This window comes from Mercenaria mercenaria, chromosome 7, assembly GCF_021730395.1.
Source record: "Mercenaria mercenaria strain notata chromosome 7, MADL_Memer_1, whole genome shotgun sequence".
Classification (NCBI taxonomy): Eukaryota; Metazoa; Mollusca; class Bivalvia; order Venerida; family Veneridae; genus Mercenaria; species Mercenaria mercenaria.
In genome coordinates, this window is record NC_069367.1 from 80,615,292 (window position 1) to 80,740,035 (window position 124,744).

Below are 124,744 nucleotides of genomic sequence, written 5' to 3' on the forward strand. Positions count from 1 at the left end.
TACTTTCAAATTGGCTGTCCACAATGTATTTGATTCGAGCACTTCCTACGACTACTCCTCCAATAAAACACCATCTCTTTTAAAGGTAAAATATGGATGCACGACCTATATTGTCAGTACATACGATATTTTTTTGCGCGAGTGCACTGCATATCCGACAATTATGCACTTTAGGCGGCGAATCCTGAACTTTACAGTGGTTATCGCTTGCTGCGCGATTGAGCTGCGCACAAAATATTGTGATGAACTCCTTTAATATTGTATTTTGTATTTCTTTACCCAACGCGTGAATTATTGTTTGTGCAATTTTGTATTATTTTATCTTTTCATACACTGTGACAAACACCCCCACAAATTGGAAATTCGTCCTACACATTTTCTCCCCGTTTAAATTCTCAAGTTCTATACCGTGACATTTTCCTACACAAGTTGTCCAGGAATCCATGGGACATGGGTGTACATAATTTACTGCAGCGAAATTCGACGGCAGTGTATGAATTATAGAGTACAACAAGGATAAAAACTTTTAGCAGAACAGAACAGAACAGAAAGTTTATTAACGAGTACACTACAGGTACATTGTTAAACATGATTTACATAATACAATTTTAGAGGTCACGCATACAATGAAATTGGCTAATATTATGACAACACATATGGAAAACTTTTGCAATATAAAATAGAGACATAATTCCATCAAAGCAATACAAATGTGCTGAGCTGAAAAAGAAGAAGTATTTAGAAGTTATTAACTTAATCCTTAATTTATCATACAAAGTGGAGAATGAACAGAATTAAAGCGAAAATGAGATATGTTTTCCAATTTAAACTCTGTGAGATGCTTAATCATATAGGAAATATAAAAGTTCTCTTAAGATACATTTACTCTGTTTGCTAACTGGTAATCTACAGGTGAGTAGATAGTTCATTTCGACTATTATTTGCTTTTACAATAAATTTACATAAATTAAGTAAGATGGACTTGTTTTCGGACTGTAACAATAGCGTAAACTTGAGCATGCTAGGGCGGGTATAATAATAACGTTTAATAAGCTGACTTCTTAACTGCTCATATGCTTTACACTTCAAAATGAAGTGGTACTCGTCTTCGACATCGTTTAAATCGCAAAACTGACATATTCTTTCATGACGTTCTAGACGGTTTCTACCATACCTCCCAGACTCAATACGGAGCCTGTGAGCAGATACACGAAGTCGCGTCAAAGCAGACCTGAAAGTTTTACTTTGAAATAGTTTGAGGTATTTTTCAAAGCAGAAATCTTCTTTAATATAAAAATATAAATGTGTTAACACGCTATTATTTCTTATGTCCGTACGCCACTGCTGCAAGTAACAATCTATTAATCTTTGCTTGAATATCGGTAAAAATAAATTTATTTCAACACTTTGGGGGAAATCCCATACTTCAGCAAATCCTAGATTATGCAAAAACGTTTTTACCTTACTGGCCCAGTTATTAACACCGTTATCACATTTACTACAGGCATTCAGATATATATTTTTCAATATGATATTATCGGTGGTGATCAGTTTGAACCAGTACTTAATTATTTGTATATATCTAGTTATGAATAACGGGTACCTCCCTAATTCCCCGTATACAGCAGCATTACTTGTACTTAGCTTAACACCTAATATGGCTTTGCAGAATTTTAGGTGTACTCGTTCTATCTCCTTTGATTTAGTAAAACCCCAGACCGGACATGCGTAATTTAGAATAGATCCTACAAAGGAGTCAAATAATTGCAGTGATATTGACGGGTTAAGGTCATATTTGTTGATATTTCTTAAAAGAATATTTAAGGCTTTTAGCGCTTTACCGACAACATACTGGTTGTTAAGATTAAAAGATCCCGTATAATTGAACACCACGCCTAAGTAATTGAAATCGTTTACTATTTCGAGTGGCTCATTATTGTAATGCCATATTTCATTTTGTTTGACCGGGCCCCTTCTACGAAAGACTACAACTTTAGTTTTACTTGTATTAACCTGAAGTCCCCAGTACTGACAATACTCATATAACTTATTCAAATTTGTCTGTAAATCTTCTACCGAATTACCAAAAATAACCATGTCATCGGCGAATAAAAGTATAATAACACACATGTCATATAGAGATAACCCTGATGTATTGGTGCCCTGTAAAAACAGTTCAAGATCTTCCAGGAATAGGGCAAACAACACCGGCGAATTATTTAGACCTTGCCTTAAGCCAATCGATATATTGAAATAATCAGAATATAAATCGCAGTGCTTTACACACGATTTGACTATAGAATACATTGTTTTAAACATTTTCAACACTTTTCCATCTAGTCCTAAATGATATAATTTAAACCAAAGCGCTTGTCGATAGACAGAGTCGAATGCCTTTTGTAGATCTACGAACACGCATGGTAAACGGAAACCTTGTGAAAGGGTATGCTCGATTAGATTATGTAACGCAAAAATAGCGTCGACTGTGCTGCAACCTTTACGAAAGCCAAACTGGGAATCCGACAATATATTGTATTTTTCAAACCATTTTTCAACTCGTGTTGTTAAAATTCCGGTGAACAACTTTCCGAGGTTACTCAACAGTGTAATACCCCTGTAGTTATTCGTGTTGTTTTTATCCCCTTTCTTGTGGATAGGTATAATAAACCCCTCAGCCCATATATCCGGGAAATACCCAGCATCTAAAATTTTATTAAAAAGATCCGTAATATGCCCTCCCAGTATATCAACAGATTCGATCAAGTATTCATTCAGGAGGTTATCATTGGGGCACGGAGACTTGTTACGCTTAAGCCGCTTAATAGCTGCAACTACCTCGGTTTGTGTAATAGGCAAATTAAGTTCCACGAAGGCGGGGTCGGTTATGTTAATATCATTGTCATTGAATTCCTCAACTTCATTTATGACAGTAGTCGGAAAATTACTAAATAAATCAGAAAAATATGTTTTAAACTCTTCAACTGATATATTTGTATCGTCTTTTTGGCTTTTAGCTTTAAAATATTTCCAAAAATCACGCGGTTTACTTTTTCTTAGTTCAGTTAGTTCCCTACTTTTCCTTAATTTGTAGGCACGCTTTTTTTTGCGCACAGTATACTTATAATGCTTACGCTGGTTACATACTTGTATTCTATTTTGTTCGGACAAACAACTTTAGCACCGCTTTGGAACGTTAAATAGCAAAAAACACCACCGCCACCGCTAAATGGTGAGCTGAAAACGTCACTAATAATTGTTTTTGTTGAGGACACAAAATCCATCATAATTCGCTCGATATGTCTTTAACAAGTACACAGGGTACGTGTACAATTGAAAGTACATGTATTTACTTTCAATTTTTTTTCTCTTTTGTTGTCTTCTTTGATTTGCTTTATTAGAATGTTATTGTTGTTGTTGTTGTTAGGAGCAGCAATAATATTAAAAAGAGAGTAAGCGTGAAGACACAAAACTGAATTTGAATATAATATTTTTGAACAGTCTTTGCATTTTTGTTATCTAAACCCTACAATGTTAATCCTTTCGGACAAATACTTTCTGCAGTTTAATTTGTTTCAATTTCAGACATGCATATAAGTCAAGTTCTTTTGTTTGCAATGTATTTATAGTGTGTCCTGTTGAACTTAGTTGCACGTATGACCTGCATGAGATCGAGCGTTATCGTGCAGACTTGCATTAATCATGCCGTTTTGAGGCCTCCTTTACTTTAAGAAGGCCAAATGCAGATAAAAAACGCATGTTTTATCCTATGCGTGCCATGTCAAAATACTGTTTTTGTTTAGAGACAAGATTTCGGGTTCCCTGACCCTAACTTAGTCCGCTACCTTTGACATTGCAGAATGAGCAGTTTGAAATCATAAAACGTTTTAGATCATGTAATTTTATACAAATGGCTTTAATTTGTAGATATAAAGTACACATTGTTCCATTATCAACACAATTGCAAAGTAACACGATTCGCTGTTTTACCTTCACATGTTCTTTCTATTATGGAAAAGAAAAAACAATTAAATCGTTTTAGAGTAGTTTTTATTGTAAATCTGTTGTGATCAATTGTTGACAACAAAACATTTTATTATTGTCAATGTTTTGTACAATATAACAACACGTTTACTTATTCCGGGCATGAATTGCCACACACGAATGAACTTGTATCGTCGTGGAAACCAGGGCAAGTTGGCAGACGATTCTGAACATAGTCCATAATCCCTTGGTCTATAGTTTCACATTTTCCCTGTAAATATTTAAAGGTAACATAATTTTATGACAATATCTATGACTTCTTTTGCACATAGTTGCGGTGAAGTTGAAATGTAAAAAGAAATGTTACTATTTTCGGTTACTATTTTTCGATGTAGAGGCAAACAGTTTAGCGTCATAAAATTTGGAAAATTGCAACTTTCGATGTTTGAAACTTTATATATAAATGATACAAATGAACCTGAAAACTCCAAAATTAAGGCAACTTTAAAGTCAGAACTATGCCTGCTTGCTCATGTAATGATGTAGCAATGATATTTGCCGTTTAGTATCTATCAGTTTTTTTAAAAAAAATTAATAGCCATAAAACAACACATAAATACTTCTATTTCAACTGTGTGTTCACCCTGACAGTTCATCCAAGCTTTTACCCAGGTCATGTCACATGTACAGTCAATGTCTGACTGTCGCAGATCAAGCATTTGTAGTTGTCGCAGATTTTTGAAAGACTGAGAGATTTCTGTTAAACTGGTGTTGACCAAAAAAAATTCCTGCAAAATAAATATAGAGTTTTAAGTAAAACGAAACATATAATATTATTGTTAAGAAGAACGTGCAAAGCAAATAATGTTAAAAGATATTGTGATCTTAAGTATATATATTTGAATTAAACAAAATGTTCCTAGACGCCTGTAGCAATTGGCTCCCCCTTTATGGAGGTTACTTGAAAAAAGAACCAACGATACTTCCGAGGTGGCGCTAATGACTGGCACTATACAAAGATTATAACCAAAAAAGGTGAGTTGATACTTTTATTTTCTGTAACAAATTTAAACTTTAATTTTAAAAATGGCAATGCAGTTCCGCTCGGAAATGGTTATACTTTTTATATATGAATGTCGTTTTGCAGAGCGAAAGCACTTTCTGACGTGATGACGACTTTTGAAAATCGAAAATGGACATGTCATTATACATTTCGCCCTATTTTACACAAATTAGAGATTTCAGTCTACGTACATATCTTGTTGAAAAGGGTGTCTTGTTACTGTATAACATACGCGATTTATAGATGGGTCACATCCGTCTATATGCCTTTGTGACCTAAAAGAGGAGCCAACACCGCAGAGGTGGCAATAAGGACCAGAGGTGTAGCCAGTGCACAGAGGTGTAGCCAATGCACATTTAATTCTAATGAATTGAGAGTTATTTGCTCTTTTCTCTCTCTTGTAATATGTGTAATGTCACTCGAACATAGGGTCTTTAGATGTTTTTAATATTTCGAATGTAAATGGAATTTCCAATTCGACAACAGTTGAAAATGCGAAATATGTAATAAGATGCCCTTCACAATTTTCAAAAAACCTCACATCGAAAAATGCTTTCGCTCTGCAAATCAACCTGCATGCATAAAAGTGAGTGGAACTACATTGACCGTTTTTAAAAAGGTTTCAATTTGTTACACAAAGCAAAATTCGACTCACCCTCTTTCCTTGATTACATTTCTTGTATAATTCCAGTCATTAGAGCCGCCTCCGAAGTCTCGTTGGCTTCTTTTACCAACTCGCCTCCAACAAGAAGGGAATGGGGTGGGGGCTGTGTTTACAGGCCGTGTAATTGTGTAAACAGATCAAAACAAATCCGACCGGTAAATTATGATGATATTTTAGTTAGTAAGATCAACTGGTTGTCAAATGTTAAGAAACTATTATCGGATTATGGTTCTACGTATGTTTGGGAATCACCCGATACTGTATGTGGTAAGAAAATTGTTATATATCTTAAACAATCTGTGACTGATTGCTTTGGTCAAGGCTGGAATATATTTTGGCAAGCAAAATAGTCCTGTTTTTGGAATTATATAATAATGTTTGCCAAGTAATGTATGAAGTTATTTTAACCAAAATAATTCTGTCCTTTCACTTTTTGAGAATTCAAACAGGCCGATATGGTACAATGAGAATCGAGAGAAATCAGCGTTATAGTATATATTGTGATAAGCAAGGCATTGAAGGCGAGTATCAGTTTATTATGATTTGCCCATGCTTCTCTGATTTAAAGTTAAGAAGTATAGCTATATCATTAAGCACTGATAAGAAAGCCATTTCATCACACTAAGCAAACTATGTTAAACACGCTATGTCTTTGAGAACATCTGTTACAATCATATAACAGCCTATCCTCTTAGTGTACTCTATTCTATATTAGGATCTACAGGTATTGAATATGAGACTATATGATATGAAATTGATTGTATTTGTAAAGATATTTTATGATGATGTCCCTATTGTATAAAGTCAAATAAAAACTGTTCTGTTCTGTAAAATACTTTTTTTTCATGTTAGCTGTAATCTTAACAAACACAGAAAAAATAGCACGCAATATAAAAACATATGCTCACGCCTAACTAAAAGGTGAAAAATCACATAGTATATGATGCCAAGATATAAACATGAAAACACAAATTAATCTCTTATCAATGATTAGATAAAACGATACTTTTATAGAAAGATATGAAAACCATCAGTCTTTTATCAAATTAGCGTTCGTTCCAACCACCCCCTACACACACGCTACAAAAAGAAAAGATTTCTAATAAATTTGGTCTGATAAATGGAAAATATTACTGTGTAACCTTTGTACGTATTGCAACATAAGCTTGTAAATGGTTTAAGTATCATTATATGACCTAAGGACATACGAAAGGCTGTGTTGCATCATCGACTTTTATTAAAGAAAAAGTAGGCAATTATCTTTTGATGCAAAACTGATGTGGGTAAAAAGTGAACAGTAAGTCGAAAATAGGATAGCATAGTCATCAAATTGCAAATTTTCATAGCTTTCCGCTAAACGCGACAACCCTTATAGGAATTTTAAAGTCTTGTTTATTGAATACGTATGCACAAACCTTTAATTTGTTTAGTCCACAAAGTGAGTTATCGGACACATACTTAAGGGGATTGATGTTTAATCGCAGTGTCTGCAAGCTGAACAGATTCTGTAGGTCCGTGCTTTCTATACTCCTGATTTTGTTCTCGGAGAGGTCAAGCTCCACCAAATTGGTCAGATCAGATATTGCTCCAGGTACACGCTTCAAATTGCAGTTTTTTAAACTGAGACTGGAAACATTTGCGTTCTTCAGGAGCTTGATTGCTTCATCACTGACAAATTCCAAATCGTTTCCGTCCAAACTAAGGCTTCGAAGCTTCCCGAGATCTTGAATACCTTCAGGAAACGTGGTCAAACCGTCATAGTCAAGACTCAGTTGCTCGAGCGTTTGTGAGAGACTTCGAAATGGGGCTGAAATCATGCTGTCGTCATTAAATCTACTTGGAGAACCGTCCGGGTGTGATACGTCCAAATGATCTAGATGGAGAGTTTTTAGACCGGTTAACATGGATATACCTAATGGAACAGCTTCAAGTGAGGCATACTCTATGGCAAGGTACTGAAGTGTTTGCTCGAAACCATGGAAACCTTGTGCTGGCCAGTAAGGAATATTTACACCAGCAACGGTCAGTTCTTTCAGCTGACTTAAATGGTCTAGTGACTGCGGCCACGAAGTCATCGACGGATCACCAAACTTGAATGTTGTTATCGAATCACCTATTTGTCGCATCACGCTATTGGTCAATCCGTCTGTACCGTGGTGATGGTGAGCTCCAGGTTTATATCCAGGAATAGGGTTCCAAGATACATCCAATGACTGTATGTTTGGAAGTTCTCCAATTGCTCCCGGAAGTGATGTTAGTTGATTATGTGCAAGATTCAGCATTCGCAAGGAACTTGACACGCCGGCAAACGCGCTAACACCGATTGTACTGATCTGATTGTTTGACAGATCTATTTCAGACACGTTCAGCGTTGCAAAAGCGTTGTTAGGAATGGATGTGAAAGAGTTGTTTCCTAACTTGAGAACACGGAAATTTCCACCTTGTCTAAACTGAGGGATGGATCCAAGTCGGTGGCCTTGGCAGTCGATAATTCCAGGCGTACACACACAAATGTGCTTAATACTGACGTTAGTTATTGGACAGTCGATATTTACTCCATGGCAATATGCTGCCAGCATGAATAATGTCGTACACTACAATAAATAAAGTGGAATAGATTGGTAGATCTAATTTCTTGAAAATTGTAAACCGACTTAGGTAACAGTTATTACCCGCCGCCAGGAGGCGGTGGGTTTATTGGTAGGCTAAAAACATTTCGCGTGTGGGACATGGAGCAAGTCACGTGACAGGGTTTCGATCCTGTACAGATTTTTTTTGTTCGTAGATGTGTGATACACTAATACTTTATTTAAACGATAAAATATTCTATTTATATATATTTAAAAAATAAGAAAAAAACTTGGGTCACGTGACACGTTTCGACCATCTTCGTAACACACCGTAAGTTACAACCATCTCGGATGACCGTGACCTAATTCACACGATCCTTTTGTTTATATTTTTATTTCTACAATTTCGCCTTTCATAACCTTTGATAGAGATGAGTAAATGGAAATGTGTTTACATTACTTCTGTTAGGATTCTGGTTAGAAAAATGTGGTTATTTTGCATAAACTATAGATATTAGGTTTTTTAGGATATAATTAAATATATTTAGATTGCCGTGACCTGCAGATGACCCCAATTATTTCTGAGATCATTAAAAGGACATTCATTATGACTGATCTGAATATATATTTCTTGCGGCGGAAAAACTTTTGACTTGTTCCATATTTACTTCACCTGCAGTTTAGCTGCCCTATTGACCTACAGACCTACAGAAATTCCGCTGTATGATATTCTTACACAAAGAGCTTCTTCAGCTTGGAAATACTTGATTCTACAACAGAGTGGGACATCTGCTTCGAAGTCAGCACAGTAACCGACATAACGACAGAAGCGCCAGGAAAGACATGCCTTAACCTACTCCCTTGTGAACATTTCTTGACTTCAGTTTCAGGAACTGGGTAATTGTACAAATTGAAATACTTGTTTGACGATAAGTGCTGTCGAGTTATCGTAAAAGCAGTTACCCGTGAGCCAGTTATTTCCATTCTCATCTACCAGTGACAGGTTATTTTTCTTGCATACCGTATTTTTCAACTACGTGACTATAGATCTGTCAAGTGACATATTATTCTGTATTACCGCGTAAGAGTCATCTTACACCCCAAGGTGTAAGATGAGAAATTCCAGCACCGTCTTAAACCCTGGCATGCAAGAAGTGGCAACTACTACGTAAGTACATGTAAACATGTAAAAAAATAATTACGTTTTTATATTTTGATAAAGGCCAGGTGGCCGAAAATTTAATAAAGATTAATTTCTTGCATGTATTTTTATATCTACTTCCCTTTGGAAGATGTTTGAATTAATTTATACTTAAGCAGTTAATGTGTATCAACCTCATCTGTGGTCTATGGAAAAGCAAAACGATCGTCGGCGCTTTAAGACTACCGAAACGTAAATATAAGCAACGTCCTGATAGACGACATAATAGGTATATGTAGATATGAGAAAAACCCAATATTTGTTTGGTTTAAATTCAACGACTAATACATGACTTGTTTATTTTATGTAGTTTAACTGTGCAAGTAGACAAAAAAATGGAAGTGGCAACGCTTCTGTTGATACGACATATTGGTCTGACCGCCTTGTAACAGACGGGCCTAAGTGGTAATGTTTTATCACTATCGATATAGTATATAGTATACAATTTTAAATGGCTTGACGATTAATGGCAAAAACTATTACCCAATGTTCAAAGGAGCAAGGGCCAATGGTTTGACTATTTGCCAGAAAGCTATCAAATAAGTGTATTTTTACATAACATCTGAAATTTATTTCAGTTGCTTTATTTTTTGATAGGTTGTTAGCCAGGTAAACATGTATTGAATATGTGGTCATAAAGCACGAATTATGGACCTGTGATTATACTAGTAAAGAGCAATAATATATCAGCAAAGTGTACATTTGGTCGGTATGGTTTGATAAACCCTAACCCTAGAACGTTACAGACAAGGTACAAAATGTCCTTTCGCATGTTTGTCTTTATATATGTCGATTCTTTGTACATGAAACTATTTTGTAAATAGCATCCTTCGACATTCATTTCATTTTGTAACTCTGTGTTGCCTTAAGGATCATGAAAATTATTTTCGCTATAAAACGTACGCAGATAATATGACAAGTTTTATTACGCATAAATATGAAGTTTCTGTTACAAATAATATAATACGTTTAGGATATACTAAGTGCTGATTTGAACAAATAAAACGCATTAATGTTGAAAGACTAAATTACGTCTATTCAAATAAACAAATATAAAACTATAATTGACATTTGACTCACCAGAATCCACATATTCAACAATGTCTATATATGCGAGACTTTTTCTGAAAGCTTATCAGAGAAACGTCAGTCTTCTTCGTTCTATTATACTATCTATAATGCCATATATGTAACATAAAGAGCACCGTTAAGGCCAAAGCTAGGTCATATGTTAGCATACATCTTGTTATCACAGAGGCATACATATATAAGATTTAATTCATCACATGTAATTTTGAAAGCTTTTGCGAGGAACAGGACTTCCATTGCCTTACATTTACTGCTCAACACAATGTCTTGTCGGTTTAACTTTCAATTTGGCGTCCACATATATAGCCTATACTATCTAAAATTACTTCTAAATGTCTAACATTTTTTCTTTATGTGAAGTCGGCAATTATGTTTATATTTTTGATCTGCTTCTGTATCAGGACCAATTAGCTAAATGTTTATATAATAATGTAGTTAAAGACAAATCAAATCAAACTAACGCTTTCTCTGTATATAGTTTAAAGCAAGTTTGCATGACTTTAGTTCACACATGCTGTACCATTAACGTAGTTTGGACACCTCGGGATGAAGTCACGTAGGTAGACATCTACTGGATAGCTAATTGTTTCGCATGAACCGTCAATGCGCAGACCTGTGTTACAGTGCTCCATAAACTGTTTCAGCCAAACGATGTTACATGTGCACTCTATCTTATCCGATGGCAGCTTCAGTTCCTGTAAGTTCCTAAGGAATCGGATCGCCTCTGGCATTGTGTTGATATTAGACTCCTTCAGGTCAAGGTATCTAAGGTTCACAAGGTCCTTGAAAGTTTCATTAGCAATGTATCCTAACGGATTTCTTGTTATTGTTAGGTTCATAAGCTTCCCCATGTTGTCAAAGTCGCTGTTTTCAAAGCTGTGGATTTGATTTTCAGCCAAATTCAGTTTCGTGAGGTTAGTGAGTTTCGATAAGGCTCCAGGTACACGGGACAAGGAACAATTTCGGAGACTCAGTTCCGTGATTTTCGTCCCTACTGCAACCTGCACTGATGTGTCACTGACGAAAGCAAGACTGTTAGAATCTAACACCAGTTCTTCAACATTTCGTAGAAATTGTAGCAAGGATGGAAATACAGTCAAATGATCATCTACCAGAGAAATAAATCTAAGTTTGTTAAGTAAGTCAGAATTTCCAAATGATGGTATCAAGACGCCCGAATCGCCAATGTCATGATTATGATCGAAATACAATCTGTCTAGAAATCGTAGTCGTGCCAGTGCAAGGGGCAGAGCGATAAGTTTTGTGTGTTGAATAGATAGAGTGGTAAGTGTACCTTCGAATCCATGGAAAGCTTCCGGTGGAAGCGTGTAGAAGGAACCTCCGCTAACATTCAGGAATTCAAGAGCTTGAAGATGCCGTATTGTATGGGGCCACGATTCGACATGTGAACTTCCGAATTCAAACCTTGTAATTGTGTCACCGATCTGGTACATTGTATGTTCGTCAAAATGGTTTTCGTTGATTGGATTGTTAGTGACATCAACCCACGTAATTGCTTCTAAGTCCCCAATCGCAACAGGGAATTCTTCCAGAAAATTGTTTGACAGATCAATGCGGTTAATTGGCTTTTCAACTCCACGGAATGCAGCTCTTTCGACTCTCGAAATATTATTGTTTTGAAGAAAGAGTCTGTTGAGTTGATGTAAATTTTTGAAGGCGTCATCCGTTATGTTCTCAATCGCGTTGTGGTCAAGACGCAACTCCTTATAGAAGGTGTCGACGTTAAAGATAGGGAGCTCTGTTAACCCTCTCGCAGAACAGTCGATGATTTCGTCAGAGCAACTACATTGTATTTTCGGATCAGGATTACGGTCAGGACACGGGTGTGGTGCGGGTGTACGGGAAACCACAGGCACAACTAGTAAGGCCAAACAGAGGGCTCTTATTATCATCTGAAATTTAAATCACGTGCATTGTAAACATAGATTCGAGCACTTTCAGGTGATCATTTATTTTTGAAGTAATTTGTATAAAAATTCAGACAAAATCTATTTAAGTGATTCTAATTTTTGGTAACAGTTTTAATAAAATAAACCATTAACACAATAATACTAATTAGATGGCCAAGGTGTTTAACATTTACTGGTGAAGCAACTTTTTCAAGAAAAGGAATGAAATAAAAAACAATGTACACTGTAACAAGACTCTGACTTGATTTAAAAACACAAGAACCCTGTTCAATTTATTTTATCATAAGGTAGAAAGTCTGTAAATACATAAAAAGTTAGGTAAAATGTATATTTTATTTTCTTATCTTCGAACATGCTGACACTCTCAATATAAAAATTTGTCTCAGAATCTGTTAAGCAAAGGCACCAGGGTCGTTATCTCTTTCTTTTTTTCAGACAAATTCGAAAGAACTATGGTCTGATTTATTAGAAAAATGAAACGTTTCTCTTATTTTGAAACATAAGGGGAATATGCAAACGTTGTACTAAATGTAATGCAAGTATTTTGTTATAGTATATTATGTACTAGATCAGATAAAATGAAAAAGAAAATAAATAAAGGTCAGTAAAAATCATAGGACAACATACCTTTAGAGTCTTACTCTTCCTTCCAAAAACAAACATGATTATGGAAGAACGATGTGGGCGTTCTCTTTTGCCTACGAGAACGCTGAAATATTATAAAAATTCCTTTTTCGTTGTGCAAAATCTATACAAACTTTACCCTTTTTTTTGATAAGAAGATAAAAAGTAATTGAGTGATATCGATACACCTGCTTAAAAAGGTCAAAAGGCTGATAAGACTCTCTTATGGGGTAAATTGTCGATTCATTTAGCTATTGGTTGGTGGTAAACTTCCTCTTTTGGACCGAGAATGCACTTTGTATAGATGATACTTAATTCTTTTCAAGAATGTCTTTATCCATTGGATAGTATGCAAAAACTTAAATAAAATATATTTTGAGGTGAATAACAAACATATGTTCATAACAAAAACTTTATGATTTATAATCAGTGTCAAAATACGTCGTTGTGTTGTAAACTACAACAATACTTTTTCCGCACTGTCAATATCAGTCCATTCTTCGCGAATAACAGTAGTTTTTATATTTTATACTTCATTTCAGTCTCATCCATTTACATGCAATAAAACCATATAAAGAATATTGTTAAGGTCATAAGAGGCGCTTCCTGCCAGCTGACAGTGATTAAGTATATGGATAAGTGGGTAACTGAGAGGGTGTACAGCAGGAGTGTTTTCTGATGTTAGTGTTCTAGTGTGTAATGAGTAAGTGAGTGAATGAGTGACGATAAAACAAGTAAGACAGCAGGTTGATGGGTGTATGAGTGGGTGAATGAGTGCTGGATGGCTTCCTCACATGAAGAATTCAACGCCCAGAGTGAGACTCGAACCCACACCGATGAGAATGGTTAAGGCTATAAAAATATTTTCTACAGACATGTCTAAAATTACCTTTGTCTACAGCTATTTATTGAAAGAAATTCTCCAGTGTTTCTCAGCATGAAAATGATGCTTTGTTACCCGAAAATACAACTATGAACCTTTTTTATCTTTATACCATTTGCGTATCTTCACATATACACATTCATTATAAAACATCTTTATTCAGTTGTATAAACAATCTCTTCTAAGTATATCTGAGTATATCTGAACAGGATTTGGCAGTATATTTAAATAACAATTCTTTCATTTGATAATAGGCAGTATCAATATATATGTTAAACAGTGGACAAACACCAACAGCTTTCGACGGGTCTAGCGAATATCATTGTACGCAGAACAGTGAAGCAATACGTGCCTTGCATCTACAGATAGGACAGATTTCTTTCATTATATCTAATTTTTCATACCTTCTGTTGCCAAATATAGATAGTGGGGAGGGGTGGTAAGGGGTAGAAAGTGGGTGGGGGAGGAGGTTGAAGGGGAAAAAACAAGGATTAATATACAAAGGGAGTACCACGACGTTCCTTAATCACAGTTACACTTCAACGTAAACCACAATAGCGCAGACATTCATGTACCAAAGATAAACACACCACCATACCCAACTAACTAGCATAGAAAACAGACAAGTAAGATACAAGAACACCACTGTAGACACACGAGCACAGAAATGCACACTTACTAGCAAGAAAGCACAATCGTACACCGCCCCAGGACCTCGGCAGCCAAAATAAAGTGGGGCACAAAAACCAGCTCATAGTTAAGGGGGAGGGGACGCCAAAAAACGGAGGAGTAAAAATGTAAGGGGAAAGGAGGAGGCGACAGGGGGAGCAAGGAGAAGGAGGAAAAAACGCTTACAACAAACAAGACAACATACGCGACAGAAAATACAAGACACACAGAAAACCAGTTGAAAATAGGGGCATCGCCTTGGAACGGTCAGTAACCTATGTAAGAAAACTGGGGGTTTTAACGCGTTTAGGGCATGCCAACCTCGCACTTACCCTATTATCAAAAAGTTAGACAACACAATGTAAATAAAATTCCCGCTGAGAAAGGCTCTAACATTAACGAAAAATACCAGATTAATGAAGCCATATCTCAACACAACAATAGTTACAAAATCATAATAGCCTAAGTATTGTATTCTTTTGACACCGTAATAAACTTTCTGAATGGTATAAATATGATACAAACTTTCAATCAAAATTTAATAAAGTATTATATCTGTGAACTCCCAAAATACCAAGATCTGTTTCAAGGGCTAGAGGAAAAGTTCTGTACCTCTTCATTTCCGTTATATGGCATTTTTTTGTGATTTTTACATGAATAAAAGCCATGTCGCTATTAGTTCATCTAAATATTCTAATAATAAGGGATGGAACCAGTTTACAGACAAAGCAGCCGTGAGAGATTTTCACTGAAAAAGTCCTTACAAAATTTAACCTAGATAAGAATGCGGTCAAGGATTTTCAGTGATCACGCGTTTTAGTAGAATTATCAATTCATGGAATTAAGACTTAAAAGGACAAAGGACCATTCTATCTATCTCAAGTTAGATGATAGCAAACGACCTGACCCTGAAAGTATCGTCTATCTCTTCCTGGTCGATATTAGATGTGTCCTGTCCTGTTTCATATTTGAAAGCCAGTGCTTTTTCGAAAATAAGAGGCCTAAACGTATTCAAGTGCTTACAGATAAAACGATCGTTTGAGGATGATAAATTTTAAACTTATCTGACTCATAACGTTCGCTAAAATATGTTCATAAGTGTAAAAGTGTGAACGACTTTTGCACATGAAATACTCAGATTTTTTAATTGAAGCATTTACCGTAAGTCAAAGAAGAATGCAAACAAATAACAATCAGTTTAATACTCAGTAACAATATCTGTTCTCAAGTCTAAGGCAATATGGTCATATCTCATTGCTGCTAGTTTTTTGATAAACATACAGCAGAATTTCAAATATATATGTCCTACAAGTTTAATGATAAAGTCAAGGCCGACAACAACAGAATATATATAATCATAAGAATGACACTACCACAATGAATGAATACGAGCAGTGGAATCATATTTAGTTGTGATAGTACAAAATATGATATATAGTTTATAAATGGAAAATGAGAATTTAAATGTCAATTTGTTTTGCATATGGACATGATATGTTTACAGAAAATTGAAAATGTTACAATACTGCTTTGCCATTACTTTTCATCAGTTGTGAAAATTTGACGGTATCTGTTTTTTTTTACAGAACTGCTTCTTTAAACATCTTCTTCCGACTGTAAAGTGCACTTAATAAGATCATGAAATTTACAACCTAAAGAATTTGGTTTGCATAGGTGAAAAGTTCTTATGTTTCTGTCTATCTTAAAAATTCTCCTTTTTTCACTGGGTAATTGTGATTCGTGCATCTAATTTACAAGGAATATTAGCTAGATCCAATCACAAAATGTTGAAATTCTTTTCAAAAAAAACAAAATCTTTATAAATAAATAAATAAATAAATAGATAAAAATAAATAAATAAATATTTGATCTTTAGATTCAATCCGTAAAAGACCGTAAATGTGGGCAGATATACCCGTAAAAGTGGGCAGACTTACGGTACTGAAATTGAAAAGAATCTGCCCAGATTTACGGAAAAGTGAAAATATATGTAAAGTATACTCCTCCTGGTTTGGTCTTTAAGGCTGAAGTTCTTGAACAATGTTGGAGACAACTCCTGCCGCTTATAAAATAATATTTTGTTCTTTATTTCGTTTTAGCACAGATAAAGGATTTTACCGCGATAAGTTTGACAATTATGTCTCAGTTAATGCTGAATGCCAGTTTAAGCAGCTTTTGTAGTAAAACAACTAGGTCAGAGCTAAGTCTGAAATAGCATCTTGAATAGCCTCGTACAACTTATTAATTGAAAAACATAAAGGTTTAAATACAAAACAGTAGTGAAGTTCATATCAGAGCTAAGCTGGGTATATATATTATCCAATGGACTCAGTAGCCGTGCTGTTTTATCAACATTTATTGCAATTACTTGAAATGGAAAGAAACACCTACTGCAAACAAAATAAAAGACGTAACATAAGATACGAAACAGACTAAAATGTAAATAACCTATATAAAGGAAAGTAGGGGTTTAGAAGCGTTAAGGGCATGCCAACCTCGCATCCTATCTTTTACAAATTAGACAAGACAGTTCAAACAAAATAACTCCCCGCTGAAAAAAGTTCGAGCATTCGTGCCAATATAAGATTACATAAAGTAAATCATATAGATGGGGTCAATCTAAGGTTAAAATACACCAATGTACTCAACAACTTGTCTGAAGTCAGAGTGTCAAGCTCCTACTTTTTACCAAGCAAGCTTCCTACCACCCTCCGTTTTTGTAGGATTTTTAGGAAACGATTCATGGATTCTTACACTTTCTTCGCAATCGCACCATCAAACAGGAAAGCCTGGCGACTAATTGCGAAGTGGCCAGTCAGAAAACATGCACTATGCTTTACGATATTCACATTGTATCCCCTTTTGACACATTTTACAAAAAAAAAAAAAGATGATTAGAATTAGCATTATGCTTATTTTTCCCAGAAGTTTATAGACTTTCCCCACAGTATGCGAGTTGTGTATGCGTAGACATACGATTTGTGTATGTGTTTGAAGTTTTTTAAATTTTCGAACGATCTGTAGTAAATCTTAGTAAAAGACTATCGAAGTTTGTGATATCGATAACGCTGTTGTAATACGTTTTTGGTACTAATTTAAAGATTTCTATCATTTAAATTTTTTAGTTGTGAGCAAGCTCTCAAAACATATTATATTGTGAAATATAGACACGTCGCTCGAGGGACATCCACATCCGGGTGGGGGAAGTTGACTATTTCAAAATTGGTTTCATTAAAAGCTTCAATAATGTCAAACTGTGTCTTGGTGGACAAGTTGAGCATGGAATATTGTTCATTTCATTATAGGAATAAATTAACAATGATCTTGGCATATTGTTTTGTAATGCTTAATGTTGAGTTAGAAATAAATCGAGTCTGTGTAGTGTAGGGATTCAGTAAAGAGTAAGGATCTTCAAAGGATTGTCATCAAGTCTAAGATTAAAATTCATACATTTATCTACATGATCTTTTTCAATATTATTTTCATCTCGTGGCAATAAATGATAAGTATTCATATACCTTTGTTTAAATTTTGAAGCAAGAACTTGGGATTATAGGGATTTGATATATAGAAATTTATGTGAGATTTTATGATTTTAAAAAAGTTGTTTTTTTTTCATTCAGTAAGACCATTCGGGTCTTCATTTTCTTTCCAACACCATTTTCCAGGACAATCATTAAAAGACTGATTTACTTCTGAGAGACATGTTTCAACAGGAAAGCTATATTTTGAACCTTTAGAGAAAATGTTCCTGACTCTTTTTTCATGTGCTTGTTATGGTATGACATTAGTATGTACACTGGCCTGAAATCTCGTGTGAAATGTAATAACAAACTTAGTAATGAATTTACATGTATGCTTAGCGTACGCCAAGGTGAATGCTTGTCGCCTTTTCTTTCTTCTATGTTTTTGAATGATATTATAGAACATCTCATTTTTAACAATTTCGAGGGTGTAGATACATATATGACAAAGTTATTTCTTTTGCTATATGCCGACGACATTGTCATCTTCTCTGAAACAGCAGTCGGACTACAAAAAGGATCAGATTTATTTCAAGAATATTGTTACAGATAGAAACTGAAAATCAATGTTAAGAAAACTAAAGTTATTGTTTTCAGAAAGTCGGGAATGTTATCGAGGAACTTGAATTTGGTTTTTGATAATGAACAGATTGAAATAGTTAAGTCTTTCTCGTATCTTGGTATAGTATTTACACAAGGTGGATCATTTAGCGAAACCAAAATTACGTTGGCTAGTAAGGCACACAAGGCAATTTTCAAATTAAATAGATACTTACTGAATTTTTCAAATGTTACTGTAAATCATAGACTAGAATTATTTGGTAAACTCGGTTTACCAATTGTTAATTACTCTTGTGAAATTTGGGGATTTCATAATGCTGTTAACATAGAACGATTACATACTTTTATTGTAAACGAGTTTTAAAAGGTAAGCGCACAACACATAATGACTTTTGTATACACGGTATCTTAGGAAGATTTAGTCTTGCTAATTATAGACCGGTCACCATGGCCCAGTGGTTAAGGCGTCCGCCTCGGGATCGGGAGGTCGAAGGTTCGAGCCCCATGGGGAGCGTTCGTCCGGGGGATGTTTGTCATGGGACTCATTCCGAAATGACCGGTTCGTGAGCAGCGAGCTAGTTAAATGAATGGTTACCGATTTCTATCCGCCTGGCGCCTGGCATAGTGGTAGAAGTTGGGAGGTAATTGGTACGCACAAGGCATAAGTCAAATTGGCTGGCACTTTCAATAGGAGTGACACTATAATAAACAAGACCTTTACCTTTACCTTTATAGATGCATTAGAATTATTAGATATTGGTTTAAACGTATATGTAGCAGTGATAATAAGTATAATAAAATTGTATATAACATGTTAAGGGCTGATGAAGATGTACATCCAAATAAGTCTTCCTGGATTACTTTAGTCCGAGACTTAATGTCTTCAATGAGTTTCCATGATTTATGGCTTGCACAGGAAGTTGGTAAATTTGATGTTTTCCTACACATTTTCAAGCAACGCCTCCATGACAATAGTCTTCAGTTATGGCACGATCGTTTAGAAAACTCAACTCGAGCAAATTTCTTCAGGGAGATTATTGATTTTGGTTTTCAATATTTTCTCAAATGTTTAAACGTACAGAAATTTAGGGTAGCGTTCAGCAGGTTAGTTGTTTCCTCTTACAACCTTAAAATTGAGTCTGGCAGGTGGCATAGACCAAGAAGTTTTGTTTGTTTTGGGTTTAACGCCGTTTTTCAAAAGTATTTCAGTCATGTAACGGCGGGCAGTTAACCTAACCAGTGTTCCTGGATTCTTTTACAGGTACAAACCTGTTCTCTGCAAGTAATTGCCAACTTCCCCACATGAATTATCAGAGGTGGAGGACGAATGATTTTAGACACAATGTCTTTTATCAAATCGTCACGGAGAACATACGCCCCGCCCGTAGACCAACGCTCTCCCTACTGAGCAAAGCGGCAAGAAGTATTCCATTAGTAGATAGAAAATGCACTGTTTGTGATAAACATGAAGATGAGTTTCACTTCATTTTAGAATGTTCATACTTTTACGATTTACGTAAACAATACATCAACAGGTACTTTTGGATTAGACCAAGTATGTTTAAATTGAAATAATTGTTTCAGAGTGTAAAAATAAAAATGTAATTAAGCGTTTAAGTATATACATATTTAAATCGTTTGAAATTAGAAACACTATAAATGACACAATTTATTTTGTAGCTATACCTTGTCTCTTATGTTACTGAGTGCGATTATATGTGTAATATAGCGATGTAGTATTGTATATTCATATGTTGTACACATATGTAAATTTGTGTTAATATAATCTCATACTCAGCTAGTTAAAACAAAATAAGAAATGACACCTTCTCCGCATACAGTACATTACCAGACGATCAGCTGAACCCTTAATCCTTTTTACTTAAACGCTGAAGTTTTTGCTATGTTCCGTTGTTATTTATTCTGAGCAGAACGTTATGTTTATGCATGCACTTTTTAAAGCTGGTTTATATCAACACAATTTTTGTCACGTGACTTGCTATTGTTATTGTGATTCATTTACATGTACATATGGGCTTATGGCCTATTGAATCTAAAATAAAATCGTCTTCTTCTATGACCGGCCGGTGGATAACAACCTTTAGATTCTCTTTACAATAACAACTGCTCCATGTCTAAATCCGAGACAAGTTCACTGTAATTAAACGTTACGTTTTAACTGGTTAATATGTGTAACTAATAATCGGTATTTCTGAATTATAAGTATGTTTAGGAATAGAACTAACTGCATATTGGTCTTTAAAAGTAGTAGGTAAAACTTTTCAATAAACTCTATTCCGTTATTAAGGAAAGACAAATAAGAAAGTTGCGTCTATGATCAGATTCAGCATTAATTTGTGGCCAGGTAAAATGTTGCATGTAAATTTGAATGTGTACATATAACAATGTCGTCAGCTCCTTGATCAATTTTCTTTAATGCAGAAACAGGTAACGAGGTTAAACATGATAATATATTGTGTCTGTCAGAATTTTTAGTATCATAGTGCAATCAGTGACAGTTATTCTTTCGCAAAGTCTACGCTTGATATTTCCATTTTGTCGAATATCGTGAGAACGATTGGGAATAAAAAAATATGAAAAGACCAGTCCAAACTGGTAAAGAATCCAGAACAATTGTTAGGTTAACTACCAACCGTCACATAACTGAAATATTGTTAAAAATGGCGCTAACGACGTCATGAAATTGTGTAAGAATGTTGTTTAACATGATACTTTAACTTTGGAATTGCGCATCAGACATTTTAGCACATCTGAGCAAAAAGTGCTCAAAGTGAACTTTTATGGTAACACTGTGTCCGTCGTCCGTCTCCGTCCATTGTTGTTCATAGTTCAAAATGTCGTTAACACTCTACAGGTTACAGTTCTAATCAAACTGTAAAGAAACTTTGTCAGAATATATCGGCAGATTTTGACAGTAGGTCATCTTGGCTAAAACACTACGTGACTAGGTCAAATGATAGAAAATGTCTTGTCAAGATTCCATTTGTTATACTGAATCTACATAAGGCCTGGTCAGTCTGTTAGTCTTCTTAAAATCTACACTAAGTTTGATACTGGATTACCTAGGTCAATATTTAATGTCACTGGATGAAGTCATAGAAAATTTTGTTCACACATTAGAAACCATTGTTTTTATTTTTGGAATGTTAGAATGTTTGACTTTATAAAATCTAGATCTAGTTTGGAAATGGATTATCTGAGATTTAAAAAAAACGTGGTCTTGAGGCTGTATCATAGAAAGAAAACAACAACACATTGTTAGCCCTCTAGAGGCCATAATTTCTTTTGGATCTTTCGAAATCGGGTGGGAATATTTACATTTATCAAATGTAAAAACAAAGAAAAATATCAAACAGGGAATGCCACGCACCAAAAGCGCAGCCTCCTCAAAACGAACCCCCCAGCACGCAAACGCGTGCACCACACACACACACACACACACACACATTCAAAGCTTACACATCAGGACAAAACGAACAACACACACACACACACACACACACACACGCACACACACACACACACTCAAAGCCAACACATAAGGACAAGACGAACAAAAAGCATACACACACGCGCGCACACAAAGTCAACACACAAGGACAAAACGAACAAGCAAAGGAACACAGTGGGGCACCGCCTTAGAACGGTCAGTGGCAAAAACACCACTGGGGAGCTTAAACCGGTTTATGGTGCGCACCCAACCTCACTCTTACCCCCACCATGTTCCAAAGACATGGGACAGTGTAAATAAAAGTAATCCCCTCCAGGTGAATCTCTAACACACGTAATGGAAACAAAAAGGCATGGCATGTAAAACACAAAAATGCTCGTGTATAAATATATAAAAAGCAAACCTTAAGAACCAAAAACGTATGTACTCAATGCCTTTTCAGAAGACAGAGCAACAAGAGAAACACCCTTAAGGGCCCGACGAAACAGGCCAGAAGACAAATATCAAAACAGTTCAGTCCTGGTAGGATTTAAAAACTGCTCATCATAGAGTCCTCCCCCTCTTCCGTCAGACGCAATCAAAGAGGGAAGCGTAGTTTCCAACTGTAAACGGGTTGAACACTAAACATGCGGTATGTCTCAAAACAGTTGGGTCGTAACCTCTTTTAATAAAACGTTTGATAATATTTTCAAATACATTTGGAAAATTACCATGACCCAAGATCTTACGAAGTTTGTAAACCAAGTTAATTTTGAAACTGGATTAAAAACTAAAATCTAGTTCACTAAACCAAAATAATAGAAAAACCTTATAAACACTTCAGAGACTAAAGTGTATATCCGATCAATATGCATGTTACATACTCATAATGTTTGCCTGAATCAATTCGGGTATAGTTTGAGACTTGGTCATCTAGCATTAACATATAGGTCCGTAAATAAACTTAACACTTAGACGCCATATTTTCCACATGAAATTTTGTCGGAACATTTTTCTTTATAAAATATAGAAGGTTTCCTGGGATAAAACTAGGCCACTGTGTCATATCATAGAACACTCATATTTTTTACCCGATTTACATAAAATGGTCAGAAAGTTTGTCTTTTTATAAAATCTTGGTCAAGTTATAAACTCGGTCAGTATGTAGGTTACTTAAGACTAATTCAGAAAAAAAAAACAACCTTTTTGCACTATAGAGGCAATACTTAGTCTTTGACGCATATGGAATTCAGTCAGAATAATTGTTTTAATGAAGTCAAAATCAATTTCAATATTGCGTTATCCGGGATAAATACTAGGTCACTTTGTCAAGTCATAGAAAAACGTTCTTAGTCATTCATAGACCTGATACCCTACATTTTACCAAGTTTCAAATTCGTCCGACATTTTGTTGAGACAAACCTTCGAACCAAGTTGCAATACGGTGGGTCCATAATTGTAATCTCTAGAGTCTTCAAAGCGAAACTGTTAACGTCGGACGACGACGACCTACCATGGACACTGGGCGATCTCACTAGCTTACCATGACATTGATTGTCTCAGGTGCATAACTTGTAATGTTGAAGAGCATTTAGATTAAAAGTATTGACAACAAGATTAATGATGGTAGGTCACAAACTTTTATGTATAAAACAATTTTTCCCTGACGGACAGACAAAGCCAAATCTATATCCCCCACCGCAAAGTGGTGGCATAAAAAGACAGGTCAGACTTTAAAGACACAAAACAAAACCTGTTTCAATGCAGTATTTATTATAGCAGGTCATTGCAGTGATAGTACACACATAATTACAATAATTTGTTTTCGTATAAAGTTAACAATGTCTGTGTATATCTATTATTTACTTGTGTCCTATTTGATTTTTAACAGATTTTCGGACACACTGTCGGAACTCTAGTTGTTGCGTATTTGTCAATTTCCATGGTTATAGTTTCGCATTCTCCTTTTATGTTTAGAGCGGTGTTATTTTTGCTCTTGTAGCAATAAAGCCAGTTGAGGTCGCAGTTGCATTCGATGTATGTATCCCGACTGGACAGATCTAGCGTTTGTAGTGTTGGAATATTAGTGATGGCGTAGGGCACCAAATAGAGCTCGGTTTCTTTCAGAATCAGTTCGTTTAACTTTTTTAAGTCATAGAATGTGCTTCTGGAAACATACAGCAATGGGTTATACGAAATATTCAGACTTCGTAAATTTTCCATATGCTGAAGGTCGTTTTTTTCGATAGTTGTTATTTTGTTATACGAGAAGTCGAGGTTAATGATGCCTTCTAGCTTGGATAAGGCACCCGGGATACGATCTAAGTTACAGTCCTGGAGATTGACTGTTGTCAGGTTACTGCCAACAACGCTGACGGCTTGATCACTGATGAACTGAAGATTGTTCCTGGCAAGACTGAGATTATGAAGCTGGTTGAGAGTCAAAAGAACGGAGGGGAACGTGGTTAGGCTGTTGTTTTCGAGCGACATGGTTTCAAGCTTGTCTGTTAAACCAGCAAAAGCTGGAATGAGGATGCCGGCGTCACCGACATGAATGTTGTTGTCGAAATGTAGTTCATTCGCGCTCTTAAGATCCTGTAAGGCGATTGGAACCGCAATCAGTTTTGTGTTTTGCATCCATAGTTTTTTCAGAGTCCATTCAAATCCACTGAAGGCAGTTATAGGAATTCTGTCCATTTCGTCACTCCCGCCATAAAACTTTAATACACGAAGCATCTGTAAGTGATGGATTGTTGGCGGCCATTCTTTTAGATTGCTGTCGCCGAAACGAAATTCAGTAATGTAGTCTCCAAGTTCACGCATTACTTCATTAGTAAAGTTGCCGTGTGCAATTGGATTATAACTGATGTCTAACAATTGAAGAGAATGAAGTTTTCCAAGAACTTCAGGCAGAAACGTTATCAAATTATCCCTAAGATCTAGAACCTTGATCTGATCTTGCAGTGGCTGGAAGGCATCTGCTTCGATTGTTGCAATTTTATTGTTCGCGAGAATTATCTTAGTGACGTTGATGTACTGAAAGGTTCGTGCTGGGATGCTAGTTATGGCGTTTTTACTCAAATCAACTTTTTCAAAGACCCAATTCGTCTTATAGAGAGGTGGAGGTATATTTTTGATACCTCGATTGAAGCATTCTATTGCCTGTGGAGTGCATGTGCAAGGATGGCTCGAGCCTTTAGCTGGACAATCATTAACTCTGTCATAGACGGCTCCATGAACTAGTAATACCATCATAAGCAGTGGAAGACTCTGAAAATATATAACAGGCGTGTTTATACTGATGTCATCACAATATAGATGATAGGACATAGTTCGTGCTTTTGCAAAGACATGAATTATAAATGCCCCACATTGCAACCAAGGTGGTCGGATTCTGAAGATCACTTTAAATTGAATAACTGAAATACAAAAAAAACTTACAAAAAACATACAATCCAGACAATACACTCTATTCAACTGATGTTGCTTAAGTTATAACAAAGGTGCACGTTGGGCGATGCAAAAGGGACAATTTGGATTTTTTATTGTCATGTTTTCAGTCGCACTCTGATTTATATCGCTAAACAACAACAAAGTTAACAACATGAATCAGACAAGCAGCCAAACAAACTACATATTCAAACCACTTTTATACTTGTGTCATTCAAATTAAACACCGGCGTCTCGGATAAACTGTGCTCATCCATTTTCGTTAGTGTAACACGAGTCTCTTCAATACATGTATTTCTGAATAACAGAGTTCTGTGCAAGGCGGAGCTAGTGGGCGTGTCACACATTCCATTACATCTCGCTGACTGTCTCAGCCATTATTTTGCTTGGTTGCGTTCTTAACTTCCAAATGATCTTCTCCCCGCCCGCTTAGCTCAGTTGGTAAGAGCGTTGGTCTACGGATCGCGGGGTCGCGAGTTCGATCCTCGGGCGGGGCGTATGTTCTCCGTGACTATTTGATAAACGACATTGTGTCTGAAATCATTAGTCCTCCACCTCTGATTCATGTGGGGAAGTTGGCAGTTACTTGCGGAGAACAGGTTTGTACTGGTACAGAATCCATGAACACTGGTTAGGTTAACTGCCCGCCGTTACATGACTGAAATACTGTTGAAAAACGGCGTTAAACCCAAAACAAACAAACAAACAAACAAATGATCTTCTCATTGATGTTATTATCAAACTGTGAGCATATTTCAGTTGCTTACGATTCTTTGTTTGATTACGTTTCCCCTCCTTTCTATAAACTGTATTTTTGAAAAAAAGTTCTTTTTTGGCAGACAGTCGACCTCTACCACTGTGCCTTCCTTATATACACTCACTGTATGAACGAACCAATAATAATAATTTTAAACCACACCATTAATTGAATCCTGGGAAATAGTTACAAATTAATATAGTCTTACCTTCAACAGCATCTTTGATTCTGGTGTCTTCTTTACATCGGTCTGAAAATTATTAATTATTAGAATTTAGCATATTAGAAACGGCATGTCTGATTATGCAAGTTTATCGCATGTTCAAGAGGTTTTTTCGCATGATCTCTTTTCCGTCTAATTTATCAAAATGTCATATGCTCTTGCATCTCCAATGATATTTTTTAATCAAGTATTAAAGCATTAGGACCATGTTTCTCAAAACTTTATCCAGATGTTAGATGGCTAATCTTTGCATCATATATTGATGAAAATGCAAAAGAATTTAAAACGTTTATGCGAAGGACTTTTTTATCGTGCAATTTTAGTTTTAACGGTTTGAAATAGCAAATGTGACTTTATTTTGTGTATGTAAGGACCTTAGAATATTATGCTTGTTGCAGGCAATACATAAAGTAGTGTTACTACTTTTATTTATGAAACAATTAACATGTGAACTTGATTTATTCAAAAGCACATGAAGCACAATGATGTTATTAATAAGCGAGTCCAAAAATAATTTTTAAAATTCAGCTTTGCTTATTTACAAATGAATCTTTGAAAGTAAATTCTTACCTGAAAGTTTGTGGCCTGGTGCACTCCAGCTACAAATGGGGTTTGTTAGGTGCTCGAATGTAATAAATGGGTTTTCTTATCGAACTTCACCTGGGTCTGGTTATGTTTTGATTAAAAATATCTTAAGCCCACAAAAGCAGAAAAAAGAGATAAATTGATATCAATGTTTGCAAAAGGTTAGAGGAGAGATATCAGAAACGTTCATTACTTCCTAGTTACCAACTGAATCTCAAGTACATATCGCCTTTCAGGTCTCTTCGCCTGACACTCTTGAGCACATTTCGACTTTACTTCTAATACCTCGATTTTTCTTTTCAATTTTAGAATATGCTAAAAGAATCTCCAGATTAAAAGGTAAAACCAGGTTCTCGCTATTAGGCTAGACTAACTGTAAACAAGACGTATCTTTAAAAATGATACACGGTTACATTAGCCAACTAGATCCTTATCCAGTGTACACAATTCAAGTTTTCCAATGCTTGTTGATATTATATAACTAAAACCTAAAGTAATCAACACCCATACTTTTCAGTGTTGAAATCCCATTAGACTTCAGGATTTGGCATTCACAAATTGCATAATTTCATGGGGAAGACGCATGTACCCCCATACATAAATAATACAACACTTTCTCAAAATAAGATAACCATTTTATTGATAACAGCTCTCAAACACATAGACCAAAGAATGTGGATCATGAACAATATTTATAATTTCTAACTCATTATAATAGAAAATTCATTTAAAATACAATCATTTTTTAGGAAAGGTAAAAACTTGTGAAACTCGTTTAATGACAGAAAAGACTTTCTCTTAAAACACAACAGTATGCAGGAATCAGTGTTTAAAATACCAAAATATTGCAGGATGGGCTTCCCCGTCGTATAGTCTCCCCCACCCTCCTACACCATTGTATATATACACACATATAAAATATTGTGTATACACTATCTGAGTCTGGGATGTACCCAATTGTTCCTAAAACACTTCAAGCACGCATTTTATAGCCAAGGATTCATGTCTCAGAGGAATTTAGAAATGTTCTGCTCTCTCCGCTCTCAAACTTGGCAAACAGATCTCTTGTGCGACAAACTAGGTGTACAGTAACAGATACTTACCTGTGATTATTTTACCTCCTGGTACAACCCTTTAAATGCTGAGTGCCAAGCAAAGGAGCCGCCAGTGCCATTTTTCAAGTCTTTGATATGACGCAGCCGGGGATCGAACCCCAGACCTCCCGTACTCAAAGCGGACATCATACCACTGAGCTACTGAGGTGGTAAAATAGTGGACTTTATCAGACATTATTGCTTACATACATCAGATAAGCAGTACAGGTCCAGAGGCCATGGCAAGCTCATTATACGTACAGATATAATTATTATATAAAAAAAGATTCCAAAAGTGGGAAGTGTATACCTCCAAATATACATCGAAATGCATCTGAAGAGTTCAGCAATCCATTTTGTTTTTCGTGAGAGCATGCCCCCGAGCCCTCCTAATATGTCCCGATGAACATCCAGTTTTAGTTGGCTTTGTTCCTTAGGGCTCATTTATCTTTTATAAGTTCAAAAAAAAAGTTCCGACCTTCATAAAAGGCAAAAACAATTTCTCGGCGTCAAAGTAAAATCCCAGACCCCCCCCCCCCACGCACACACACATACATACGCAAGCACGCGCACACGCACACACGAACGCACACACGCACGCACACACACACCTCTGAAGTTCAAATAGTCAGCCCCGAAACTTGTCTATAGTCATCATCGGAGACCTATATGGGCGACTCCTCCAGAACACCTTTAGTAGTTTTAGTGGGACGATAGTGCAAGATACAGAAGACACTCCAATTCCAAAAGCTTCTCTGGTCCTTTCGCGTGCAAGGTGTAAAGCATCCATACACAGGACTCTTATACCATTGTTTGTAATTTTCATTAGAGGAGAAGGGACTCGGACTCATGATCTTGGTTTCGTAGTTAGACAGTGTTATTCTTGCACACCGGACTGGCGTTTCCGGTGATTTTACCCATGCCGGCAAAACCCATCTGGCACCCCCCATGCCAGATGACTCTCGTGCTGTTAATGACAACTAGTTGTTCATGCGCTGATAATATATTGTTTATGTAATAATACGAAAAAAGCATATAGTATATTTCTCGATTCAAAATACGTTAGTTTACCATAAGAACATAACGTTACGCTACAAACGATACACTTAAGTGGAACTTTGTTATTGTGCGTAACGCAAAACATCATGACGTCACTTCTGCTTACGGACGTTAATTTCCCGCGCTCTACTATAAGAAAGAGTGCTACAAAGAAAATATTTCTACCTGTTATTTGTAAAATACGGTATGCAAGAAAAATAATCTGCCAGAATAAAATGCTAACATGTAGACGATGTGCAAGAAAAAATATCTGTCATGTGTTTACGAATCAGATGGAAATATCCGTCTCTCGGCCACCTGCGCATGGGCGGTAATTCGGCAAGCCTCATTACCGCCGAATGCGCAGGTGCCCTCGGGACGGATATTTCTATCCGATTCGTAAACATATGACAGATATTATTAGCACTAGAACACTACATGTATGCTCTACACTTTTGGACCAGTTCGTATCCCATAAATTGTTACGCTTTCATCAAACGTTCGGGATAAGAGGACTAAGATGGGCAAGTTTTGCACATCTGTTTCGCTTGGAGTATAGTAGAATGCAACTGTTACATACGAGGGTGGGAAACAGTGAAAATGACAACTTACCATTACATATCCAGTGACACTTTTGCCGTATTTAAACGTAATAACGATTTTGACACTTGCACACTTCCATTGCCGACATTTGCCGTCCTCATGCGAAGAGGCCCTTATATATCTGGAAGACCCGTGTGCAATGGCAGCTGATTTAGGACATTTCGCGTGGGTGCGAGGCTTAAGTTACACATTCATTGTGTTGTACTGTCGAAATTAAGGTCCTCTATTTGCCACCAACAAAATGGAAATGGCCCTAAACACAAATTGTTTTGGCCAGTTCAGGAATGACGAAAAGTTTGACTTCCTAAACATTCCCACTGAAGTATAAATAGATGCGGGTTTTAATGTTTGCATGTGATTGTCATTGACAGTTAAGTTAAGTGTGACTATTCATGAAGTGAGGAGAGGCAATAACATGATAGGTAAAAACAACATTCACCCCACTCTCATTTCTTTTTGGTACCGAAAGGAAATATTATAGAATCCGTTTAGTGCCGTCACGGTTTCACGTGCTTAAGGTATGACACAATAGATATGAAAATGTAACCTTGGAATATCACCTGGCACCATAAAAATTTAAAATTTGAACCACTAGAACTGAGCATTAATCCAAACTGGATGATCGCGCTATCATCGCAATTTTTAAATAAAATCAGAAAAATGTGTACTTGGACAATAACCTTTCACATGTCAAGGCACTAATGTAGAAACGCGAGGTTTGCACGGCAATTCAAAATGGGAGTTTCGCAATATTATCGCTTGAAATTGAAATCACAAAATCTAAAAGGCGAAAATATAACCTTTACAGTTTCAAATTACCCAGCTCACACAACTTTTTAACAATAAGAACTTGATGTTATTGCTTGAGAAACAACAAGGTGCAGGTCTTTTAAACACATTCTTGCATAAAAACTACTTTTTTCACTGGATCCGCCCATGTATTAACGGGAGAAAAATCGTGTGCAAACAAGGTAATTCACGTGCTGTTAATACCCGATTTTTATTTTTGAAATGCTTTGCCAGGGATATATGTATGTATTTTTACGCACACTGATATTTGGCATCTGCGTCTTGTTTCTTCCTTAACAACCTCATCTTGTAGCATTATAAATACAATGTAATCCATAGTATGTTTAGCTGTATCTGTTTCCAACCCCAAACGTACTACCCCCATCAATGTACGCCCTAGCTTCTCTTAGAGTTCACTCCCTTTACAAAGCGTCTGTTCAGTTATTGTAAATAACTGTGAATAAATAAGTATCGCGTGTAACTTGTGCTATTGTTCGTTTTTAGATATTATATTTATGATTTTGGTAAGTATCAGTCGGTATGTTTTTATCTAATTTCTTGAAGAATTTATATAAACAGCTTGGAAACTTGACACTACGTTCGTACTTATCCGTACTCCAACTGCGTGTCCGTACTCAATATAACTCGAATGCAAAGTTATAATTCTTGAAATTGTGATCGAGTCCACCAAATTGTGAAATGATATGAACAATTATTGGTAATTTTATGTTTGTAATAATGAGAGATAAAAAATCGCTTAAAAACCTTCAGGAGGTGCTTTTGATAGCGTTGTTTATTTCCGGGCCCTGGATACGGATATTTAAAACATGTTTACCGTTTCCAAGAACAACTGGAATGGTAAATAAAAAATGTACCGGAATCGTCAAGTCATCACGTATGAAAACAATATATAAATCGTCGTGAAATATATCTTTATGCAAGAATAGCGACAATACACGTTTGTTTTGTGTATTAACATCTGCAGAAGCCCTTGGGATATGTTTGTGACCTCGACCTTCGGTCTCGGTCACAAACAATCCCGCGGGCTTCTGCAGACGTTAATACACAAAAAAGCGTGTATTATCCCTACATTGATTTTTAAATGTATATGGCAAATTCAGGAAAAACTGTAACATTGGATCTTCTATTACATATTAGAGGAGGCAATACCTACAAATCAAATATATGGTCATATAGAATTATCTCCCTTACCTTGCGATTATTACATATGACTGTCAGTTGTTTTAGCTCGTCACTTTTGTTTCGTGTTGTGCTTTTTCAATCAAGCTAATGTTGTTTTCTTGCAAATAAGTATAGTCTATGAATTTAAGTATCTTATTGGACCATAAACAATTTGTTGTATTAAAATTAGATAATATGTTATTGTTTAGAAGTTGTATTAATATGCTGTATGAATATACATACTACACCATGCATGCGTGTGGTTTTATAAGGCTATTAGGGGATGTTCTCCGATCCCTCTTTGCATATGACGGAGAGAATAAATAGGGTTACCCTGTAACGGGGAATTAATTTTTAAGATAGGTCGTAGAAAGGTAGCGGTGTGAGTTGGAATTAATAGTTGGTGAAACAGGTCTAAAGTTCTGGCATTTTTAGTTGATTTTAAACAAAAAGAGCTGAATATTTTGCAATAAAAATCTATTGTAGGGTCTATAGTTTTAACGTATGACTAAACTGTATAGCGCACGTGCAGAAAAAAAAAAAACATAAGGGGCATGTGCATAGCAAACTTTATTTTTGAACGGAACGCTTTGTTCTCAAAATCGTATTTACAGCGTTATTTGATATTGGTTCTGAGTTTTAATGCCAACATCTCTGACAGAAATGAATCCCATATTCAATGTTATGATGTTTATTTTATCACGGAAGTTCACTTCAAGGTTGACTTGTATATAGCATGTATGGCTTGAAAACGACGGTATATGCACATGATTATTACATACCCATTTAAAAACTCCGTACAGAACCAGAAACGTCAATATTTTTCCATATTTATTTTGTTCAACGAGTTTAATAAATTCAATGTGGAAAGTCACAAATGTAATATTCTTTTTATCACATGTTAGACTACATTTTCCTGCCGAAACATTAACAATTCTAGATCTACTTTCTTTAACTATACAGTAATAAAAAAGTAAATTTGACCAACGTCTCCTACACTTAAAAACGACGCCGATATCAAAGCTGTATTACACTGTAGGGATAACGCATGTTTATTTCGGGTTAGTTTAAACATATTTTTATTCCGAAAAGCATGAAATATTTACAATACAGCATTCCAGGAATTGGACAGAAAGCTATATTAGCTTACAGTTGTCCTCTCCTTATTACATAAAATTACATGTTTATTCATGGCACAATTATTTACCAGTTAATACAGTATTATATATAATACATGAAAAGATGATACATTTCAATAAACCAAAAAGTGCTTTTGTAAAGTACAATTAGAGTTAAAATATGAAAACATATTTCAGACATATAGCAATGAATTTGAATAGTAGAATTCAGAAACACTTTATATGAAATAACAAGCAAATCTCGTTTAAAGAGATATTTGATACTGATTTAAATGGTAAGTGTAAAATGTAAATTTAACACCAAACTAAATTAAGAGTAGTAAAAAACTTAAACACGTAAAAGAAAAATGGATAAACGGATGAACGATAAGGATAAAGTGTGAAGAAAATAACTGAATCAATCAAATAATCAACATGTTTAGATAATGATAATGTTTAGATATGACGTGTGTACATATATAGATGCAATTGTATTTTATGCAACATTACATCTTAACTAGCTATTGCTAAAATCGTTTTGTTTCTCTAATGTATTTTTGAACGGCATTAAAAATTGTTATATTGGAATCGAGAGATAATGAAATATCACCGTTTAAGATAACATTAATAGAGGGGTTACAATGTTGGGAGATCGTAGTAAGTAGTTCAGGTCGGAGATCTGTGTATTTTGGACAAATTAGGAAATAGTGGTAAGAATTTTCTCTTTCCCCGCAGTCACACAAAGGAGAGTCGATAATACTTTTCTCAAATAAATCAGAGAGAGAGCTGCAGTGAGTGCGTAATCTTGTGTGAAGGATCTGCAGTTTACGGTCACCAGAAAAGAAGAAGCTGGGGACATTTGGTAGGTCGTTATTTAGCATTCGCTTGAATGATGCAACCGTTGGAGCATTTTGTGTCTGAAGTGGGAGCGCATTGAAATCTCTGATAACAGAAGGCAAAAATGATTTGTAATAAAAGTCAGTATGTGTGAGGATGTTTTGCGTGTCGTTTGCATTCCTGAGTGGATAGCGATGCTCACTGCCAACTGACGAAGGGACAAGATCTGAAAGATACTGTGGGGTAAGATTGTCTTTCATTTTAAAGAAAAGAATAAGTTTGTGTTTGTATCGCCGTTTCTCCAAGGATTCTAAACCAATCTCTGTCATGAGTTTATCAGTGGATACAAGTTTTGTTGTTCCAGTAATTATTCTTGCCGCTTCCTGTTGAATTTGCTCAAGCTCTCGTTAGCACATCTGATTTTTTGAAAAAAAATGATGAGTTATTGTCATCACTTGAGCGGTTGTCGGCGTCGGCGTCGGCGTCGGCGTTGCCTGGTTAAGTTTTATGTTTAGGTCAGCTTTTCTCCTAAACTATCAAAGCTATTGCTTTGAAACTTGGAATACTTGTTCACCATCATAAGCTGACCCTGTATAGCAAGAAACATAACTCCATCTTGCTTTTTGCAAGATTTATGGCCCCTTTTGTACTTAGAAAATATCAGATTTCTTGGTTAAGTTTTATGTTTAGGTCAACTTTTCTCCTGAACTATCAAAGCTTTTGCTTTGAAACTTGGAATACTTGTTCACCATCATAAGCAGACCCTGTACATCAAGAAACATAACTCCATCTTGCTTTTTGCAAGAATTATTGCCCTTTTTGGACTTAGAAAATCAGTTTTCTTGGTTAAGTTTTATGTTTAGGTCAGCTTTTATCCTAAACTATCAAAGCTATTCCTTTAAAACTTGCAACACTTGTTCACCATCATAAGCTGACCCTGTACAGCAAGAAACATAACTCCATCCTGCTTTTTGCAAGATTTATGGCCCCTTTTGGACTTAGAAAATATCAGATTTCTTGGTTAAGTTTTATGTTTAGGTCAACTTTTTCTCTTAAACTATCAAAGCTATTGCTTTAAAACTTGCAACTCTTGTTTACCATCATAAGCTGACCCTGTACAGCAAGCAACATAACTCCATCCTGCTTTTTGCAATAATTATCGCCCCTTTTGGACTTAGAAAAATCATTTTCTTGGTTGAATATTATGTTTAAGTCAACTTTTCTCATCAACTATCAAAGCTATTGCTTTAAAACTTGCAACAGTTTTTCACCATCATAAGTGGACACTGTACATCAAGAAACATAACTCTATCCTGCTTTTTGCAAGAGTGATGGCCCTTTTTAGACTTAGAAAATCATGGGTAGGACCATATTCTATTATACAAAAAAAATCAGATGAGCATCAGCACCCGCAAGGCGGTGCTCTTGTTTTTCATTTTGTGTACAGTAATCAAATAATACATCTCCATACTCTAGAATTGGTCTTATAAAAGATATATATATGACTTCAAGTGATTTTCTATCAAGCTGAAATTTTAGTTTTTTTCATAATATTGATTCTTTTCCAAGCCTTACTTTTAACGTATTCTATGTGTGTGGACCACCGCAGATCATGCGAGAGATTGATACCCAAGTGTTTATGATTACGGACTTCGTTTATTTTATGCCTTGCATTCTGATTGGCTGATGGTTAATATTTCTGTGAGTTTTACGTGATATCAGTAAGGATTCAGTTTTCGAAGGATTGAATTTTACCAACCAATTTTCTGCCCATGAAGTTATATTCTGCACGTCCGAGTTTAAAATAGTTGAAGCAGTGATAGGATCTTCTACTACAATGAAAAGGTTAGTATCATCAGCGAAGAGCCTAATATTCGCTTGGATATCTAGTACTATATCGTTTGTATATTATAAGAAAAAGTAAAGGCCCGAGAATTGACCCTTGTGGAACACCAGCTGTAATGAACTTTTCAGACGATTTACAACCAGGAAGAACAACTCTTTGTTTTCTATTATTAAGGTAAGAAGAGAACCAAGAAGAAACACGTCCGGAAATACCTACAGATTTCAGTTAAAAATAAGTCCTTTGTACCAGACACGATCGAAGGCCTTACTTATGTCTCAAAATACAGCTCTGACCTCTTTACCGGAGTCAATAGCCTGTGCAAATAAGTTATAGATGTATGTTAGTTGGTTGACAGTAGAGTCACCAGGAACAAAACCGTATTGCAAAGGAGTAAGAATGTCATGTTCTCGAAGAAAGTTGAAAGTCTGTTTGAATACAATTCTTTCAAATACTTTATTGACAGTACTGATAAGGGATATAGGGCGATAGTTACTAACTAATGAAGGGTCGCCAGATTTGAAAAGTGGAAAAACATTTGCTTCCTTCCATGTGTCAGGAACCTGAGAGATCTGAATTGAATAGTTGAAGAGAGAGCTGAGAGGACTACTCAGTTCATGTGAAAGTTCACGAAGTATACGATTGTTAATTCCGTCTGGACCAGCTGCTTTCCCTAAAGGAAGTGACTTTAGTACCAATTCCACCTCGCTGGAAGTGATAGTAATGTCATCCAGAGTTTGGTCAGAAATATCAGGCAAATCAGGGAGAATAGGGGCTAGTTTTTTATCAATTCGAGTCTGGGCAACGAAAAAGTCATTTAAGAGATTTGCCTTATCAGTGTCATTGGATATAATGTTATCGCCAGAGGAAAGTGGGGGTATAGAGACTGATGAAGGAGGTTAAATGAAGGATTTAAGACAGGTCCACCAACTCTTAGTGTTCCGATTTTCTTGTTTTAACTTTGCGGCTAGGTTGTCAATGTGCTGTTTTTTTTGCCTCGCGAATTTTAGAGGTAACTTGGTTTCTCAAATTTCGAAATCTTTCCCAGTGAAATGGTGAATTGGTGTGCTTTGCTTTTCGATAAAGACGTTTTCTTTTTCTAATAAGCAATCGCAATTCATTTTTAAACCAAGGTGGTTCATTTTCTCGTATTAAAACTTTTCTATTTGGAATACATTGTTTTGCTATGTTTGTAATTTCACTCGTTATATTGTTAGCATAAACATAAATATCATCATCTTTTTTAGATTCCCAATCAGTTTCTGAGGCTAATTGTCTGAGAAGACCATAATTCCCCTTTTCAAAAATCCAAACGTGACGATAAAAACATAACCTCTTTGGCTTTTTAAGTTGAATAAGCAATAGATAGGACAATGGTAACGTACATCTTGAGGAAGAAAAGGATCGCCAACACCACTAGAATGGATTAAGGTGTTTGCTTGAGGTGAAAATGAGGTCGATTATAGAGGCAGATGACTCAGTATATGAATCCCGAGGGATTCTGAAGATGTTATATAAATAACACGGGGAAAAAAACATGCGTTATCCATACATGATCAATTTTATGTAATGGCCTTATTTCACTCCCGAGACGTCAAACATGTGATAAAAGTGACAAAAGATCTTTAACGACGGCATTTTCAATTTCTGTCAGGCTTAATAACAGATTTATATCATTTATGTAATAATTTAAAGAGTAGATACGTGTAAAAAGATTATTAGATGTGTATCGTTCTTTCGCGAATAATATTGCGCTCCTAAATTCGCCCAATATTTCCGCTGAAGAACTCATGCATATTTCTCGATACAAATCGAATAACCTATAAGTATTCTACAGTAGCAGCTTTTCCGAGATATTTCTGTAGAATAGCAGTGTCACCTACCTTACGTGTGCATGTTTATGTGTGGGCACAGCTCAATGGCTCAACTTGCATGGTTGTTTTTTCCGAGATCAAATCTTCCACACATTTGTGAAGATTAAGATCATATTCTTCATATTTTCTAATGTGACACCTGGCCAGCATCGTGTATTCCCTCCTTTGATTATCGATTGTGTTAAAGCTATTCCCTCTGATTGGATTGTCTCCCTTACTTTAGGTAACTGAAATAAAGCTAGCATGTTATCCCAACGAAGTATAAAATACATTTTTGTAGCTCTTTGGTTATCCCGTACAAAATAACAGTAGTTTTATGTCACTTTACATGTCTACATGTTTTCTCTTTAAAAACATGATAAACAGTAATAAATTAAGCAATACGGTACCTGACATAGACATTCGCAATACCAACTTTATACACAAGAGCTGTCTGTTGAAAGAGCGCTCGACTATTCGAAGAATTGATGTAAGTATGGGGTCAAAATAATTATTACAAGAGATTTTTGGACAAAAGAAGAAAAAAACATAAGACAAACAATGTACCTGTATTTGTGGAACTGGATAAGTCTTGCACTATATGGCAATGTGTGACCATGATGGTAAGTAAGTGTTCTACAGTGTGTTCATTAGATGGAAAGAACAATATTAAGAGGCAACATCGGTTTGATGGGTCATTTTGATATCATCTCCTGTTTGGTATATTTTGCCTAGTTAGTTTCTCATTAATTTTGTATTAATTAACGCCATGCTTGATATCATTTGGTGAAGGCTGTATTCAATTTTATATGTATTTACTTCATTTATATTTTTAGATGTATTCCCAAGAATCCTTCACTCTGGTGACAATTGTATACTTTGTTTTGAAAAACTCTAATAAAACTAGCAAGAAACATCTAGTTGGCGCATAGCTGGGGCCGTGTTCCATTAATATGCAGGGCTTGTGTAGTGGAGTCCGGGGCTACCCTCCTAGTGAGGATATCAAAATATTGCATTTTGGTGTATTGAAGTAAAAGTAATAAAAATAAAATCTTGTTCTTTCTTGAATATATTTTATACAAAACGATTTGTTTTACTACATTTACTCGTATCCGAAATACATGTGTTACAAATCAGCAAGTACCCGGTAGTCCTTTTTATCATGAATAATATCTATATAAATGACACTTTGATTTAAATCATACATACGTATAACTAACAACTGGTTTAAAATAGTTGAATGTTTTTCATAATTTCTAAAATGCGAGCATTCATTAATTGTAAGCAGTATACTATGGAGAGAAAATCGCCACTGATGGGGTAGCCTTACAATGATTTTTTTCTTCAGATTTTCATAATACTATGAAAAGAAGTTACCTAAAGTTACCTATCCTATTCTTTGTAAATTGTAGTAATCAAAGTACAAACTCAATTCATTTTGCAAATTCATCTGTTCGGAAACGTACGTGTATTGATTGGCCAAAGCTCATTCTGATGTCAGTAGTCTATGCTCCTCTGCTGTATCAAGGGGCGAAGTCTGGGTAGGATAGATCGCATTTTTTACGGATTCCGAGAAACTAGATCTTTCCCATATTTTTGAAAATAATACAACGTGTTTATATTGGCGTTTTGACCTAGTCAAAGTGGGAGTCACTTAATAGATCGATTTTTAGGCCTACAGTAGACATGACAGTACTATACAAAGAAGTATAAAATACTTTATACTTAATTTTTAGCTCACCTGTCACATAGTGACAAGGTGAGCTATTGTGATCACCCTTCGTCCGTCTTCCGTCCGTGCGTCCGTTAACAATTTCTTGTCTGCACGATAGTGGTTTCATTAATGATTTTATTTTAACCAAACTTGCACACAACTTGTATCACCATAAGATCTCGGTTCCTTTCTTGAACTGGCCAGGTCCCATTATGGGTTCCAGAGTTATGGCCCCTGAAAGGGCCAAAATTAACTATTTTGACCTTGTCTGCACAATTGCAGCTTTATTTATGATTTGATTTTTACCAAACTGGCACACAACTTGTATCACCATAAGATCTTGGTTCCTTTCTTGAACTGGCCAGATTCCATTATGGGTTCCAGAGTTATGGCCCCTGAAAGGGCCAGAATTAGCTATTTTGACCTTGTCTGCACAATAGCAGCTTCATTTATGATTTTATTTTAACCACACTTGCACACAACTTGTATCACTATAAGATCTTGGTTCCTTTCTTGAACTGGCGAGATTCCATTATGGGTTCCAGAGTTATGGCCCCTGAAAGGGCAAGAATCAGCTATTTCGACCTTGTCTGCACAATAGCAGCTTCATTTATGATTTTGTTTTAACCAAACTTGCACACAACTTGTATCACTATAAGATCTTGGTTCCTTCTTTGAACTGGCGAGATTCCATTATGGGTTCCAGAGTTATGGCCCCTGAAAGGGCCAGAATTAACTATTTTGACCTTGTCTGCACAATAGCAGCTTCATTTATGATTTGAATTTAATCAAACTTGCACACAACTTGTATCACTATAAGATCTCATTTCCTTTGTTGAACTGGCCAGACCCCATAATGGGTTCCAGAGTTATGGCCCCTGAAAGGCCAAAATTAGCTATTTTGACCTTGTCTGCACAATAGCAGCTTCATTTATGATTTTATCTTAACCAAACTTGCACACAACTTGTATCACTATAAGATCTTGGTTCCTTCTTTGAACTGGCGAGATTCCATTATGGGTTACAGAGTTATGGCCCCTGAAAAGGCCAGAATCAGCTATTTTGACCTTGTCTGCACAATAGCAGCTTCATTTATGATTTTGTTTTAATCAAACTTGCACACAACTTGTATCACTATAAGATCTTGGTTCCTTTCTTGAACTGGCGAGATTCCATTATGGGTTCCAGAGTTATGGCCTCTTAAAGGTCCAAATTGGCTATTTTGGCTTGTGCAGCCATATAGAGACTTCATTTATGGTTTTATTTGATACAAACTTCCAAAATATCTTCAACAACAATAAATCTTGGATTCCATGACAAATCAGATCCAATCGTAGGTTATTTTATATCTGATTACCTCCCCTGATTGTAATCAAACTGGATTTATATCAGTAAGTACTTATAGGACTTATTTGAAATTTCATTATTGTCATTAGTTGGACTGAGCCAATCAGGGTAAATAACTATGGACTGATTTTGTGTCAAATTACCTCCCTTTATTTCAAATTAAGATTGGTACTTCTTCGTAACTAATGAAGATACTGATCTGAAATTTCATTTATGTCAACAGATTCCTTTTTTTGTTCACTTACAATAATTTTCTTTTTAATTACTTCCCTTTTACGTTACTATAAATAGCTTATTTTTAGTGACTTTTTTATTATTGGCTAAAACCGAGACCACTGCGGTACAACATGGATGGTACCTCCAATTTTTAGGTGTATTTTGACATATCTGTACCTTTTAAGAATTTTTTTTTCTTTTTGGTTAACTTTCTTCCCTTTGTTGTTCCTATCCTTTGGACTTAGATATTTTTTCTGAGGACAAGAAGTGCAATGATAACAGGTGAGCAATGTAGGGCCATCATGGCCCTCTTGTTATAGCTCTTTGTACTACAATATGAAGTTAAAAATGATTGCGAACAACACCATCTCTGTTGCCTTAGGCCTACTAGCTCCATTATATCTAATCTGACCGATCTTTCTTGTGGCTCAGTGTTGTGAGAAGAAAAGGGACATAATTATGATAATACAATTTTCGAAATTATCGAATTTTATTATGTTTGCCTGCAAGATTTTCAGTACGCAGCTGCGTATCTGCGTAAAGGCAGGCAGGCTAGGCGCCTGTCTAGCCTAAAATGTGCTATAGAAGATATGTTTGGATTCATAGAACTTACGGCTTGTTTTGTCAGCATCAGTGTTATTTTCGTAACTGAAGCTGCATTGGTCCGAGTTGTCAATAAGAAGGTAAAACAAATCATATATATCCTTAGCTTGCAAGAAACGGCTAAATTGCAAATGCAAATCACATGCCTTCTTGTAGCATTAACAATAAATATAACTGTTGTAGTGATAGCATAATACTCCTATAAATGTTGGTTTTTAAGCATCTCTTACGTCCTGCCTCATAATATTTTAGACCAACGGTGGTATAGATTCTCGATCTTTTTTTTTTTTTTTTTTTTTTTGTAAACTTGTAAACTGAACGTATTTTAAGAGGTTAAAAATGTTCTCATAACAGAAATAAAATTCCAACGTGTTAAATAAAATTATATGGAAGAAAATATCATGAAATAAAAGTGCACCCCGCATAATATGAATAGTGTTTATAAATATTTAAAGAGATTCGTAATAAATAGCGGTTTTAGACCTAGTTATAGCGAATAGTTATGTGAACGAACAGCCTAGAAACCAATACTTCCGTCATGCGCAGTATCTATTATTGGTTGCTTCCTTGGCGACAAACCAAACAAGTTTGGTTGAAAACAGTATTTTCTTCAAACATCTATGAAATCTTAATTTTAAGTTAAACAGCTGAGAAATTCAAACATGGCACTGCCATTTTTACCGGGAAATTCTTTCAGTGGTTCAGTAAGTGTAAAATATTCTTTTGAATTGATATTGGTGTTAATTTATTATGACTTTGAAACTATAGAGTCTTCATGAAGAAATTTTAAATCACCATGCATTCTGCTATTAAGCACAGAAGATGTTTTAATACAAATATATATATCATTCTTAATGTACTTGTTTTTGTAGCCAGTGTTTTATTACACATGCTTTAATCAAGTTCTAGATCAGAGACTTGCATATACATACACGATGTAAGCAGTTGCATTTATTATATAGGATTAGGAAGTGGCTAGGGGTCCCAGGGGTCACGCTGTCGAACGCCACTTGAGCCATTTGTGACAAAAAATTAAATGTGGCTCCGAATTTTTCTAATTGGCGAAAATGGCCCGAAGCTATGTCTGTCTGCAAAACTACGAGTATTGCCATTTTTACGAACCAAAAGGTGAAAAATCGATAATCTGTGTAGACGCAACATCCATTATTGAAAGGGAGGGAGCCAATTTGAAATTTTTTATTTGATCAGGCAGTTAATTGGCGATAATTAGATTATTGAATAACAAACTGGATAATTATAATCATCATTTTGTGCACTTGATACAATTTTATGAGCAGTCGGCCGTTATAGACAAATTTTCTGTGATTGCTGAGGGTTAGTTTGGGCAAAAACAAATAAAAATGCTTTAGACAAGCAGAAATTGTAAGTATTGAATAGCTATGATGATCATTCTCATCCATCAGATGTTCGTCAAAATCTCGAGACGAACCTCTGATTTATTTCTGTCGTTTATTTGGTGAGCATGCGCACTCGTAATTACTACCGGGAGAAGTTTCAGCCAATCAATGTTCGCCACTATTTGGCACGCCGAATTGAAATTTCAAACAATATGTAAGCAAGGTAGTTGCTAACGATGGATAAAGGCGATATTCCATAACTGCGATTAATAAAGATTTATTTCTGGTATTCGATGTTAAGAAATTTACCTGAAGAAATAATAATATTCCTCGTAAGTCGGCATCGATATGAAAGGACGCGGTCACGCTTTTCACGGACGATTTTGATTGGTTCGCTACATTTTGTCGCGAAACGACGCTGATTGGCTAAAACGTTTAACCTGTAATGTTACCAAACCACAAATATCGGCGAAATGTGCCAGAGGTTCATCCGGGGAACCACGGTAGACCTCTGGTATGCGAGAATGATGATGATAGAAAAGCAATAAAACATAGGTATTTTATCAAATATTTAATTCAAACTTACGTTTTCCGAATTTGTCACCCGTTTTTGCGACCGTGATTTTCGGATATTTCTGTCATTTCCGACGAGATTTTTTAATGCAATCTTAATAAAAAGCCAATAAAAAGTCTACATTTAAGAAAATATGACAACTGTTGCAAAAGGAGCTCTTATATTGAAGTATTTTTCGAGAAAATACATGCGAAGGCATCGAACCCCACCCACTTATAGGCAATGTGCAAAATAAGACACTGTTTTTTTTAAAATATATTTTTTTTCTTTTTTGACATCTTTATTTTAAATGTGATTTTCAGATTTTTTTTATTAAATGGCAGATGTTTATAAAAATGATAAGTTTAGAAATTAACACAAATTGATTTTCTAAATAGCTTTCTAAAGAGTTACTAAGAAATATGTAATAACTACATTAATTTCTTGAGTAGTATGAGTACTTTGGTACTTATAATGTAGTCCTACAAGAACGTCAATGCTATGCGCTTCGCCGTTGTTGGCCTCATAATTTTATCTTCGGAAAAAGCAGTGGCTTAGAGAAAAAAATTCACAGTGTGACCCCTGGGTCCAATATCTGGACCTCTAGACATGGGGTCTATGTCTATGTTTTACTGCTTAGCAATTGTTAACGATTATGACTAGCAGGTGCATTATCAGGGATAGCTGTTAACAATAGTAAAAACACAGAGATTATGTGCTTAGTCTAGTCAGAATAATTCGACGTTGACAGATTGTTTTATATTTGTGACGGGGCAATCTAAACATCAAAACTTTGTAGGACCAAAATAATGGAGGATAAATCACAGTACACAGTCATGTAAATTTAAGTTATTGGTTTTATCGCTTGCGCATATTGGCATGTAGACAAGGTAAATATTAATCGTGTATAGTACATACATAAGTTTAAATCACCAGAAAATTTGTTATTTTGGATATCATTTGATAATTATTACAAAAATCAATGAGGAATTGAATCCCCTTTCGATACATGTCAGTTTTTTTTGAATTTATGGCCAGTTCATGAAATATTATCAGCATTTAAACATAAGCATGTAAAGCATCAGCAGCGATAAAAATTTCATCGGAAATTGCTTGCACTATTTTGGTCTCATCTACATCTACATCTACATCTTTCACCCAACCGTCGATTTCCGACTATCACTGGGCGGCGCTGTCAGAGAAACAGTTGTTAAAGAAATGATATGTTACAATGTTAAAATAATAAAAGCTAAAAAAGACAGTATGCTACAGTTAAAATGGGGCAGAGGCAATAGAATTACATACTGACCACCGCCAGCCTCTCTCTAAAGATACCGAGACTGGGGCTAGATTTAACATAAGTTGGTAGGGAGTTCCAGAGACGGATGGTCCTTGGGAAGTAGGAGTTAGAAAAGTACTGAGTGTGAGACATGGGGATTAAGTAATTTAGGTTTCTTAGTTGGAATAAGATGAGATTGATCGACTGCAACTGTCTGGGTCCTTATTTTATAAAACATTACTAATGAGTTGTGTAACCTTCTATATTGGAGTGTATTCCATTCTAAAGTTTTCAGCATTTGTGTAACACTACTGGTGTAACTGTAGTCGTACATGACGTACCTAGCAGCTGACCTTTGGATATTTTCGACTTTGCTAGTGAGGGTTTTTTGCCAAGGATGCCAGACGCTTGAACAGTACTTAAGTTGAGGGCGGACATAGGTGTTATAGGCAGCAATTTTGACCTTTTTATTGTCAGTTTTCACATTCCGTTGTATGAAGCGAAGAGTGGAAGTTGCTTTGGACGTGATATTGTCAATATGTTTGGACCAGTTTAGATCTTTGGAAATGGTTATGCCTAGGTATTTAGCTGCCTCACAAGTTTTTAACTCTATGTTGTGAAGTTTGTAGGGGTAGACCACGGGATTTTTCTTTCTAAAGATTCTAAGGACTTCACACTTGTCCGGGTTGAACTCCATGGACCATGTCTTCTCCCAGGTTTCTAAGTTAATGAGGTCTTGTTGCAGAGATACACTATCTGAAATGGAGTTGATGGTAAGGTATATTATGGTGTCATCTGCAAACATTCTTGCGTTACATTTGACCGAGTCTGGTAAGTCATTGATATATACCAGGAAGAGACATGGCCCAAGAACAGACCCCTGGGGAACTCCAGACAGTACAGGAAGTTCACTGGAAAAATGACCATCAACAGCGACTTTCTGGGATCGGTTGGACAGGAAAGATTTGACCCAGTTGGTAATTTGTGGGTTGACACCAAGGCTTTGTAGTTTATAAACTAGTCTTATGTGATCGACCTTGTCAAATGCCTTGGAGAAGTCCATGACAATAACATCTGTTTGTTGACCCTGTTCAGTGTTATTGTAAAGTTCCTGAGTGAAATTAATGAGCTGAGTCTCACAACTGTGACCTGATCTAAAGCCATGCTGGAACTGGCTAAGTAGCTTATGCTTGTCAAAATAGGTCATAAGATTGGAAACAACAATGTGTTCAAGGAGTTTAGAAGCAATGCAAGTTAGGGAAATTGGGCGATAGTTACTAGGTTTAGACTTGAGACCTTTTTTAAATACGGGGGCTACAGTGGTTTTTTTCCAATCACTGGGTACTAGGCCAGATTCGAGAGATAACCTGTATATATGGGCAAGTACAGGAGCAATCTCATGGTGGAGTTCTTTTAGGATGCGTGGGGATAGTTCATCAGGTCCTGAGGCTTTATGTGGGGATAGGCCGTGGAGCAGTTTTTCCACACCTTCAGTGGTGACCTGGATCTGGTCTTTCGAGTGTTTGACCCGAGTGGGGATATTGCACTTAATTATGAAAAAGTTATCTCAATATATTTCCTGGGATTGCGTCAAATTTGTTGGACTAGTGCATAGTCTAGAGGTCCAGTAATAGATATAAATGTACTATGATCTACTGTTAGTGTATTATTGGTGTTTACAGCAATGCTGGGGAAAAGGTATGATTTGTTGTCATAATTAAAATTGCTGTTAATTATGTAGGTTGTTTGTAAATATTTTTTTGAAATAGCTATCACTTGGGTTGGAAACATATGGAATATGAAAGTTTAACAGCATTTATTTCTGTAGTCCACATTATTCATTCAAGCATTTTGTGAGCAAGCTCCAAGTCTAAAATATTAATCAAATACATATCATTACTCATTACTCTACTATGATAAGTGCATTGATCTTCCAGGGTTGGCATTAAAGCGGGAAATACGATGGCAGGAAATACAGGGAAGGAATTCTTGGAAAAAACCAGTAATTCCCAGGAAACACAGGGAATATGATTCAGACCAATATTTTATCATTTAGATAAGTCAAACCCCCTAGATTATTTTAAATATTCTTTGTTTTGTGCTTCAGCTTGGCAAAAACAAGTTCCACAAATCCCATCATTTTGATGTGAGTAATGACGTTTCTATGCTAGTTGGCCACGAGAAGCCAGGTATTGGTGGAGAACTTCTTAGGGGCCAGAAACTAAAACCCAGAAATAGTAATTATCCACGCGGAGAGGGCAGCAACCTGCCGGCATGGGTAGCATTTGATCGCCAAGTTCTTTGTTTTGATGCGTATTTCCAAGAAGCTGTACATGAAAAAAGGGAAGAACAGTATAGAGTTAGGAAATGTAAAATATATTTCTATCTGGAAGATGATTCTATACAAGTCATTGAGCCAAGAGCAAAGAACAGTGGAGTACCACAAGGTAAAATCTAAAGCTGTAACTAAACCCTGTATACTTTTCTTTTAATTTGTAGCTGTTTTCATAGCTATGAAATTAGACTTTGTTCCTGTTCACTTTTGAATGTGACACATTTCATAAAGTTTCCAAAAATATTTGATATTATTCCAAATATTCGACTTACTTTTTAGATGGTTCATTATCACATTTTTGGGGGGCTATAATTATTGTCAGTATGTAATAGTTCTATGTGATAAATAATCTTACTATATATATTTTAGGAACATTAATTCGTAGACACAGAATCCCCAAACCTCCACCACATGATGACGAATATTACACAGTGGAAGACTTTAACCTCAATAAGGAGATCAACCTTTATTCTAAAGTATTCAAAATCACAGAATGTGATGACTTCACACGCAATTTCATGCGCAAACTTGGAGTTCGTATGCCAGACAAAGTTGATGCCCCGTCAGATCCGTACTCCAACTACAGAAAGGCTGTAAGTGTAATTTTCTTTTAAAGAAATGATATACTTAATGTAGACTATATATTTGATAATAGTTAAGTTAACAATAATCTTATTAATAAGGTAACAGATGCGTAATTGTACAATAATCAATATAATACACATCCTAAAGGCAATGACCTCCAGACCGTACAACAAAATAATGTGCCAATAAACAGATAAATGCCCCTGTTATAAAAGAAAGAAAAATACTAATGATATTCTTTCAGTTATCTGGAATTGTCCTCAGTAAGAGAGGAGTGTTTGACTAGATTTTAATCAAATACAAAATAATATTTCAGATGGATGAATCCATGCAACCGCTTAGACCATATGAAAAGCATGACACTTTAAAACAGTTCTTGGATCATGATCGTCACGTGTTACGCTTCTATTGTTACTGGGATGATACAGAGTCGATGTTCGGTGACCCAAGAGAAATGGTGCTACATTACTTCTTAGCAGATGATACTATTGAAATTAGAGAGGTCATTCCACCAAACTCCGGTACGTGGTTCTGCAGCAAAACATTTTTAGCTCGACTATACGAAGTATGGAGAGCTGTCCTACTCAACCCGGTGTTGGAGTCTTTCCGCGTCCCCACCTTGGTTAAAGTTTTGATACACTTTCTCTTTATCTCTGTAATTACTTGATGGATTTGTTTCAGACTTAAAATTGTTATTTCTCATCATTACCCAAATCATACGGCACAAGGGCCATAACTCTCACACCAGTATTTCATGAATTATACCCCCTTTTACTTAGAATTTCAGGCTAAGGTTTTGGTGCACTTTCACCCTATCTCAGTTATTACTAGCATCATCACCCACATCATATGGCACAAGGGCCATAACTCTGGCACCAATTTTTCATGAGTTATGCCCCTGTTTTACTTAAAATTTAAGGTTAATTTTGAAGCTTTTTCACTATATCTCTGTTATTACAGAGAGGATTTGATTAAAACTTAAAATATTTGTTCCAAATCATCACTGACATCATATGACACAAGGGCCATAACTCTTGCACCAATATTTCATAAATTATCCCCCCTTTTAACTTAGAATTTCAGGTTAAAGTTTTGGTGCAGTTTCACTCTTATAATCTCAGTTATAACTAAATGGATTTGATTCAAACTTAAAGTAGTTGTTCCACCTTATCACCCACATCATATGACACAAGGTCTATAACTCTGGCACCAATATTTCTTGAGTTATGCCCCTCTTTTACTTAGAATTTAAGGTTAATTTTGATGCATTTTCACTATATCTCTGTTATGACAAGAGAGGATTTGATTAAAACTTCAAATAGTTGTTCAACATCATCATTCGCATCATGACACAAGGACCATAACTCTAGCCCAGTATTTCATGAATTATATCCCCATTTTACTTGGAATTTCAGGTTAAAGTTTTGGTGCACTTTCACTCAGTCTCAGTTATAAATCCCCCGCCGTGGTGGAGGGATTATAGGAATGGTCTGCGTCCGTCTGTCCTTCCGTCTTTCCGTCCTTCCGTCCGTAACAAAATCGTGTCCGGTCCATATCTCCTAAACCCCTCGAAGGATTTTCATGAAACTTGGGTCAAATGATCACCTCATCAAGACGATGTGCAGAACCCATGAGTCAACCTTGTTGGCTCAAGGTCAAGGTCACAACTCAAGGTCAAAGGTTTGAGCCTGCCATTTTTTGTCCGCTCTATATCTCATAAACCCCTTGAAGGAATTTTATAAAACTTGGGTCAAATGATCACCTCATCAAGAAGATGTGCAGAACCCATGAGTCAGCCATGCCGGCTCAAGGTCAAGGTCACAACTTAGGGTCAAAGGTTTTGAGCCTTCCATTTTGTGTCCGCTCTATATCTTCTAAACTCCTTGAAGGATTTTCATGAAACTTGGGTCAAATGATCACCTCATCAAGACGATGTGCAGAACCCATGGGTCAGCCTTGTCGGCTCAAGGTCAAGGTCACAACTCAAGGTCAAAGGTTTGAGCCTTCCATTTTGTGTCCGCTCTATATCTCCTAAACCCCTTGAAGAAATTTTATCAAACTTGGGTCAAATGATCACCTCATCTAGACGATGTGCAGAACCATGAGTCAGTCATGCAAGCCAAGGTCAAGGTCACAACTTAGGGTCAAAGGTTTGAGCCTTCCATTTCGTGTCCTCTATATCTCCTAAACCTTGAAGAATTTTATAAACTGGTAAATGATTACCTCACAAACGATTGCAGAATTAGAGTCAACATGCAGCTCAAGGTCAAGGTCACAACTTAGGGTCAAAGGTTTGAGCCTTCCATTTCGTGTCCGCTCTATATCTCCTAAACCCCTTGAAGGAATTTTATAAAACTTGGGTAAAATGATTACCTCACCAAAACGATTTGCAGAAATTATGAGTCAACCATGCCAGCTCAAGGTCAAGGTCACAACTAAGGGTCGAAGGTTTGAGCCTTCCATTTTGTGTCCACTCTATATCTCCTAAACCCCTTGAAGGATTTTTATCAAACTTGGGTTAAATGATCACCTCATCAAGAACTCATGAGTCAGCCATGTCAACTCAAGGTCAAGGTCACAACTGAAGGTCAAAGGTTTCAGCTCTGTATCTCCTAAACCCCTTGAAGGATTTTCATGAAACTTGGGTCAAATGATCACCTCATCAAGACGTTGTGCAGAATTCATGAGTCAGCCATGTCAGTTCAAGGTCAAGGTCACAGCTAAAATCAAAGGTTTACCCTTTCACTATCCATAGCAGTGGCGGGGGATTTAGCTGTCTTTCATACTGCCTTGTTACTAAATGGATTTGATTTAAATTTAAAGTAGCTGTCCATCATCATCACCCACATCATATGACACAAGGTGCATCACTCTTGCACCAATGTTTTATTAATTATACCCCCTTTTTGCTTAGAATTATTTATTACTTATTTAATGTCTTCACTTTATCTTTATCTCTCTTATTTATTATTACTTTTGACACAGACTCAAGCTACTGTCCAATATTTTCATCCACATTGGAGTCATTAAACACTCTAGTGACAGCTCCAGTTTCCTCAGATGTGCCCAGCATCGAAATAGTCAAGCACGCTGTCTCCTGTGACAGCTCTTGTTACTTTTAGGGGTAAAATTCTGTTGTCAAGATTTATCTAAACTTGTAATTTTAAAATAGTTCACCTTTAGCAGATGAATTTTTGCAAAAAAATCATGTAAGACTAAAAACGTTAAAAGAATACCAAGGAAAAGAATGACAAACAGAATCAAAGTTTTACATCATCCTAGATTTTTACAGGTACCTGATACATATTTCCACTTCTTTTGTTACTTTTCAATATTGGATATCCATTTTATACTGGTCTTTGTGTTTAGCAAAGATGTCAAATTCCCATACCCTAACTGTAAACAAGCAGCATTAAAGTCAGGTAAATTATAAAAAGCAAAGGACTTAAATGGAAAAATATAATTAAAAATTCGGATTTGGAAATTGTTAAAAGCAATTGACTTGTAAAAAAGGAACAGTTAAGTTTCACAACAGTTTCACTTGTATAGATTCTGTATACATGTATATATATTAATCAGTATAGACTTGTTTTTTGCCATTGAAACAAATAGTTATGTTTTGAACTTGCTCTGTAGGTCGAGATGCAGCACCTATGTTCTTGCGTCGCGGTAAACTGCCAAAGAATGTAGAGGCATTGAAACAGCCTGGTAAAGTTACAGACAGAACTGTCCTTAATGTGTTTGGTCCAACTGGTCATGGTGGCAGATATATCCTTGACAGTCTTAAGGTAAAGTTTTAAAAAGTTTTAGCTTTAATACCTCTTTGTTTATAGGTTTTTATTACATATTTTGGCTAGTAACTGATATAGGTGTCACAATTTGGCATTTGAATTTATGCAGTTAGTTTACAAAGATTGTTGGGTCAGAGTTTTTAGACTGTATTTATAGGTTGATACCTTTGTATTGAGAACAATACAAAGCTAATAATCTTTTTGTTATGTACGAGTCTTCTGATACTGCATATAATATTCAAATACCATAAGTAATAAATGGTTCTGCCCACACTGAATGACAGACCAGTTCATTTAAAACATTTAGCAGGGTAAAGGTTAATATAGTCAAAAACAGTGAAACCTGTTGATGCAGACTACCTTTGCAAAATGGAAGACCGCTCATTGTTAACAGATGCTTTAACAGTCTTTGTTAACAGATGATTTTGCATGATAGGTAAAATTATAATGTTTATAGTTAATACAAAGACAAAAAATTTCATCTCTAAAGTCAGGGTATATTTATGGTCTTTATTCAAGGTGGTCTTTAAAACCTGTTTGACAGCATTTAATTATATATTTGCAGACTGGAGCTAGCCCAACAGAATTCTACTGTGACAGTGACCTCACCCTGGGGGCCGTCATCAATGTATGGGGTAGAAAAATGCTGCTAGTAGACTGTGATGAATTCACCAAGGAGTACTTCAGAACCAAATATGGTCTCGGTATGCTAAACTTGTGATTCGACTGTTTTACATTATAACATCTGAAGTTAATCATGCGATGCAGATCTTTGCAGAATTACATTTTTGATGTATATTCTGCAAATCAATTAGAAAAAACAAATCATTTACATACAATTTACTTGAAAGCAATATTTGATCATATAAGTAACTTTTTTTCTTTCATTATACATCATAACTGTAAATAAAGATTACTTTAAGGAAATGAAAAAGGGTTTTGTTAACAGGTTATCTCTCATAATGAGTGAAACTAACCTGTTTGTAAGACTTAAAGTGAATAGAATTAGAAAATGTTGACCGTTCAAGACAGGTTATATAGTTGTACTGTTTATTTTGAGTTTCAGTGTTTAAGACAGGTTTCATTGTAATACATATAATACCATTTACCCATCTATGTAACTTTCAGTCTTTAGGTTTTCCCTACCAGATTCAGTTATACCAATGTTTTTAATGTATATACTTTTCATATTCTTCAGAGGACTTTGCAAAGATCCAATACAAACAAAATGCCTTTGGTGGGATCCCCAAGGAGTGGCCGCCATACAATGGCTGGGGTAGTGAGGAGGACTCACTGTGCTCATGTATGGGTCTGCTACCCAAACCACCAAAACGAGACTTCATTAAGGTATGAACAATTATTATGGTCTTATGGTTATTGTTCCACTGTATTGATTTCAGAATACGAGGTTCAGTGCAACTTGTCTCATCTAAACAGTGTATTGTCAGTACCTGGCTGTAATGAAATGTATAGAGTTAGTGACTTTGTATATATTATTCCAAACCCCAATAGTTTAATTACCTGAATTTGCATTTCCAAAAAATAATATTTATTGGCTTCAAATATGGAAAATATTTTTCAAAGACTGATGAACAGTCATTTTGTCTAGGGAATTTATTTCATTAGCTGGGTGCTTTTTTATACTTAATTTTTTTGTGGAAATTTCAAATTTACTGCAAATATTATTTAGTAATTCATGTAGATCAATTTTTGTTATTGTCATTAGCTAAATTACTAATTAAATGAAATATTAAACGAAACAAAATTCATTCGTGCTTCTGTGTCCTGCTTTGCAAGGTTTTCTAAACAATAATCAGTATAGTCTGTCTCTGCTGCATGTCTGGAATGATTTGTTTTGTTATTTAGTTTTGAAGATGCTCCAAACATTTCTTGATTCCTCGTTTATCACAAATGGAATCTATTTTTATTGTCTGCAAATAAACTTCAATAGGTTTAGTAATATTGTCATTGCAAATTTAGAAAAAGTAATTTTTTGTTATTTCAGTTTATGGAGAAAGATAGGCGTGGTCTCGACAGTAATGTTTTGCGTTTCCTGGCTCGTATGGACACAACCAAACCTATCGACATGGACAGACGATTCATTATCTCTTACTTCCTGTCAGACGACACCATACTGGTGTTTGAACCACCTGTCAGGAACTCAGGTCAGACTCTACTCTTCTTTCAATGTAGATTACCTGTTCACTGGTCTTTCTTTGACAATCAGGTATGATTGTTTATATGCAATTGAATAAACTGTAGGTGCTCGATGAGTGTACTCGGATATACCTTTGTTTTTGGTCCTTTCTGTGTTATTAATTATGACACAATTACCTGTAAGTGTTTTTGTAATCTTCAACTTGGGAGAGAACAATTTCATATTAGGAGAATTTTTATTGCATCATTCATAATTGAGGCAGTTCTGCATGTTCAGATCAAAATTCTTTCTGCAAATTGTAGGATTTGATTAAAAACATTTTCAGAACGTAAAGATATTGAGAACATTGTGCTAAGAAAAAAGATCTGGTCATCTCTTTAGATTTTATGCAAGTCTGATTTGAAAATATGTACCACAATGAAATTTTCGTAATGAGAGTTAATTATTTGAAAATTACAATTTTGATGACATTTTTGCACACAGCACAACAATTCTACAAACTTGTTACCGTTGAAAATTGACAAATTAGATTTTTTTGGTTTGATAATATGTATATGTTCAAGTGCGCTTGAGATACTAATTTGTCCTTGTTTCCATGATCAAAAGACCCATTATTTTAAAGCTAAATTTAAGACTTAATTTGTATTTTGTCATGTGTCATAAGTTTTGGTTGTATCTTTAATCTTAAGAAGTGTAGAAGCATTGCCAATTTTATCAATTAATAAAAATGTTCCTATTTATTCGTGGTTTGACTTCCATTTCCATTGCCCGTGATGATAATGTGCAGAACTACCTTAATCCAAGTTAGATCACTGACTATAAGACCTACAATACAAAGTGCGTCTTCTGAATATTTGACTTTAGCTAAAAATAATATTATTTTTAAACATTTAATAAAAAAATAAGTTTGTGGGAAATGCAAGACTCAGGGTGCTTTAATATGTGAAATCAAAGCTCTCTTCTTGTTTGTAGAATTTAAGTTTTTGTTACACTGAATTATACACTCATAATATACACTACATCTTTTCTGTTTAATGAGGGTTAAAAACAAAATACACTTCTGGTTTTATCCTATACAGGCATTATTGGTGGTAAATTCTTGGAGAGGAGTCGAATCAAGCAGCCAAACCAACCTCTGTACAGTACTAAGATGTCTGAATACTACCTAGCATCTGATCTATACGTCGGTGCCCATGTTGATTTCAACAGCCACAGATTTATCCTCATTGATGCTGATGAATATGCATTTAGATACATGGAGAATGATGCTATGAATGTACGTGTTTAATACTTATTATGGGTAGTTTTTACTTGCTTAAGTTTTACCAATTTTTAGTTCCAAAAAATGTACGAACGTTAAATTACACGACAGTCACTCGGAAAACATAACCTAAAATCGCATTCATACTTAATACTTAAACATTATACATAAAACAGAGTTAGTTTTTAGCTTGACTATTCAAAGAATAGTCTAGCTATTCTACTCACCCTGGCGTCGGCATCACGCCTTGGTTAAAGTTTTGCATGCAAGTACATACAGCTATCATTTAAAGGCATATAGCTTTGAAACTTATTTTTTTCTTTTTCTAGGTCAATTATCAACCTCACTGGGTCAAGTTCCATAACTCTGACATGTATTTTGAGCAAATTATGCCCCCTTTTGGACTTAGAAAATCTTGGTTAAAGTTTTACATGCAAGTTACTGTCTCCAAAACTAATGCAGATATTGAATTGAAACTTCACATGTGTCTTCGGGTTATAAAACTAGTTGATAGCATCAAGTCCCATAACTCTGACCTGCATTTTGGCCAAATTATGCCCCCTTTTGGACTTATTAAATCCTGGTTTAAGTTTGTGTGCAAGAACATACAACTATTACTTAAAGCAGATAGATTTGAAACTTATTTTTACCAACTTCACTGGGTCAAGTCCCATAACTCTGACATGTATTTTGCGCAAATTCTGCCCCCTTTTGGACTTAGAAAATCCTGGTTAAAGTTTTACATGCAAGTTACTATCTCCAAAACTAATGCAGATATTGAATTGAAACTTCACATGTGTCTTCGGGGTTATAAAACTAGTTGATAGCATCAAGTCCCAAAAATCTGACCTGCATTTTGGCCAAATTATGCCCCCTTTTGGACTTATTAAATCCTGGTTAAAGTTTTGCGTGCAAGTACATACAGCTATTACTTTAGAAAGGCATATAGATTTGAAACTTATTTTTTCTTTTTCTATTTCAATCACCAACCTCACTGGGTCAAGTCCCATAACTCTGACATGTATTTTGGGCAAATTATGCCCCCTTTTAGACTTAGAAAATTCTGCAGAACAAATGCAGATATTAAATTGAAACTTCACATGTGCCTTCAGAGTTATAAAACTAGTTGATTGCATCAAGTCCCACAACTCTGACATGCATTTGGGTCAAATTATTTCCCCTTTTGAACATAAAACTTCTGGTTAAAGTTTTGCATGCAAGTTACTATCTCCAAAACTAATGCAGATACTGGATTGAAACTATAGATATTTTAACATTTAGGGTAACATTTTCCTGCTTCTGGGACAATAATCCGAATAGTCAAGCATTGGCTGTCTTACGGACAGCTCTTGTTTAGTCAAAGACTTCATTTAATCTAAAACCTTAGTTGGTACATTCATGTAACAAATGAGATTTCAGTGACTTTTTAAATGAGTTTAGAGATGTTAAGACTTAAGAGAACAAATATTTGTAGGAGTGTTATTCCAGTATTGAGTAATGTGAAGAAATAATAAAATATGAAAAATAAGCTTTTATGTACATTGTAGTTAGTTTATTGTTAAGGTGTTACTAAATTGTTATTTGAAATCGATCTAAGGCTTTATGTGTTATTACTTGAAAAGTTGAGCGAATCCTTTATATAATGATATAATCTTATATAGTAATTGTTAATTACTTGTGAAGAACTGGTTGATGCTGGTAAGGAATCCTGGAACACTGGCAGTGATATCTGCAATATTTTATAACTGAAATGTTGAAAAAGATGTGTACTAATGAAATATTGCACAAAAGTCTGTATGACCAAAGCTTTTGTTTTACATTAACACAACTACCAAGAAGTTAAATTTTATTGAGTCAGGTGTTCTTTTTTTCAGTTTTCAAAAGCAAATGTGGAAGCCATTGTTTCAAAGATCAGAAATGCTGTTGGCAACAAGCCAGATGAAGTAAGGTCGTTCTTCATGCGTAACGATCCATCTGGAGCCGGGGCCATCCAGTATGAGCAGCTTGGTTCCCTGATCAGACAGATTGAACCATCCGTCACTGACCATGAGATTATGACTCTAGCTAGAATGTATTCTGAAAGGTGACTTACTAGTAGGGTTAACACACTTTAGAAATCTCTCCTTACTAATAGTTCTTGTCAAAAAAAAACATCTTAATGATAGTGAAAAGTTATTATGATAGCTCACCATCCGGCGTCCATCTGTACGTACGTCGTCCATCTATCCGTCAACACTTTCCTTTAAAACAACATCTCCTAAACCACCAGGCTAGTTTTGATGAAACTTCATTGGGATGTTCCTTGAATGGTCTTCTTTAAAACTTGTTCAAAGAATTGAATTCCATATTACAGAACTCTGGTTGCCATGGCAACTGAAAGGAAAAACTTCAAAAATCTTCTTGTCCAAAACCACAGTTTATTGGGCTTTTATATTTTTATGTAGCATCATCTAGTGGTCCTCTACCAAGATTGTTCAAATTATTCCCCTAGGGTCAAATATGGCCCCGCCCGTGGGGTCACATGGTTTACATAGACTTATATAGGGAAAATCTACTTGTCCAAAACCACAGGGCCTAGCTAGGGCTTTGATATTTGGTATGTGACATCATCTTGTAGTCCTCTACCAAGATCGATCAAATTATGCCCCTGGGGTGAAAAGAGGCCCTTCTTCAGGGGTCTCAATTTTAAATAGACTTATATAGGAAAAAAACTTTAAAAGTCTTCTTGCCTGAAGCCACAAGACCTAGGCCTTTGATATTTGGTATATAGCATTGCCTTATGGTCCTCTACCAAGATTGTTCAAATTATTACCCTGGGGTGAAAAGTGGCCCCATCGCGGGGGTCCCAAGTTTTACATAGACTTATATAGGAATTGTTTTTTAAAAATCTTCTTGTCTGAAAGTTCAAGGCCTAGGCCTTTGATACTTGGTATGTAGCATTGCCTAGTGGTTCTCTAATAAGAGTTATATAGGAAAAAATACTTTAAAAATTTTCTGACCATATTTCCTAGACTGTTTTATTATAATTACCTGATGACTCCAAGTAATAAGGGTCACTTGACTTTGACCTTGACCTACTGACCTATTTTTTTTGTTTTTTAAGATAGAGCCTTGAAATTTGGATGACAAATACAGTTTTGCACACCGATCTTAAAACTGACTTTCAGTGACCATGAATGTGACCTAGTGACCTACTTTCTTAATATTTTAGCATCAGTTTGACATTTGAAACATGTAGCTCATATTACTCAGGTGAGCGATCCAGGGTCATCATGACCCTCTTGTAGATACTCTTTCTGTTTCTTCTCTTTACAAAAATGCATTAATATGATTGTTATTAACACTATAATGATCATTTTGAAAACTTTACATTTTTTAAAATATTTTTTATAGTCGTGAAATTCAGCATACAGTTATTAAACTAACTTATTTTCTGGGGAAAGGAGGCAGGGGCTTAATTTCTTATTTCCATAGGGAAAATTAAATTCAAACAGACAAAATTATTAAAACACACACTAACTTTTTTGACATTTGAAGTCGCCAAATTCATGTTCCTATGAAAATGCTGTTTCTGTCAAAACATGTTTCAGTTTCATACCAACAAAATTAAATCATTTCACAGTTCTAATTTAATACTACTGATGGTAGTAAAAGACAACTGCACCTTCCAAGAAGCAGATTCAAAATAAACTGGTAGAATTGTAACATTGAACTCAATGAAGAAAATGATACTTCTGAATAAATGACCAAGTGTTTAGATGTCAAGATATTTTCAGATCTGCAGAAGATGGTATGGACACAAGGAAACTATTGGCCATTGCCCAGGAACAACTAAGGAAGAGGAATTATGAAGGATTCGCTAAACTTATAGAATCTTTCCAACAGGCTGACAGGGAAAAGTAAGTAATATAATCTTTAATACAACAGACTGACAAGGACAAGTAAGTAATATAATCTTTAATACAACTGGCTGACAGGGACAAGAAAGTAATATAATCTTTAATACAACAGACTGACAAGGACAAGTAAGTAATATAATCTTTAATACAACAGGCTGGCAGGGACAAGAAAGTAATATAATCTTTAATACAACAGGCTGACAAGGACAAGTACATGTAAGTAATATATTCTTTAATACAACTGGCTGACAAGGACAAGTAAGTAATATAATCTTTAATACAACTGGCTGACAAGGACAAGTACATGTAAGTAATATAATCTTTAATACTACTGGCTGACAAGGACAAGAAAGTAATATAATCTTTAATACAACTGGCTGACAAGGACAAGTACATGTAAGTAATATAATCTTTAATACAACTGGCTGACAAGAACAAGTAAGTAATATAATCTTTAATACAACTGGCTGACAAGGACAAGTAAGTGATATAATCTTTAATACAACTGGCTGACAAGGACAAGTAAGTAATATAATCTTTAATACAACCGGCTGACAGGGACAAGAAAGTGATAGCATCTTTACACCAGGCTGACTGTGGCAAGTAGGTGATAAAGTCTTTCCAACAAGCTGACAGGGACAAGTAAATGAAAGTATTTTCCAACCAGCTCACGAAGACAGGTAAGTGATGGAATTTTTCCAATGGGCCGACAGTGACATGTAACTTATTCAATCTTTTGAATAAGTCAACAAGTGTAGGTATGTGATAGAATCTGGTTGACAGGAAAAAACAAGTTACAATATCTTTCCAACTACTGGTAGCTGGCAAGGACAAGTAAGTAATATAATCTTTACAAGTGGCTGACAGGAGACAAGCAAGTGAAAGAATCTTTCCAACTGACTGACAATGACATGTAAGCTCCATCAATGAAACCTTCAAACATGTAAAAAACATTTGCTGCACAAAGTATGTTTAAAAATATGTTATGTGCCCTTAGTTGTTTAAAATTTAACTCAATATCTACTTTTTCGAATAGATTTGATAGTGTTTACACAATTTAACATTTGAATTAACTTTAATGGGTATTACTTGTAAGATTATTTAAAGCTTTGGTATGAATTCAGATATTTCAGAAGAAATTCATGATTGATGGAGATGGAGAATACGGGTATTGAACACAAGAAACAAATATATGATACTATTTTTCAGGTCTGGCTGTCTAGACAGTGAAGTTATCAGAAATGTTTTCCAAGCACATCATGTACCACTGCCCGATGATTTACTAAGAGCCGTCATGTCACTGTAAGTAGTTCTCATTGCTCGACAAACCCTGCCTATTTTGCCATGTTTTAAACTGCATTTTTCCAACTGTTTCATTTTCTTCTGTGAATTTCTATCCCCCTGTTCAGAGTTTTCTTAAAGACAAAATAATAATACAATTAAGATTAATATACAGTTTTTTTATCTCAATTATGTTGAAAGATTCAAGCCTATTTAAACCACTTTGGTACCGCTTCCTGGTAAAACAGGCAATTGTGTTTTACGAGGTGCGGCCACGACGCCAGTACGTTCCAAACACACAACCCCCAGGTTGAGTGGCCAACACATAAACCAGGATACCACTGATCCCCTTAATGATGACATTTAATAAGACATTGCAGTATGCTATTTCTTTTGTTTGCTCATGCCCAGGGTCACAATATGAAACAAAAGATGCTTCATTGACATATTGATGTTTCCTGTTATATTTTTCTTTATGATACTGAATCTGCAGAGAAAAATTAATACCCAGTATATGTATCCCGAATTTTGTGAGAAAGTTAAGTTGATCTGTTTTGAAAACTTATTACAAAATATATTTTCAGGTTGTTTTTTTACCTATTTGTTTGCAAACACTACAGTAGTCAGGGGTAGTCACTGAAAGGAAGAGGGTACTTCCATATGATGTATGATCATTTCCCTATTTCAGTTATAAATGCTAAATGTTTAAAAATTTCATTCGTATTTAATCAAATTCCTTTTCCATTCAGGCTAACAACAGAATCTGGTCAGGTGGCATACATGGATCTAGTACAACAGCTGAACTGGCGTGACAGTCCGATCGCCCCCATGCAATACCAGCCAATCACAAGTGACGATGCCTGGGCCGGTAACAAAGCTGGTTGTCAAGTGACCAGTATTGTTTACAAACCACTTCTAGATGCTATTTTTGGAAAACAAACAGATAATTGATGAACTGTGATAAAATGTAAAAGACATAAATTATTATAATAGAAGGTTTGAAATGTGAATAAAAGACAGAATTTTAATATTTCTGAGTACACTTGATTGATCAGGTTCTTAGAATACTCTGAGGTTAAAAAAAAGTAAATTCTGTTAAGAAACAGATTTTATAACTCCTCAAAACAGGGCCTTTTCATTGTATACACTCTGTTAATTTTATATTATGAAATACTTTATAAGGCAGTATTACACAAATATGTTTAAAGTATTCCTGGACCCATTTTGCCACAGTAATAAATCTCAGTATTGCTTTTGCAGGCGTTGAAATGTTATTAGGCCAGGGAAGGACACACATTTCTATTTAATTCTGATCCAGTATTGTCTGCCAAGGAAGTATATATGTGTAACTTGTTTATTATATCAGTATTCTGGAATTCTCAAACAATAATTAGGAGTACCTGTTATCTTTATTTGTAAGTCTGTGATAATTTTTTAGACATTTTACTCTGTTATACCATATTGTTGTGATATCTTACTTCAGTACACTATCTAAGAATCCTGTACATAAAGTTGACACTTTGGGACAGCTGAATGCCTTCTTTATTTGCAGGTTGTATTAACTCATAAGTCTAGTATATACTGCAAATGTTGAAATAAAATGTGGAATTCACAGGTGTCATTTAGAGCTGGCTAAACTATACAGTGAACATTTAACAAAAGAAACTTGATTTTGTCAATTCTTAAATAGGTGTTAAGTGAAAAAGCTTAGTAAATTCATGATATTTTGCCCAATTTTGCAAGAGCTTGATAAATGATTCCTATTAAGTTAAAAGATAAAAACTGTTATGTTAAATTCACATCTGACTTTGTTCACAAAACACAGTATGTGAATATTTATTGTTTTATATTCTTTACAAGCTTGTACAATGTGTTTTTATATGTAAAGAAATGTGCTAAATATGCATATTTAAAGATGAAAATAAATATTGATATTTCTGTAGTCTTTTTCTTTGTTAAAAAAGGTAACAAAAATAATCCAAATCTTTCTGTATTTTGCCATAAAGTTACAAGAAAACTGCAAAGATGTTAATTATTTAATTTTGTTATAATTGCCTCTTGCTTACACTGGCCTCTTGTTTAGCATTTTACACTGCAATACATCAGGGGAAGTAACTCCAGTAAATATATTGGGATACTGGGTTAGCAAAGACCTGGAAAAGTCAGAGTTTGAAAACTGCCAACTTTGTCACAGAAAAGTTGCTGGAATTCTGATATAGCCTTAAATGTAAAAATACTTACTTGAAGATTGTAAAGAAACTCAGTTGTGGGCAAGTTTGAACAATATATAATTAATATTTAATGACCGTTTTCTTTCTAATATTAATCATACACAGAGAAAATAATTTGGATGCTTAAAATTTTGAAAAACCTGGTGCATGATATTGGTGGGAAAGGAAAAACAGTACAGTGTCATATCCAGCTTAATTTGCAGTATTGGCGATAAATGTAACCTTTCTTGCATGTTCTCTATTATAGATCTTTAACTGAAATACTGTAACTGTGGATATGTAATGCATTTATTTAGTTTTGCCCAAGAGGAAATTGGCCCCAACTGCATAAGACTGAGGCTATTAATTAAAAGTATTAACTTTAAAGGTACTTTTACACATTTTGAACAAATATCAATGATTTACATGAAGTACAATCACCATTGCATTAGAAGAAAATTCAGTCAATATGAAAGATAGGGTTGTCTGATTGATTATTTGTAAGACTGATTTTAAAATATTGGTTCTCCAGTCAACTTTCACAATGGGCTTCAAATAGGGACTTTCACAATGGGCTTCTAATAGGGAACATTATCCTTTTGATGACATTTTAACATAAACAAAAAGTAGCATGATGCAGTTTATAATGAAAAATTTCATAGTCGTAGACTTACCTATTTAAATTCATATGGCCAAAAAAATGTATAGGTCCATGTGCTTGATCTTTCACAATTTGGAGCTGGCAAAGTGATTATGACTGCTGACTTCAAGTCACTTGTCCCTCACCACTGTGGGTTCGAAACCTCTTGTGTGGTAGATTCCTGTCAAGACAGGAAGCCATCCTGCCAGCTTACTGAAGGTTGTGCCCGATACAATGCCCTGAGGTGCACCCGTGGTCTTCCTCCACCATCAAAAGCTGAAAAGTTACCATATGACCTGTACTTGTATTGGTGTGATATTAAACGTGACAGTTAAAACAGTGGGGTACTGGTTTCCCTCCAGAAGCCACCCGACTGGGGTTCCTGATGTGACAGCCCTGGGGACGGACGACAGGACAGCAAATTCTGGTTTAAAGAGTACAATTTAAGTTCATATACTGATGCTTATCTTGTGTTGTTTTGTTTTTTACTTTCGGGAAAACCTATGTATGGTCAATGACAGTAGCGCCAACTGTTTAAAATCCAATACACTGGATATTATAGATTCCCTGCAACAGATGTGCTACCCGCATAACTGCTACTGGACATTATTCTAGGTTTCTTGATAAATGAAGTTAATTATCATTTCCAGTTATTATTACAATCAAAGAGCTAAAAAATAAATAGATGGACAACTTGAAAGGCATATAGAGCAAGTCTTGCAAACATCATGTGGAAATTGAATGAGATCTCGTTTTACCGGTGTATGAAACAGGCAGCAGGATAAATATTTGTGTTGTGAAAAACTTTTTATCAGATTGCTTGTTTATAATGATAATGGTGTTTTTTAATGTTATTAGTATTTTCTACACGAGGAAGGTATTTATGATTGGATTTCTGAGAAATCAAGTTGTCGTTTGAAAATTGGACCGGATTCGGTTTATTACCGTACTGGCCGTATCACCAGTGTAATACTTTAATAAGTGTCTGTTGATTTGATCATGAGTGATCAAGTCAGGAAACGCTTCAATAAGATAACGCCCTGACACAAGCTTACGCGATACTATCTCCTGTTGCCATTCTGTGTATTTTATACTTTTATTTGCAGGTCGAAGAATTCATGTAGGTGAAGTACTTGCAGGTACTGTCTAGTTCCTTTTTTTAGGCAACAATGAGAGTAAAGAAGTAAAATTATTTTATTCAAAACTCAACAACTTTTAACATGTCTACATTTCAATAACAACAAATAGCAGTAAATCTGACTAGTACTGACCAGAACTTAGTCTAGGAAGTATAGCAAACAAGATTGAATGTTGTCAATATAGTATTCATCTATGATTCTGCTTATAACAAGATGTAAGCAATGTATAGAACTTTTCTGATGGTAATGTTTAGTAACGAATGGGTCACACTATTTCTGAAGATCCTTAATGGATTCTTTTTTGTTATGTACAACTATTTCCTAATGTAGATTTCAAAATTCCAAACTTTAAAATGTCAGAAATATCAAAAAACTGTCATTCAACTGCTTAAAACTATTTCTATTTGATTTTAGATAACATAAAATTTCAAAACCAAGAATACAGTATGTAATAGCATAGGTTCAATGTGATATATTATCATTTATCCCCCTTGATCTAAATGTATGTAAAAGTGTTTTTTTTCAACATGTGCTACACAATAAAATCACTGGATACTTCAACTATAATAGGTCTTAATAGCTCAAAAACTACGAACGATTTGAACACAATGGTGTGTAAAATTTATGATAAAGTCTTGCTCAACCTTGAGTATTAAGTTGAGGGCAATTTCTGGTGGACTCTATTTCTGCCTTCAGGTTCTCCAAATACTTGACCATGTCATTTTGCTCCCTCTTGAATATATCTCTGAAATACAGACAAAAATATCAACTCGGAATTTGTGAGTTAATTACCCTGGCAAAGAAAAGAGTAACTTATTATTTTGGAATCAAGTGTATGGTCATTCAAACATGGTACAAATTGCACCAACATTAAATTGCCCCAACTGAATGTACGCATGTATTGAGTGTACAATATACTGACTAAAGGTAAGGGTTAAGTCTAACATAGGTTAATTAGTGTACATCCAATGCGTGCGTACACTCAATGCAGGAAAATTAATGCCGACCTACAAATTGCCAATGAAACTAAAAGACTACGTTTCTGGGTCATTGGTCCTCTATCTCTCTTTCAAGACTGTAACTTCTGAGACACTTTCAGTAATCAAGTTTGTACTAAACACTGGAGGTGTTATCTAAAATATGATTATACTGTATATAAAACATTCTAAAATGGCTCAATTTGATTTCCAGTTAAACCAAGAAGGAAATCAAGCTCTGTATATTCTGCGATAAACAACGGTCGACGCACTGACCAGTAAGAGAGCATTATGACGTCAAATTGGCACATGACGTCCGATACATTACTCCATGGGTAAATGAAGTCCAGCATGATATTTATTAAAAGATGTTATTATATACGTTACTATAAATAGTAACAAAAAAGCCGTTAAAAACGGTCATTACGGCCTTTGTTGACAAATACATAATGGCGCAGTGCGCCTTACGCGCCATAATCATAATGGCCCCGGGTAACCGGAATGTCAGCACGTTCTGACGTTGACATCATGTAGACGTTACGTCATTATGACGTTGCCAAAGGGTGCTGATTCACTTTCCAATCGATTGTCAAATACTGATGCCACTGTTGATGAAAAAAGCAATACAAATGATGCTTAGGTCCCATAAGTTTGTAGAAAAAATATGTAAAATGAAAATACCAAGATGAATATGAAGCGAAGGTATATAATAAAAAGGCAAATAAACGGTTGGCTGTGCCTTCTAGCCATAATGGCACACCTAGTTTCATAATGGCCCTCGGGCTAAAGCCCTCGGGCAATTATGACACTAGGTGTGCCATTATGGCAAGAAGGCACAGCCAAGCCGTATATTAACCTCTTATTAATGAGCATGTCAGAATGAAAACGATCAATGCCTTCTTGTGATTTATCATCTAATTTACCACAGTTCATCGTTCAGATGCTTCAGTATTTAACCACTCAGGCTAACGCCCTCGTGGTTCAATCCCTACGCATCTAAACTCTGAACCGTGGTAAACTAGACAATAAACCACTCAAAGGCTTTGATTATTTGTTAAGTAATATATCATACTGAGCATCAAACTCATGTCTTTTTGAAAAAATTTTTAATTCAAGCTGTTCATAATGACTGCTGCATAAGATTTTATAAGATACTAGAATGAGCTTAAATGTGAAGAACACAATTAAATGTTCATTTTTATCTCTACTATTCAAAGAATTTGCGTTCCAAGAAATTTTAGCTCTACTATTCAAAGAATAGGAAGAGCTATTGGACACATCTATTTGCTGGCGTCTGTGTGAAGGTCACAATTTAGTTATGTTTTTGTATGTAAGCTGGACCTCTCAGTTACCCCTTATGGGAACAATGAAACTTCACACACTTATTAACCCGGCTGTACATATTCCAGAGTAACTCTGGAAAAACTGCGGACTAATGCAAAACTTCCATGGAAAGTAGGTACTTTCCATGGAAGAGTATGGAAAAGTCACCTGTTATATAACATGTCCAGAGTGATTGCAAACATTTTCCATGGACATCTCTGGAAATCACTCCCTCTGGACATCTTTCAAAATGTTCATGGAAAGTTCACGGACACTGCGGAAATGTAGCACTTTGAAAAATTTCTAGTTGTTTTAACTCTGGGAAAAAACTCTGTCATTTTCTGAGGGATTTCAAACACATCAGAAAACAATTAGTATCAGACTGGGAATACCATGTGATCAAGTTTAGCCAATCAGATCAACTGATCTTACAAAGAGGAATTTTCAGATGTGTAACTGGAAGTCTGATGTTAACAAGTTGTGTAGAAATTAGTGAAACTTTATTATGTGAGATAGTTCAGTTCAAGGTTGATACTGAGGATTCTATAAATTGCTCAAGTAAGGTTTTTACATAATTGACCAATGAAACAATACATACATTTGTAATTATGCTAATTAACACAAACACGTATCTTTGTGTATAAGTCATTACATAGCATAAAACGATGAATGCTAAAGTAACCAAAGGCTTCATAAAGATTTTATAAATAATATGCATATTTAAAACAGATGACTTTAGGTACTTTATTTAAATGATGATTTCATCATTATTTTAGTGTACATTATAACTTATTTTTGTTCACAAGTATGTATATGCTTAAAAATATTCTAATCAGTCACTTTTAACTGGCAACGATTCATTTTCCTTGTTTATATATATCATATAGTGTTTGAAACTGCAAAAGTGATCACATGCAATAAAATCATATTGCTTGTACTGAAGTGTAATTGCTCACTATACATGTATGTACTGCAAAAAGTCTAATAAATCACATCTATTGCTATTGAATAATACTGTCAGCAGAACTTCCTGGACAACTCTGGAAAATTGTCAATGGACGTCTGTGGAACCACTCCAGAAAATTGTCCATGGAAAGTACTCTGGAAATCCCTGGACATTTTTCTGCAGTTTTCAGCAGTATTTCATATCCAACTCCGGAAAGTTTGTCCAAATACTCCGGAGTCCAGACTTCCATGGAAATTCACAGACATTCCATGGAAACCTCTGGAATATGTACAGCCGGGAACTGTCAACAACTGACTTACACTGCATAGGTTCCATAACTATAATTTGCTTTTTTACAAAATCATTCCCCTTTTTTGACTCAAAATTTTTGGTTGAATTTATGTTTTTCTTTGGTTGAATTTATGTATGTAAGCTAGTAACTCAGTACCCTCTAATGGGAATAGATTGAAACTTCACATACTTGTCCACTGTGATGGTCTCACATGTATTTTGCATTTTTACAACATGTTGACAATTGACAAGGCTGTTGAATAGTCGAGCATTGCTAATTCCTCCAATAGCCATTGTTCAACATCATTTTCAGTAAAGAACAAGACACTGATCCATCTAATTTTATCCATTTAAATTGCTATATAGATAATGGCTAGATAGTCCTTTTTTTATTTTTATTTGTTCCTTCACCTTTTAAACTGTGGACAAATGCCTTCATAGCTAATGTAGGTAAAGACTGTGACATACTAAAATAGATAAGCAGAACAGAGATTATCTACTATGTTACAGACTTCTCATTGCCGTGAATTTAATTTATAATGTTTAAAATGGATGATTTAACTGTACATGAAGACACTGAAAATCTTACAATACTGCCTGTTTGTCCATGTTGTCATTTGTATCCTCTGAAGTAGACTGCTCTTTTAGTTTGGCCAAGTACAGTGTGACACTGGCTATCTCTTCATCTAACTGATTACCTTTAACAGCAAAAAGGAAAACAGAGATCACAAAAGTAAAGTTCAACACAAGAGAAATCTGTTTCAACTTAAATTGTTTGTAAAATAAAACTAACATTCTTCAGAATAACAGCCCAATAAATACAGGTCTGTGTCAAGGTCACAGTCAAATTTTTGAAGTATTTTTGTTTATATAACCGTGGGGCAGGGCTTTAAATGGACTCTAAACAGTCCTAGGACTTCAGGTTTCAGAGAAGATTTCTTTTAAATGTACAATATAGCTATATAGGGAAAATATGCCCCACCCCCTGGTGGCCATGTTTTTTTAATGGAACAGAATGGCTTAAAGGTGCAAAATAAAGACAAATGAGCTGACATAAATCTTAAAAAAAGACTACACATTTTGAAATATACTACTAAACATTACGATAGCCGTACAATATTCCCCTTGAAATCAACACATGTACAGAGAAACAAATGATTGTTTCTACATTTTCTTTGACTGACATGGATGGTCATTTTGTCCTACTTGCGTGTTTATCGCTTTTCCGTAATCGGTCAGAAATTCTTCGGGATCACATGATTTTAAAATTAATTCAAACAAATATCCGCTTAAAGACGTGTGACAAAATAACTGTATTTCCATGATGGTAATTATACATGATTAGCATGAAAAATATGAGATGTGCAAAATTTTAGTTTCAAATTGACAGTGACATATATTAGGCCAAGCCAATGTGTTTAATGTCTAAAATTTTATTGAATTAATGTAGCCATATGTACATAAATAAGTGAATTTAGGAAAATTTAGATAGTTATTCATTTATATCCTTAAAACTATATGCTGAAAAGAGATGAACTGAAAAAGTTTGCAGACAAAGTTGTGAAAACACTTTTATTCGGTAAGGGCCTAAATTGTCCTCCCGAAAACTTGTAGTATAGCTGTATATTACCTGTATTATAAGAATGATTTTCATGAAGTTTTTGTGAGTTACAAAATGTTGAATTCCCTATGCTAAGTTTGTAAAAGTCACGTTATCGTTTGGGCATATAATATATTTTGCAACTAATTATAAATTATAGCTTCGTTTCGGAGGATTCTTCCGAAAAAAATCCGAAGATGCGCGTCGGGTTTGTAAGCAGTCGGAAAACATACTTTCGGTTTGATATAGGCACTTTATTTTGTTTATTTGTTGGTTATTCTTGAACATATTCACGACTATTTGGTCAGATCCAATGTAGTGGGTCATATTTTCAGTAAATAGGAAGTCTCAGCTACAAACTCTGGTTTTCATATAATACTCGTTCGGGTGTTAGTAGTGGACCTTTAAAGCAATTTTGGTAGAAAGTCTGACCTGGAGATCATTTCTACAAAATATTTTTGAAATCCGGCTAACTGTTTCTGAGAAGATTTTTATAGATTTTCCTTTTGGTTGCCATGGCAACCACAGTTCTAAACAGAAATTAATTCTTTGGGCAATTTTGAAAGGGGCCACCCAGGGATCCTTTCTGTGAAGTTTGCTGTAAATCTGCACAGGGCTTTTGAAGATTTTTGAAATTTACAATATAGCCTTTGAGAGAAAATAAGCCCCGATCCCTGGCAGCCATGACTTTATCAAAATAAAATGGCTTAAGCACTTTTGGTACAGGGTCACCTAGAGATCATTTCTACAAAAAAGTTTTGAAATCGGGCTGACAGTTTCTGAGAAGAAAATTTTTAAAGATTTTCCTTTTGACTGCCATGGCGACCAGTTCTGAATGGATTTTAATTCTTTAGGCAATTTTGTAAGGGGGCCACCCAAGGATCATTCCTGTGAAGTTTAGTTTATGCATAATTTATTTTAGGTCAATTGTGAAAGAAGTTAATTACAACTTATACTAATCACTCTCAACACCTTATTCCTGATGGAATCCATCACCACTAAGGTATGAGATAAGAGGCCGGTTTCCCTTTCAATGCTGAGCGCCAAGCAAGGGAGCTACTGGTACCATTTTTCATGTATTTGGTATGACACGGCCGGGGTTCGAACCCGCACTCAAAGTGGACGCTCTACCACCAGGCTATCAAGGCCTGTGAAGTTTGGTTTAAGAAGATTTTTTAGAAACTGTTGATGGACTGACATCAAGCAATCACAAAAAAACAAAACCATTATTATAGATTACTTGATCTCAACAGACTTTGAAAGCCTTAATCTGTCTGCCACAGTCAAACAGGTTATTTATAATATTCTTAACAAACAAATAAAATTATGCATACTTTTCTGAAGCTGCTGACTGGTCACATGTTTGCTCTCTGAAATTTTCTCCAACAATTTTTCCTCCGTCTGAAATAAAGAGGATTTTGTATTTTGATAAGATCAATATTATTACATGTATTTAGAATTTTTCAAAATGTATATATCTTGCATCACGGACAGACAGATGGAAGGCCAGACAAAGCAGTAACTATATGCTCACCCTTCGGGAAGCATAAAAATTCACTTACGTGGTAAAATAATACCAACTCAAGGAATAAGCTGCGGTCCTGAAAATTGCATCTATTGTGTTTTGTAAGAGTAACATCAACAACACCAGCCAAAGGTGACATTCCTGAACATTATAATATAAGATAAGGCACTGCCTCAATCGGAAATCGATTCGACTTGAACTCCTCCCAAAACATTTGAAAAGAACTGTCTAATGACAGCATGGAAGGACACATTTTTAATTTGATAGTAAACATCTCATTCCGTATATCGCATGTTACCTTGGACTGATTCCGATTTTTGTCGCTAAGCGCAGGATTGATTCCCTATCAATTAAAAGGTAGATTTTGGATTAAAAACACAGTTCATAATGTATTGTATTACAGGTAATTTCCACCTCTTAGATAGGCACTATCTCCGGAGAGGTATACTTATTTATATGAACTGTGCTCACTATTGCACACTACCTGTATATATACCATATATCCATTTTTGTACTGATGTGCAAGACGTTGCAGTTTGGACAAGCTATGTGGATGCTTATTAGGCACATGGAAAAAGCATATTCTTCCAAAAAATCCGAATTCAGATGCACGTGCTGGAAGTAAACATTTTTTTAGTTCGATAGTATATGTCACATTTGGTATATCACATGTTACTGTAGAGGGAATTTGATCCCAATACTTGTAACTTTGCGACGAACATTGATAGAATCAATTCCTTATGAACACTAAACTAGAGATGCTTTTGAGAAAAGCGAATGTCTCCCACAACTGCCCCTATGAAGGCTGATTTTCGGGTAATTCAAGGGCCATAACTCCAAAATGCCTAGACCGTTTTGGCTAGTTATCAAACCTAGCTGAGGTCTCATGGTCAGACACAATTTGTTTAAGTTTGGTGAAGAACGAATGAGAAATGTTCGACTTAGAGTGCGGACAAGAGTAAAAAGGCCGATTTTTGGTAATTCAAGGGCCATAACTCCAATATGCCGGGACCGATTTGGCTAGTTATCGATTTGGCGGAGGTCTTATGGTCAAACACATTTTGTTTAAGTTTGGTGAAAATTGGATGAGAAATGTTTGACTTAGAGTGCGGACAAGCTTTATGACAGACAGACAGGAGTAAATCAAAATGTCTCCCACACCACTGTGTGGTGGGAGACAAAATTATCCTTAACAACATATTTTCATTATGTTTTCAGATTGAACATATACAATAAAAAGATTGGCATATTAGCCTATTATTGACCCTTGGGCCAATAATTAAACCTTTCCTAGGATGCTAACATTGCTGTAAGGCACTCCAGCCCTGTAAAATAACCTGTGAATTTATTTTTTCTCAGTAACAAAGGCAGACAATACACACTACATAATTTTATCTATAAAACTTACACAGAAAACATCACATCAAGCATTTATTGATATTGAATCTTATGCAGCTACTTTTATTGGTCAATGGCTTTTATTGTTTTGTGAACATTGATATTCAAATTAAAATTATTGCATCATCTAATATGGAAGAATTACTGCATCCAATACCGAAATAGTTTGGCTGGTTGATTGGAAGAGAACAATGTAACAGTAGCGTGATCTGGGATGCTGTATTCAGTTCTGAAGTGGATTTGGACAGATTGGATCTCACAAAGCATGCAAGTGCCAAGTGTATCTGACCTTGCAAATTCCATGAGAGCCAAATACAAAATCCCAGATCTGGCTACTGTCACAATGACCCTTTTATCATATACCTCCACCGTTTTGTTTGTTGTTTTGTTATTGAACAAAATCTTCGAAGTTTATCGAAGTTAGAATAGAACTGAGTGAAGTTTTTATGTGCGCTATTTAAAGAACTGTGTCAGGTCATACATATTAAATGAAAATAGTCCTGCAACATACAGTACAAAAAGTAAAATACAGATTTTTGTCTACTTGTTCATATTCAGTTGTAAAATACAAGCCAGTTTTTTGACAGAAATTATACAGATATTATAATAAATAAGTATTGTACCATCTTATAAATAACTTACATAGAAGTCCTTAGCATTCTTCATTTGTTTTGCCATCTTGCTCAACTCATCTTCAAATGTGTGCCTAAAATAGCAACCAATGAAGCTGACAGTAACTGCTGGCAATGTGACAAACATGACATTACATCCAGTCATAGCAATGTAAATATGGCAATTCAAGAATCTGCAACCCAAAAACTTAATTTTCCAAGAACAAGAACTTGAAAATTTTCAGCCTGTATTTTACCCAAGTCTTGGTTTAATAAGTTTAAACAGTTTTACTGCATTTACTAGTAAATAAACTTGAACTATCACCATAGGTGATAAACATTCTCACCATATGCTTGTTTGAAAGAGGGAGTCTGATGGGATACTAACAGGGGGAGGGGGACAGGATACAGAGAGGCAACAGAGAAACTCAAGAAACTAAAAAAACATAATTCATCACCTCAACGCAACATAGTCGTATCTTATTATAAATTTAGATTTTGTTGCGTTGAGGTGACGTAAATATATACATTTTTTTTTACTGGGAGGGTGTGTAATGCAGGCAAGGGCAGATGACAATATACAAAGAGACACTATCAATAAAACATGAGAAACTAAAAATAAACTAGATGCCCTAGGTTAACATGTCCAGCCCACCAGCTGTCAAGATCTGACATGATCTTTGACCTCCAACTGTGACCCTGACATTTGAGATAGGAACCTGAGATTTGCATATGACACTTTGTCTCATTGAAGTTAACACTCATGCCAAATATAAACAAGATTGCTCCATGCATGTCAAAGTTACGGTCCAGACAAGCTGTCAAGATCTGACATGACCTTTGACCTCCAACTGTGACCTTGATCTTTGATACAGGAACCTGGGGTTTGCGCATGACACTCCGCCTCACTAAGGTCAACATTCATGCCAAATATAAACAAGATTGCATGCATGTCAAAGTCCAGATGGACGCACATACACCAAACAGCCATTTGGATGAAGTAAAAATAAAAGCCAGAGTTATGTAACTTGTCCTGGGAGGTCATCTTACAATATTTAAGATATGTGTGAAGTTTGAAAGCATTTGGTTTTGTAGATTTTGAGAAACCTGCTTACATGCAAAACTTTGACCTGAAATTTTAAGTTGAGAATTTGGACAGCATTTTGCTTAGATTTCTGAGAGACCTACTTACATGCAAAACTTCAAGATGAACTTCGTGATGCGGACGTAAAAGTGACAATAGGGTGATTACAATTAAAGCTCTACTATTTGAAAAAGTTCAAATAGCCAAGCTAAGAATGATTTCTTAAATATTCCTGGTTCTGTTATACAGTAAACCTACATATCACTTGTCTTCTGATCCTGTAAGTCTTTTATTTGTTGATTTATAGACTGTAGAGTGTGTCTCTTCTCCTCATTGCTACTTTCCATACTGTAAATATAAAGATTAATAATAGAACATAAATGCACATTTCAGGGGCGTAGGGACGATTTGAGCATTGGAGCGGCGGAGGGGTGGGTTTGGGGAGGGGGTATCCCCCTCTCATGAACAGGTGTTCGGGGTGGCCCCAGGAAAATTTTTGCATATATAGCTAGAGAAAATTGTATAATCTGGCGACTTCTTGGACTGCTCAGTAGCCATTGACCATACTTTTTTTCGAGTTTTCACCCCTTTTTACAGTTTACTGTGTTTAAACACTGTAATGGCGGTACGATGTTAGATACGGACAATGTCTTGCCAGGGTAGTACCAGTAATGTCTAAGTAGGGGATCAAGCACAAGACCCTGACTTAAAGGGGCAATCCAATATTTATGCCATTTTAGTCATTAAATGGCATTGTAAAAGTAAAACGCAATTCACTGTTTTCTTTTTGAAATAAGCACTAATTATATACTCGAATGATCGCTTTGGAAACGCAAATTTGCAAGGCTGATTGGCCTTTTCCATTGTAACAGTTGTTACTGTAATTTGATCTGTAAAATCTATGAGTTTTTTTCTACATTTGAAGCGTTGAATTTAATCATTATGATTGCTTTCTTTGATATTTCAAACAAGATGTTTAAGTTTAATATTTAATTTAATATATTTTATGAAAGGACGTCTAAAGATGCCAATTTGCGTTTGTGTTTTACTCAAGATATTTACCTTTGTCGGCAGAATTTGAGACACAACATTAATTGCAAGTGTCTTTAATCTGTTCGGCAGTAAACAATTAAATACGACTAACTTTCATTAATTAATGTATAGCCTATAAACCGAGCCTGCGGGGCGTGAAAATACAGCGACCTTGGTCGTTGCTGATTATCGATTTTGCACAATACCCTGTCACCAAGGTGATCTAGCAAGGTGTCAGTGATATGACAAGATTATGTGTACATATCAGTCGCCGATGCATTTCGGGATAAATTGACAATTGGCAAGGGAAGACCGCTGTATTTATTCTCAATTATATTTTCTAGCATTTTCAAAAATTAATGAGTTCGGCATTTTGCCGCTCCTATGCCCTTGCATTTAGGCAGATTCTCTGCCAAGTTTGAAAGGGAATTTTTCCATATAAAATTTTCATGAAATTTTGAAAGAAGTTTGCCTTAGCCTGATTTTTACAAAGGGAAGAAAATACATTTTTGGCCATACAATTAAAGGCACTGACCTGATTTTGGCCAAATAAAATGACTTTCTTTAAAATTGAAGTTTGGCCATATTATGAACATTAAAATATGAGTTTTCGTTTCTAAACTATCTTAAAAATGCCAAATTAAGAAACAAAAAAGATGTCCATATCGGGAATCAAATCCAGGCCACAGTGGTAATAAAGACTAATAAAGTCAATACCCATACCATCATGGAGGGTTATGTATATAGTCTGTCAGTAATTAAGTTTCAAAGCATTCTTAAGAAAATAGCGTTAATTTTCTGATACAAATTTATTTTCTTCTTTTTTATGTTGTTGTATGATCTTGCGGCCTGTGCCTTTAACATTCAAGACTTGACTTTAACTTTGTTTAGCACTTGCCCATAGGGCAACTTCAACTACAATAATATTTTACTTGCCCGAACCTAATTTTTGGTTGTTCAACTATAACATAGTACGTGATGCCATGAAATACTGCAATGGATTATAGCAACAAAAAACAGCAGGACATGATTTTCTGAGAAGTATTTCTTGGGATCTTGGGATATGTTTCACTTGCCCGATGAGCAACTGAGTACGACTGTTTGCCTGCCCGCGCTCCACTTTTACCTGCCCCGAGCAAAAAGGTCAAGCCCTGCAAGATATCTTCAAAATTCAGAAAAATTTCAACTACTATCCCTAAAGACTAAGAATGATACATCATAAGATCTTGCATCATAAGTAACGGCAGAAAGTCAAGAAAAATCCTGATACAGATTAACTGGATCAAACTGTAAACATTTACCTGTCTGACTGTGCCTGTGTTTGTGCTACTTTATGTTGTGCAATCTTCATTGTTTCTGGAATACATGTGTGCTAGTAGTTAGTAGGAAAACATATCAGTTGTACAGTTCAATACATTGTATAAACAGATTTATTATTTGATAACAGAGAATCAATAACTTAAATAATTGTTACACATTCTTTTCTTGTGCCTGCTATTTAATGGATACAATCGGCAGAAAGAATTGTTGTTGTTCTCTTTTTGGAATTTGTCTTTGATCTGACCGTCAACTTTATTAAATAGGCTGAGTATGTTTTATTACTTGCTTGACTAAACTAGGTTTTATGCCTAATTTGTCCACAGTTTATTGTAACATTTAAACCAAAGAAAGTGTAAACTGATCACTATGTTATACATGTACATGTTGTATGCCCGCCCACCTAGACTGTTCAACATTATTCAGTAACCTTAGAAAATCAGCAGGACATCTTTCTAATAATGTTGAATAATTTTTTTTTGCTTCTACAGTAATTTAAAAGCAACATGATGTTTAAGTTCTACTAGCCGAGGCTTGAAAATCGATGCAGTCAGGAGAACACATATAACAATAAAATTTTACCTGTCATCTTTGTATGAATGTCACGGACTTGTGAAAGCTTTGAATTCACTGCAATAAGTAAACAAAATTTAAGTCATAAAGCTAATCTATATCAGGTCACAAAATGTCATTTTGGCATACAGCTTGTAGGCATATGCATGCAAAGACGTTTCTAATGAAATGTAAAGAAAAACAATATTTTTTAATTTCATCTGTTTAGCTGGAAGTTCTAACAGACAATTAATAAAGTTTACCCAGCAAGAATCAGTTTAGTAAAAGGAATATTGTGTACTTTTTCCTGAAATTGATTATATAACTATGTACAACTAGTAGTTTTTTACTCATCAAATAAAGGAAGTTCAACAGTTTATTAACAGAATAGAGCTATAATTATAAAGCAAATGTTATATTACAATCTTGAAGATACGTGACATGTAAATAACGATATTTTATAAGCCGTTCCATTAAAAAAAAGCTGACAGTGTACTGATAAAAAAAACAACTGAGATTACAAAATATTGGTGAAGAACATTTCCCTCTCTGCTGAAATCTGAAATTTAAGAAGTTACCTGACTTTGTTATCTTAAGCGTTACAATGCTGTTATGTAAGTCATTGAACATGGTAAATGCATTTTGAGGTTGTTGTGCAAGTCGTGTATACTGCACGCCATTTACATGACAAATGTGTGAAGATCACTAAAAATATGCCCAACTGTTTTAAAAACTTTCAGCTGAAATATAAATTTACCACTTACTTTTGGTTTCATCAAGGCTCTTTTTGGCTTAGCAACTTGGTGCATGCAGCATATTATTGCGTTTTATTTTTTAATTTTGGTTGTCATGACAATAAATATAACAATGCTTTTGCAGAATATCTTAGAACTCCTGGATACCTAAATTACAATATACTAGTTTCTAGTTTCTTCATAAACACCACAAGAACAAAAACTATCTTGTATGTTAAATTATTCTTTATGCAATAATTATATAACATTACTAATACAGGTTTCCTCATGAAAAGGCCCAAAATATAACTGTAGTTTACCAGTCTCCAAAACACTTTCAATATTTCTTCTTCTCTGTCTCTTCTCATTGAGGCGACATTCCAAACTGCCTTTTGCTAAAATGATCAGACTGAGAATTAATGTCAAAAATCAATAAATAACAAATATGATCAAATTTTAGACCTTGTAATTTTATTTTCTAATTTTTAAATTCCAATGAACAAGAGGTACATTTTGTAGCAAAAATTTATGACATCTCATCTGTCAAAAAAAAAATACAAATGCAGGCCTTCCAGCATGGCCTTGCAAAAAAGCAGGAGAAAAGTAGGAGGTCCCTGTACAAAAAAGTAGGAAAAAACAGGAGGTTTGAAAACAAAAAAGTAGAAAAAGTAGAAGGTTATTAACATGAAATTTGCAATGCTTACCTTAATAGCAGCTAATACGTACATGTACTATGAGTAAACCAGACCTGGAGGCAGAAATTTTTACTTGGACAGGGCACCAATCTAAATGGGTAGGTATTTGAGTGGGTGCCTTTTGCGGCAATGCCATGTTAGGGTGGGTCAGCGGGGTCTTCCCCCAGGATTTTTTTTGAAATACAGGAAACGGTGGTCTCTGGTGCATTTACTGGTGGCTGTACTCCCCTCATATTAGTGAAGTCAGGGGGTTCTCCTCCTGGAAATTTTTGAAATACAGGCATGAAATATGGTGGCCTATGGTACATTTACTGGTGACTGTACTCCCCCATATTAGCGGCGTCAGGGGGTTCTCCCCCTGGAAATTTTTGAAATACAGGCATGAAATGATGGCCTCTGGTGCATTTTTAGGTCTAAATTTTGATGTAATGGAGGGGTTAATCCCCTCTTGATTAATATGGTAAGTAAACCTTTCCTTATTACACACTGCGTTGGGTATAAAAGGAAATGCGCAGCCCACCTTGGGCGTATTCGTTCATGAAATTAAGTGGAAGCATGTCGGAATTAAGTGCGAACGTTACTGCAAGCGGTAGTGGAAGTAGTGGTGTTAGTAATGGAAATTTCAGAGTTAGGGGATATTAAGTTTCAGGGTTTTACTAATCTCTGGACATTCTATTACCTATTTAGTAGAGACGACGCCACTGTCAATAATTGGCTTATTACACATCTTCTGATGCCATATGAAATGCCATGCAAGGGCAAAGTTAAGGTTGGATTTGACACAAGTGGGAAGGAAGTGTTCGAGAACTGTGAAGGGATAATGAGGGTATGCCAACGTACAGGGAGGGCTTCAGGGCAAACGCTCAGATGCAAGAAGAATCGGAATCACGAAGTCACTATCAGAAGCATACCTTCTTTGAATGACTGAAGCTGTCAGTCCCTGACATAATGAACTTCATCAAGTGCTACTTGGATAACACGTCTCTGCTGCAAGTATTAAAGTTTTCCGGGGTTGGTTATCGTAGCACTGCTGTAGACTGGGCGAGTTTCATCAGGGAATGCTTCAAAGAACACTTCCACCGACACACAAAGCAAAAGATTTTGGAAGGTGACATTGAAATAGACGAATCCCTCTTTGGACGCAGAGTTAAGTTTCACCGTGGTAATCCCAATAAAGGTCTTAAGATTTTGGTTTTTGGAATGGTGGAGCGGAAATCAAACACGCTCATACTTTATCCAGTACAGGATCGCACTCAAGACACTCTCTTGCCGTTGATAAAGCGCCACGTAGCACCAGGATCCACCATATATAGTGATGGATGGAGCGCTTACATCCCACTGAATGACATGGGATTTCAGCATTTTACAGTTCTCCATAAGTATGTGTTCAAAAAGCATTATCGCAATGTGGAAACTGGTGAAATTGTTACAGTGCACACAAATAAAAGGTGCATGGAAACATGCCAAGGATCATTTCCGACGCATTGCAGGTACCAAGGCTACACAGTGGGAAGGCCATATGGCAGAAGTTATTTGGCGGTTCGAATGCAAAGGAATGGTATGCGCACAAGATTGTGTCTATGTATATAGTATAGTAACAAAAAAACAAAGTCCCATAACTCTGCAAATTGTTTTTCTAAAAGAACCTTACATGCCCCTTGCACAACTACTGTTGGTACTGATCACTTGTGTGAAGTTTCATTAAATTCTGTCAAGGGGATAAGGAGAGATGGTGCGCACAAGATTGCGTCTACGGACAGACAGACAGACAACCTGAAACCAGTATACCCCCCCTTACAACTTTGTTGTCGGGGGGTACAACAAGATTTATTTACATTCACATGTGAAACAAATGGAGGTAAAATAGTACTTTTTACAACAAAAAAATGTAAGAAGATGAAATTTTGGGAATACCCTGTATGCTAATTCTGGGTAATGCATATTATTTTACCATATATTTGTAATTTCAGCAGATCTTGAAACTACATCATACAAAATATTGTTTCAAATGGTTAAAAAGTGTTGGAAGTTGAGGAGATTTTGTAACAGTGGAAAAAAGTAATAAGAAATTCATGAAAATTTACACATGGGTATTTTAAATCATCATTACTTTTTATTTAAAATCATATTTTGCAAAGTTTGACAGCTGTGATGTAGTTAATAAGTTTACACAACTACTGCAAAAACTTATTATGTCATACGACTCCCTGTTCAAACAAGGAGCATGCTTAAACAAAATACACCGATTCTGGTGCCCCACTGATTCAGGTAACTGTACGATACACGAAAGAAAACTTCTTCGTGTGGTCATCTTCAGATGACGACTTCGTTTAGAAGAACAATAAAGTAACAGACAATGACATTTGTTGCAAGCAGCAACCTTCCTGTATATAGGGGTAACATTTACATTACACTGTATATAGGCCTAGTTTTATTCCTTGTGCAAGTAGCAAATAATGTGCAAAGAACATTTGTAAGAATTGAAATACTGTAGAACTATTTTGTACTTTCATAACTTTTAAAAGGACGTGCACACATGAACACATGAACAAATTTTCAACAGATCTACCTTCCAACGATGTCATTGACAGGACACTTCATTTCTGACTGGTGAGTTGGAAAATAGGAGAGATCGCCGTGACGTCACGCATTAACACCTGTTTATCTGGTGGTTGGCAAAACAAATGTTTTTACACCGTTTGTGTATAGGATCGGAATTTTTAATTTTTAATAACTTTTTTGCTCATTTATGGATTTTAAAAATTCAAAAAGTTTTGAAATGCTTACGATTTTCATATTTTCTCATAGTAATATCTTTTTAAAATGAATGACCATTTTCAATGACATATGGTTTTAATAGCGGCGTAGCGATGCTCCAAACTTTTAGAAAAAACACTGTAAGTTAAGCGTTTGTAATAAAACCATTTTATTTCGAAATGATAATTAAAAGTAATCAATAAATTGCTTGTTTTATATTCTTTCCATTGATCAAAAAAATATTGATATCATTTGTGTTTGATGAAAGTTTAAGCCTAAGAAAAACATGACTGTTTACAAAAAAAAACATGGACGCTCAGCGTCTGCCCACCCTATCTTTGTCTTATCAGTGTTAAAAATAGAAACTACATGGGATTTGTATACAAACACGATATCTCCTATACTGTACTATTTTTAGAATTTTACAAAATCAAGCGTCTGGATGATCCAGATTTGTGAAGTCACGCATTTTCATACTTTTTCTCATTGAGAAAATAGGGACGGTAGGCTAAAGTCCCCGGGGGTCTATTCCTGGATATTGCCGTAATGCATTGCTTAGATACTATTGCTGTGACCAATGAAACAATTGTTAAGATCTTTTTACGCAGTACTGGTACTGATGATAAACCCGAACAGAGGTTTTTACCTGTAACTTTTTTATTTCTGCAAATTATAATCAATGGTCAGTATCAAAATAAAGCTTAACCTTTGCTGAAAACTTTACATAATTCAAATTTATATTTAGTAAGCAAACTCACATGAAGTAAGGCCCTGAAGGGGTATGTAAAAAGGGGACTATGAATGTTGACTGATGATAAATTCGAACACTTTGTCATTTACAAAATTTCCTTGGTATTATTATATTGAAACTTTCCCCAAAAAGCTGCAACAGTCATTCCTGATCAAGTAATGAGAAGTTACCAAATGTCAGGTCTTCATGTTTCAACAGTGAGCATGAGCAAAAAACACCCTCTTCCCCAGTAATTTTGGATAAATATTTTTTATACAAATTTATGTAAGTCATTTATTTATACAGAATATTTACCAATTTTGTTTTTGTTTACACCAGTTGGTGTTGTAAGTGAAAACTATTAGATGGTGTGTTCAATTTTATAAATAATCAATTGCAATCGAATATTTCCAAGGTGGTCGTCTTTATCATCTGTCCGGGTTTATCATCAGTACCAGTAAAATGTGCATAAAATGTTTGGGAGGGTTCTGTGTCTTGCTGCACAAGCATCGAGTTCCCTCACTTGTCGCACTGGGCGAGTGTTAATCTCGTATATACCGGAGTCTGTAATGTATCACAGGCGCACCAACTCTGTATTTAGTCACAGCCTAATTTCAGTATATCACTCCAAAGTTATTGTTAATCACGGGTGGTAAACGCGCAATCCAATTCCCGCCGGGAATACGCTTAAAATGGGTTGCGCAACGTCCGGTGCTGGTGTTGCGCGTGAAAAAAGACGAAATTGAGGTATGTGAAGTTATGTTTTTGCTTAGTATGAGACAAGAATAAATTTTCTCGAAAAAAGCAAAATGCTATTCGACACAAATATGATAATACATCATATGTGTAAAATATCTGGTTTGTAATTTATGATTCGGCTCTATTATCACGAAAACTCAGGCGACAAGAAACGTGAAAAAAGTATGAAATCAACAAAAATGCAAGTTTCTGACCTCATATGCCTAATCAAAGGACAGCTGATGCTTTTTATGATAACTCAACTGTTTTGAAGTAACGAATATCATAATTATTTGCTTCAAATCCTGCTTACAGGGACATAATTGACAAAAAATCATCGGGAATGGGGTTGCGCCCCGGGAATGGAGTTGCTCGTATACATCATAATGTGTATAATGTATACGCGCAACTCCATTCCCGGGGCGCAACCCCATTCCCGATTATTTTTTGCCAATCTTTCCTCCAAAAGCAACATTTCATTCAAGTGTATGTAATATTCATGACTGTTTTACACGCGTTTGATTATTAGAAGCATCACATTTCCAGAAAGAAGGCACAAGAGTTAGATAATTTGCATTTTTCATGAATCCATGCTTTTTTGACAGCTCGAGCCAGCAGAGTTTTCGATAACAGAGCTGCTTCTTAGATTAATAAGTTGGTATTTCACACATATGATCTTTATTCATTTTTGTATCGAATAGCATTTTGATTTTTTTTGAAAGCACTCGTAAATGTGTCATTATTTACAAAAACAAAAACCCACCTACCTCGAGTTTGTATATATTGATGCGCAACACCAGCACCGGAAGTCGCGCAACCCATTTTTAGCGTATTCCCAGTGGGAATTGGATTGCGCGTTTACCACCCGTGTTAATGTAACCGTGCTTAGTAAGTCTAGCAAATCAAAAACAGAATACAAAGTCGTTAACCTTTCTGTACTTCTTTCAGGCTTAATGTAAGGGATTCCATTTTAATATTGTTTGTTCAAAATTTCCCTCTGTCAAAATTTTAAGTCGGAGTCTTTTGAACGCTTGAATAATCATAGGTTCTAAACCACTAATAAATAGTTTCGTATAGGTATACAGACACTAAATAGGAAAATGAGCGATAGATACTGTGATGTATCTTTAAGTTACCTCGAAAAGGTATATTTAGGCCTTAAAAATGTGCGAGAAAAGGTAAAACGATAATTGACAAGAGTTGTCAAAAGTGATAGAAGTTAAAAGATGACATCACGTAATTAGTCTTGTCTCAGTTCTTCAAAGGTCTGCCGCTCAAATTCGTTTCTCATAGAAGTTACACTGTTCTGTTTGACCATATCAAAGTGAGCAACGTCCTTGAACATTGTGACTTACAAAATATCCTTGTCGCTATCCAACATGGTTTTCTTGCCCGCCGCTCATGTGAAACACAGCTAGTCAGCTTCGTTCACGACCTCACCAAGGCAGCACAAAAGAGACAGACAAATGTAGTCATTAAGGGCTTCAGCAAGGCGTGAGGCATTGTTCACCAAGGTAGGCTTCTGCGCAAGACGTCACATTATGGCATTACAGGAAAAACACTTTACTTGGATTAGTGCCTTCCAAGGACATGACATTTTAGGCCACAGAAACCAATAGGTTGGACGGTAGTGTTTCTCATTAAACAACTGTTACAGTATTATCAGACGTACCTCAGGACTCTTCTTTCTTTGTCTTAATGACCCCCAGTGCTGTCAAATCCAGCTGTCGCCTGTTTTCGGATGATTGTGTAATTTACAGAGTCATTAACTCCATTACTGACACAGCAAGAATCCAGGAGGACTCGTCCGACAGAATTGGAGTAGAAAAGGAAGATGTTGTTTAATATTGACAAGTGCCATATCGTACATATCACACGCCGTGCCAAGAAGGTCACTAAGACCCTGTACGCACCACACTATTGTCCACTCCAGACTGTCAGCCAAGCCACTTATCTGGGACTTGAGATAACGTCCGATATCACGTGGTCAGCACACATTAATAAAGTTAAAACTATACAGTAGGGTCTCTTCAAGAAAAGCATTCACACAGCCTCGAAAGAAAAATAAACAAAAACAAAACAAAACAAGCAGCAGACGCCACTCCCTTATGCGCCCAACTTTAAAATATTCCTCCTACACTTATGACCTTTGATCTGTGGCAATGTTCCGGGAGCTGATTCCATATAGTCTGATGCCTTGCCAGAAAGACAGAGTACCTATCTGCATCAGTTTTGCAGAACTGAACCAAGTATTGGAGATTACATGTATGTCCCCGGGTGGAGAGTGCAGATGGATAGAGAAGTGTGGCCACTGGGATTTCTAAAGATGCCATGAATGATGTGGTACATCATAACGACCCTGGTGTTAGTTCGCTCTGTTGTAGTCGGCGATCATCCTGAATGGTAGTCTTGTAAACCCCCGTGACAAACCGTGCTGCCCAACGATGTATCGTTTCCAGCTTTTTTGTGTTCCTGCTTGTGAAAGTGTCCATGTGGCTAGTCCATATACGGACGATTACCTTATGGCTTCTGTTGGACAAGAAAATCTCGAATCATTTTTTTAAAGAGATATTGGCCTGCATCTGCAGGAGGGCTTCTCTGGCTTTCCTCGATAAAATGGGGTGAGCAAGTCTAGTCCTCTGGGACAGTTCCTTGCTGCAAGAATGTTTGAAAGACAATCGTGAGTGCTGGGGACATCACTTCAACCAAATACCATGAGAAAGCGGAAAGGTATGCTATCTGGTCCTCGGACCTTGTGAGGGTTGAAATTCTTCATTTCCGGGAAGTGTGGTCGTTCAAGAAGGAAGCCTTGGTCTGTAGGGCGCTATACGGTAGTCCGTTCATGAATATGTAGAGTTTCTCAGGGTGCTTGTATGTGGAGACAATGCCATTTATGTAGTTATGACATGCCCTTTTTATTTTCCGTTGAGTGGCCTTTTTGAGTTGCTTGTAGTGGGCCAAGTGTAATATCTTTTCTTTTTGCGTGACAAGCGTTTCACATTCTGTGTAAACAACGGTTGGTGAAAGCGGATGGAATACAGATCTTGTCCAACACTCTTTGATTTTTTATTATACTAGTATTCATCTAGCAAACGACATTGAAATTGAACATAAAAAACTGCCGAGTTTTACTTTATTGTATTTGTCACAAGACGTCAGACTTCATTTTCCCGTTTACAGTCTTCTTTACGTGTGCATGATTTATCGTCACGTCTAGATTTTCGAAAGGAAACGACGATCTGCTCAGAAAAATGACCCCGGACTGTGAATGGGAATCTTTGAAAACACATTTATACATGCTTATTATGTAAGTGGTAAAATCAAAGCGAAAAAGGGCTACAAATGTGTGATCACCATCTTCAGTAAAATGAGATATAATGTAACTCCTCAATATCTCTCAAAAGTTTGCTGGGAATATATTAGTAATAGGTAAGTAATGGGTCAATAACTCGTTTTTGTTTTGTTCTGGGCGTTTTACGCTGTTTTTCCAACAGTATTTCAGTTAATTAGCGGCGGACAGTTAACCTAACAAGTGGTCCTGGATTCTGTACACCCACAAGTAACTGCCAAATTCCCCACATGAGCCAGAGGTGGAGGACGAATAATTTGAAACACAATGTCGTTTAACAAATCGTCACGGAGAACATACGCCTTGCCCGGGGATCAACCTCAAGACACCTTGATCCGTAGATTTTCGCTCTCCCTACTGAGCTAAGCGGGCGTTGAGCCAGTAATAGGTTAGTTATACGTTAGTTATGGGTAGTAATAGATATATAACAGTGTAGTTTAAGGCTAAGTAAAAGGTTAGAACTATGTTAGTACATGTAATGGGTTTGATTGTTAGTAATAGGATGGTTAACCATAGGTTTGTAATGTGTTAATTAGCTAGTAAGAAACAGGTCAATAATACGTTAGTACTAGATAAGTAATAGGTTTCTTAATCGTTGGTGCAAACTTGTATTACGTTAATGATACATTAATAATGGGGATAATAGGTTAGTAATAGGATAGTAATGGGTAAGTAAAAGGTTAGTTTCAGATTAGTACTGGATTAGCTGATTAGTAAATGATTAGTAATAGGTTAGTAATTGGTTAAACATAGGTTAGTTTGGGTCAGTAATGGATTAGCTACTTAATAATGGGTTAATAATAGGTTAGAAATGGGTTAGTAATAATTTAATACTAATTTTGAATGGGTTAGCAATAGGTTACAAGGCTCGAATAAGAAAGAACTCGTCCGGTAAGACCGTAATTAAATGGGACGGATTTTAAGATTCTTCTTCTGCTTTAAACTTTTAAGCTATTTAGTATCTGCACGACTTTGTTTTATTTTGATTTATTATTTTTGGCCAAACGTCGCACTCGTCAAGTATGACAAGTACTACAGCAATTTCTGCTCGCACGGAGCCGATTTCTACTCGTATTTACGAGCTGACGAGTGGGCTTATCAAGCCCTTGGTTAGTAACCGGTAATAAGTAAGTAATAGGTTATTAATAAATAAGGTAGCCAGTAAAAGGTTATGAGCAGGAAAGTAATGGGTAAGTAATAGCTAAGTACAAATGGTTTATAATATATTAGCTGGACTGTTCATAGAATAGTAGAGCTATTTGGTCTCGCCCGTGCGTCGGTGTCCACGTCCGCGTCCCGTCCCGATTTGGTTAAGTTTTTGTATGTAAGCTGGTATCTCAGTAACCACTTTTTGTTGTTGTTGGATTTAACGTCGCACCAACACATGATAGGTCATATGGCGACTTTCCAGCTTTAATGGTGGGGGAAGACCCCAGGTGCCCCTCCGTGCATTATTTCATCACGAGCGGGCACCTGGGTAGAACCTCCGTAAGCCAGCTGGATGGCTTCCTCACATGAAGAATTCAACGCCCCGAGTGAGTCTCGAATCCACGTGGATGATGTGCAAGGGATTTGAAGGCAGCGACCTTAACCACGCGGCCACGGAGGCCCTCCAGTAACCACTAGTGGGAATGGATTGAAACTTCACACACTCATTCACTTTGATAAACTGACTTACACTGCACAGGTTCCATAACTCTATTCTGATTTTTTACAAAATTATGCACCTTTTTCGACTTTTTGGTTAAGGTTTTGTATGTAAGCTGGTATCTCAGTACTCACTAATGGGAATGGATTGAAACTTCACACACTTGTTTACTGTCATGATGTGACATGACTTAGAAAGTCTCATAACTCTACTTTGCAATGTTTTCAAAATTATGCCCCTTTTTCGACTTAGCAGTTTTTGGTTAAGTTTTTGTATGTAAGCTGGTATCTCAGTATCCACTGATGGGAAAGGATTGAAACTTCACACACTTGTTCACTGTCATGATATGACATGCAGTGCAAAGGTTCAATAACGTTACTTTGCATTTTACAAAGTTATGCCCCTTTTTCATCTTAGCAATTTTTGGTTAAATTCTTATATGTAAGCTTGTATCTCAGTACCCACTAATTGGAATTGATTGAAACTTCACACACTTGTCCACTGTAATGAGCTGATAAGCACTGTTCATGTTCAATAACCCTGTTTTGCATTTTTACAAAATTATGCCCCTTTTTCCACCGTTCATTCAATTGACAAGACTGTTGAATAGTCGAGCGTTGCTGTCCTCCGACAGCTCTTGTTAATTGTTTGTAACAGGTTAGTAATGGGTAATAACCTAGCCAGTTAATAATGGGTTTGTAATGGGTTAGCTTGTTAATAACAGATTAATAACAGGTTGATAATATTTAACGTTTGTAGTCGGTTATATGTTGATAATACATTAGGAAGGGTGTAGGTAGTTGTCAAATTTTGTGTTTACTACCAAGGTCTTCCAAGCAATGTACACGACAAAGGATTCCTGTAATAACTGTGGCTCCTGGATTTACTGTGGTACCTCGAATTGATGCACTTATAATACTGGCTGCGCTCACTAGAATTGCTGCCCAGCCTGGACTTGCTACGCAATCTGGGCTTGCTCCTCTTACTGGACTTGAATCGCAACCTGGACTTACTCCTCTTACTGTACGTACTGCGCAACAAGGCCTTGTTGCGTGTACTGGACTTGCTCCTCTTACTGGACTTGCTACGCAACCTGGACTTGCTCTTCTTACTGGACGTACTGCGCAACCTGGAATCGCTGCGTTTACTGGACTTGCTCCTCTTCATGGACTTGCTGCGCTACTTGGACTTGCTGCGCTTACTGTATTTGCCTTTTAATCCCCCGCCACGAATGGTGGGGGTTAAAGGAACGGTCTCCGTCCGTCCGTGCTTACGGCCGTCCTTCCGTCTGTCCGTAACACTTTCGTGTCCGCTCCATATCTCCTAAACGTCATGAAGGATTTTCATGAATTTTTGGTAAAACAATCACCTCATCATGGCGATGTACAAAACTCACAAGTCGGCATTGTCGGCTCAAGGTCAAGGTCACAACTCAAGGTCAAAGGTTTTAGCCTTCCATTTTGTGCCCGCTCTGTATCTCCTAAACCACTTGAAAGAATTTTCATCAAACTTTGGTCAAATGATCACCTCATCTAGACGATGCACAGAACCTATAAGTCAGAAATGCGGCTCAAGGTCAAGGTCACAACTTAGGGTAAAAGGTTTTAGCCTTTAATTTTGTGTCTGCTCTGTATCTCTTAAAGCCCTTGAAGGATTTTCATCAGTCTTGGGTCAAACGATCACCTCATCAAGGCTATGTGCAGAACTTATGAGTCAGCCATGTTGTCTCAAGGTCAAGGTCACAGCTCTGGGTCAAAGGTTTGAGCCTTCCATTTTGTGTCCACTCTGTATCTCCTAATCCCCTTGAAAGATTCATATGAAACCTGGGTCAAATTATCACCTATCCAAGACGATGTGCAGAACTTATGAGTCAGCCATGCCGGCTCAAGGTCAAGGTAACAACTCTATGTCAAAGGTTTTAGCCTTCCATTTCTTTCCCGTTCTGTATCTCCTAAATCCCCTGAAGGAATTTTATAAAACTTTGGTCAAATGATCACCTCATCAAGACGATGTGCAGAACCTATGAATCAGCCATGTTGACTCAAGTTCAATGTCACAACTTAGGGTCAAAGGTTTGAGCCTTCCATTTTGTGTCCGCTCTGTATCTCCGAAACCCCATGAAGGATTTTCATGAAACGTGGGTCAAATGATCACCTCATCAAGAAAATGTGCAGAATTCATGAGTCAGCCATGTCAGTTCAAGGTCAAAGTCACAGCTGGTCATGGTCAAATGTTTACCCTTTCACTATCCATAAAAGTTACGGGGGATCTAACTGTCTTTCAGACTGCCTTGTCTTACTAGATTTGCTGCGCAACCTGGACTTGTTGGACTTGCTGGATTTGCTGCTTTTCCTAAGCATACTGCACAACCTGGATATGCTGCTGTTAATGAATATGCTGCGAAACGTGGACTTGCTGCGTTTGCAGGACTTGCTGAAACTAACTCTTAGTTTCGTAAGTGACAATACTGGAGGTTTCTTCCTGGACCTAAGTCTTTTTTTCTTTTCGTTTATATTTCTGATCCATTTCAAGTATAAATACAAAACGCACAAACTGGATAGAGAGACGCTATTGTCACGTCACTAACAAAAATAGCAAACACAAAATTTTGGCATATTGTGTTTGTTCCGACAAATAAATTGTTCAATTTTGACAGTAGTAAGTAATAGGTAAGTATTAAATTTGTAGAAGATTGTAAATATTTAGTAATGGGTCATTATTACGTTAGTAATAGGTTAGAAATATGTTAGTGCAAGGCCAATATTGGTTTAGTCATATGTTAGTAATAAGACAGAAATGGGTTACCTAATTAGTAACAGGCCAGTAACATGCTAATTATGGGTTACTTATTGAATACTATATTAACCGCCTTGATAGCCTAGTGGTAGAGCGGTCGCTTTGAGTGCGAAAGGTCGTGGGTTCTGTCTCCGGCTGCGTCATACTAAAAACGTGAAAAATTGTATCAATAGCTCCCTTGCTTGGTGCTCAGCATTAAAAAGGGAAACTGGCTTCTCTTCTCTCATACCCTCGTGGAGATGAAAATGAGGTGTCGAGAGTGATTAATATAAGTTGTAGAACTTGCTTCACCAATCGATCTAGTATAAATTGGTACAGACTAACTAATTGGTAGGTCACATGTTAGTAGTTACTTATTTAGTAAGTAATAGGTTAGTACTATGGTAGTAATGGGGCAGTTATAGTTTAGGAATGTGTTAGCTACTCATAGTGTATTGATAAGTTACTACACCAATGGGTTAAATATAGGTTAGTAATAGGTTAGTAATGGGTAAAAACTAGATAAGTGACAGGATCATCATTCTTTATACTAAGTACTTGGTTGGTTACTAATGGGATACTTATAGGTTAGTAATATGTCACTATCAGGTAAGCTAGTCAGTTATAAGTTAGTTGAAAATAGGTTGGTATTAGGTTAGTAATAGGTTATTTGTTAGTTGATAATAGTTAGTAATATGGTCGAAATAAGTTCGTAGGATGTTAGTTATGAACTTTTATTAAGTAAATAATAGATAAGTCATGTGTCAGGAAGCTAGTAAAAGTTAAGTACCATTTTAGTGATGTGTTTCTTAAGGGTTAGTAATTGGTTAGCTAGTTAGTAATAATTTAGTTATATGTTAGTAACTGGTTTATAACTGGTTAGTTATAGCTTGATAAATGATTAAGTAGTTGCTTGTTAGTCATACCTTAGCCAAAGGTATGCAACGAGTTACTAATACCAACTTGATCGGTTAGCAATGGGTTAGGTAGTTAGTAACAGGTAAAAATGGAAGTTGGTGCAGGGCTACAAACTGGCGGTTCATAGATTGGTATTGGGTTAGCTAAATGTCATAGGTCATAAAATAAGAATTGTCAAAGGTCTATAGTATCAATACAATTTATATATTATATTCGACTATTTTATGATGCATTCTCCTCTACGACCTATACATCCCAATACAATAATCTACTGACGGATGCCGTACTATACTAATCCTATAACGTCATATAACCTTCCCGTGAACCCCTTTGTTATTGTTGTCCGCCATTATCTAATAGATAGATTGATAGGCATTGTATTGTAATAAATATATTATATATATATATTCCCAGGTACGTTCATATAATATGTAACACACATTTATATATGTAATGTCTTAGTTACGGTGCGACGTTAAACCCAACCAAAAAGAAAAAAAAATGTCTTAGTTAAGTCATACATTGTTTTATACTGCAATTGTATTATGCTTTTAATGAGAAATCGTATGTAATGTTTTACGTGGACATTGTTATTGTTGTCCGCCATTATCTAATAGATAGATTGATAGGCATTGTATTGTAATAAATATATTATATATATATTCCCAGACTTCCTCATACAGAACCCATATAACCTAAAAGTCCCCCGTGACATAAACGTTAATGATGAGTGACTAATGGGTTAACTAGTTATTAATTGGTAAGTAATATGTTTGTAATTGATTAGATTGATGGAAATTATTTCATAATTGGTTAGTAATGGGATAGTAAAATTAATTACAGATTAATAATTTGTAAATAACAGGTAAGTGATAGGTTACGTACAGGTTAGTCAGAGGTCAGAGGTTAATAATTAGTAAATTTGTTAGCAAAATGTTAGCAGGTTGTAATGGTTTAGTACAAGGCTAGTGATAGGTTATTTATGGGTTAACCTTTTAGTAATAGGTTAGTAACAGGCTAGTTACGTTTTTTGTTGTATGTTAGTGATAGGTAAGTATCGAGTTAGCTAATTAGAAAAAGATTAGATATAGGTTAGTAATAAAGGGTTTACTTCTTTAGTTTAGTAATAGGTTAGTAATTGGTTACTTATAGTTAAGTACGATCGTAATCCCAATATCTCATTATTGATCTGGTGCAGGCGTTCTGCACATATCACAAAATCATTATCATAGGAACGCACTTTAAAGATACAAATATTCAAATCTCTTGAATCCGGTTTAAACTGGAGTCTGTAATATATTACAGGCGCACCAGATATGTTTTTAGTCACAGTATTAATGGGTTATTAATGGATTCGCTAGTTATTAAATATTTTTTAAATATATTTACTAAACAGGTAAGTAATTGGTTAGCTAGTAAGTAATAGGTAAGTAATTTGTTGGTATTAAGTTAGTTGTTAGTAATGGTATACTAATAAGTTAGTCAAAGGTATGCTGTGTGGGTAAATGATAAGTAAGTAATCGGTTAGCTAGTTAATGCTAGATAAGTAAAAGTTAAGCAACATGTCAGTAATAGGATGGTAATCTGTTGGTAATAGGTTAGTTATTTGGTAACCTTATTAGTAATTTGTTATAAATTGGTTATGAACAGTATAGTACGAGTAATTGGTGTGTAATAGGTTGGCACATGGTGTGCTAGATAGTAGTAGGTAAGAAATATTCTAGTGATATGTTAGCAATGGGCTAGTAATATCTTAGTGAAAGATTAGTTATGGGTTAGCTGGTTTATACAGTTTACATTTTATTCTCAAAAGGCAACGGAAACACCCAAAGCAAATGTGTCAAGTATTATACATGGGTTGTTTAGAAAACGTAGACATATACCATATAAATCTTCCAAAAGTAGTCAACAGAGACCTTTAAGTTTTTATTTTGAATTGTTATCTTGCACTGAGTCTGTTCTGTGGCCAATTGCTTAATCAAGTGGTACGTATCCCGGTCCACGTCAGCAACATCTTCACGGCGTCAGCCTCTTTTACGATATTTTTCTTCATCAATTGAATTATTTCTTTTAATCTATAAACTTGAAGTATACTGAAACGAACGTTTCATTAATCACAAATCAGTCTACATGTATTACAGGTGCATTTTACCTGATTAATTTATTCAGATCATGGCTAATTGATGATTCTGTCCAATTTCATGATTTGGTCAACTGAACCTCTTGACTTCGGTACTTCAGATGTTTTTGTCGGCATTTTCCCGAGCTTTGCATTATTTAATGTTGTGCTCAGATTTCTGAAAATTGGCTAGTTTAATAAGTACAGTTGCTTATAGGTATGCGACTGGTTATAACAGTACCAATATGAAAAATTGCACATAACGGGAACAAAGTTGCAGAGCCAGTCTACGTATTTACTAAACAACCATCGTAGATAGAGCAGACGATGATAGACTATAAAAAGGCTAGGTTAGATTTCTCGGAAGCACAGACTACTGCACCCCAAACACAGCAAGAGAGCTAAGTATCGCAAAGTATGCCCGCAACAAAAAGAAGCTGTAACGGAAAAATACAACAGACGGGTTGCTTCAAAAATTAAACAACCAGTAAATTTTAATGAAATTAAGATATGTTGCCGGTGTAATGAAGTATTTCGACCCCCATAGAATAACGACCCCTCGGTCATTATTCTATAGAAAATGTGACTCCTTTCCTGTAAAATATTGACTCCTCTTATAAAAAACTGACTCCCTTTGAAAACTCTATAGAATAACGACACCCCGGTCATTATTCTATAGAAAAACTGATCCCTCCAAGTAAAATACTGACTCCCTAAAGATGACTCCCTTCGAATCTCATAGAATAACGATCCCGGTTATTATTCTATAGAAAAAGTGACTCCTTCCATGTAAAATTACTACATTCGAACTCTCATACAATATCGATTCCCGGACATTAATCTATTTAAAAAAGTTACTCTTTCCGTGTAAAACACCGGCTCCTAAAAAGACTTTCGACGATAAAAATCTATTAAAAAGTGATCCCCACCAAACTAACGGACAATTTATAGATCTGCAACTCTAATACCCTCCATTGCCAATAGTTAACATCTTGATTGTACTACTACTACTGGTGCCGCTACTTCTATTGCTATTACTACATGTACTTCTTCTTCTTCTTCTACTACTACTACTACTACTACTTCTACTACTACTACTACAACTGCTACTACTGATACTACTATACCTGCTTCCACTAATACGTCTTGTACATCTACCTCTTCTTCTCCTGCTGATGTTGCTGCTGTCACTTATTCCTCTGCTGCTGCAGCAGCTGCTGCTGCTGCTGCAACTGCCACTACCACTGCCACTACTACTACTACTACTACTACTACTACTACTACTACTTTCTATTGTTGCCGCTACCGTACTTTACTGCCATTGCTAAGTATTGCAATTCTATTAATACTAAGTTCTATGCTAGCAGTTTCTTGTGCAGTTTTCTTCTGAAGAATTACTTCATACCGAAGTTTGCAGGGAGTATTGACACTGATGTGATTTGTGAACGTATTGTGAATTGTTATTTTCCTGGAAAAAAATGTATACACCAAGATACAGCGTCTAGAAATAGAATCCCTATTCCCGTTGCGGAATGCTCTGATTTCTGTGTCAAGTGATGGTATCTGGGGCTAATGGTCAAACGGAAGGACGGACGGATGGACGGACAAGGGCAAATCTATATGCCCCCCTCCCCCAAGTGGGGGCATAAAATGCACCAATTAGGCCTTAGATACATGAGTTATCACTAAATTTGACCAAATGACCGGGGGTCGTTTTTTTATGGGAGTCAATATTCTTCGTGAGGTTCAGTTTACTTCACGTGGGGGAGTCATAGTACTATGATCTGGAGGTCATAATACTATGACCGGGGGTCATTTTTTCTATAGAATAATGACAGGGGGGGGGGGTCATTATTCTATGGGGGTCGAAATACTTCATTACACCGGCACTCGATAAAGGAGGCAGAAGGAAAACCAAACGTAGAGCAAACAACTTACTAATAACGACAGATGGGTCCTAAAATAAAAGGTAGGACGTATCCAAAGAGAAGAAAATAACCTTTAGTAATCGTAACTGTCAAGCAGGTCACCAATAAAATGACTAAACAAAATCAAAGCCTAGAACACATATACAAAGCAGAAAGCATTTATTTTAATGGATAGGAACACATATTAACCACCAATTAGGCATTCTGTGGAATAGCTTTAAGCGTCTGAAGATCAAACTTTCCTTGTAATGCTAGCTTGAAAATGCGCTCTGAAAAAAAAACAACAACAATACACACACACAAACAGTACAAGAGAAGATCTGTAGAGACATTAATTAGAATAACACTCACTGAAGCGAAACTTGAACATTTTAATTACCCATGAGCAAATGTGTTTTTTCTTTGTAGTTTTAAGAAATGTTAATAATCAAGTTAAACACAATTTATTAATTACAACATGAAAATATGTATACTTACTAATGCGCTAATTATCAGAATATAAAAAAGTGAGGTTCATTAAGTGATATTGGCTCGGCTACATAATTATTGTATGTACACGCTTCAACGTATTGGTACTGGTTAATTGGTTTTATCCTGTACAATTTTTTAAAGCTTAACAGCTTTGTTTCGGGAAATATGTGCGAGTTAAGAAATGTTAATAATCAAGTTAAACACAATTTATTAATTACAACATGAAAATATGTATACTTACTAATGCGCTAATTATCAGAATATAAAAAAGTGACGTTCATTAAGTGATATTGGCTCGGCTACATAATTATTGTATGTACACGCTTCAACGTATTGGTACTGGTTAAATGGTTTTATCCTGTACAATTTTTTAAAGCTTAATAGCTTTGTTTCGGGAAATATGCGCGAGTTTCGCAGCGGTAATATTGCGCGTCTTTAGGAGAGCAGTATTGTTCCGCTAAGGAAGAGTGCATGTTTCCCGATGCAAAGATGATTACATTTTTATTACATACATATCTACACGTATAAATGTATTGTTAATATCATGAATTTGTTCAATAGCCTGTATAAGATTGACAATAATGAACTAAATAAAATAAACAATGCAACGACACATTAAATTACGTCACGCGCCCGATATGAAATTCAGGCGTCAATGTATGGAAAAATATTGACGTTTCCGGTGCAATTGTAGCTAAGCAGGGAATAGAAACGAGTATGTAATAACAATATTTTATATCACCTTGTGGTGTGTAATATATACTGCATTATATTGCATTAGCATAATTGACGGTTTCAAATGGATAAAAGAAGTTAGAATCTTAAAGAAATCATAATGCACCCCTTAAGCCCTCGCAAGTGCCGTGGTTGCAGTTTCTATCCGCGCAACAAGCATGACAGAGTTCGGTCGACCGTTTACCAATGTTGCCACATGCCTGGACCCATGTCTGCCCGGCTTCAGGAAGTGAAACATTCGCAACACATACCTTGTACAGTTCATAAGCCTTTTTCATGATAAACTTACATGGCTGAAATGTAGAGAATCAGTATTGGTGGACTAATTACATTCTCTCAAATCGTCATGGACTACATTATTATGGTGGGTCGTTTCTGCCATGTAGTTCTAGTTTTATTTTGTTCGCGGTCAATCAGAGTGACAGCGCAATAAATTATTTTTGCCGTGTTAGCGCCTCTGTCAGAACGTGGACAAGACTAAAGTAAGGCAACGACACACCAACTTCCTCTGTGCTGTTGGTGCCTTTTTTCATATGCTCGTTTGTTGCGGGGACGCTAAGCAACACCACGAGGAAACGACAAAGTAGCATTTTGACGTGTTGGCGTTTTGTCATTCTGGCAGGGGCGCCACACGACGACACGAGGGTATAACATTTTTTTGTCGTTAATATGCTTTCCAGTTGACAATGCACAGAGGGCCGCCTAAATGACACTTTGACTTTGATAACAACAGAAGAACATTGGTTCGTCCACCGCATTAGATAAAATAAAAAGGATAAAAATCTTCGTTCAGTTAGGTACTAAGCGGCGTATACTAATTTAAATGCAGATGTCAACCAAAAGGCGACACAACAAACAGTTTTGATGTGTCTTCGTGTTGTCGATATGTTCCCGCCAGCAGGAAGAGACAACAAAATTATGCACCAACACAACAGATAAAATAGTCGCGACGTCACCTTACTTTTAACGTGACCTCGTACTGTCGTATCCTCTTGCTATCGTACAATAAGACAAAAATAGTTTATCGTGCTGTGATGCTTTCGTTCTTGTTGGGTCGCCAAAAGGACAGAACGACATGGCTGTTAGTGATGGCGGAGGTGCTGGTTTTGTTGGTGTTGGTGGTTGTGGCGGAGGTGGTATTGGTTGGTGGTCGTGGTCATGGAGGTGCTGTTACTGGTGGTGGAGGTGCTTGGTTTGATGGAAGTGGTGTAGGTGAAAGAGGTAGTGGAGGAGGTGGTAGTGGCGGAGTAGGTGTTGATGTTATTGGTGGTGGTGGTGGTGGAGGTGCTGGTTTTGGTAGTGGTGATGTAGGTGAAAGAGGTAGTGGTGGTTGCGGAGGTGGTTGTGGAGGAGGATATATTGAAGGAGGTGGAGGTGGTGTGATGATGGTGGAGGTGCTGTTGTGTTGGTTTTGGAGGTTGTGGTTGTGGTGGAGATGCTGATTGTGGTCGAGGCTGTGTTGTTTTTGGTGATGTTGGTGGTGAAGTTTGAGTTGTCTGCAGTAGTTAGTAACGCCTTCTTCTGTCATAGTCAAATTGACTTTTGACTAATAAGCATGTGATCCATGAGTGACAAATTAGGATGTGGCTTGCAAGTATTATTCTTTGTGAAGAAATCCTTTGAACCAACCAGAGCATTGCTTTAAGTCATTAAAACGTTGTAGTTTACGCTGTCAACAGGTATATAAGAAAAGACAACCTCGTGTTTAATTGACTGTCGTATCAATAGTTATTTATATGTATTGAAAACAGTAAACATGACCTTCTATTTTTATTTTGTCGCTTTTTAAATTTAGAGTATTTGTATTCGTTTTATAACAGGGTTGTTAATAAAATGTCTATATTTATTGATACAGTTTGTTTTCACTACATTAAAAATTATTATAAACCATTAGGTGGAAATAATCATCAGTACCTATATAACCAAAACATATCGCTGTTAATCCCGTTAGTATTCAAAGGGAAAATAGAAGCTCGAAACTATACAACGATTGAAATTATAGAACACGTCAGATCATATACAAATGTAAACTTTGGAATCCATTACAAATTAGCGAATATTGTTATCTCTTGTCAAAATGCTGCTTGCTGATTAGCCGTCGTTTCGATATATACTCACTGCGATCTAGAGTTAAATTTTAATTGGTAAAGTGCACATCACGGTTTACGCTGTATGAACAATTTAATTAAGAATTTCTATTTTATTTCAGGTTTATTAAAGAAATTAATGACATTTTGCTATTATCATTTCTGTAATTATGTTAATGTTGCAATCATAAATCGTATTTGTATGTACAAAACAGCGCTATATTAAATCAATATATATGTATAATATAGCGTGCAGTAAATGTTAACCTATCAAAACTCTGCGCTCTGATAATTATTTAAACCAGCTGATTTATTGATTACTGTCAGATTAAGTTTACTGTCATCTGATGAAAGCATTGCGTGGTAAACTGACAAAACAAGTAAATGTTTTATTACATTTCATATGTGCTACTTTATATAATAAATAAGTGACTGGAGCTGAAATTATGTGTCGTTAGCTCAGATTAGAACAAAAATGTGAATGTTACGACTAGCTTGTACTGGAAAAGTCAGCTCTTCCGAGACGATAATGATTCGAAGCAACGCTAACTATGCCACCTCATGATCCGTAGTACTGAGTCCGTAATGTTCGTGTTTTAGGTGACACTGAGGTAAGTTGGCGACTCAATGATTTACATGGGAAGCTCCTGTGTATTGCGTTTATTTTTCAGTTCTACACATTCTTCAATTATAACGCTGATCAGGCTAGTACAGTAACTCACTTCAAAATTAAAGGCACCACGCTCAATTTAAAAGACATCTGACCTTTCATGTGAAACTCATCTCTGTAAAGTAAAGGGCGTCTGCTTAATAAAACTGTTTAAACATTTCATTACATAAATCCTTACCTGAGTTTCTAATGACTTCTCAAACATTTCCTCTGCATAAATCTAAAATTTCTGTCAAACATAATAACGTGTCGTCATTTCGTTCATATGAGTTTTAACGCCCTATCTCAAAAATTGATTGCACCGTGGCTTTATATAGACAAAGAAGGAAAACCATGATCTAGAGTGCCATCCTCCACTACTATCCTTTTACAACATCCAAATGATTTTCATCATCATAGTCATGTTGTTTGTAGTACCTTTTAATGTCGAACTACCGCTGAATGCTGCATTCACCGTTAAATGTCGCAAGCATGATGTTTAAAGTCGCAAGGTTGACTTTAAATGTCTTAACCACCGCTAAATGGCGCCAATTATCTGCCGCGTTATGTCGCGACATTTAAAAGTGCCACACTGTTTTTGATCGCAATGGTAACGGAATAACAAAGTCGTTAAAAGGATTACTGTGTCAGCTTATCAAAAACGACTTCGTTTGACCACAAGAACCTGAAATACTATTCATAAGCAATCAAAAGTCTACATTATATAAAAAAGACTTCCTCTATATAAAAACATCAGGAATCAAACGCATACACACCCTACCCACCACATGAAAACAATTTCAAAATCAGCAGTGGGAGTGTGCTTGGGTGGTGTAATTATCTGTAGGCAAATAAAATATACATGGAACTGTGCCTACTGGTCGCTGTCATCTGATCAACTAACACAAAATCAACAGTTTTAACAATATTTCATTCATTGCCGAAGCCATTGCATGACGTCGCAGGCTCTACCTTGGAGCTAAAACAAAATAGTTTCAGGAATCAGATAAGGAATATATATGCATGTTATTATGTCTCCCACTACACAGTGGTGTGGGAGACATATTGATTTACTCCAGTGTATGTGTGTGCGTGCGTGTGTGCGTGTGTGTGCGCGCGCGCGCGTGTGTGTGTCTATGTGTGTGCGTGTGTGTGTGTGTCTGTGTGTCTGTCACAAATATTTTCCGCACTCTAAGTCAAACATATCTCATCTGATTTTCACCAAACTTGAACAAAATATGTTTGACCATAAATCGTCAGCCAAGTTCGATAACTAGCCAAATCGGCTTAGGCACTTCGGAATTATATGGCCCTTGAATAACGGAAAATCGGCCTTTTTACTCTTTGTCCGCGCTCTAAGTCGAACATTTCTCATCCGATTTTCACAAACTTGAACAAAATGTGTTTGACCATAAGTCCCCGGTCAAGTTCGATAACTAGTCAAATCGCTTCAGGCACTTCGGAATTATGGCCCTTGAATTACCGAAAATCGGCCTTTTTTGTTCGCGCTCTAAGTCAAACATTTCTCATCCAATCTTCACCAAACTTGAACAAAATGTGTTTGATTATAAGTCCTCGGCCAGCTTCGATAGCTAGCCAAATCGGCTTAGGCACTTCGGAATTATATGGCCCTTGAATAACGGAAAATCGGCCTTTTTACACTTTGTCCGCGCTCTAAGTCGAACATTTCTCATCCGATCTTCACAAGATTGAGCAAAATGTGTTTGACCACAAGTTCTCGGTCAAGTTCAATAACTAGTCAAATCGGTCCAGGCACTTCGGAATTATGGCCCTTAGATTACCGAAAATCTTACCTTTTACTTTTGTCCGCGCTCTAAGTAGAACAGTTCTCATCTAATCTTCACCAAACTTGAATCAAATGTTTTTGACCATAACTCCTCGGCTAAGTTCATTAGCTATCCAAATCGTCCGAGGCACTTCAGAATTATGGCCTTGAATTACCAAATAAAAAGCCTTTTTACTCTTTAATGGTATATTTGTAGTGAGTTACAACAGTATATAAAGACTAACTTACTATTTAGATGATTAGGCAGTTGTGGGAGACATGTGCTTTTCTCAAAAGCAGCTCTAGTTTTTTATTCATAATAGTTCTTTAATCCGATCATTGACGCAATCATATAACAAGTAGCAGGAAGGTAGCAGGTGATAGCGAGTATCTGCTTTGTACCTGCTACCTAGCCGCTACTAGTAGCGACCTCCTATTATCTGCTAGCATAGCCAGAAGGTAGCGACAAAGCGATTTTGGTGGCACAACAAATCTAATATGACAGCAGGTACTGGCTACCATAGCAATAAAGTAGCAATGAGTCAAACTTAGGTAAATTTATACTATGAATTTCTAGCAGGTTATCGCTACCATAGCAATAAAGTAGCAATAAGTTCAACTTAAGACAAAAGTCCTTCTTCAGAAATAAAAAGTTTGCAATAGAGCGCACACAAACTTGAAATCAGAAAAAAATGCGATTTCAAGAGTGCATAATTCCAGGATTCATGAAAACAACCAAGATCTTTTTCCTATCAAACTTCAGACCAATTTGGTCAATATTCAAAATCAAAACATATTTTAACCTTGTGTGCACTCTAGGGCCACAACTCCCGCATCCACTTTCTGATATTGCTGATTTTCGAATGGTTCAAAGATCTTTTGCCTGTCTAATTTTTGATCACGTTTGGTACAGATCCAGCAATAAATGAAGAAGCTACAGCGCAATGGCAAATTTTTGGACATTTCAGGGTTCATAACTCTGGCACAAATTGGGCCAATATGACTGGTTTTCGAAAAGAACCGAGATCTTATGGATATACAAGTTGTGTGCAAGTTCGGTTAAAATGAAATGAAAATTGCTATTGTGAACACAAGCAATTGTGTATGACTGAATGCCAGACAAAATATGATACTAAGAGCATCACTTTGGTCAGGTGAGCTAACAAGAAAAACATGCAAACTAGTACGGATTTGCACTGAATTGTTTTTACACGGAGGATAATGTTACCAAATAATGAGTAAAGAACAATTAATGATTTCCAAAAGCACTCTCATATCTTGCCATTAATATACTACCACTTTAGATTCCCTCAGCGCCGGGTTATAGTAATGAGTACAGCAAGTCTACCTACCACTCTGATCCGTGACATTCCGTGCAAGGCATAGTTGTAAATACATGTACACTACTGACTAGTGCAAAAAATAAACCAACTAGAGCTAATGCGCCTTAATATATTATGTTGTTATTAAGCAGACATGTGTATATCTATTTCGTAAAACATTTGATAATTTTAGGTTATTAATTAATTTATTTATTAATAACTCCCATCTTTAAACGATGTCTCAGCAAATAACTTTTTATTTACACTACAGTAAGGTCTTTGATTTTTATGCCCCCGAAGGTGGGCATATTAAAATCGCACTGTCCGTCCGTCCGACAGTAATTTTGTAAATTCTTGTCTTGGCTGTAACTCTGCCATCCATGAAGGGATTTTGAAATAGCTTGGCATAAATATTTATCTTAAGGTATTGGACTCGTAATGGAGTACCTCCTTTTTGAAGAGTATTCAATTCCTACAATAAACCTACTTTGACTGCAATTTTCAGTGGGACCTAGGTTCAAGCCCTTCTGGGAGCAAAATTTATTTTCTCCATATTTTCCTTTTTTTCTAGTAAGTTTTTACTTCTTTCAAGACTTATTATGGATGTATTGTACAAAAGTGGAAAATTTTAATTTTATAAGCGATTTCTTGCTATTCAAAGTGAATTTACCTCTGAATCAGGAGGGGTAGAGTTAGACATTTTTAAAAAATACTGAGTTACATGCGGTAAAAGTTTTCCATTTTACCTTCATTCTATAGATTACATATTGTGGAAGAAATGTAGGTAGGTTTTACTTCTGCCTCAAGGTTATTTTTTAATGAAGTGAGCAAAATTCAAAACAGACCCACAGGATTCGACTTTAATGTTTCAATGTTGGAGTTAGAATTCTGTCTCATTAAATCTGTTTACTTGAGGCACCCAAGAAAAAAAATGATATTTACAGTTTTATTTTGTGTTTTATAATTGTTTACCAATAGTTTGATGTTTCTTTTATCAAAATTAATGCTGTAATGAATTCTCTACAAACGTTTTAGATAGTGGCCATCACATTGATATTTGTCTCTACTTGAGCTTGAGGAAATACCATAAATTATACAAAATTTACCAAAAACGGCAGGGTAAAAGTTGTGCAACACAGTGAGAAACATGGTCAAATTTAAGAGTACACCAAGCAAATGCCATTTTTAAACATTACTATTAGGGGTCCAATACCTTAGTGAGATGACGTTTCATGCGTAAGACCCAGGCCCCTAGCTCATAGGTTAAGGTCACACTTAGAAGTCAAACGTTAATAGGGTCTGTTTCGTGTCCGGTTTGTAACTTCGCCATTCATCAAGGGATTTTGAAATTACTTAGCATAAATGTTTATCATAATAAGACGTGATGTGCAAGACCCAGACCCCTAGCTCCAATGTTAAGGTCACACTTAGAGGTCAAATGTTAACAGGATCTGTTTTTATGTCCAGTCCATAACTCTGCCATCCATGAAGGGATTTTGAAATATCTTGGCATAAATGTTAATCATAATCAGAAAATGTGTCATGCGCAAGACCCAGATCCCAAGCTCCAAGGTCAAGGTTATACTTGGAAGGGTCTTTTTCGTGTCCGGTATATAACTCTGTCGTCCAAGAAAGGATTTTGAAACAACTTGACATAAATATTTACCATAATGAGACAATGTGTCACGAGCAAGACCCAGACCCCTAGCTCCAAGATCAAGGTCACACTTAGAAGTAAAATTAAAGGTTAATAGGGTCTGTTTAATGTCCGGTTCGTAACTCTGACATTCATCAAGAGATTTCAAAATTACTTGGCATAAATATTCCCCATAACGAGAAAACGTGTCATGCAGAACAACCAGACTATGCGGTACATCGTCTCAGTCACTGTTGACTATTACGCGATGGGTGGTTACATGGTCAGAAAAAAGAGAAAAATAATAGGATAGGTAGAAGACGCATGACAGATCAAAGAAAGAATACTAGTAAAAGATCTTCCCAGCTGCGTTTTCGCCTTTCTCCCCCCACCCCCAGGCCTCTCCGGTTATGGTAGCCACGCCGGCACAGACCCGGGGATCATCAATGGTTTATTTACAGCTGGGATCCTACACCTTAAATCGGAAAGCCCCCGCTTAAAGGATACTAAATCGGAGGCCTCTGCGATGGATGCAGGCAGGTTGTTCCATGGTGTTATCAACCTTGGAAAGAAGGAGTTCTGGTAGTAGGCAGTAGATATTGAAATTTGCCTGTACTTTAGAGAGTGAGAGGATCTGATGGTTGTTCTGGCTGGGGTCATGAACTGGTCTGCGGGGATGTCTTCGAGATCGTTGACAATCTTGAAGAACATGGTCAGTTGTGCCTTGGTTCTTCTGGCCTCCAGCGTTTCCCAATCCAGTTGGCCAAGCATGGATGTGACGCTGCTGGTGTTGTGGTAGCGGTTGGTGGCGTACCTCGCAGCTCTTCTCTGTACCATCTCTAGTTTGTGCGTTAGATTCTTAGTGTGTGGGTTCCATATAGTTGAGCAGTATTCTAGGTGTGGTCGGACTAATGAGTTGTAAGCGTTGCTCTTGACAGATTGGTTTGAGATTCTAAGATTACGGCGGAAAAATCCTAATGTACTGTTGGCCTTTTTAGTGATCTTATCTATGTGAATGTTCCATGAGATGTTTTCAGTGAGGTGGACGCCCAAATACTTGGTGATTGTATCGACTTCGAGTGTATGGCCTTTCAATGTCTAGTTAAAGATGAAGGGATTTCTCTTCCTATGCACACGTAGAACACTGCATTTTTTGTGATGGAACGACATATCCCACTTCTTTACCCATTCTGCGAGTTTTCTGAGGTCTTCTTATAGGATTTTTGAGTCATCTAAGGAGTTGGTTTGCCTGTATATGATACAATCATCGGCAAAGAGCATAGTTTTGGAGGTTACTTGTTGAAAGAGGTCATTTATGAAGGCCAGAAATAAAATCTGCCCCAGGACACTGCCTTGGGGGACACCGCTAATGAATGATTCCGACTCGGAGGTAGCGCCATGAACCACCACTCGCTGTGTCCTGTTAGACAGGAAGGAGTTGATCCAGTCCATTGTCTTGCCTCTTACCCCGTAGTGTTCCAGTTTTGTCAGCAGAGGAGTATGTGGGACCCGGTCGAAGGCCTTGGAAAAGTCAAGTACCGCCAAGACCCCTAACTCTACGGTCAAGGTCACATTTAGAGGTTAAATATTAACATGTCCGTTCCATAACTCTTCCATCGATGGAGAGATTTTAAAGTTATTTGGCATAAACGTTTCCTATATTGAGATGACGCGTCAGACACAAGACCAAGACCCCTGGCTTCAAGGTCAAGGTCACATTTAGAAGTCAAATGTTAACATTGTACATTTCTTGTCCGGTCAATAACTCTGCCATCCATCTAGGGATGTTAAATTACTTGTCACAATTGTTCTCTATTATGTGTCATGCTCAACAACCAGACCCATAGCTCCAAGGTCAAGGTTATCTTTGAAGAACTTTTTTATTTGCTCACAAAATGATTCATACCTAAACTATTCTGGCATATTTTGCGCAGACAACTGTCCGTCCTCCCAGTATAGGAATAAATATATGTTTGATGTCGTCGCAAATCACTACAGTACGTACAGTTTCCATGCTCGCTGGAATTACTTTGAAAGCGGGCATGGCAAAGGCCCATGCGATGGGCTTGGAGGAACAAGAGGATGGCTGATGAGGCGACCAGGAGTGGAAGACATGTCATAAGCGATGCGAGAGAATTCTATCAATGGGCAAGATCCTCAAACATGAAGAATATCACATTTAGGTTCGTTTCTCAGGATGCATGCTCAGCAAAGGCAGAGGTTGTATCAGAACGGCAAGTAAAGACTGCTAGCGGTACAATGAGATTCCATGCCATTGTTGGTAAAGGAGATTCAAAAATATTGACAAAAAACACTAGCTGTTATTGTGAAGAATGTCTGGTTGGATCAATGTGTAACACATGGAATGTGGCGAAAACATATGAAAGAGAAAATCGACCAGTTCCAGAAAATAACTCTGCGGAAGCAGGTCCAGAAAATAACTCTGTGGAAGTTACCAAAGAGCAAGGAAATTCTAACAGTATTGAATCAGATGACACCGATCAGGCATCAGTAGAGTTTAATGAAAATGATTTCGTAGCTGCTGTCTACCAAGGCAATTGGTATATCGGCAAAATTGTTAATAGTGATACGTCGGAGGTCGAAATAAATTTCATGGAAAAGAAGAAGAAACTATATAAGTGGCCTGCCCATAGTGATCAAATTTGGATAGAGAAATCCGAGGTACTCTGCACTATACCATCACCGGTCCCTACAGGAAAATCCAGCAGAATGTATGCATTGAATGAAGAAACTTCATTTACTATCACGAAGTTATTTGAACAATTCATGAAAAAATGAGTCCTTTGTCGAAACCAGTTACTTCTTCTTGTGTTAGTTGATACTATTTTGTGCTTTAAAAGTATTCAATTCTTTTCCTAGCAATACAACTATAGTTCTAGTGAGAGACAACTGAGCGAAATTCAGTATCTAACATGATCAGAAAGTGTCGAAACAATGACAATGAATTTTCCGTTACTTGGGAATTTTCCGTTACTCAAATAATTTCTCTGGATATCGGTAATATTTTCTAGATTCTTGTTATGTCCAATGGATTCTTACATCATTAAAAGTGTTTGTCAAAATTATAATACGAAATAAATACTTATTAGGACATATTGTGCTGTAGATAATCAATATTTTAACACTTTTTGTTCGGTTTACGCAGTTATTTAATATTATTTCGATATGAAGACTTGGACGGGATATGAACATTTTATAGAACTTTACTACAAACAGTCGAGGGGTAATACTTGTTCAGTTTTGTTAAACTTCGTAATAGTTTTACATGTTTTTTTTCAAAAGAGTTTCAATTACTACAAAATTAAAGTTCCGTTACCGCAGACACTGTTGTTTGTACAGATTATTACATTGTGATATCCGTCATTAACACCCTGAATAAAAGGTGGCATATGTCCACAAAACATCCATGTCTGGAATAACATTCATATACTGCAAATATGATACGTGCTAAGATGATAATAAAAAATCAATGCGAGAGGTCTCAAAATGTATAGAAAAATGACAATAACCATGAAACTCGCTTTTTCTATTTTATTTGACTAATGTCTAAAAAAAATGGTAAGAGACACATTACACAAAAATCAACAAATAAAGACCCATTCTAGATTCTACAGTTGTTGTTGAAGCACTGAATAATCATTTTTGCGAAAGTAATCGCATGCAAACTTATACAGTGACAAGTAACAGAGATTTATTAACGATAAATAATTGATGTTTACTTGTTCCCACATGGCATACAATATCTCGAAATGTACGACAGTTATGCATGTAAAAGTTTGCATACATTATCCCAGAATGTGTTGCTCTCTTTCTATGTACCCAAAATTCTCATTACAAATACTTTGTCTTTTGACAAATTTGGTCTGATGATGACCCTATTTATTGAAAATCAGTGTGTAGCATTCTTTGGCACATTTCGGGAGCGTTTGTCACTAACAGTGACAGCTCTTGTTTGAGGTTCAATTTTAAATACTAAGTATATTTTGAGAGTTATATATACTTGTATTTTTCCCTATAAAATTTCAAGGTCAGTAGTGGCTGTTTGTCAAGTTACCTTAAAGACGCATCACAAAATAACTGTATTCTTTCGTATTTCCATGATGGTAATCATGCATTTTTTGCATGGAGAAAATGAGAAATAACAAGTATCTAGTTAAAAAATTGTAGTGACTTATATAAGGCTAAGACAATGTGTTTAATGTCTAAATATATTATTAAATTAATGAAGTTGTGTGCACGGTACTATATGTATTAAGATTAGTTTAGACCCCACTTTGTTTCTACAGTGTAAGATAGTAATTAGTCTATGTTACTGAGAAGAGAATGACTGAATAAGTTTGCAGATGAAGTTGTGTAAACAGGGCCTAAATTGTCCATCCGTCATCTTGTAGAAAAGCTGTATTATACCAGTATAACCAGAATTATTTGCACCAATTTAATATGGGAGGAAACAAGTTAGTCACTTGGTCGTGGTGGGATTTTAACACTTCAAGTAATTTCTTGAATACCGATGGTTAAAAATAAATATTATAGCCTATTTATTAACGGTTAATGCGAATGCGATAATGTTACACACTGATAGCCACACGAGAACTACATGCAGATATAAACTTGTCATGGTACGCTATCGCGGGAAATATAAAGTGGTAGTATTGGACTGGGAATGCATTGCATGACACAGTCTCAAAGCAAAGTATGCAGTGATAGTTCATGAAGTCAGAAAGTAGTTATGCAGTCAACAGTAATTTATGGCATGTGATAAATGGTCCTACTAAATACCGCTAAGAACTACTAAGGACCACTGCTGGGGTACGCAGGACGACAAAGGTTACACTAAGGACATTTAATGAGCACAAACGGGGAGTACATATACTATGCACTACCTACCTAGTTTTGGGACAATACTTTGGAGTGTTCCATTGACAATGAATGCTCTTTATCAGACCACTATGGAGATATTAAGTCTGACTGCCATCTGAACACCCCTAATCAATGCCCCAAATCCCGTTAGGTATACATACTGTACAAATGTAATTTGATGCCCACTTTCTTACAGAACTCTGAGGGCTTTTATTTAATTTATTTGCCAACCACATTTGACACGGATTTCAAAAGCTTAATTGGCCATGATTAGATGACAATCACCAAATAAGCTGCAATAATTTCAAAAGTAACAGCTCGGTAGCAGGAAAAGGCAGTAGCTAGGTAGCGGCTACTAGTAGCAAGAAAAATAATTTGCATACGAAAAACTACCAATAGCAGCTAGGTAGCAGGAAAACGTAGCAGCTAGCCGCTGCTGTAGCAGCAGGTAACAGGTAGTAGCTAGGTAGCAGGAAAAAATAGCAGATAACCGCTACTATTAGCAGAAAAACTAATTTGCATACAAAAAACAAACAAACACCAATAGCAGCTAGCTAGCGGCTACTGGTAGCAGCTTGGTAGCAGCCTTTTAACTGCAACCAAGCTGCTATTGGTAGCGAGAGGCCAATTATTTCTGCAGAGGAAACATTATTATCATGATCATCTGCTATGTCAAGCGATACGGTGGGCGTTTTCTGATAATAAATGTTAATTGAGTGGTAAGTGTCAATTCTGCTATGACAAAATACATGGTTAGTTCAACTTACGCTTTCACAATATTGTACTTTATTTCTCTACGGAACTCACCGTATTACCGGATACAGGCATTTACACAACAGCTTTACTATTCTACATAAAACTGTGAGTGGGGTGTGAATGCATTGCATTCCTGGTATTTTTAATATAGAGGGGGCCTTTTTATATATGTAGACTTATGATGGGTTATAGATAGAATTTCAGGTTCCTATCATCAGACATTATCAGCATTCCCGAAAGTTGCTTCAATTTATAGAGCTACCTTGTAGTTCCAAGTTTACTTTATACTCACAATTGCGTTCGTGCAGCCATAACTAAATGTGTCATGTCCATAATCGTCATTCTGAGCGACGGAACACATCTGTAATATAGAATGCACGTTATTTTATAATAATTAAAATAGAATCTATATATTAAATAGCCGCATTTACTGTTTTCTCTTTCAAACAAAATGCTTTTGATATTATGCTATAATATTGTTTTGATAAGGCTTTATCAGGGGATTGGACGTAAATGGTGTTTTTCGGTGGTTTAAGTGAGAAAATTGTGTCTATCGGGTAAATATGGCGATTTTGTTGACAAATCGTCACGTTAGAGCAGATATTTTTGCCAAGTATTAAGCTTTTCTTTTACTTTGGAAACATTGCATACGTGCATTCTGTGACCACGCTATTTTTCCCCTCCCTACCGACAATTTACCCTGAGTCTGTACCTGGCGCCTTAAAGAAAGGTAAGTGAACGTTTTGTACGGAGAAAAATTATTCAAGACTTGCTTAAATCCACTTTTCATACAATCAAATTTATGATAGGCAAGGCTTTAAAATTATTAATTTTTACTTACGACTGCATAACACAAGTACAAGAACCTTTTATTGCCGATTTTTTCTACCCCCTGTTTATTTCTAGACAATACAAGGGCTGTTCTAAAAATAAAAATAATGCAGATTGGTCTGTATTTTTGTAAAATATGCTCGTTTCTATTTTGAATAAATTATTTCTCGTATTTCTCAACTATTCAGCCCATCAGCTAAAAAAGCAGAGCATTTTGAACACTAATTTCGGGAATAATACAAAGGTTACTAAGCATTCAGAAAAGGACAAAAATATTCCATTTATTAAATAAATCAAATTACTATGAAAACATCTTTCTTCTTTTGAAAATGTTGATTTGATTAAGATGTTTATTGTATCATTTCTTGCGTTGATTGTATTTCAGTATTGTCTGTATACTTGTTTTAATTTTCGCTAAATAGTAATACAAACTTCAAAAATCAGATAATTTCTAAAAATCGAAATATGTTTTTCGAAAATTGTTTTTCGCCTGCAAAAACTCCTGTTTGGGTTTTCAAATCATTCATAACACCTGAGGAGCTAATGTCAACTTAGAACACACAGACACTCAAAAAAAAGCAAACAAAAAAAAAACTACGATTTACGGAGAAACAATAACAAAGTTTCCCTTTTTGTTGCTAAATTATGGAACAATCATTAGCCATTCAAGCAAAGCGGGTGCGCAAATCATCATGCCAATGAAACTAGATTTAACGTACCTTTGGAAACTAAAATTTGAAAATGGGTATAACTAACACGCCAAATAACAAATGTCTTAAAGTTCTGTATGTTATAAAAAATGAACAAAAGCGATGATTGGATGCATTTATTGTCGAAGATCCATCTTATTCATTATCAGGTATTATTCTTGTTAAGAACATAGTAAAGCAGTTCAATCAGCCCTTTTCTAGAAATTCAAAAATTCTGAATACGGACGAAAATTAAAAAAATTTTGATTATAATTTTGATATACGTTGTGGTTTTAATTATTTCTTAGATATGTTTGAATCTCTTACAACTGCGCCAGGGAGTCGACTCAAAAAGGGAAGTGTTATGGTCGCTTACGCTTAGCACCCAATCGACCTAGGTCGGAATCCCGCCACAGTTATTTGGGACCTTGCGTCATAAAATGTTTTGCTCTTTGATTTGCTACGGCTAAAAGTCGTAAGAATAGAAATAACATTATTATTTCATTTACGGATATCACAAATTCATTTTACGACAGCATTTATTACTTTTGATGTCATTAAATATATTTATAGGGATCACAAAATAATCTATGGATATCTATAATTCAATTTTTGGATATCTTAAAATCAGTTTTATTCTTTAGATATCCTTAATATTGTGACATTGGTCAGTTGATGTGTCAAATGTGGTATGCTGTGTGTTGAGAGTTTTTCACATTCCGATTTCAGCCTCCGCCGCTGGCTAGCCTTCTAATGAAAAAGGAGCCAAGTGCGTAAGACTTCCCTGCCAGTATATTGCTTCTCTGCTGACAAACCCTTTGCAGTGCTTCCCAGATGGCGTCACACGGGAAGGTAGCATCTTGCGGTCTCAGGCAGAACTGCAACAGACTCGGAGGTATGCCCACAGACATGTGGCATGCCAGACCTATCGGTGTGTGGACAGGCCCTGATGCCTATGAACAGATCCCTAGCTATGAGACAAAATGCACTAATGTTCCAAAGGTGGGGTATGGACTCGAAACTAAGGGTGAGGTAACCGCAACAGTAACCTAGAGACTTTCAAACAGAGGTGCTGGGCCTTTGGCAACCTCTTAACGAATCACAGCACCTTCATCATCGCTATGATAACATGACCATCCGGTATACAGCAATGTGGTATTGAATCTCTGTGGTCCCTCCAATGAGATTAAGTACCAGGTTCTGATGCATCGAGTCAACACACGGCTTCTGGGGCCCCTCCTTCATTCCACAACACGAAAACAGAAGGAGGTGGAACATACCAAGGAGGAGAACCAATCAATAAGCCTTTAGGGCTAAAGCATTGGAATGCAGAGGGCGTATTTAACAAGAAGACTGAACTTGAGCATATCCTCCGTAAGGAAGACATCAATATCTGTTGCATTCAGGAAACTCACCTGCAACCAGAAAAAATTCTCCCAAGTCAGAGAATACCAGTGTCTTGGCTGTGACAGAATTGGTAAACTAAAAGGAGGCATCATGACATTGGTCAGGAACAACATCAGAAATGTTCAGAGCAACACCCATATGGATGACTCCTAGTTCCAAGTTCTGAGTCTCAGAAAGAACGAGTTCAACTTGAAACTTGTGATAATATATAGTCCAAGTGACAAAGTTCTGTCTCTGGACAAAAGTTGCATCTGATGAAACCGGGTTCAGTATTGAAATAGATTTTATCAGCCTCACACAAAGCTAGAGATATGACCACCTGGTTAAACATGCCGCACGATCTTGCAACCTTTTACTCCTTTAATCCAGAAGCTAGCAAACAACGTCAACCCCTGACCTTGCCTTATGTACTGATGACACACGGACATGTCAAGCGGGAAGTTGATGAGCAACAAGGAGGAAGCGATCATCGCCCAATCCGTCTTATATCTTACTAACCTCTACTTAACCCAACATCCCATCCCCAGATGGAACTACAAGAAGGTCATATGGACCTTTTACCCAAGTCTTAATGATGAGCTTTATGAAGAATTTAGTTTTGTTTGTTTGTTTTTGGGGAAACGCCGTTTTTTTCAACAGTATTTCAGTTATGTAACGGCGGGCAGTTAACCTAACCAGTGTTCCTGGATTCTGTACCAGTACAAACAAACCTCTTCTCCGCAAGTAAATGCCAACTTCCCCACATGAATCAGAGGTGAAGGACGAATGATTTCAGACACAATGTCCGCGCCCGGCCCAGGGATCGAACTCATGACTACGGGATCCGTAGGTTTGCACTCTCCGTAAAGATATCAGAGTGGAAGGTAGAGAAATCAACCGGGTTGTCAAAGACTTCAACGCCAGTATGCAGCATGCAGCTCCAAGGGGTTCAAGAAAGGACTATTAGCCCTACTCGAGTGATGAGCTGGAGAACCTTCATGCCAAGCTATCAGAAGCCAAGAAGGAAACATAAAACAACCCCTTACAAGAATGTAAACTTTCTATACATCGAGCTAAGGCCAAATTCTTCAGGCACAAGCTGGAAGTACAGAGGAAGAGCTGAAGAAACAAAACATCCTCGTTCAACCTAGAGCAAGATGGTTCAAAAGCTATGGGGATAGACGAGACAGCTGAACGATGAAGACACAGGGAGAGGCTCAACAACTGTGGAAGAGAATGTTCAACTGTTGATAGGTAAATATGTGGCAAACACTTTTGTCTCGAACTACAAAGATGTTTGCAACATCCTTATCAAAAGGGAACGGCAAAGAGAAGCCCGAAGAGAACAAAGGGAATGGTTGACAAATGAAGTGACATCAGAACACATGAAACATAGTCTAACTACATGAGCTACAAACCTCTTAGACATTTGAAGACAAAGAAATCTCCTGGACCAGATGGAGTCTAAATGAAATGCTGACTCAACATGTTGAGATGGATTAAGTCATACCGCTTCAACAGGAGAGCAAGAGTCAGCTTAGAGCATGCTAGCAATACGACGTTCCTGTTGGGTCATGTTGCCCCTCAAGGCAGATTCATATTTCTAACACTCTTCCTGCTTTTCATCAACGATCTGGTATTTGAACTACCGAAAGATGTAAAGGCTGCACTCTACCCTGATGCCCTGGTGTTATGGTGGAAGCAAAAACATGACGCAACAGCCACATACAGGATGCATGAAGCCATCAACAAGCTTTGAGCTTGGGCTGAGGATTGTTGTGTCACGATCAATACAGAGACATTGTCCATCGCACTTCAGTGTCAACAAAGCAGAGGGTGAGCTAAATCAAGATGGGAAATACTTCGTTGTCTGATTTTGTTTGTTTGTTTTGGGATTAACGCCGTTTTTCAACAGTATTTTAGTCATGTAACGGCGGGCAGTTAACCTAACCAGTATTCCTGGATTCTGTACCAATACAAACCTGTTCTCAGCCAGTAACTGCCAAATTCCTCACATGAATCAGAGGTGGAGGACTAATGATTTCAGACACAATGTCGTTTATCAAATAGTCACGGAGAACATACGTCCCGCCCGAGGATCGAACTCGCGACCTCGAGATCCGTAGACAAACGCTCTTACCTCCTTAGCTAAGCGGGCGGGCTCTTCGCTGTCTGAAATAGACGAGGAGCTACCTTTGAGGAACGGCTAACCTGGAGATCCCACATTAGTCAAGCAGAAGGGAAGGTCTGTAGAAAGCTTGCCATGATGCGTTAACTTGCTGGAACAACATGGGGAGCAATTGAACATGTGCTCATGACAGTATATCAGGGAACAGTGAGACCCCATCTAAAGTATAGTTCAACTGCCTGGCTCATTATTGCAAAAACTAACCAAAAGGCTCTAGAAAAGGCTCAAAACCAAGCATTGCGGATCATGACAGGTGCTAAAAAGCCTACAACAATCTCCTTCATGGAGAAGCTAACAGACATACAGCTTTACTGGAAAGAAGATCTGCTAATGTCCTGCTTCAAACAGAGAATTCAAGTCTTTCCAAGACCATCCCATGAAAGTTAGATGGCTACACCAAAAATTGACTCAAGCGTAGCAGCTTCGTTCACGGGGCGAGTGTTCCCATCTTAAGTGAGTTATTACCTATCTTTGACTTTACTCGTAGAAATGAGAGGTACTTGTCCGTATTAAGTTCCACAGTGTTTGCTGTACTACTGATTAAGGTTTAGTCTTTAGTAACGATTTCGTTTTCAGTTAATACTGACTTAATAATCCTTTGACATGGTAAACTCAGTTGTATCTAAATAATGCACAGAACGGTACCTGGTGTCTTCTTTACCATCAAAAGTCACATTTATGTACAATTGCTCAGATTTTATATTGGGGTTAGGATGCAACGTTGTATCGTCATCCGTTAGACGAACCATCACATCTTAATAATCCGTAGGCCAATAATTCTGAAGTATACAAGTTAGAAATTCGCCGAACTAAGTGTAACGTGCATTTACAAATAAAACAACAAACAAAAAAAAAAACACACACAAAAAAAACACACAAACACAAAAAAAATTTATACCTCATTTGGTTGACAGTAACCAAGCGTGACACACTGAGCCGGATCTCTTACCGCCGCCTGACCAGAGCTTCCCTCCCTACACATATAACATTGATTGGAATGTACTTCACCTGGTAGTTGAATTTATTACTTTACAGGAACATTAATTATGAGAGTAGAAAATAAACAAGACTACATATAATGAACCTAAAGATATTTAAGGCATAAAAGATCTAGAAAAAAATTCACGGAAAGTGATATGCTTGTCCGACACGGTTAGACACAATTTCGCAATTACGCTAAAACTGCTGTAATAAAATGTTTATCTGTCCCCGCACGCACTTTTTGCTTGAATTTTAGATTTGTTACGTTAAACGTTGCACACATGGCTTTTACTACAAAATACGTCATATGATAAAGAATTCAGTTTTATGCATTTTGGCGACAACTTACTTCCTTTTATTCCACATAACCGTTTGTTACACTCATCGTCGGTGTTACAGCAACTAAAAATATATTTTCATCTATTTGAAACGTACAACATACCAAATAATAACTTAAAACAGAGTCTTAGACAGCATTTAGCACACCAAACACAACCAAAGTCGGAAAACAGCAAGCCGACATTGTAACGGAAAGGTGTAGTAGACAAGATGCTCCAAATACAAGTACCTGTCAACAAGACACCTTTTTATTATAATGTTTAATAATGTAAAAAGCGGGAGGGGTTGTGTGTGTGTGTGTGTGTTGGGGGGGGGGGGGGTTAAATTTTAAACGATCCACAAACAAAAGCATAACATATAAACGGAGCAAACAGAAAACAAATGTAAAATAAGGCTACTGCCTTTGACCAGCCAGTAACCTATGTTTAAACGCATAACAGGCTAGATGGCAACTTTGCATGTTTCATGCACATCATATACAATGCATATGACTTCACGAAGAAACATATTAATCGAAGTTACTAAACTTTTAAATGGAACAGTTTATGAGGAGAACATTGAAAATTTGTCGAATCTTCATAGTGAGCAAAGTGATACAACATATACTGACATGAGACCATAATTACCTTGAGCAAGTAAGAGCTTCTCTCTTTTTTCCTATGGAAGTTGCAAGTGCACAGATCTGTTAAAATATACAATTAGTAATAATGCAGAGAAAATGCAGAGACATCTGGTTGAAAGAACTCAAAATTAAAAGTTTATAAATAAAAGGCACTAGGTAGGAGCTTGCCTTTCGCATTTTAGCTCACCTGAACACTGCTCAGGTGAGTTTTTGTGATCGCTCGATGTCCGGCGTCTGTCGTCTGTCTGTCGTCTGTCTGTCAACATTTAGCTTGTGTATGCGATAGAGGCTGTATTTTTCAATTGATCTTCATGAAATTTAGCCAAAATGATTGCCTTGATGAAATCTAGTTCAAATTTGAATATGGGTTATCTGGGGTCAAACACTAGGTCACTAGGTCAAATCAAAGAAAAACATTGTTTATGCGATAGAGGCTGTATTTTTCAATTGATCTTCATGAAATTTGGTCATAATGATTGCCTTGCAAATTGATAAAATCTAGGTCGAGTTTGCAAATAGGTTATCTGGGATCAAGAACTAGGTCACTAAGTCAAATCAAAGAAAAACCTTGTGTATGCGATAGAGGATGTATTTTTCAATTGATCTTCATAAATTTTTGTCAGAATGATTGTCTTGATGAAATCTTGGTCGAGTTTGAATATGGGTTATCTGACTTTAAAATATAGGTCACTAGGTCAAATCAAAGAAACAGCTTGTGTATGCGATAGAGACTATATTGTTCAATTGATCTTCATGAAATTTGGTCAGAATGGTTGCCTTGATAAAATCTAGGTCGGGATTTAATATGGATTATCTGAGTTCTAAAGGTAGGTCACTAGGTCAAATCAAAGAAAAACCTTGTGTATGCGATAGAGGCTGTATTTTTCAATAAATCTTCATGAAATTTGGTCAGAATGATTGCCTTGATGAAATCTATTTCAAGTTGGAATATGGGTCATCTCGGGTCAAAAACTAGGTCACTAGGTAAAATAAAAAACCCCTTGTGTATGCGACAGAGGCTATATTTTTGAATCGATCTTCATGAAGTTTGATCAGAATGATTGCCTTGATGAAATCTAGGTCAGGGTCGAATATGGGTCATCTGAGGTCAAAAACCAGGTCACTAGGTCAGATCAAAGGAAAACCTTGTGTATGTGATAGAGGCTGAATTGTTCAATTGATCTTCATGAAATTTGGTCAGAATGATTGCCTTGATAAAATCTAGGTCAAGTTTGAATATGGATCATCTGGGGTTTAAAACTAGGTCACTAGGTCATATCAAAAACAATACTTGTTTAAACTCAAGAGACCACATTTTTGGTCCAGTCTTATTGAAAATTAGCAAGAATATTTGTTTCCATGAAATCACTAGGTCAAACATGTTTACACTGTCATGGTGTGTTTCTCAGGTGAGCGAACTAGGGCCATCTTGGCCCTCTTGTTAAAACATTAGGTAGGTTGCATGCCTCCAGATTTATATATATTTTTTCGGAATAAGAAAATGCTTTCCTTAGTCAGCAATTACAAAAAAAAGTGATTCCGTGCAGTTAAGGAACTTTTTATCTATAAAAATCAATAAATGATACAGTAAATACTCAAAGGCTTTAGTCACGCTATTGAAATTCGATGAAAAACAGAAGGAATTAAAACTGTATTTTATATCATACACATACTTACATTAAACGTGTTTATCATTTTCGATATTTAATATCGATTGTCGTTTTAAGAAAATAAAACTTTAATGTTTATTGTGTAGATATACCCACTTTAACCCTGGCATAAAGATTATAGCATATCACTTTTACATAGTCATTTACCTTGCTATTATTTTCAGAATAGTCAAGTCAGATGGGGACACTAATATTTATGTCATGTTAAACTCGGAAATAAAATTTTCATGACAGTTTTGATACATGAAATTTTGAAAAACTAACACGTGTTTCAAGCAAATCCCTACCTAATTGCAAAAGGTACAGACTTAATAAATCTTTTAACACAGTGTAAATGGCAAAAGTTTGACATGTTATCTATGACTGAAGTATTAAATCGTAGAAGTTACAAGCAAAAATAAATTGATTAAAAGCATATTCAATATAGGATTGGAGTTTGAAGCCAACAATTGATTTTAGTGAGAAAACAACATTATGCTTGGCGTTATTTTAAAACATGCAAATGATATATATCTCAAATATATCTGATACATTAGCACAATGTTGTTTGTAAATTGTTGCTTGGTAGACATTCAGATATTTAAGAAATAATAAATCTGTTCCTATATTTTATCAGTTAATAAAATATGGGCAGGAGTTTGGATGCGTAATAATTTAATGATTTAATAATTCGCATCCAAACGACTTACCATGTTTTATTAATTGATAAAATTATTGGAACATATTTATTATTTCGATTCTAACAATGCAAATACTTCGCATTTTACAGTACTACATTTTCAGCGTAGTACGTCATTCGGGTCGTATGCTGTTACAATTTACCCCCTATGGTTAGAAAGAGTTGCACAGCCAATGGAACGTATAGATATTTGTTTCTTTTTATCAGAATTTTGAGAAGTATTTATTAATTAGCAATCTAACAGCTCGAAAACTAATTATGAAGATAATCATCAAATTAGGCGAGTTGACCCAGTGTTACAAGTTACGAGCTTAACTTTATATGACGTCACATCATTATGACGTCACACTTTATGTCATACATTTATGACGTCACCGTTGAATCTTAATTAAGCTAATTGAATTCGCTTGTAGATATCGAAACGTGTTTTACGGTCCTACACATAAGTCAGTATGACATTTTATCATATTTATGTTTTTGAGATGCTGTTTTCAACAGTTTGGCCCTGAAATAATTTGTATGTAATGGAACTGAAGTAGAATCTCTTATGTCACAATCATAGGGGGTGAAATGTAACAGCCAACCATATTTTATCGTAGATTCATGTATAGGCGATTTCGCTATATGTTTATATACCAATTGCTGCAGATCGTGTTAGAATCGTTAAGAAAATGCAAGGCAATGATGCGCAAAATATATAAAATTTACTGCCTTGTAGAATAAAAACTTACACTTTTAGATCTACAACCGCCGTTGTATACAACTGAGTGTTGGCTTGAAACCATTCTGTCTAGGTAACATTCCTGAAAAGGCAGCACAGTAAATAAAATATGTAAAAAGATCCTTTGGAAGCAAAGAATGCAACCAAGAAGAATAATAGCAGACTCGGTTTGATTGAGTCTGTTCATGAGAGGTAACACAACAAAGCTATGTTTTAATAGAGATTTACATGTAACACACCAATTCAACTGTTAAAACAGAAAAAGTATTTGTACAAAAATGTTATTATACAGGTTTTCATTATTTAGAGATAAATTGTAAAACGCTTCCCACACTCTCAGGAAATGTAATTGTGAAAAATTTAGCTTTCGCAAACTAGCGAGCTTGTATGTACGTATACAGATTTGTAAAACAGACTTGATTTTCCTGCGAAAGAAATAGCTTGCCTCCTCCTGTAAATGAATATGGTAAGAGCTAGTGATCATTCATCAGTTCTGTAACATGGTCATTTGTTGTTGGTATCTTTGAAAATCTATACATATATTATACGTAATTCTATATATGAAGGTATCCATAAGAAGTACGGTAACATCTCTGTCATTTACATATTATGGCTTAACTTAATGTTCATGTTATGAAATTTCCTGTGTACAAGATGGTTTTGAAGATTTGTCTTTGCGCAAGCTTATACAAATTGTAAACATTGCTTTTTTATTGCTTCCTATAATATGTGTGGTCAAAGCTGCAACTAATTTCAAATGAATTCAAAATTATTTAAGTTGAAATGTTATAACAGTCAGAATAACGAGATGCATTGTTCGGATGTTGGTTAATCAACTACTTGATTCAGTCATTACTTCGAGTGTCTTGTCACAAACTGCAACACGGTCGCACTCAGATAAGTCTCGAGCTCTTGTACAGACACGGCATCGCAACTGATTTTGTGGCAACGGAAGTCCCGCATAACCTGATATTTTAAAATGGCTATAGTACCGGCAGCTATCATTCACTTTTGTAGCTCTCCTATCTATACAGTGTAGTTACATAATACAGTATCATCGCGACTTGAACTAGAGTAGATATTTAGACAATGTAAATGCTTTTCGAATGTTAAAGTACTGTCGTAGTGTATTTAAGGATTGATTCAGTTTTAGCTCCAACTGACAGCTAAGTTCACGTTAAAATGCCCGTTTTGATTACTCTTATTTCAACGGTAGAGATCGATCTGTACTTGTCCTTGGTTCTTGAAGCAATTAATACGTATCAGTAGAAAGCTGATTGTGATAAATTAGAAACCCTTAGGCAGATATTATCAAGGTAATGGTAATGCGTTTTACTGCTTTTATGTATCATGAAATGTGTTATATGTTATAGACATATCGTACAGACAAATCAGATATAGACGTCTCGAGCTGGTTTCAAATATAAAGTATCTCAGTAAGTTCAGGCTGGTATCTGTTATAAACCATAACAAAAAACATCCTTTGACTTCAATAATGTGAGTGAGAGTGTGACTGGGCTTGTTTAGTGCATGACTACATTAAGCAGATGGAAACACCACCTGGATTTGTACCTGTTCTATGTTAAATGCATGTCGTGCATTCAATTTATCATAATAATATCTATTTTCGTGGTTTTCTACATTTAGGTTTTGACAAGGAAGGAAGGACTTTGTTTGGTAACTCTACATCTTTACTTAATAGAAGATGAGATGACAAGTATATCTACATACAGAACCAATTTTTCAGAGAATTTTCCAAAAGCACATAAACTTAAAAAACGACAATATTAAGACCTTTCATTTGCAAAGGAAACTAAAACTTACCCCCTACAATGTGAGTGGCTATCAGAAGTAATATGTTTATATCTGTAAGCATAACAAAATACAATGGATGAAAATTTCTTTGTTCAAAAATATAAATGTATTAAGGGGCCACAGTGTTTAAAATTCATACATTCGTTAATTCTACAGTTGGCTAGAACACTTCGCTAGTTTCAATGTTGTTTGATCGCCTTAATGTTCTGTAGACGTAGACGTTTAAGAAGAAATGCAATATACCAGAACACACGGCGTATAACCGATTCATATTGTTGAGATATGCTAAAGCATTATTCTACTTCATATTATTTAGAGTCTATCATATATTTTATGTAAATAAATACATGAGATAGTAAAGCACTATTTTATTGCGGTTGTATGATGTCAGTTACCATGTTTTAATAGTGTTAAGAAACTTAGGCACTCGGTTATAATTATCTCGCAAGTGCTCACATTTTGAAGTGATATAATACAGACGGTTTTAAATCTATAACAGAATGTACATGAAAATGCTTCTTTTTGCTTCTGTTGTGAATAAACACATTATCTTTAATCTAATATGACTAACCAAAAACGGTATTATGAAGACGTCACGTTGACGTGATATTGAACGCCATTTACGCCTCGAGAGCGCTTTCAAATTTGATCTTTTCTTTTATACTTAAAACATATTTAAAACCAGATTTCACATAGCATAACTGTCTTAACTTATTTACATATACAAATGTACATGGACTTGGCTGTTAGCTGTGCAAAATAACTCATCGTTTGCGCCCTAATGGAACTATTCCGCAAGAGGTATTGCCATTTCCGGTACTGACGTGTATAGAAAAAAGGAGTATGACAACCTACATGCGCCAATAAACAGTTTTATCATACTTTATGTACATTTTACAGTTAAACAATATATAAGAATCGAAATAATTTATAGCGAAACCGTTTTGAACACTATACACTCGGGGGTTATAGGTCGTACGAAGTAATTACACACTGGCTGCGCCTGCCTTATAACCGTCTACCGTGTATAATTAGTGTTAAAACATGGTTTGCTATAAATTATTTCTTAAATCTTAAATATATCCTCTGAATTATCCGCGGTCCATTTAAAGTATAAAAGAATTACTGTTAAGTGCTGATTTTAGAAAATATTAAACTATTAACTATAAATGATTTTCATTATGGTTATTATGTCTCCCACCACACAGTGGTTTGGGAGACATATTGATTTACTCCACTCTGTCTGTGTGTGTGTCTGGCACAAAGCTTGTCCGCACTCTTTCTCATCTGATCTTCACTAAACTTAAACAAAATGTATTTGAATATAAGACCTCGGCAAAGTTCGATATCTAGCCAAATCCGCCCAGGCACTTTTGAATTATGGCCCTTGAATTACTGATTGGGTCCATTCATCACAGCCATCAAGAGAAACTAGACATTTTTCAATCGGGTCCATTCATCAAAGCCATCTAGAGAAACTAGACATTTTTCAATGTTGGAATTGTGGGAGTCATGCGCTTTTCTCAAAAGCATTTCTAGTTTTAAACAAATTTAAGTTTGATATATCTCAATAAGATAAAAAAATGATTATAACATAGTAGTATTTTTATATATTTGATCTGTTGTTCTGGAATTTCATTCAGTTAGCACATTCCAAGTTCATTAATAAGGGAGCATAAATAAGGAAGGTCTGCATATCTGCAAGTAGGAAAATAAAGCCCGTTTTATTATTTCATGGCCTGTGTTTGCACTGGAGTAATAGTAATGTACAGACGGTCAAGGACACTGAAGTTTTAATAAAACGTGTACGCTCTTGCACATGACTGTTTTTATTATCGTTAGTAGATATTTCACTAGAAGAATTTCAAACCAATAACCCTTTATCCAAGTTCAGTCCTCCTTAACACGGGCGTATTTCACAACATAAAGTATACATCAAACGAATTAGATTTATTTGTGTGAATCAGGAGTATTATTTTCTCATTCTGTATGTTTTAGCTTGAATACTTTGAACAATATTTGAATATAAATGTTATATGTTAAACTAGTTTATACATACCACTTTGCCTGCTGAAGGGTTCACTGTATGTAAGTTAACTGTTGTTAGATTATGATAAGAAAGATTTTTATAGCAGTTAAGTACACACGTTTTTTTTTTTAGATAATATCAAAACTTCTATTCTCTGACAATTGTAAGTATAGGTCAGAATGATAAGACTAAAAACAATGTAACTTTATGAGTTGTGTCAGTCTTAATCTAGCTTCTAATGTCTGCAAGGAACAGACGGACTGTCTCAAATATTTACGACTTTCAATAGGTTTGAAATGTCCAAGAATAATGATGAAATTTTGTTATAGTCTTCAGCATAAAAAGTCATCGAATTATCCTCGTGTCACACTTCATAAGTTCACATACGTTAAAATATAATTATATTCAAATCGAAAATGGGCATGGACACATCTCAAATAAAAGAAAGTATGAATTTGTGTCCTAATTTCAGACTGTATTCATATATGAGAGAATATAAAATATCGTTAATGACTGCTCTTTAACTGCTTGACAGATCTTCCCCAAACATGGTTAATACCATCTCTAAAGCTTGTACAAATGGTTCAATTCATGACCACACATAGTGACCTCTTTCAGCAAATTACAGTTTTATGGATGTTCACCAACTTCTGTTAGACGCAATTTAGCTAAAACCAAACCGCGAGATGATGTAAGTAAACAATACTTTGACCTGACTGTTTTGAGAAACAGTTTTTTGTCCAGGCACTTGAGTACATTTAGGGGCTGAACCATTTTAACAATATAAAATGCCTTTATAAAATGAGACCATCGAAACAACATGAGAAATGCACCGATGAACTGAAACCTTACTTGGGATGTCCTCATAAAATAAGGAAGCAATCCAGCTGGCTTAAGGAAGATTTATCCAGGTTTTATTATGCCTCAAACATTGCATAAAATGGCCATCTGGGATCTTTCCCTAGCAACAAAAGTTAGAAAATTGGCTATATGACCTAGATTGTGTCTATGTGTCTCTTAATCCTGTAAAACAAGAACTCGTTACCAACGTCCCCCGTCTAGGGACATTTTTCACAAAACATATTGCATGCCAATATAACATATTCTAAGTAACAGAGCAACATACTAACAATGTACGTACGTCATAACTGTATATCATATAATTCATGAAGACATTATGTAGTTTAAAAAAGTCTAGAAAAGTGCCAGAATGTCAAAATATACGCCTGTCATAGTAAATTTCTTTTCATTAACACGTGTATTTACATATGGATTCTTTTTAGCCAATTATAAAAAGTTATGATATATGCTATTTATAGTAACAACAAAGGGAAGTTAATTCTAAAATATCTATATAATATAACTCCACACAAAACTCCTAACCAGGTAGAGATAGGTCAAAATAAACCTAAAATTGGATGAATCATACATGTTGTACCACAGAAAAGTGGTCTCGAATTTTCCCTATGACC

The 124,744-nt window shown here is 36.0% G+C and overlaps 6 protein-coding genes across 6 annotated transcripts; 1 reads left to right on the forward strand and 5 right to left on the reverse strand.

The window, feature by feature from the left end:
* Window positions 1-4,030: 4,030 nt before the first annotated feature.
* Window positions 4,031-10,698, reverse strand: LOC123553853 (slit homolog 1 protein-like). Its single transcript, XM_045343544.2, has 4 exons — window positions 10,560-10,698; window positions 7,124-8,302; window positions 4,602-4,769; window positions 4,031-4,252 (listed from the first exon to the last, which is right to left on the reverse strand). Exons 1-4 carry the CDS (start codon window positions 10,569-10,571, stop codon window positions 4,133-4,135), a joined length of 1,479 nt encoding a protein of 492 aa, XP_045199479.2. The 5' UTR covers window positions 10,572-10,698; the 3' UTR covers window positions 4,031-4,132.
* Window positions 10,388-13,283, reverse strand: LOC123553854 (slit homolog 1 protein-like). The gene is made up of 2 exons (XM_045343545.2): window positions 13,127-13,283; window positions 10,388-12,481 (listed from the first exon to the last, which is right to left on the reverse strand). Exons 1-2 carry the CDS (start codon window positions 13,160-13,162, stop codon window positions 11,069-11,071), a joined length of 1,449 nt encoding a protein of 482 aa, XP_045199480.2. The 5' UTR covers window positions 13,163-13,283; the 3' UTR covers window positions 10,388-11,068.
* Window positions 13,284-23,963: 10,680 nt separating this feature from the next.
* On the reverse strand, window positions 23,964-27,329 carry LOC123553855 (carboxypeptidase N subunit 2-like). Its single transcript, XM_045343547.2, has 3 exons — window positions 27,212-27,329; window positions 26,627-26,668; window positions 23,964-25,481 (listed from the first exon to the last, which is right to left on the reverse strand). Exons 2-3 carry the CDS (start codon window positions 26,636-26,638, stop codon window positions 24,096-24,098), a joined length of 1,398 nt encoding a protein of 465 aa, XP_045199482.1. The 5' UTR covers window positions 26,639-26,668; window positions 27,212-27,329; the 3' UTR covers window positions 23,964-24,095.
* A 14,679-nt stretch (window positions 27,330-42,008) lies between these two features.
* Window positions 42,009-61,901, forward strand: LOC123553856 (EF-hand domain-containing family member C2-like). Its single transcript, XM_053548770.1, has 13 exons — window positions 42,009-42,167; window positions 46,761-47,100; window positions 47,358-47,581; window positions 47,890-48,094; window positions 51,210-51,361; window positions 51,930-52,068; window positions 52,563-52,711; window positions 53,370-53,529; window positions 54,602-54,798; window positions 56,658-56,866; window positions 58,560-58,682; window positions 59,892-59,984; window positions 60,713-61,901. The coding sequence occupies exons 1-13, from the start codon at window positions 42,126-42,128 to the stop codon at window positions 60,912-60,914; spliced, it is 2,235 nt and encodes a 744-aa protein (XP_053404745.1). The 5' UTR covers window positions 42,009-42,125; the 3' UTR covers window positions 60,915-61,901.
* Window positions 61,902-63,989: 2,088 nt separating this feature from the next.
* Window positions 63,990-83,287, reverse strand: LOC123553857 (uncharacterized). The gene is made up of 9 exons (XM_053548771.1): window positions 83,192-83,287; window positions 77,663-77,737; window positions 76,639-76,686; window positions 76,041-76,095; window positions 73,966-74,055; window positions 72,655-72,718; window positions 70,424-70,490; window positions 68,079-68,187; window positions 63,990-64,697 (listed from the first exon to the last, which is right to left on the reverse strand). Exons 1-9 carry the CDS (start codon window positions 83,229-83,231, stop codon window positions 64,592-64,594), a joined length of 654 nt encoding a protein of 217 aa, XP_053404746.1. The 5' UTR covers window positions 83,232-83,287; the 3' UTR covers window positions 63,990-64,591.
* An 11,718-nt stretch (window positions 83,288-95,005) lies between these two features.
* Window positions 95,006-121,298, reverse strand: LOC123553858 (uncharacterized). The gene is made up of 9 exons (XM_053548772.1): window positions 121,253-121,298; window positions 120,285-120,394; window positions 119,439-119,510; window positions 116,363-116,418; window positions 115,747-115,799; window positions 115,315-115,424; window positions 109,615-109,683; window positions 96,312-96,498; window positions 95,006-95,268 (listed from the first exon to the last, which is right to left on the reverse strand). The coding sequence occupies exons 3-9, from the start codon at window positions 119,490-119,492 to the stop codon at window positions 95,195-95,197; spliced, it is 603 nt and encodes a 200-aa protein (XP_053404747.1). The 5' UTR covers window positions 119,493-119,510; window positions 120,285-120,394; window positions 121,253-121,298; the 3' UTR covers window positions 95,006-95,194.
* Window positions 121,299-124,744: the final 3,446 nt, after the last annotated feature.

What these genes read in the sequence shown, in the direction of transcription:
- LOC123553853 (XM_045343544.2), bottom strand. An exon ending in GTGGACTAAACAAATTAAAG is followed by an intron (nt 4,770 to 7,123) that starts GTTTGTGCATAC and finishes TTTATTTTGCAG; the next exon opens with GAATTTTTTTTGGTCAACAC. An exon ending in AACACACAGTTGAAATAGAA is followed by an intron (nt 4,253 to 4,601) that starts GTATTTATGTGT and finishes AAATATTTACAG; the next exon opens with GGAAAATGTGAAACTATAGA.
- LOC123553854 (XM_045343545.2), bottom strand. Translation starts at nt 13,162, where the DNA reads ATGTTTGTTTTTGGAAGGAAGAGTAAGACTCTAAAG. An exon ending in GGAAGAGTAAGACTCTAAAG is followed by an intron (nt 12,482 to 13,126) that starts GTATGTTGTCCT and finishes TTTAAATTTCAG; the next exon opens with ATGATAATAAGAGCCCTCTG.
- LOC123553856 (XM_053548770.1), top strand. Translation starts at nt 42,126, where the DNA reads ATGGCACTGCCATTTTTACCGGGAAATTCTTTCAGTGGTTCA. An exon ending in ACTCCAACTACAGAAAGGCT is followed by an intron (nt 47,582 to 47,889) that starts GTAAGTGTAATT and finishes ATAATATTTCAG; the next exon opens with ATGGATGAATCCATGCAACC. An exon ending in CTAAGAGCCGTCATGTCACT is followed by an intron (nt 59,985 to 60,712) that starts GTAAGTAGTTCT and finishes TTTTCCATTCAG; the next exon opens with GCTAACAACAGAATCTGGTC.
- LOC123553857 (XM_053548771.1), bottom strand. Translation starts at nt 83,231, where the DNA reads ATGGAATCCCTTACATTAAGCCTGAAAGAAGTACAGAAAG. An exon ending in ACACAGGCACAGTCAGACAG is followed by an intron (nt 74,056 to 76,040) that starts GTAAATGTTTAC and finishes TTATATTTACAG; the next exon opens with TATGGAAAGTAGCAATGAGG. An exon ending in GATCAGAAGACAAGTGATAT is followed by an intron (nt 72,719 to 73,965) that starts GTAGGTTTACTG and finishes TTGCTATTTTAG; the next exon opens with GCACACATTTGAAGATGAGT.
- LOC123553858 (XM_053548772.1), bottom strand. Translation starts at nt 119,492, where the DNA reads ATGGTTTCAAGCCAACACTCAGTTGTATACAACGGCGGTTGTAGATCT. An exon ending in GAAGCTCTTACTTGCTCAAG is followed by an intron (nt 115,800 to 116,362) that starts GTAATTATGGTC and finishes ATATATTTTTAG; the next exon opens with TTGCTGTAACACCGACGATG. An exon ending in ATGGCTGCACGAACGCAATT is followed by an intron (nt 96,499 to 109,614) that starts GTGAGTATAAAG and finishes TCTACATTTCAG; the next exon opens with CCATGTAAGTTTATCATGAA.